The sequence below is a fragment of the Oncorhynchus mykiss genome, chromosome 21 (genome assembly GCF_057628025.1).
Source record: "Oncorhynchus mykiss isolate SJ-2025 chromosome 21, ASM5762802v1, whole genome shotgun sequence".
NCBI lineage: Eukaryota > Metazoa > Chordata > Actinopteri > Salmoniformes > Salmonidae > Oncorhynchus > Oncorhynchus mykiss.
The window spans coordinates 9,042,912-9,187,090 of NC_143042.1; the positions used below are offsets into that span (position 1 = coordinate 9,042,912).

Below are 144,179 nucleotides of genomic sequence, written 5' to 3' on the forward strand. Positions count from 1 at the left end.
TTAAGTAGACAAGAACCAGCTCCTATTGCATTGATGTCTGTGCAAGACACACCCGGTTAAGTAGACTGTTACTGACTTTTTTGCCTCCAATGGTAAACGGCCTGAGTAAACTCTTCATTTATCCACCATGTTTGATAGGACTAGGGTAATTCGTTGAGGTCAAGGAACTTTGATTACTAAATACACTATTCTTAACTGAACTTTGGATTAGACACTAGATTGGTTTAGGTGTATTTGATACTGTAGGAACTGTAAAGTTATAATTTAATTTCCTAATACTTTTCTAATTTCTTAACCTGTCTGTTTGCTTTCATTTTGGCAGAGGAACTGGGCATATCAGCATAAACCACAGACCCCTCCTGTACTCCCTGTCCCCCATGACTGGGTGGCCATGCACATCTCCAACTCAATCATCAAAACGACACAACGGTGTTAGGCCTGATTACCAACGAGACGCCCTACAGGGAGGTGAGGGCCCTGGCGGAGTGGTGCCAGGAAAATACCCTCTCCCTCAAAGTCAAGAAACTGAAGGGGCTGATTGTGGACTTCAGGAGACAGCAGAGAGAGCAGGCCCCATCTAGTGTTCATGCATCGAACACGCATAAGACAACATCTGTGCAGAATCCTTTTGGCCTGATGCTCATAGAGTTGATAAGCATGAAGATGTCCAGAGGTCTCATACCCTCCATCATAAGGGCTGGTGGTAGTCCTCTGAAGATGTCTCGTACCCTCCATCGTAGGGGCCGGTGGTGGTCCTCTGAAGAAGTCTCATCCCCTCCATCGTAGGGGCTGGTGGTAGTCCTCTGAAGAGGTCTCGTACCCTCCATCGTAGGGGCTGGTGATGGTCCTCTGAAGAAGTCTCATCCCCTCCATCATAGGGGCTGGTGGTGGTCCTCTGAAGAGGTCTCATCCCCTCCATCGTAGGGGTTGGTGGTGGTCCTCTGAAGAGGTCTCGTACCCTCCATCGTAGGGGCTGGTGATGGTCCTCTGAAGAGGTCTTATCCCCTCCATCGTAGGGGCTGGTGGTGGTCCTCTGAAGAGGTCTCATCCCCTCCATCGTAGGGGCTGGTGATGGTCCTCTGAAGAGGTCTCATACCCTCCATCGTAGGGGTTGGTGGTGGTCCTCTGAAGAGGTCTCGTACCCTCCATCGTAGGGGCTGGTGATGGTCCTCTGAAGAGGTCTCATCCCCTCCATCGTAGGGGCTGGTGGTGGTCCTCTGAAGAGGTCTCATCCCCTCCATCATAGGGGCTGGTGGTGGTCCTCTGAAGAGGTCTCATCCCCTTCCTGTGGTCCACACAGAACATGAAACATGACATAATACACAACATAGACAAGAACAGTTCAATGACTGAACTACATACATTTAAAAACAGCACACATAGCCTACATATCAATACATACAAAATATATGGGTAAAATAGGGAGGAGTAAGTTGATCATTAGCTAAAATGTTTGTTGTCTGGGATGAAATTCGAACTCTCAACATTTGGGTTGCTAGACGTTTATGTTATACGCCCACCCATCCAGCTACCCTACTTTCATGGTTGCCGTAAGTAAACATCTGTCTCATGCAACCATACTAAACATGACATGGCATACTAAATGGAGTGTCTTGGATTTGCCTACAGAATAATCAAACTGCTCTAAGACCAGTTGTAACAACAGTGTTCATGCGTCTAACAGTCTACCAATTTTATTCTGATACTATTTGACCCATTAGTTTATTTTCTATCCTTATTCAGTCTTCTTTCTGCACACTTACTGTGTGTAACGTAGGAAAAATGTACAAAATACTATTCCTGTAGCCTGAAGTCTAGGACAGGATTTACCAAACACCCAAGGCACAACAACCTTAACATAGTAAAGGGGAACCCCTGACTAAACAAACAGAGCTTACGTAAATACTGTGGGCACCCTTAATCAACAATGAGCCACACCTGGGACTGACAGTCCAACAAGGCTACATTCACAATATCAACGGTTCTATCCTGTTACACGTGCGTGCGTGTGTGTGTGCCTATATTTATGCATGGTTCAAAGTCTCTTTGTGCCGGTGCCCGAGGTTAGGCGCAGGTTGTTCCTCGATGCCAAACCCATGTGTGTGCAGTCAACATCACATGGGAGTTCACAGCATGTACCCTTGGCCTTGATACGTCGTCACATACTTAACTTCGCTTCCTCATAAAGAACACTCAGTTTTGTGAGACCAAAACAGACTTAAAAAGTTGAATACAAAGTAGATGAAATATGCAACAGGTGCCAGAAATGCCTGATATGAAACCCCCCCACAGATTGTTTGGCACTCACTACTCGTTGAATTGACAGGCATGAACTCTCTCTTTTTTTCCGGCTCTCTCATATTATCTCTTCCTTATCTCCTGTGTTTCTTTTCTATATCTTTCCTTTCGTCATACCCTCACACTCCTTTCTGTATTCTTCCTCTTCAGTTCTTCCTCATCTTCAAAATGTTTCCTCTCCCTCGCTCTGTACTCCCTGTCACCAGCTATTGAGAATGAATATTTACTCATGTAAAAACAATTACAATCAATATTTACAATAAATCGTAAAAAAATCTATTGCGAATCAACGTATAGTGAGTTGTGTCTGTCATGTGTTTCACCATAAACACAGTGACCTTGCTGTTAACTGGTGCGTATGGACTGTGTCATGGACAATATTGTATAAGCTCACATACAGATATAGTAACTTAATTTGATCACTCTTGTTGCTGAGAATTTTTCAGGAAATGAAGATGAGCTTCGTGATTAACATACATTCACAGAAAATTAACTGAAAACCCACACTAACACAATTATATTAACAGTACTGCACTTTTCATGTTGCCAACTTTTAATAGCCTGAACACTGATCAAGAAACATTATGGACTAAACATTCATTATTTTGCTATGACAATGCAGGTCAAATTAAGATCCTATATCTGTCCAAATAGATAATAATGCGTAGCACAGTCAAAACACATGCTAGGAGTTAGGATTGGATATGTTGTTATTATAGCAACAGGGAAGTAAAACTAGTGTGTTGAGGGTTTGATTCCCTCGTGACCCATCTGCTGAGTTTGTGTCAAACAAGTTTCTATGGATAAACGTTTACATGCTACATGACTACACTATGTTATACTATGTTATAATATTGTTATAACATCTGTTCTAACATTTGTTTTGGAGCATGAGTATGCCGGATTTATTGAATTATCAAACCCCTCAATGTGATTAGCACATGAACCATTTACATCTTAGCCCTGAGGGGGGCGATGTTGAGCGAGTGAAAAAATGTCTCCAGTGTTGAGAGGTACTCCTCCGGGTGACAGCGCAGATGAGCAGCGTGCACAGACTCCTTCCACTTCCTGGTTTCCACAGCAACGCCCCGTTTCCTCCAGAAGTCGAGGATCGCCTCCATGGCGACGGGGTCGCACAGCGCGTCGTTCTCGCAGAAGAAGAAGAGCGCCGGGGCGGTGACGGGGCTGTTGTAGAAGACCTGGACTGACTTGTCGTAGTAGTACACCGTCTGGGACTTGAAGAGCCAGAAGTAGAGCAGAGCAGTGTATTGCACCAGGGGCTCGATACGAGGGAACAGGGTCTTGCCCAGGCCTGAGGCACACACAGACACACACAGACACACACAGGTTATTTTATTTACCAGTCAAGGTTAATTACATTTCAAATGATTTTCTCTGCCACACATCCACAAACTGACCCATACACACATCCACACACTAACCCATACACACATCCACAAACTAACCCATTCACACACCCACACACAAACTAACCCATACACACATCCACACACTAACCCATACACACATCCACAAACTAACCCATACACACACCCACACACAAACTAACCCATACACACATCCACACACTAACCCATACACACATCCACACACTAACCCATACACACATCCACACACTAACCCATACACACATCCACACACTAACCCATACACACATCCACACACTAACCCATACACACACCCACACATAAACTAACCCATACACACACCCACACATAAACTAACCCATACACACATCCACACATAAACTAACCCATACACACATCCACACATAAACTAACCCATACACACATCCACAAACTAATCCATACACACATCCACAAACTAACCCATACACACATCCACACACTAACCCATACACACATCCACACCCTAACCCATACACACATCCACAAACTAACCCATACACACATCCACACATAAACTAACCCATACACACATCCACACATAAACTAACCCATACACACATCCACAAACTAACCCATACACACATCCACAAACTAACCCATACACACACCCACACATAAACTAACCCATACACACATCCACACATAAACTAACCCATACACACATCCACACATAAACTAACCCATACACACATCCACACATAAACTAACCCATACACACACCCACACATAAACTAACCCATACACACACCCACACATAAACTAACCCATACACACACCCACACACTGTCTCAGCAACAGATCCCTCTCCTTTCTCAGAGTAATAATCCAAACTGACAATCCTACCTCCTTTCCTTCCCCTCTCTCACCTTTAGCCATATGCTCCAGCGACCCGACCACCATGCTGTCATAGACATGTCCTACGACCCGTTGGGCCAGGCCTGGGTACTTGTGTGGCTCCCTGACCATCTGGCTGAGCAGCTGGGTGAAGGTGTACCCGCCGATGGAGAAGGCGTGGACCAGAAGGGGGCGACCTTTGAAACGCGGGTCTCCCAGGACCTCCAGGACCTCAGCCCCGTACTCCAGCCCCCAGCGAGGCCACAGGAAGTGCCACACAGTGCTCTCCACTGATAGGATGTCCAGGCCACGTTCCAGGTAGAGGTCCCGGTACTTCGCCATGGCCCCCGGTCGGGCGCCCAGCCACGGGAAAAGCAGGAGGAGGGGACGGGGGGAGGAGGAGGGCGAGGATGGAGAAAGGGTTGGTACATCCAAAGTGGAAGGGGTGAGAACTGAGGAAACATTGTGGTGAGAGGGCAAGTCTGGGAGCAAGGGGGTGGAGAGGGAGTACGAGGGTGAGGGAAAAGGAGTGTCTAGATGGGAGGAGGTGGGGGAGATAATGGGAGGAGAGGGGGCAGGGGTATCGCCCCCTGGTGTCCGGCTGGTGTAGTAGTAGGTGATGCTTCTGGTGACCCTCTGGGCTATGAACCGCCCCTCTCCCACTATCACAGACATGTCTGACCCAGAGTGGGAGTTACTGTGGTGAAGGAAAGGGGGAAAGAATTAGAGCAGGATTGGAAGTTAAGTTACAGAGGGAGAAAACTGCCTGAGTGTCAGTCTGTGCCATCATGCCAACTCTTTGTCACTCATTGTCATGTTTGGCTTGACGATGACAGGTGTTGGCAAACCACAAACAGATCTGGGACCAGGTCAGGAAATATGAGCAAAACAAAAAAATCTGAAATTCACTTGAGGCATAACCAATATACCTCAAATTAAATGAATGTATACCCTACATACATAGTCATGTGCACACAGACATACATGCAAGGTTGTGGGATCCAGCTTATGGGGATCAGGCTTGACTCTCATTTGGTTAGATGTAGATAGTAGTCTACAGATACAGACTCAGTTGGCTGTGCAGCTGCATTCCCCTTTTCTTGTAATAATTGCTCAACCAGTCTGTGACTGCGGTTGTGGGGAACCTTTTTTGGGGGTGACCCTTTTTTTTTTAGCACATGCCTCCCAAAAGGTCTGTAGGCACAGCCCTGCCTTGGACCGTATTAGAACTTTTTTTTAAAGCAAAGAAAGTATATGAATTTGTAAACTTTGGAAAGTTCACACAAACTTTTAAAGCTTAGGACAGTTCAACAACACAACCAAGGGTGTAGCCTGTCCATGTGGTGATAGGTGTCAGTCTTACAGCAGTCTTAAATAAAGGTTCAATAAAAACACAAATACAGGTCCATTTAGATCAGAAACAGACCTTTGTTAATATGCTCTACTACTTCATGCCAAATAACTTCTATTAGGCAAATAATGAAATGGTTAAATAGCTCAGCATCTGTCATTTCAACATACCCAGTTTCATGCAACTTCTTCTAACAAAGCCAACGTCACACAGCAGGCAGCGTTCATAGAGTTCTGCAACTGTACCCCATGAAGAATTTGAGAATCCTCATAGCAGTTGAAAATCTGCCCACCCTCCACGGTCTTCTTTCTGTGAATTAACCTCTTTAATAGATTCGAGCATTCATGAACCGTCCGTTATAAACGAACTCGATAGGGTTGGAAATAACCACAACTTTCAAGATCGTGAGTTTATTCCATTCTACGCCACCCCAGTCCTCTTCCGTGTCCTGTTTTTGCTCGTGCCCTTCGTTTCACTTAGTGGGTGCGGAAAAACTAAACTGCATATTTACATGCGCATTCCCGTTTGCCGTTAAATGTCAAGATATCGGTCGGTTGTCACGGTGTCGCGGTCCACGGACAGAAATAATATTATCGGACCTGTCTTTCCGTTGCATTTTTGGGACTGTTTGAACTGTCATCATTACATTGTAAATAAGTGTAAATGGATAACCTATTTATCATAGTTTCACAAGTGGCATCGGGCGCGCGCCGCTCTTGCACGTTCTGGCTTCATACATTGTGGACAGTGAACTATTGAACAAGAGGAAAATACCGTTTTTCGCTTGGCTGTTCGACAGAGGCACATATTTCAAAAGGACCTCCTCTTCCTGCCAAGAATGTCGGTGTATATCCTATGTTATTTAGGCCATGACAGCAGATCTGTGCTGACGGGTCATACTGGAAAAGTAGGCCTATGTCATTTCACCTAATTTGACCTTCCGTCGTCAAAGTAGATAATAACACGACAGTATGCACACACCGCAGTACATAATGCTGTCATTATGTGTTATTCTATTGGTCATTAGCAGACATGGAGAAAAGTACTTGTTCTGTTCTAGATGCATACCAAAGCAATTCCCTGTGCTGCCACATGGTGGTGCCAGACACCAAGTACATTACTTTGTCAATTGTAGTCAAAGTGGAAGTTTCAGCCTCGTTTAAATATAGAAAGGATTTCTCCTTTCCTACAGTAATGAAGAGTGGAGACTTAGCATTCACTTATCCTATCATTACCTCAAGGAAGGGAGGGTGGGCTACTGCATTTTTAGTGGATTTAAACAAGGCGTATGTCTCATTATTGGTAGAACTGATGTTGTTCAGTTCTGGTCCTAGGGACCCACAAGGTATGCAGGCTTTTGACCGAGCCCCAGTACTAACACACATCATTCAATGAATCAGGTGACTGATTATTAGTTGTTTTGTTGAGTCTGCTGTTTTAATGCTGGGTTTGAACAAAAGCCTGCACATGTGGAACTGAAGAACATTGAAAAATGGAGGCATCACAGAGGATATGCTTTCTATGGCTGCAACTATTCCTGGACTAGGAAGTTCATATTCAACCGGCAGAATGACTAAGTTTAGGCATTGGGATCTAAATGATTTAAGGTTAGGGTTAAGCTTAATTTTATGAGTGAGGGTTAGATTAAGGTTAGGTATAGTTTCAGTGAGGTTAAGGTAAGGGTCAAGGAAAGGCATAAAAGTTAACATTGCGTTCTCGGGTCTACCACCATCCATCGTTATTCATTTTATGCAAGTTAAATATACACTGTCGAAGAAGTTGGAAGCTAGAGGCATAATCCAGAAGAAATTGGAAGCTAGAGGCATAATCCAGAAGAAGTTGGAAGCTAGAGGCATAATCCAGAAGAAGTTGGAAGCTAGAGGCATAATCCAGAAGAAGTTGGAAGCTAGAGGCATAATCCAGAAGAAGTTGGAAGCTAGAGGCATAATCCAGAAGAAGTTGGAAGCTAGAGGCATAATCCAGAAGAAGTTGGAAGCTAGAGGCATAATCCAGATGGAACCAATGTTCTCAATGGAATCCTATTTTTAGTCATCGGCTAAACCCCAATTTTACCTTGGATTTATTTCATCTACTTCTGTGAAAATGGACCATAAAGAATTTAGCTTGTTTTAAGAACCACAGCAATTTAGGCTGCAGCCTTTGAGCTACAACTGGGAATGGCTGGGCCTATTTAATCAAAAGCTTGAACTCTCTCTCTGTGTGTGTGTGTGTGTGTGTGTGTGTGTGTGTGTGTGTGTGTGTGTGTGTGTGTGTGTGTGTGTGTGTGTGTGTGTGTGTGTGTGTGTGTGTGTGTGTGTGTGTGTGTGTGTGTGTGTGTGGGGTCTAAACTCACATCAGAATGAAGTGCACACAGGTAGTCCAAATGTCCAAATGCAACACTCTTTCCGTTGCTTTGAAAGCAAGTGAAACTGAATTAATTCAAACTCCTTATAGAATGTTTTTTTTGAAATATAGCTACCTGGGCACGCCCAACCTCTTCATTTCCATAGAAAAACACCAAGCCCCTAGTTACTGTTGCTAAGGAAAGAAAATCCCTCTGTTTAACCTTTAATCGATGATGATGTAATTAGCTCCATTATGTTAAAACCATTGACTTACATTGTTATACTTCATTTGGAGATAATTTACAAGAATATATTGAAATTGGTTATAACATATGCAATGAGCTTATCATAATACCATTAATTAAAGGTTTATTTTGTGCTTTAGCTGAGGAGGGTCCCATGTACCTCAAAACCCCCATCCCGCTTTATCACTCTACTCATTGGGGTTTCACCAGGGCCATGTGTGTTGTCAGTTGGATTGTGTGTCTGTTTCCAGTGGAGCTGTGTGTGTGTATGTGTGTGGTCAGTTTGGCTGTGTGTGTGTGTTGTTATTCCGTGGCGTTGGTGTTTTTGAAAGCCTGAGATTTCCTATGTCGGACTCAGCAGGATTACTTTCAGGAGCAGTCAGGCAGATAAATGTCAGAGTCCCAGAAAACACCTCTTAGTCCCCCTGGGCCCTGCCCGAGAAGTTCCGCCCTCATGCCTTCACCCCACCTCACACACACACCCTCCAACAACACACGCCCCCCCCCAGCCACTCCCTCCGGACTCCCCTCAGCCCCCCCGTCCCCTTCAACCCCCTCCCCTCCCCTTCAACCCAGACCACTCCTGTTGCTTTCGCATAGTCAACCAGACTTTTTCCCCAGCATTTGTAACGCTCGTCCGAAGAAGAGGACCAAAGTGCAGCGTGGTACGTGTTCATGATTATTTATTCAAACTGAACACTAGAACAAAAATAACAAAGTGGAACAAAACAAAACAGTTCTGTCTGGTGCAAACACAAAACAACTACCCACCAAACACAGGTGGGAAAAAGCTGCCTAAGTATGATTCTCAATCAGAGACAACGATAGACAGCTGCCTCTGATTGAGAACCTACCCGGCCAAACACAAAGAAATAGAAAACATAGAAATAAAGAAACTAGAATGCCCACCCTAGTCACACCCTGGCCTAACCAAAATAGAGAATAAAAGCCTCTCTATGGCCAGGGCGTGACATCATTGTTGCTCCATGGCCCCTATTGTTGAGAAAGAGAGGGAGGGTGAGAGGGATGGGGGTGGAGAGGTAGAACATTTGCCCTGTCTATTCTTTGGCTAGAGGGTCCACCCACAGAGGGGTGTGGACATTCCACTGTGGCTTCCTGCTTTCTATTTCTATCCCTTTCTTTCCCTCTTTCATTCTCCCTTTCACTCTCTCTCTCAATTTCAATTTAAGGGCTTTATTGGCATGGGAAACATATGTTTACATTGCCAAAGCAAGTGAAATAGATAATAAACAAAAGTGAAATAAGTGAACATTACACTCACAAATTACACTCACTGAGTCTGTACATAGTCAAACTTTCCTTAAGTTTGGGTCAGTCACAGTGGTCAGGTATTCTGCCACTGTGTACTCTCTGTTTAGGGCCAAATAGCATTCCAGTTTGCTGTTTTTTGTTAATTCTTTCCAATGTGTCAGGTAATTATCTTTTTGTTTTCTCATGATTTGTTTGGGTCTAATTGTGTTGCAGGACCAGCTTGCTTAGGGGACTCTTCTCCAGGTTCATCTCTCTGTAGATTATGGCTTTTTTATGGAATGTTTAGGAGTCGCTTCCTTTTAGGTGGTTGTAGAATTGAACGGCTCTTTTCTGGATTTTGATAATTAGAGGAGTCTGCCTAATTCTGCTCTGTATGCATTATTTGGTGCTTTACGTTGTACACAGAATATTTGAACAGAATTCTGCATGCAGAATATCCAGGTGTTAGAATGGCCAAGTCAAAGTCCAGACCTGAATCCAATCGAGAATCTGTGGAAAGAACTGAAAACTGCTGTTCACAAATGCTCTCCATCCAACCTCACTGAGCTCGAGCTGTTTTGCAAGGAGGAATGGGAAAAAATGTCAGTCTCTCCATGTGCAAAACTGATAGAGACATACCCCAAGCGACTTACAGCTGTAATCGCAGCAAAAGGTGGCGCTACAAAGTATTAACTTAAGGGGGCTGAATAATTTTGCACGCCCAATTTTTCAGTTTTTGATTTGTTAAAAAAGTTTGAAATATCCAATAAATGTCGTTCCACTTCATGATTGTGTCCCACATGTTGTTGATTCTTCACAAACAAATACAGTTTTATATCTTTATGTTTGAAGCCTGAAATGTGGCAAAAGGTCGCAAAGTTCAAGGGGGCCGAATACTTTCGCAAGGCACTGTAGCTGGTCAATTAATCGCACAAAGTCAAAGAACTACGAATCCTATTCCACCTCGCGCTGCAACACTGCCTGGCTGTGCGCACGTGAAGAGCTGAGTGAAATATTCATTTTTAGAAGCGCTGAGCACATGCATAAAAGTTGGTCTAATTTACTTGAAAGGAAAGTCTACTGAAGTGAGACTGTGTTGTTGTGTTTCTTGGCTATTTACATTGTTTTGTTCACAAGCTAGGTTGTTTTTCTATGTTTGAGTTTTAAATGCTAGGGAAGAGGTGACAACGCTTCTAATGGTCCGACTGAAAGTCACAGTCACAAACATGACTCTAGTCGCGCTACCACGGTAACCTCCCGACCTTAAAGGGGGCAGGTGAAATGTTTTGTCTCATTTGTGATATTTTGGTTAATAGACTCAAGTCACAAAACATGTAATGAAACATTATAAAACTGAGTGGTTCGAGCTCTGAATTCTGCTTGGCTGAAAGCCGTGGTATGTCCAGGCACTCTGTGTTGTGTCGTACTTAGGAACAGCTCTTAGCCATGGTATATTGGCCATATACCACATCCCCTCAGGCCTTATTGTTTAAATATACCACATTAGTTACTTCTTACTAGTAATACATTTATTGTTTTAGAAACATTACAAAGCACGTTTAGCTATTTTCTTTGTCTTTTGGTGTAATTATTGTGGCCCAAAAATATTTTGGCTGGTACTTGCCACAGTGGCTAGTGGACCAAAAAGTTTATTTGAAGCCCTGATTATAACACATACATATACACACAGTTAAGCGTATACCAGTACACACACTCTCACATACACTTGCACACAGTACATTAGAACATACATGCACATAAGAACATCTCTCTCTCTCTTCCTCTCTGTAAGTTATCTCTCTCTTCCTCTCTGTATGTTATCTCTCTATCTCTCTCCCATCTCTCTCTTCCTCCCTGTGTTATCTTTATCTCTCTCTTCCTCTCTGTATGTTATCTCTCTCTCTCCGATCTCTCTCTTCCTCTCTGTAAGTTATCTCTCTCTCTCTCTTCCTCTCGGTACGTTATCTCTATCTCTCTCCCATCTCTCTCTTCTCTGTATGTTATCTCTATCTCCCATCTCTCTCTTCCTCTCTGTATGTTATCTCTCTCCCATCTCGCTCTTCCTCTCTGTAAGTTCTTTCTCTCTCTCCCTCTGTATGTTATCTCTATCTCTCTCCCAATCTCTCTCTTTCTCTCTGTATGTTCTCTCTCTCCCCCATCTCTCTCTTCCTCCCTGTATGTTATCTCTATCTCTCTCTTCCTCTCTGTATGTTATCTCTCTCTCTCTTCCTCCCTGTATGTTCTCTCTATCTCTCTCTCTCTCTCTCTCTCTCTCTCTCTTCCTCTCTGTATGTTCTCTCTCTCTCTCTTCCTCTCTGTATGTTATCTCTATCTCTCTCCCCATCTCTCTCTTCCTCTCTGTATGTTATCTCTATATCTCTCCCCATCTCTCTCTTCCTCTCTGTATGTCATCTCTATCTCTCTCCCCATCTCTCTCTTCCCCTCTGTATGTTATCTCTCTCTCTCTCCATCTCTCTTCTTCTCTGCATGTTATCTCTATCTCTCTCCCAATCTCTCTCTTTCTATCTGTATGTTCTCTCTCTCTCCCCATCTCTCTCTTCCTCTCTGTATGTTATGTCTCTCTCTTCCTCCCTGTATGTTCTCTCTCTCTCAATTCAATTCAAGGGCTTTATTGGCATGGGAAACATGTGTTAACATTGCCAAAGCAAGTGAGGTAGATAATATATAAAGTGAATATATAAAGTGAAAAACAATCTAAATTAACAGTAAACATTACACATACAGAAGTTCCAAAACAATAAAGACATTACAAATGTCATATTATATATATACAGTGTTTTAACAATGTACAAATGGTTAAAGGACACAAGATAAAATAAATAAGCATAAATATGGGTTGTATTTACAATGGTGTTTGTTCTTCACTGGTTGCCCTTTTCTTGTGGCAACAGGTCACAAATCTTGCTGCTGTGATGGCACACTGTGGAATTTCACCCAGTAGATATGGGAGTTTTTCAAAATTGGATTTGTTTTCGAATTCTTTGTGGATCTGTGTAATCTGAGGGAAGTATGTCTCTCTAATATGGTCATACATTGGGCAGGAGGTTAGGAAGTGCAGCTCAGTTTCCACCTCATTTTGTGGGCAGTGAGCACATAGCCTGTCTTCTCTTGAGAGCCATGTCTGCCTACGACGGCCTTTCTCAATAACAAGGCTATGCTCACTGAGTCTGTACATAGTCAAAGCTTTCCTTAATCTCTCTCTCTCTCTCTCTCTCTCTCTCTAGCTCTCTCTCTCTCTCTCTCTCTCTCTATGTTATCTCCCTATCTCTCTTTTCCTCCCTGTATGTTACCTCTCTCTCTCCGATCTCTCTCTCTCTTCCTCTCTGTATGTTATCTCTATCTCTCTCCCCATCACTCTCTTCCTCTCTGTATGTTCTCTCTCTCTCTCCATCTCTCTCTTCTTCTCTGTATGTTATCTCTCTCTTCCTCTCTGTATGTTATCTCTATTTCTCTCTCCCATCTCTGTATGTTATCTCTCTCTTCCTCTCTGTATGTTGTTTCTATTTCTCTCTCCCATCTCTGTATGTTATCTCTATCTCTCTCTTCTTCTCTGTATGTTATCTCTTTATCTCTCTTCTTCTCTGTATGTTATCTCTATCTCTCTCTTCTTCTCTGTATGTTATCTCTATCTCTCTCCCAATCTCTCTGTATGTTCTCTCTCTCCCCATCTCTCTTCCTCCCTGTATGTTCTCTCTCTCCCCATCTCTCTCTTCCTCCCTGTATGTTATCTCTATCTCTCTATTCCTCTCTGTATGTTATCTCTCTCTCTCTCTTCCTCCCTGCATGTGCTCTCTCTCTCTCTCTCTCTCTCTCTCTCTCTCTGTATGTTATCTCTCTCTCTCTCTTCCTCTCTGTATGTTATCTCTATCTCTCTCCCCATCTCTCTCTTCCTCTCTGTATGTTATCTCTATATCTCTCCCCATCTCTCTCTTCCTCTCTGTATGTCATCTCTATCTCTCTCCCAATCTCTCTCTTCCCCTCTGTATGTTATCTCTCTCTCTCTCTCTCCATCTCTTCTTCTCTGCATGTTATCTCTCTCTCTCCCAATCTCTCTCTTTCTCTCTGTATGTTATCTCTCTCTCTCTCTCTCCATCTCTTCTTCTCTGCATGTTATCTCTCTCTCCCTCCCCATCTCTCTCTTCCTCCCTGTATGTTATCTCTATCTCTATCTTCCTCTCTGTATGTTATCTCTCTCTCTTCCTCCCTGTATGTTCTCTCTCTCTCTCTCTCTTCCTCTCTGTATGTTCTCTCTCTCTTCCTCTCTGTATGTTATCTCTATCTCTCTCCCCATCTCTCTCTGTTCTCTCTCTCTCTCCCCATCTCTCTCTTCCTCCTTGTATGTTATCTCTATCTCTCTCGTCCTCTCTGTATGTTATCTCCCTATCTCTCTTTTCCTCCCTGTATGTTACCTCTCTCTCTCCCATCACTCTCTTCCTCTCTGTATGTTCTCTCTCTCTCCATCTCTCTCTTCTTCTCTGTATGTTATCTCTCTCTTCCTCTCTGTATGTTATCTCTATTTCTCTCTCCCATCTCTGTATGTTATCTCTCTCTTCCTCTCTGTATGTTGTCTCTATTTCTCTCTCCCATCTCTGTATGTTATCTCTATCTCTCTCCCCATCTCTCTCTCCCCATCTCTCTCTCTCTCACACACACACACACGCACACACACGTGCGTCTACTTGCATAATCAATCTTACTGATACATATGCACTTTGCCCTTGCATGAGACATAAGCCATATGCTGGAACACTGTTGTGCATTTTAAGAGACCACACACACACACAGTACACACAAACACACACAGTACACACACATATTGGATTTTCCTCCCTTAGATCGTCCTTATGAAAGGTTCCATGTAGACTGTGACAGTTGTATTAGACCGTGGTAGTGGTGCCACAACTCAGTCACTTGGTTTCATATGCCTCTGGTGACCTTTTTTAGTTGACTAGTACACACTCACATACACAATGTACAGAGAATATTATGTTATTTCCAAAGTATGCATACATATTGCTGTAGGGAAGACACACACCTGTATTTAAGAAGCTTAAAGTACCCTCTCCTTTCATTTGACTGTGTTTGTATTCATGTGTGTGAAGGAACTGCATCAATATTCACAGGATATTTTAATATTGAATAGAATCCCATTACAATGTCCACAGATACCAGCGTATATATTGAGACATGCAGGTGTAAAGCACACACACAAACAGCACACACACACACACACACACGCACACACATGCACACACATGCACACACACACACGCACACACCCCTTACCCTTCTAGACAACAACAACAGATAACATAAAAACAGACTTCAGGCCTACTTCAACAGCATCAAAACACTACTGGAATAGTTCCGTGACAAAACCATATGTTATCCTGTGTTCTAATAAAAGGAACAGAAGGAAGGGGCAGTGGAGCTATAGATGGCACAGCTAATATGGACCGTTTGACTCTATTGTTTCCTTCAAACAAAGCAACTTTATGAACCTCACAGGCTTCCATTGTTTTATACTGTCCGGATGCAAGGAGCCTAGGGACGGGTCGGAGAGAGAGTGAACACACACACACACACACACACACACACACACACACACACACACACACACACACACACACACACACACACACACACACACACACACTGCCTATTCTCTGGGGAAAACGTCTGTCTACCTCCTCGTGTCCTAAAGACGCCAGTCATTGTCGGGCAGTAGAATCACCCCGGCACGCACAACAACTCCATCAGATACCAATCACATGAACATACCATAGGCCAAAGGGGTCTTCCATATCTCAGCAAAGGTTACTGTGTGTCAATGGGTTATGTTGTTGTCTTCAGAAAGTCAGTGCCTTGGTCAACTGTTCAATACATCTTCATACTGTACATACTGTAGATGTGTGTTGGGGTTGGATTATGATCGTTGTTAGAGCCATGGTGAAGGCCTAAACACTGGCATTTAAACACACACACACACACACACAGGCAGATCAATGCTTGTTTGACTAGATCGCTCTAGACAGAAGCTGAAACTTCCAACGCAGACTACTACGGCCTCATGGGAAATATTACATTTTCACCTCACCAGGGACCGCAGGCTGGGCTGGGAGCCCATTGCTGAGCCCCTGGTTACCATTAACATGCTCTACACAGGAGGTCTACATAACAGCGGTGTGATGTTTAAAATCAAGCCCCTTTGAAGCTGCTTGTACTACTTAGGATTTGTATTACGGCACTATCAGAAAGGAGAGTTTGGGGGAGGCAGACTCGTATTATGTTGTTACGAATAGTAGATATGAATTAATGAAGAGATGGAGCTGTAGCCAGGTTGGATTTCTGTTTTCTCCCACCTTTACTTAACCAGGTAAGCTAGTTGAGAACAAGTTCTCATTTACAACTGCGACCTGGCCAAGATAAAGGAAAGCAGTGACGACACAAACATCAACACAGAGTTACACATGGAATAAACAAGCTTACAGTCAATAACACAATAGGAAAAAATAAAGTCTATATACAGTGTGTGCAAGTGGCGAGAGGTGGTAGGCAATAAATAGGCCACAGTAGCGAAGTAATTACAATTTAGCAGATTAACACTGGAGTGTTAAATGAGCAGATGATGATGTGCAAGTAGAGATACTGGTGTGGAAAAGAGCAGAAAAGTAAATAAAAAGAATATGGGGATGAGGTAGATAGATGGGCTATTTACAGATGGACTATGTACAGCTGCAGCGATCGGTTAGCTGATGTTTAAAGTTAGTGAGGGAAATATAAGTTTCCAGCTTCAGCGATTTTTGCAATTCGTTCCAGTCACTGGCATCAGAGAACTGGAAGGAAAGGAGGCCAAAGGGGGTGTTGGCTTTGGGGATGACCAGTGAGATATACCTGCTGGAGCACGTGCTACGGGTGGGTGTTGTTATCGTGACCAGAGAGCAGAGATAAGGCAGAGCTTTACCTAGCATAACCTTATAGATGACCTGGAGCCAGTGGATCTGGCCACGAATATGTAGCGAGGGCCAGCCGACTAGAGCATACAGGTCACAGTTAAACCTAGACACGAGAGCTCATACCTCAATAGACAGCTACATCAAAGATGTCCGCACCCTCACAGACATCCAGTGGTGGGTGGGCTGGTCGGCCATGTTGGATGTACCATTTGGAATGCTCAATTCATTTGATGTTCATCAGTAGTGCGTTCAACAAGGCACAGGTCTGTGGAACGTTAGCTAACGTTAACATTCTGGATAGTTCAATCAAACTGTTCAACAGTAGCGACTAGAACTAGCTAATAAAAGCTGAAACAGTTGATGTTGAACAATTACCTGTAATGTTTTGTATGGCACAGCAGATTAGCCTGAACCAGTGAACACAATTAATGTGTTGTACTATTCAACTTCAAGGGGTATTATTCAACAATACAAATCAGCATAGCCATTTTTTAGGAGACCTCTAAGCTGCTACCATAACTGGAATGGAATGGACAAAGGTCAAATGGTAAGAATAGAAAGGTGGCTCAAGGTCAAATCCGTTATTGAGACCATAATATGTCCAAAGGGTCCAAACCAGGAAGGAATTCAGCGTGGAGGAGACCTGGCTGTTCAGGAAATTATGTTTCCTTGGGCTGGGAACCTCTGATTGTTTCTATATTTAGTCAATTCCTGAGGATCTACAGACGGGACAGGAACAATCATCTGGGGAATGTTGGACTTTACAATGACATTTCTGATTGGACATCTTAGATCTCAGACTGGCATCAAAGATAAGGCGGCCAGAGTTTGAGATATGGACCTTTCTGAATCATGTCAAAGGTGAACTTCACAGACCTGGAGGCATGACATAATGTGAGGGTTTAGCGTGGTGTGTGTGTGTGTGTGTGTGTGTGTGTGTGTGTGTGTGTTTGCAACTGGATAGCAGACCAAAAGTACCTGCAAGGATAGTAAAACAAGTAAAACATTCTCCCTCGTGGGGACATTTCCCATGTCTCCATGAGGACAAAGGCTATTTTAAGCTTAGGGGTTAAGTTTAAGTTTAAGTTAAGTTTACAATTAAGGTTAGGAGTTAGGTTTGGGGTTTGGGTTACAGGTTAAGGTTAGGGTTAAGGTTATGGTAAGGGTTAGGGAAAATAGGATTTTAGGTCCCCACGAGGATAGAAGATAGAAGAACATAACGTGTGTGTGTGTGTGTGTGTGTGTGTGCATGCATGCTTGATTATGTTCAATAGAGTACACTGTCAAAGTGTGTGTGCATGTACATTAGCTTGCTAATACATTTGTGTCTGTTGTGTACTTGTAAGTGTGTGGGATTGAGTGTACTAGACATTCTTGCCCGTCTAACTATCTAGTGGCCAGTGTCCACACTGTAGAGAGACTCTCCTAATGAACAATTTGCTCAGTGAGGTGTGGCCACAGGCATTGTCACAGAGCTTCACACTGGACTACTTATGCAGGGGGTTAGGGGCAGAAAGAGAGACGGGAGGGAGAAGAGAGGCTGACAGAGAGGAGAGTGAGCAAGAAGAGAGAGAATTAGAGAGGGGGAGCCAACATGAGTACGAGAGGGAGAGTGAGAGAGAATATAAGAGAGAGAGAGAATAGGAGGGAGGGAGAGAGTGAGAGAGTGAGTGCCTGGAACACAATTTCACACACATTCACACACACAGGGAGACGGTTCTCTGCTGCAGCTCCCTGCTGGATTTAGTGGATTCACAACCTCTTCCCTTTCACTTGTGGTTGGGTGAGTGGCTCTCTTTTATTCTGAACACTTTCGATGGTGTGCGTGCGTGTGTGTGTAGTTTATGATCCTCATGTATAGAGAAAAAAGGTAAAGAGCTGTTAGAGAATGACACACACACTGTCACCGAGACGACACACTCTTCCTCTACAGCCTTTATAGGTAGACTCACTCTTACAGAAAAACACAATTTCTACAAGCTCACATTTGAGGGTGTGGATTCAGCTGCTCAATATCTCCAGATGACACGACACACACTCTTCTATTACAGCCTTTATAGGTAGACACACACACACACCTGTGTAGACAAGCAATCCCAGGCATACATAAACACACACACACGGAGGCAGCAGCTGAGGCTGTTTGACTAGCATCAGGAGGAGCGGAGGGAAGGAATCATTCTGGGCTAATTCTGCAGCACAGCCATGGTCAGCAGTGTGTGTGTGTGTGTGTGTGTGTGTGTGTGTGTGTGTGCGTGTGTATGTGCGTGCATGCGTGTAGGGTGTTTGAACTGAAGCAGATGTGACAGGGGTTGCCGTGGCAAGCATTTGTGTGTTTGCGTGTGTGTTTTTGTGCGAGTGTAGCTGTGTGCATATGTCCCCTGTGTGGGTTAGTGTGTGTGTGTGTGTGTGTGTGTGTGTGTGTGTGTGTGTTTGCGTGTGTTTTTGTGCGAGTGTAGCTGTGTGCATATGTCCCCTGTGTGGGTTAGTGTGAAGCACATATGTACCAGTAGGATCAGCGGTAGCAGCACTCTGGTAAAAGCAGCATAGCAGACCACTAAGACCCTCACATCACAGGATTAGCAAGACGTCTTTTGCTACGGTCGTCACCATGGCAAAGCTAGTCAGTGGAACGCTGGTGTCTGAGTGGGTGACGCTTGTCATAGGCAGGTTCGTCACATTCATTGACTCAAAGGCTAAAACTAACGTTGGTGTGATGTTCTAATAACTAGGTATTCACAGGCAGGTAGGCTTGTTGTTCACTCTGTCAGTAGTAAGGGCAGTGGGGAAATGGATACCAGAGAAAGGCTGGATGAACATAGGATCTATGATCAAGCAGGTTGAATGGTTGAATACGTCATGGGGGAACGGTATTCAGATTAGGTGAATACCTGAGATGTAATATAACTCTTTGGGGAGTATAAAACGGGTTCTGTTCTTACTTAGATACTAATGTTAATCGAGCAGATTTCAGTCATGATCCGAGATGAACCTAGTTACATTTGATAGACCACAGATGGCAAGATGTTTAGTTGTTCATTTAAGTGCGACACCTGATGAGATTGAAGTACCACTGGATATAATAGGAAATGGTTGGGTGTTGGCTCCTCTAGCTGCCATGACTGTGACTCCTCTGGACCTGGTCAGTCGTGATTCAGACCTGTTGGATCCTAGCCTGGTGGTTGGCTGCTGTTCTGACCAGTAGGTAAACCAGGACACAGGAGTGGTCACAGTCAATAACCACTGGGGACTATTGACCGTGACTGCCCGGCAATGTCAAATCCATTCTCCGACATATTGCATCTGCAGGCTGGGGTCAACTCCATCTCAACACAATTCAACTGACTCTGTAGAAATAAGAGAGTTTACCATTATTTTCAATTAAGATTTTATCCGACTCATGGATTGGATTTGAAGTTGGAATGAAATGACCTCAATTTGGACTATGAAGCATTCAAGCTTCAATGACATACGTACAACACCAGGTGTTTTTCTAAAAGGACAGCCAAACCTTGGCTAGATTGGTTTCAGAAAGACAAGCAGTGATGTGGAAAATTACATGGTTGTAGATCCTCACTCTGAGTCAACAACATCCGACCTGCCAGACTTCAGTATGGACCCCCATGTTTTACATCAACAACAACCGACCTGCCAGACTTTAGTATGGACCCCCATGTTTTACATCAACAACATCCGACCTGCCAGACTTTAGTATGGACCCCCTTGTTTTACATCAACAACATCCGACCTGCCAGACTTTAGTATGGACCCCCATGTTTTACATCAACAACATCAGACCTGCCAGACTTTAGTATGGACCCCCATGTTTTACATCAACAACATCAGACCTGTCAGACTTTAGTATGGACCCCCATGTTTTACATCAACAACATCCGACCTGCCAGACTTTAGTATGGACCCCCATGTTTTACATCAACAACATCCGACCTGCCAGACTTTAGTATGGACCCCCATGTTTTTCATCAACAACATCCAACCTGTCAGACTTTAGTATGGACCCCCATGTTTTAATTCAACAACATCCGGGCTGCCAGACTTTAGTATGGACCCCCATGTTTTACATCAACAACATCCGGGCTGCCAGACTTTAGTATGGACCCCCATGTTTTACATCAACAACATCAGACCTGTCGGACTTTAGTATGGACCCCCTTGTTTTACATCAACAACATCAGACCTGTCAGACTTTAGTATGGACCCCCTTGTTTTACATCAACAACATCCGACCTGCCAGACTTTAGTATGGACCCCCTTGTTTTACATCAACAACATCCGACCTGCCAGACTTTAGTATGGACCCCCATGTTTTACATCAACAACATCCGACCTGCCAGACTTTAGTATGGACCCCCATGTTTTACATCAACAACATCCGACCTGCCAGACTTTAGTATGGACCCCCTTGTTTTAATTCAACAACAACTGACCTGCCAGACTTTAGTATGGACCCCCTTGTTTTACGTCAACAACATCCGACCTGCCAGACTTTAGTATGGACCCCCATGTTTTACATCAACAACATCCGACCTGCCAGACTTTAGTATGGACCCCCATGTTTTACATCAACAACATCCGACCTGCCAGACTTTAGTATGGACCCCCTTGTTTTAATTCAACAACATCCGACCTGCCAGACTTTAGTATGGACCCCCATGTTTTACATCAACAACATCCGACCTGCCAGACTTTAGTATGGACCCCCATGTTTTACATCAACAACATCCGACCTGCCAGACTTTAGTATGGACCCCCATGTTTTACATCAACAACATCCGACCTGCCAGACTTTAGTATGGACCCCCATGTTTTACATCAACAACATCCGACCTGCCAGACTTTAGTATGGACCCCCTTGTTTTAATTCAACAACAACTGACCTGCCAGACTTTAGTATGGACCCCCTTGTTTTACATCAACAACATCCGACCTGCCAGACTTTAGTATGGACCCCCATGTTTTACATCAACAACATCCGGCCTGCCAGACTTTAGTATGGACCCCCTTGTTTTAATTCAACAACAACTGACCTGCCAGACTTTAGTATGGACCCCCTTGTTTTACATCAACAACATCCGACCTGCCAGACTTTAGTATGGACCCCCATGTTTTACATCAACAACATCCGACCTGCCAGACTTTAGTATGGACCCCCATGTTTTACATCAACAACATCCGGGCTGCCAGACTTTAGTATGGACCCCCATGTTTTACATCAACAACATCCGACCTGCCAGACTTTAGTATGGACCCCCATGTTTTACATCAACAACATCAGACCTGCCAGACTTTAGTATGGACCCCCATGTTTTACGTCAACAACATCCGACCTGCCAGACTTTAGTATGGACCCCCATGTTTTACATCAACAACATCAGACCTGCCAGACTTTAGTATGGACCCCCATGTTTTACATCAACAACATCAGACCTGCCAGACTTTAGTATGGACCCCCATGTTTTACGTCAACAACATCCGACCTGCCAGACTTTAGTATGGACCCCCATGTTTTACATCAACAACATCCGACCTGCCAGACTTTAGTATGGACCCCCTTGTTTTACATCAACAACATCCGACCTGCCAGACTTTAGTATGGACCCCCATGTTTTACATCAACAACATCCGACCTGCCAGACTTTAGTATGGACCCCCATGTTTTACATCAACAACATCCGGGCTGCCAGACTTTAGTATGGACCCCCATGTTTTACATCAACAACATCCGACCTGCCAGACTTTAGTATGGACCCTCATGTTTTACATCAACAACAACCGACCTGCCAGACTTTAGTATGGACCCCCATGTTTTACATCAACAACATCCGACCTGCCAGACTTTAGTATGGACCCCCTTGTTTTACATCAACAACATCAGACCTGCCAGACTTTAGTATGGACCCCCGTGTTTTACATCAACAACATCCGGTCTGCCAGACTTTGGTACTGACCCCCTTGTTTTACATCAACAACATCCGACCTGCCAGACTTTAGTATGAACCCCCATGTTTTACATCAACAACATCAGACCTGCCAGACTTTAGTATGGACCCCCTTGTTTTACATCAACAACATCCGACCTGCCAGACTTTAGTATGGACCCCCATGTTTTACATCAACAACATCCGACCTGCCAGACTTTAGTATGGACCCCCATGTTTTACATCAACAACATCCGGGCTGCCAGACTTTAGTATGGACCCCCATGTTTTACATCAACAACATCCGACCTGCCAGACTTTAGTATGGACCCCCATGTTTTACATCAACAACATCAGACTTGCCAGACTTTAGTATGGACCCCCATGTTTTACGTCAACAACATCCGACCTGCCAGACTTTAGTATGGACCCCCATGTTTTACATCAACAACATCAGACCTGCCAGACTTTAGTATGGACCCCCATGTTTTACATCAACAACATCAGACCTGCCAGACTTTAGTATGGACCCCCATGTTTTACGTCAACAACATCCGACCTGCCAGACTTTAGTATGGACCCCCATGTTTTACATCAACAACATCCGACCTGCCAGACTTTAGTATGGACCCCCTTGTTTTACATCAACAACATCCGACCTGCCAGACTTTAGTATGGACCCCCATGTTTTACATCAACAACATCCGACCTGCCAGACTTTAGTATGGACCCCCATGTTTTACATCAACAACATCCGGGCTGCCAGACTTTAGTATGGACCCCCATGTTTTACATCAACAACATCCGACCTGCCAGACTTTAGTATGGACCCCCATGTTTTACATCAACAACATTCGACCTGCCAGACTTTAGTATGGACCCCCATGTTTTAATTCAACAACATCCGGGCTGACAGACTTTAGTATGGACCCCCTTGTTTTACGTCTAGATCATTATCTGAGTAACATTGTAAAACGTGGTCCTGAAGAAGCCATTTCATACTTGGATACACTCATTGATGTAACTGATCAGGTCAAACGTGAATTTTTTTTTTTAGAAATAGTGTAGCTTTTAGAATAATATATTTGATCATTAGGAAATACTTAAACAACAAATCAAGTGTACTAGTATGCACATATTAGACAGATACTGTACTGTGAAATACTGAGGACAAATCGTAATATTCAGTCAAATGTAGGATTAAATGATGGATAATAATGTCTCATTATTTCTCAACAATCGCCAGGAATGAAACCAGGAGTATTACCCATAGTGAAGCTTCCCCAGACACAGATCAAGCCTAGTCTGCGATCAAAAAGGATTCGCAATGGAGATTCTCCATGGAAAGCACTTTTTAGTCCAAGACCAGTCTTAATCTGTGTCTGGGAAACTGGCCCATAAAGTATACTTTCAGATAATAATGTTTCTACCTTCAAATGAAGTGTCGCCCACCTACATGACTGAATAAATCTGTACTCGCTAAAGATGACGTGGCCAGTTTGATTCAGTCTGTTTTATTGACATTCCTGTCCAGACCCAAGGCCAGTGAAGTGAGCTAGATAGGATGAGACTGGGGTGTCAGAGCTTTGTTAATATAGCCCTCCTCACTCTCCAACTCGCTCGCTCACGCTGAATTATTTCTGAAGGCACTGTACAAACACACACACACTTTAGCAAATCTGAGACGTGCACGAAAATCAGTCCATTGCCAAGGAGTGTGAAACATCAATCCCTGTGCCTTCGTGAGACTATGGTCAACCTGTTAAACATAAGTGGCATCGCCCAGAATCAAGTCATCTCCATTTGCGAATCCTCTCAAATCCAGCAGAAATCCATTTAAATCTCTCAGGGAGGAGTCCACACCTCTAATTCACTGCACACCCTTCCGCCTTCTTCCCTCCCTCTTTCTCTCTCTCTCTCCAGCCCTCTCTCCCTTCATCCTCTGCGCTCTCTTGCTAGCTCTACCTTTCTATAGCCTTTGCTCTCCCTCTCTCTCTCCCTCTCTCATAAACCTAACCAACATTCTTAATTTAAAATCACTTCATTAGTGTAAAATGTTAAAAGGCTGTTGAAGGACCGGTCTCCAATCAGATATCCATCTCTATCCTCTCAGTACCACAGCGGTCACACAGCAGACCACTAAAGCCGTTGTCCTGGAGATGAATGTAAATGACAGAAAGGATAAGAATAATGACAGAATAATGCTGATAATCCTCATGGGGAAATAGTGTGTTTGAGGATGTGATGTGATTGGCATGGTGATGGGTGGTGGTTAAGAGAGTGGGTGAGGGTACACGCACACGTATGGAAGTGCACACCACATACACACACACACACGCGCACACACACACACACACACACACACACACACACACACACACACACACACACACAAAAGGAGAGATTTAGCAATAAACCGAGTGAAGCATTAGAGAGAATAGAAAGGAGTTAGTGGACTGCCATGAAGTCAGAATGCAACATGTCTGTCTGTCTCTCTCTATATATATCTCCTCTCCTTCCACTATCTATATTTCACCCTCTCTCTCGCTCTCCATCTATATCCCCGCCGTGACGTGACTTCCAACCCTCTCTCTCCTTCTCTCTCTCTCCATCTATATCCCCCTATCGTGATGTGACTTCCAACCCTCTCTCTCCTTCTCTCTCTCTCCATCTATATCCCCCTGTCGTGATGTGACTTCCAACCCTCTCTCTCCTTCTCTCTCTCTCCATCTATATCCCCGTCGTGATGTGACTTCCAACCCTCTCTCACCTTCTCTCTCTCTCCATCTATATCCCCCTGTCGTGACGTGACTTCCAACCCTCTCTCTCCTTCTCTCGCTCTCCATCTATATCCCCGTCGTGACATGACTTCCAACCCTCTCTCTCCTTCTCTCTCTCTCCATCTATATCCCCGTCGTGATGTGACTTCCAACCCTCTCTCTCCTTCTCTCGCTCTCCATCTATATCCCCGTTGTGACGTGACTTCCAACCCTCTCTCTCCTTCTCTCTCTCTCCATCTATATCCCCGTCGTGACGTGACTTCCAGCCCTCTCTCCGTCTCTCTATCCATCTATATCCCCGTCGTGATGTGACTTCCAACCCTCTCTCTCCTTCTCTCTCTCTCCATCTATATCCCCGTCGTGACGTAACTTCCAACCCTCTCTCTCCTTCTCTCTCTCTCCATCTATATCCCCCTGTCGTGACATGACTTCCAACCCTCTCTCTCTCCTTCTCTCTCTCTCCATCTATATCCCCGTCGTGACATGACTTCCAACCCTCTCTCTCCTTCTCTCTCTCTCCATCTATATCCATCTATATGACTTCCAACCCTCTCTCTCTCTCTCCATCTATATCCCCCTGTCGTGACATGACTTCCACCCCCCCCTCTCCTTCTCTCTCTCTCCATCTATATCCCCGTCGTGACATGACTTCCAACCCTCTCTCTCCTTTTCTCTCTCTCCATCTATATCCCCGTCATGACATGACTTCCAACCCAATCTATATCCCCCTGTCGTGACATGACTTCCAACCCTCTCTCTCCTTCTCTCACTCTCCATCTATATCCCCGTCGTGACATGACTTCCAACCCTCTCTCTCCTTTTCTCTCTCTCCATCTATATCCCCGTCATGACATGACTTCCAACCCAATCTATATCCCCCTGTCGTGACATGACTTCCAACCCTCTCTCTCCTTCTCTCACTCTCCATCTATATCCCCGTCGTGACATGACTTCCAACCCTCTCTCTCCTTTTCTCTCTCTCCATCTATATCCCCCTGTCGTGACATGACTTCCAACCCCCCCTCTCTCCTTCTCTCTCTCTCCATCTATATCCCCGTCGTGACGTGACTTCCAACCCTCTTTCTCCTTCTCTCTCTCTCCATCTATATCCCCGTCGTGATGTGATTTCCAACCCTCTTTCTCCTTCTCTCTCTCTCCATCTATATCCCCGTCGTGACATGACTTCCAACCCTCTTTCTCCTTCTCTCTCTCTCCATCTATATCCCCGTCATGACATGACTTCCAACCCTCTCTCTCTCTCTCCATCTATATCCCCGTCGTGATGTGACTTCCAACCCTCTCTCTCCTTCTCTCTCTCCATCTATATCCCCGTCATGATGTGATTTCCAACCCTCTCTCTCTCCTTCTCTCTCTCCATCTATATCCCCGTCGTGACGTGACTTCCAACCCTCTTTCTCCTTCTCTCTCTCTCCGTCTATATCCCCGTCGTGACATGACTTCCAGCCCTCTCTCTCCTTCTCTCTCTCTCCATCTATATCCCCGTCGTGACATGACTTCCAACCCTCTCTCTCCTTCTCTCTCTCCATCTATATCCCCGTCGTGACGTGACTTCCAACCCTCTCTCTCCTTCTCTCTCTCCATCTATATCCCCGTCGTGACATGACTTCCAACCCTCTCTCTCCTTCTCTCACTCTCTCTTTCTGCTCCATTGAGCACAGTGCAGTGGGACAGGACCTGTCTTTGTCAGGTGCAGTGGAACAAAACACCAGTGAAGAAAGAGAAGGCTTGTAAATGTCCCCACAGACATGTTTATCTTATTACTATCTCTCATTCTCTCTTTCCACTTGTTCTGCTGCATGTCAGGAAAGACAGAGGGCTCCCTAACAGACAGACATATTTCATTTTTACAACTGACCACAAGCGCACTAAAACTGAGTTGATTGCTCACAGAGGACTAAACGGAGGCAAACAAAAATTCAAATCTTGATATCCTGTGTTTTAAGCGTTATGCAGTTGACAGTTGTGAGACATACACAATTTCCACATGGCAGGATGGTACACATGTAGATAAAATCATAGAATAACCTAATGATTATGTGTGAGAGTAACTGAGAACTCCAACCCCCTGTTATCTGAAAATGGGCTGTCTATCTACCTATATAAGCTTATTAGGGATTCACCATGTGGTTGAAGGGGAGGTATATTTAACTCTGCTCTCTATGAAAGGCATAGACACTAATTAGTCAGGTAATCTTCTGACTGAAACAGGAAGCTGGCATGCCTGTGTAATTGATAGTGAGGAAGTGAAATTTGAGAATGTTAGCCAAATGAAATGATGCATAATCCCCCTTGTGTAAATAATTGATCAATATGTGTCAAATTGAACAGAAACCCGATCAGGGCAGAGGCATAGTTTTTTCAAGGTTAATAGCTAATTGGAATGGTTTAGCGAATGGTTTAGCGAATGGTTTAGCGAATGGTTTAGCGAATGGTTTAGCGAATGGTTTAGCGAATGGTTTAGCGAATGGTTTAGCGTGGAACTAAAAAGGCAACGTGTTTCTTCTGAAGAACAGAATGTCACAACAAATATCTCAGTGTTCTACAAAGACGGCATTAAGTACCGTTTATTTGTCTTTCTGTAACACACCAAGAATTAACCAACTCTGGCGAAAGGTTTTAACGTCTTGGGGGCTTTGGTGTGTGTGTGTGTGTGTGTTACACACACTCATGACTATGATGTGGGTGGATGTGGGTGGGTCTCTAAGTACAACCATTCCTCAATGGAAATGTATTTCAAGCATGTACACTCAGAGTCCTGATAGAAGGCAGTAATGTGTGGGCAGTTGTATGTTTTTGAGTGTGCCCCTCAGCACCACAACTCATTCTTCAGAATGCAGCCAACTACCCCCAGGAAGGCTCAGAGAGGTAGTGAGGCCCACTAAGGTCAACACTACATGGGGCACAGAGAATGGGTCAAGTCCCTGAATGTCCTGCAGAGAGATCAGGCCTAGGATAGTGCTATTAAAAGGTGATTGATCTGTTTGTGTTATGAGCTATACTTCAAAGAGAGAGATGTAGCATGGGACAGAGTAACAATGAGAGAGATATAGCATAGGACAGAGTAGCAGAGAGAGATGTAGCATGGGACAGAGTAACAGAGAGAGAGAGAGAGATGTAGCATAGGACAGAGTAGGAGAGAGAGAGAGAGAGAGAGAGATGTAGCATGGGACAGAGTGACAGAGAGAACGAAAGATGTAGCACAGGACAGAGTAGCAGAGAGAGATATAGCATAGGACAGAGTAACAGAGAGAGAGAGAGGAAGATGTTGCATAGGACAGAGTAACAGAGAGAGATGTAGCATAGGACAGAGTAACAGAGAGAGAGAGGGAGATGTTGCGTAGGACAGAGTTACGGAGAGAGATGTAGCATAGGACAGAGTATCAGAGAGATGTAGCATGGGACAGAGTAACAGAGAGAGATTTAGCACAGGACAGAGTTACGGAGAGAGATGTAGCATAGGACAGAGTGACAGAGAGAACGAAAGATGTAGCACAGGACAGAGTAGCAGAGAGAGATGTAGCATGGGACAGAGTAACAGAGAGAGAGAGAGAGATGTAGCATGGGACAGAGTAACAGAGAGAGAGAGGGAGATGTTGCATAGGACAGAGTTACGGAGAGAGATGTAGCATAGGACAGAGTAACAGCGAGATGTAGCATGGGACAGAGTAACAGAGAGAGAAAGAGAGAGAGAGAGAGAGAGAGAGAGAGAGAGAGAGATGTAGCATGGGACAGAGTAACAGAGAGAGAGATGTAGCATAGGACAGAGTAACAGAGAGAGAAAGAGATGTAGCATAGGACAGAGTAGCAGAGAGAGAGAGATGTAGCATAGGACAGAGTAACAGAGAGAGAGAGATGTAGCATGGGACAGAGTAGCAGAGAGAGAGAGAGATGTAGCATGGGACAGAGTAACAGAGAGAGAGAGAGATGTAGCATAGGACAGAGTAACAGAGATAGAGAGATGTAGCATAGGACAGAGTAGCAGAAAGAGAGAGAGATGTAGCATAGGACAGAATAACAGAGAGAGAGAGAGATGTAGCATAGGACAGAGTAACAGAAAGAGAGATGTAGCATAGGACAGAGTAACAGAAAGAGAGATGTAGCATAGGACAGAGTAACAGAGAGAGATGTAGCATAGGACAGAGTAACAGAGAGAGATGTAGCATAGGACAGAGTATCAGAAAGAGAGAGAGATGTAGCATAGGACAGAATAACAGAGAGAGAGAGAGATGTAGCATAGGAAAGAGAAACAGAAAAAGAGATGTAGCATAGGACAGAGTAACAGAGAGAGAGAGATGTAGCATAGGACAGAGTAACAGAGAGAGATGTAGCATAGGACAGAGTAACAGAGAAAGAGATGTAGCATAGGACAGAGTAATAGAGAGATAGAGAGATGTAGCATAGGACAGAGTAACAGAGAGAGATGTAGCATGGAACAGAGTAACAGAGAGAGATGTAGCATAGGACAGAGTAATAGAGAGATAGAGAGATGTAGCATAGGACAGAGTAACAGAGAGAGATGTAGCATGGGACAGAGTAACAGAGAGAGATGTAGCATGGGACAGAGTAACAGAGAGAGAGATGTAGCATAGGACAGAGTGACAGAGAGAGAGATGTATGGGGAAATAAATGGAGAGGTGTAAAGGAGTGAAGGAGATAGAGGGGGAGGTACTGAAAACGGGGTGAGAGAGGAGGAATATATATTTGCAGGGAAAGAAGGAAAGAGCTTGATGAAGAGCAGGAGAGAGTAAATGGCTGATTGTCTTGAATACTGATGTTATTCTCTCACTACAGGAAAACACACTCTCACTTAAGCAGAGGGTTTCTCCCCGTTTTAAAGAACAAATCAAACGGGGAATGAAAGAGAGTTGGAGGGAGGTGGGTTCAAACACAACTAAAGCACACAGGTTGTTCTCAATGGAAAATTCCATCGGTGCTCCAATCTCTTCACTGAGGCAACTGGACAGAGACTTTGAACCACCCGTTCCTCCCCTCCAAGAAAAGAGTTCCCCTTCCATTTCTATACAGAGGACGGACCCCACCCCCCCACCCCCACACACACACACACACACACACACATTATGTAAAAGTTAGCGCTAACTAAAGGGCTGAGAAAATACATGACATCTGGAAAGTCTCTTTTGTGATTGGTCAGAAGTATATTTCATGTTTGGTTGTCCCAAGACTCTTACCAAGTATACATATGAATGACACACAACTTCCTCACATAAATACTGACCTCAGAATCTGACACCACTAAGTATATGTGTCCAATAACACCGTCGTTCTTGTGGCGGTTTGTGGTGGACAACATTTTCCCGGCCTGCTAACTTCAGCAGTCCATTTTAATGGCTGCCCTGCTGTATTGTGGGTCGTATAATATCATCAACATGTGATATTATATTCTCTGGAAAAACAGACAAAAAACAGGTCAAGCACGAAATGAAACAGAGCAGAAACGTCCCGTTTAAATAACCTCTCCAGTAAAAACAAGCCAGCAGACACATTTCAGCTCAACAACACATATCCATGTATCAAGTCAAACTAACTGTACTGTGATAAAGTGAAAGTATGTCACTCAATGTCCTGTGTGCATCTGTGTTTTAGGTCACTTCACAGGAGAGCGAGCCAACGTGCCCTAGGGGGCCCGGGGAATGGAGGACAGTATGTGACCGGTGCCTAACTAGCCGCTCCGCTTCACTGTCGGCAACATGCATCACCTTCACCGGATGATGGCTTTGTGCTTATGGTGCTCTCTCCTCGCCATTCTTCTCCACACGACGGTGTTTGCGGATGAAGAGGCGGATCTTACGAAGCCGACAGGACCGCCTGCCAGTAAGGGATGGTCCTATTGGCCCAGCTTGTCCATTTTGCCATCACTCCCGGCGGCGCCGTCATTTCCGTTTTCTTCGCTCAACCCGTTTGGAGGGAAGTCACAGACTAAGAATGCAGGGCCCCAAAGGACCACACCATCAGAGGGACCAACAAAGGAACTGTCAAAGGGACTGATAGAGAGACCGACAGAGGGACCAACAGAGGGACTGTCAAAGGGACTGATAGAGAGACCGACAGAGGGACCAACAGAGGGACCAACAGAGAGACAAACGGAGGGACGAACGGAGGAACTGTCAAAGGGACTGATAGAGAGACCGACAGAGGGACCAACAGAGGGACCAACAGAGAGACAAACGGAGGGACGAACGGAGAAACTGTCAAAGGGACTGATAGAGAGACCGACAGAGGGACCAACAGAGGAACTGTCAAAGGGACCAACAGAGGGACCAACAGAGGGACGAACGGAGGGACGAACGGAGGGACGAACAGAGCCTGAGAATTCACCGGGACATTCAGGGTCTGTGGAGGAGGGTATTAATAAAAGCCCTCAGTCCTCCACCATCACCTCTTGGACTGAAGGTCACCCCAGCTCCACTGAGATAAGAACAGTAACAAACCCACAGACAGTCACTCCTAACAAGAACACACAACCAAACACCCAAGATATCTTAGATACTATAACCGCTGTCTTAGATTCCATATCCTCTATTTATATGTCACAGGGGGTTGATATATCCTCCGATAGTCTCACCAGCACAAACATACTGCCAAAGACAATAACACACACATACCTGTCAACAGAAACGTCCCAAACGCCAAAGCACAGTTGGAAGGTCACAACTAAATCTTTCCCCAAGGAAACAAAGATCCAAAATGAACTAGTTCCCCAGGGTGACCCTCTCACAGCCTCTGTCCCACACCTAACGTCCCCACAAACCACAGTCCCCACAACCCTGGTCACAACTCCACCAAGGATCACCGTCAACCTAACACAGGTAGAGACCACACTGACCAGACAACCCTTTGACTCTGGCACCCCACCCATTTCCCCACAAACCAGGGTCACCACAAGACGTCTGGCCTCGACCGTAAGCACCGACATTGGAACTAAAGAGGCCCCGGTCACCGAAACTCAGCCAAGTCAGAGTTCACCAGACCTGGGTGATTCCGAGGCCAAAGCAGGGCCTGTGGAGGAACGACTGGGAGCAAACACCACCACCAGGACAGACGATAGAACACTAAGGGTTAACTCACCAACACCCGGAGGTAAGTCTCCAACACATCAACAGACATATTGATTTAGTATTAGTGATGGGCAGGCTAAATGACAATCAATGGATGTGATCAATCATTCAAACCAAATGGGGGTCTTCAGTCTGTTCAAGAAAAAGGCTGAAGAAAGTGAATGATGGATGGCATCTCTGAAATGGCAGCCATGAGTCGCCACAAACCTCTCTCTAGCTAATATAGCCCAAGTCCCAGTTCAAATACTTACATCTCTTTTGCATCTTTATTATTCTCCTTCCTTGAGATAATCACTTGGTGAACGCAAAGTAGTGGAAACCACACTGTCCCCTATCATGTCCCTATCATACATGATCACTCCAAGGAAGGAAGATCGGAAGGAAGGAAAGACGCAATTCGCCCTCTTTAGAACAGACCTAAAAATTATGCAGTGGTTGTTTTATTTTTTATAAACAGATGATATTGGAACGCTCCACTGTGCCTGAAGGGGTGGGGGAGGAGAGAGAGGTACTGTAGTGTGGGGGGGGGGGGGGGGGGGGGGGGTAGTTAGTATCACTTTCACATGACATTGAGGGAGTAGCCCGGCGCCAACCCCCACCGCCACTGTAGCGACGCTGGCTCTGTCTGGAGTCTGTATTCATAATAAACCTCAGGAAGCCCCCCACCCCCCCCCACCCCCCCCGTACAGGCGCATCAATCATAGGAGGGTCAAAGGTCAGGTGATACAATGATGAGACGATTATGGCCAACCAGAAGGCTGTGTAGAATGGTACAGGGGCCTACTATTGCATATATCTATGCACTGGAATGTATGCAATTATCATCATCATTACACATTTCTGTCACTTTCAGCACACCATTACTAAAAGCCAACTACGTATGATAGAGAGCATAAGCATATCGTTGGTGCATAAACCCCGTAACGCCTTTTAATGTTGCCACTTGACATGCCGTCAGTCAGTCCCTACAGGATTCCCCGATCGCAAATGTTTTGGAAAAATCAACAGTTCCCAGGGACATTTGACCAAATTTGACCAATCACTGCACTATTTTTGCATAAAACAGTCGAATCACCGCAATGTTATCGCATAACACTGACCCATCGCCGCAGTACAAAAAGAAGGCACACATTTTCAACCAATCACCACCCGTACATTTACTGCATAATATGGTTCAATCAACCGACACGTCAACAAACATGTTCCCTCCTCAGCTCTGTTTCACAATAAATTAGACAGAATCAGTGCAGAATGTCAGAGTTGCTGCAGCTAAATCAAGCACCTTAGCCTGCAAATATCAGCAACAATCCTGAGGGACTGATTATCTTTGATGAATATACGGATGAGCGATAGTGAGAAGAATAGTTTATTTGGTTGTGTTTACTGCAACACAGCACACTGTGTTGTGTCTGGGCATGAGCACAACTTTGGAGGAGAATCCCATTGGCAGCTTTCGTTTCGTTCGTTATGTCTAGGGATAGCTGTGGTAGTACGCAGCGTTTTAGGATATTTTTGGTCATGTGCAATATTTGGATCTGTTAAGTATTTGTATGTGTTCTGATTTTGAATCAGTACACCGATGCATTGTTTTTCTATATCTAGATGTCCCCTATGTGAAATATAGTGTGTTGTGTGTTGTGTTGTATTATGACTGTGTTGTGTCCAGGGCTGCTGTTTAGTTACTATTATGACTGTGTTGTCTCCAGGGCTGCTGTTTAGTTACTATTATGACTGTGTTGTGTTGTATTATGACTGTGTTGTCTCCAGGGCTGCTGTTTAGTTACTATTATGACTGTGTTGTGTTGTATTATGACTGTGTTGTCTCCAGGGCTGCTGTTTAGTTACTATTATGACTGTGTTGTGTTGTATTATGACTGTGTTGTCTCCAGGGCTGCTGTTTAGTTACTATTATGACTGTGTTGTGTTGTATTATGACTGTGTTGTCTCCAGGGCTGCTGTTTAGTTACTATTATGACTGTGTTGTGTTGTATTATGACTGTGTTGTGTCCAGGGCTGCTGTTTAATTACTATTATGACTGTGTTGTGTTGTATTATGACTGTGTTGTGTTGTATTATGACTGTGTTGTGTCCAGGGCTGCTGTTTAATTACTATTATGACTGTGTTGTGTTGTATTATGACTGTGTTGTGTTGTATTATGACTGTGTTGTGTTGTATTATGACTGTGTTGTCTCCAGGGCTGCTGTTTAATTACTATTATGACTGTGTTGTGTTGTATTATGACTGTGTTGTGTTGTATTATGACTGTGTTGTGTCCAGGGCTGCTGTTTAGTTACTATTATGACTGTGTTGTGTTGTATTATGACTGTGTTGTGTCCAGGGCTGCTGTTTAATTACTATTATGACTGTGTTGTGTTGTATTATGACTGTGTTGTGTTGTATTATGACTGTGTTGTCTCCAGGGCTGCTGTTTAGTTACTATTATGACTGTGTTGTGTTGTATTATGACTGTGTTGTGTCCAGGGCTGCTGTTTAATTACTATTATGACTGTGTTGTGTTGTATTATGACTGTGTTGTGTTGTATTATGACTGTGTTGTGTTGTATTATGACTGTGTTGTCTCCAGGGCTGCTGTTTAATTACTATTATGACTGTGTTGTGTTGTATTATGACTGTGTTGTGTTGTATTATGACTGTGTTGTGTCCAGGGCTGCTGTTTAGTTACTATTATGACTGTGTTGTGTTGTATTATGACTGTGTTGTCTCCAGGGCTGCTGTTTAGTTACTATTATGACTGTGTTGTGTTGTATTATGACTGTGTTGTGTCCAGGGCTGCTGTTTAGTTACTATTATGACTGTGTTGTGTTGTATTATGACTGTGTTGTGTTGTATTATGACTGTGTTGTGTTGTATTATGACTGTGTTGTGTCCAGGGCTGCTGTTTAATTACTATTATGACTGTGTTGTGTTGTATTATGACTGTGTTGTGTTGTATTATGACTGTGTTGTGTCCAGGGCTGCTGTTTAGTTACTATTATGACTGTGTTGTGTTGTATTATGACTGTGTTGTCTCCAGGGCTGCTGTCTAGTTACTATTATGACTGTGTTGTGTTGTATTATGACTGTGTTGTGTTGTATTATGACTGTGTTGTCTCCAGGGCTGCTGTTTAGTTACTATTATGACTGTGTTGTGTTGTATTATGACTGTGTTGTGTTGTATTATGACTGTGTTGTGTCCAGGGCTGCTGTTTAGTTACTATTATGACTGTGTTGTGTTGTATTATGACTGTGTTGTCTCCAGGGCTGCTGTTTAGTTACTATTATGACTGTGTTGTGTTGTATTATGACTGTGTTGTGTTGTATTATGACTGTGTTGTGTCCAGGGCTGCTGTTTAGTTACTATTATGACTGTGTTGTGTTGTATTATGACTGTGTTGTGTTGTATTATGACTGTGTTGTGTCCAGGGCTGCTGTTTAGTTACTATTATGACTGTGTTGTGTTGTATTATGACTGTGTTGTGTTGTATTATGACTGTGTTGTGTCCAGGGCTGCTGTTTAGTTACTATTATGACTGTGTTGTGTTGTATTATGACTGTGTTGTCTCCAGGGCTGCTGTTTAGTTACTATTATGACTGTGTTGTCTCCAGGGCTGCTGTTTAGTTACTATTATGACTGTGTTGTGTCCAGGGCTGCTGTTTAGTTACTATTATGACTGTGTTGTGTCCAGGGCTGCTGTTTAGTTACTATTATGACTGTGTTGTGTTGTATTATGACTGTGTTGTCTCCAGGGCTGCTGTTTAGTTACTATTATGACTGTGTTGTGTTGTATTATGACTGTGTTGTGTCCAGGGCTGCTGTTTAGTTACTATTATGACTGTGTTGTGTTGTATTATGACTGTGTTGTCTCCAGGGCTGCTGTTTAGTTACTATTATGACTGTGTTGTGTTGTATTATGACTGTGTTGTGTTGTATTATGACTGTGTTGTCTCCAGGGCTGCTGTTTAGTTACTATTATGACTGTGTTGTGTTGTATTATGACTGTGTTGTCTCCAGGGCTGCTGTTTAGTTACTATTATGACTGTGTTGTCTCCAGGGCTGCTGTTTAGTTACTATTATGACTGTGTTGTGTTGTATTATGACTGTGTTGTGTCCAGGGCTGCTGTTTAGTTACTATTATGACTGTGTTGTGTTGTATTATGACTGTGTTGTGTCCAGGGCTGCTGTTTAGTTACTATTATGACTGTGTTGTCTCCAGGGCTGCTGTTTAGTTACTATTATGACTGTGTTGTCTCCAGGGCTGCTGTTTAGTTACTATTATGACTGTGTTGTCTCCAGGGCTGCTGTTTAGTTACTATTATGACTGTGTTGTGTTGTATTATGACTGTGTTGTCTCCAGGGCTGCTGTTTAGTTACTATTATGACTGTGTTGTGTCCAGGGCTGCTGTTTAGTTACTATTATGACTGTGTTGTGTTGTATTATGACTGTGTTGTCTCCAGGGCTGCTGTTTAGTTACTATTATGACTGTGTTGTGTTGTATTATGACTGTGTTGTGTTGTATTATGACTGTGTTGTGCTCTGGCCCGGTTTCTGCACGGTATGACAGACAGTGTGCAGATAAAGTCAACCGGTTGGATGGAAAGTACAAAAAGGTTCTTCGGCTTTCCCCATAAGAGAAACCATTTTTGGTTTCAGGTAGAACCCTCAGTGGAAAGGGTTCTAAATAGAACCCAAAAGGGTTCTACCTGGATCCAAAAAGGGTTCCTCAAAGGGTTATCCTATTAGGACATCCGAAGAAGGTTTTAAATAGCACCTTTTTTGTTCTAAGAGTGTAGGAGGGAATACTCTGTGGTCTGTATCAGTATTCCAACAGAAAACCCCAATCCTATGGGACCATCCGCTCCTTTCTCCTCCACATCCCCTGTTCATGGATGCTGAACATGCGCCTCGTCATTTAGGCTCCCCCTCTCCCTGTCTACCCTCCCTCCCTCCAGCCATCCATCCACCCTCCTTCCCTCCCTCCCTCCGTCCAGCCATCCATCCATCCATCCATCCATCCACCCTCCTTCCCTCCCTCCCTCCCTCCCTCCAGCCATCCATCCACCCTCCTTCCCTCCCTCCCTCCGTCCAGCCATCCAGCCATCCATCCACCCACCCTCCTTCCCCCCCTCCCTCCCTCCCTCCCTCCCTCCCTCCCTCCCTCCCTCCCTCCCTCCCTCCCTCCAGCCATCCATCCACCCCTCCCTCCCTCCCTCCCTCCCTCCCTCCCTCCCTCCATCCATCCATCCATCCATCCACCCTCCCTCCCTCCCTCCCTCCCTCCCTCCCTCCAGCCATCCACCCTCCTATCCTCCTCCTGTAAGGGTGGTTGTGGAGGGCTAAAATGTCTCTGTAGGGATGATGCTGGTGATTATCAAAGCAGGGATGAAAACTGGGGAGGGAGAGAACTCTGCTATTTCCTTCTGTTCCAGTGCAGATACAATCTATGCATTTGTCTTGTGCAGAATCCTGCAGCGAAAAACAAGTGAACCTCCTACGTCGCCAATCACCCCCAGCGGAGATTTAAATGTGAAAAGAGTGCAGGACACCCGGTACTATAATACATTATCCCCTATCCCTCGGGTATGAAGGAGAATGTCCACCCGTCAAATCCTTCTGTTTCAGAGAGGTGTAAGTAAGGCACAACTTTTCAATGTTTTTCACTGAGACGTGCAAATCACAACCAAAACCAATGAGCTTCCATTGATTCAGAATACGCTTGCTGTGTCACCTTCGCCCTTGACGGGTGTGTGTGTGTGTGTGTGTGTGTGTACAGTAACACTATGCCAATCTCATTCCTTTCAAAGACACACTCCAGCTGCAGAGAGCAAAGCAAGGTCAATGAGATAAGAGGGAAGTGGAGGAGGGGGTAAAGAAAGGCTTGAGTAAAGGAGGAGAAGGGGGGTTGTGGCTGAGGAGGTGTGGGGGATGATAAATTAGTCTCTTTAAACCCATCGCGGCAATTGCTTTAGATCCCCATCTCCACTCATTTCCCCCCCCAAACAGATTACCCCTTTACCTTTACCTGTCCCTACATTACCATTATCATCAACACTAATGGCCTAATGGACTAAACCATACACACTCCATAACTACCTGCTTATGATACAGTGGCACTGTAGATACCATACAACACAGCCGTAGGACAGCCGTAGGACTTATAGCAGAACCAATGTATCATTTATTTTTTTTTTAGCCCTTTTTCTCCCCAATTTCCTGGTATCCCAATTGGTAGTTACAGTCTGGTTTCATCGCTGCAACTCCCGTACAGACTCGGGAGGGGCGAAGGTCGAGAACCCTTCGTTCCTCCGGAACACAACCCAACCAAGCCGCACTACTTCTTGACACATTGCCCAATTAACCCGAAAGCCAGCCGCACCAATGTGTCGGAGGAAACACCGTACACCTGGCGACCGTCTCAGCGTGCACTGCACCCGGCCCACCACAGGAGTTGCTGGTGTGCGATGGGACAGGGACATCCCTGCCAGCCAAACCCTCCCCTAACCCAGACGACACTGGGTCAATTGTGCACCGCTCCATGGGTCTCCCGGTCGCGGCCGGCTGCCACAGATTCTGGACATGAACCCAGAATCACTGCGATGCAGTGCCTTAGACCACTGCGCCACTCGGGAGGCCTTGAACCAATGTAATTTCAATGGTTGGATTGATTAGTGGTTTTACACATATATATAGCTAGATCTATTTTCACATCAACCATGTGATTTGAACCGTGGCTGATTTCATTTAGATGCTCTTAAAAGCACCAATGGCAATTCAGACCGTGGAGGTCAGCCGGGGTCAGAAATGCAGTACAGTATGGTCAATCTCTTCAATCACAAATAGACCACGAAGCAACCCCGAGGTGATTCAACCCACATGTTTTAATAAACTGCGTGGTTTAGCCTGTTTGTTTCTCTACTTTGAAGCACGGCAGCTCTGGGGAAATTACTTGAACCCAGCGTTAGACCCGACATCGTCGGCTAACATGCCACCACTGTGTTACCACGGTAACCCTGATTAGCCGTTGCCATCCTGTGCATCACGAGGCTCATGTGTTTGTTTGGTCCAAAATGTAAATTGAGGGAGTAGACTGTTGATCAGGCAAACATACACACATTTCATCGCCCAAGGTTACTACTAATACTCATTGAAATATACATTTAGAGAATGCAACATAACCCCATTAGTATGAAGTCTACTAAACTAACCCAATAAGCCTGTGCACAGTGATGCAATATTCTGATTGCATTGAGCAAGAGTGGGAAGGGCAGGAAATTGGAGGATGAGGTATTGTAGCTATATCCAGTTTTAATGAAACCTAATATGACTGTCTGTCTCTCTTCACCCTCCTATCCTAACGGCTTCAATTTCTCATCACTCTTAACTCCATATGTGTGTGTGTGTGTGTGTGTGTGTATGACAGTGATGGAGATTAAATAGTGTATGCAGGCAGAAGTGAGAGCAGAATTATACTGCCTGATCAACCACTGGCGAAATCCCATCACAATGATCTCACGCTGTGTTTCTAATACACAATGAAATGAAACTCTTGGGTACAGTATGTTGTGGTGGACTTTAATTACAAGTGCTTCACAGGAACCTGGTAAAATGATGTTTGTCGTGTAGCTAGTCACTGAATGGCTCTGAATTCACTGTCAGCATGCAGTCAAAGCTATAACCTCTTTTGGAGCTAAATAGTGCTCTAAGTTTAGTGCTCTAGTATAGTGCTCTAGTATAGTGCTCTAGTATAGTGCTCTAGTATAGTGCTCTAGTATAGTGATCTAGTATAGTGCTCTAGATAGTGCTCTAGTATAGTGCTCTAGTATAGTGCTCTAGTATAGTGCTCTAGTATAGTGCTCTAAGTTTAGTGCTCTAGTATAGTGCTCTAGTATAGTGCTCTAGTATAGTGCTCTGGTATCCTGATGTCGGCAGCAGATGAAAGTTGTATTCATGTCATTGCTAACTTAGCTAGCTTAACTTAGCTAGAAAACAAGTTATATTAAGTGGCTAGCTAGCAATATCATTATTTGGTGGCCAATCAGACAGAGCTAACTAATCAGCTGAGCTAGCAAACAATATAACAAAAGTATAATTTCGGAATTGAAAAATACTCCATCAACTGGCTCTGCATTTCAGGAATCACAGTTGCAAGTAGGATACTCCTGGTCCACTGTTCAGTTAGTTAGGTTTAGGGTTAACCTTTTTCGAAGAAAACGGTCACTTTTTGCCACAGGCCTCACTGGCTTTCATGAGATTTAAACGTGAGCTTGTCCGAGGCGTTGGACTCAACGACAGTTGCTATCCATTGGAGTGCTGCGATTGGTTGCCAAAAATGTTGGGGCGGGGCTTAGCAAAGGGTCAATTGGTCTGCCAGACATCATGCACCTTGGAGGGTGAAGTCTCACATGCTGACCACACGGCCCGTGTCGCGTGCGTTGCAAAATAAATGTACACATACAGTGGGGCAAAAAAGTATTTAGTCAGCCACCAATTGTGCAAGTTCTCCCACTTAAAAAGATGAGAGAGGCCTGTAATTTTCATCATAGGTACACTTCAACTATGACAGACAAAATGAGAAAAAAAATCCAGAAAATCACATTGTAGGATTTTTAATGAATTTATTTGCAAATAATGGTCGAAAATAAGTATTTGGTCACCTACAAACAAGCAAGATTTCTGGCTCTCACAGACCTGTAACTTCTTCTTTAAGAGGCTCCTCTGTCCTCCACTCGTTACCTGTATTAATGGCACCTGTTTGAACTTATCAGTATAACAGACACCTGTCCACAACCTCAAACAGTCACACTCCAAACTCCACTATGGCCAAGACCAAAGAGCTGTCAAAGGACACTAGAAACAAAATTGTAGACCTGCACCAGGCTGGGAAGACTGAATCTGCAATAGGTAAGCAGCTTGGTTTGAAGGAATCAACTGTGGGAGCAATTATTAGGAAATGGAAGACATACAAGACCACTGATAATCTCCCTCGATCTGGGGCTCCACACAAGATCTCACCCCGTGGGGTCAAAATGATCACAAGAACGGTGAGCAAAAATCCCAGAACCGCACGGGGGGGCCTAGTGAATGATCTGCAGAGAGCTGGGACCAAAGTAACAAAGCCTATCATCAGAAACACACAACGCCGCCAGGGACTCAAATCCTGCAGTGCCAGACGTGTCCCCCTGCTTAAGCCAGTACATGTTCAGGCCCGTCTGAAGTTTGCTAGTGAGCATTTGGATGATCCAGAAGAAGATTGGGAGAATGTCATATGGTCAGATGAAACCAAAATATAACTTTTTGGTAAAAACTCAACTCGTCGTGTTTGGAGGACAAAGAATGCTGAGTTGCATCCAAAGGACACCATACCTACTGTGAAGCATGGGGGTGGAAACATCATGCGTTGGTGCTGTTTTTCTGCAAAGGGTCCAGGACGACTGATCCGTGTAAAGGAAAGAATGAATGGGGCCATGTATCGTGAGATTTTGAGTGAAAACCTCCTTCCATCAGCAAGGGCATTGAAGATGAAATGTGGCTGGGTCTTTCAGCATGACAATGATCCCAAACACACCGCCCGGGCAACGAAGGAGTGGCTTCGTAAGAAGCATTTCAAGGTCCTGGAGTGGCCTAGCCAGTCTCCAGATCTCAACCCCATAGAAAATCTTTGGAGGGAGTTGAAAGTCCGTGTTGCCCAGCAACAGCCCCAAAACATCACTGCTCTAGAGGAGATCTGCATGGAGGAATGGGCCAAAATACCAGCAACAGTGTGTGAAAACCTTGTGAAGACTTACAGAAAATGTTTGACCTCTGTCATTGCCAACAAAGGGTATATAACAAAGTATTGAGATAAACTTTTGTTATTGACCAAATACTTATTTTCCATCATAATTTGCAAATAAATTCATTAAAAATCCTACAATGTGATATTCTGGATTTATTTTCCTAATTTTGTCTGTCATAGTTGAAGTGTACCTATGATGAAAATTACAGGCCTCTCTCATCTTTTTAAGTGGGGGAACTTGCACAATTGGTGGCTGACTAAATACTTTTTTGCCCCACTGTACATGTTATTCAGTCATTGCACCCACACTGCTCGCATCTGCGTTGCCAAGCTCTAAAATAGAAGTCAGTTCTATTTGTGACGCTGAACACGGTGCAAGTCCTGCCTCTCCCATCTCCTCATTAGTTTATAGAAGCAGATACCCACATGCCATCTCCTCATTGGTTATACCCACGTGGGTGATTGAGATGAACTGAGGTCGGTCGGTCAGTCGTGATAATTCTATGAAAGTTAGATGCCAATCACCACATAAAGTCCAAAGAAGAAAAATCCTGGAAGGAGGAGAGATGACTAAAAACAATTAGGTTGATCGTTTATGTGTGGATTAATTGTCAGAGTAGAGGACCTTGTGCATTTCAGGTAAAATAACAACTCAACGTTTATATGCCAGGACAAATTAGCTAGCAACAGCAATCTAGCAAAATAGGACAAATTAGCTGGCAACCGCAAGCTAGCTAAATTGACATAAATGTTTAATGCTTTTCGACCTGTCCCCAAATTAATATATTTTGATATTTCAACCTGCATGTCGTGATCTCGTTTGGTGTAGGGGGACCAAATCTATTTATGAACGATGGCGGACGTGGGCGTCTGGTCTGGGCATGGTGTCAGAGATCTGATGAAACATTCCTCTGTGGAAGTTTCTAGGGTTTCTCACAGCCTGTCTCTTTCTCTCTCTCTCTCTGTGCGTGTGTGTGTGTGTGTGTGTGTGTGTGTGTGTGTGTGTGTGTGTGTGTGTGTGTGTGTGTGTGTGGTTGTGTGTCCAACCATGCAAAGCAGAGGAACTGAGCCAGATCCTTTTAATACTGGAGCTGTGGCGAATCGCACCTAAAAATATGCACTTGGACACACACACACACCACACACACAGAGAGAGAGAAAACCAAGTCAAGAGGGTACACAAACAAGATCTATAAATAATCCTGCCACCCATTATACACACACACATTAGGAATCTCCTCTAAGAGTGGAGAGAGTGATAAACCTTAGCACTGCTAACAGACAGATGGACATTAGAACCTAGAGACAATCAATGTAAGAACAGATCAGTTCAGGTAAAGGTAATAACTAAGCAGGAAATTATATGGATACAATAAGCTATGATTATAAGAACGTAGGCACAGTGTGATATATATTCATCAGGATAAGAAGATAACAGCCCTCAACACCCCCCCCCCTCTCTCATTATCCCTAACATTAGCTGATCACCAGGATCTTCCATGTGAGGTGCTAATATAGTGGTTTATGTAACATTGTGATGACCAGACAAAATGGTATCAGCAGTGTGAGTACAGTTCTAATAGCCCTGCTCCTCTCTGTGTTTGGTGCAGAGAAAGAGAGAGAGAGAGAAAGAGAGAGAGAGAGAGAGAGAGAGAGAGAGAGAGAGAGCGAAAGAGAGAAAGAGAGAAAGAGAGAGAGAGAGAGAGGTGTGTGTGTGTGTGCATGCATTCTCTTGTTCGCACCCTTGGGGGTTTGGGAATAAGCACAGAACTCTGCCATTGGTAAGGATGTGTATGTGCACTTGTGTGTAGTGGGAGTACCAGCACCTCATTAACTGTCCCCTTCTCACTTTGTGCAGAGCTCGTTACTCAGTAGTGTGGTTGTGTAGTGTAGTTGAATAGAGTTAACTCAGGTTGTATCAACTATAGTGAGAGAGTAGTGTAGGGTTGAATAGAGTTAACTGAGGTTGTATATAGTGAGACAGTAGTGTAGTTGAACAGAGTTAACTGAGGTTGTATATAGTGAGACAGTAGTGTAGGGTTGAATAGAGTTAACTGAGGTTGTATCAGCTATAGTGAGACAGTAATGTAGGGTTGAATAGAGTTAACTGAGGTTGTATATAGTGAGACAGTAGTGTAGTTGAACAGAGTTAACTGAGGTTGTATATAGTGAGACAGTAGTGTAGTTGAAAAGAGTTAACTGAGGTTGTATCAGCTATAGTGAGACAGTAGTGTAGGGTTGAATAGAGTTAACTGAGGTTGTATATAGTGAGACAGTAGTGTAGGGTTGAATAGAGTTAACTGAGGTTGTATATAGTGAGACAGTAGTGTAGGGTTGAATAGAGTTAACTGAGGTTGTATATAGTGAGACAGTAGTGTAGGGTTGAATAGAGTTAACTGAGGTTGTATATAGTGAGACAGTAGTGTAGGGTTGAATAGAGTTAACTGAGGTTGTATATAGAGAGACAGTAGTGTAGGGTTGAATAGAGTTAACTGAGGTTGTATATAGAGAGACAGTGCTGTAGGGTTGAATAGAGTTAACTGAGGTTGTATCAACTATAGTGAGACAGTAGTGTAGTTGAATAGAGTTAACTGAGGTTGTATATAGTGAGACAGTAGTGTAGTTGATTAGAGTTAACTGAGGTTGTATATAGTGAGACAGTAGTGTAGGGTTGAATAGAGTTAACTGAGGTTGTATATAGTGAGACAGTAGTGTAGTTGAATAGAGTTAACTGAGGTTGTATATAGTGAGACAGTAGTGTAGGGTTGAATAGAGTTAACTGAGGTTGTATCAACTATAGTGAGACAGTAGTGTAGGGTTGAATAGCGTTAACTGAGGTTGTATATAGTGAGACAGTAGTGTAGGGTTGAATAGAGTTAACTGAGGTTGTATATAGTGAGACAGTAGTGTAGGGTTGAATAGAGTTAACTGAGGTTGTATATAGAGAGACAGTAGTGTAGGGTTGAATAGAGTTAACTGAGGTTGTATATAGTGAGACAGTAGTGTAGGGTTGAATAGAGTTAACTGAGGTTGTATATAGTGAGACAGTAGTGTAGGGTTGAATAGAGTTAACTGAGGTTGTATATAGTGAGACAGTAGTGTAGGGTTGAATAGAGTTAACTGAGGTTGTATATAGTGAGACAGTAGTGTAGGGTTGAATAGAGTTAACTGAGGTTGTATATAGTGAGACAGTAGTGTAGGGTTGAATAGAGTTAACTGAGGTTGTATATAGTGAGACAGTAGTGTAGGGTTGAATAGAGTTAACTGAGGTTGTATCAGCTATAGTGAGACAGTAGTGTAGGGTTGAATAGAGTTAACTGAGGTTGTATCAGCTATAGTGAGACAGTAGTGTAGGGTTGAATAGAGTTAACTGAGGTTGTATATAGTGAGACAGTAGTGTAGTTGAATAGAGTTAACTGAGGTTGTATATAGTGAGACAGTAGTGTAGTTGAATAGAGTTAACTGAGGTTGTATCAACTATAGTGAGACAGTAGTGTAGTTGAATAGAGTTAACTGAGGTTGTATCAACTATAGTGAGACAGTAGTGTAGTTGAATAGAGTTAACTGAGGTTGTATATAGTGAGACAGTAGTGTAGTTGAATAGAGTTAACTGAGGTTGTATCAACTATAGTGAGACAGTAGTGTAGGGTTGAATAGAGTTAACTGAGGTTGTATATAGTGAGACAGTAGTGTAGGGTTGAATAGAGTTAACTGAGGTTGTATATAGAGAGACAGTAGTGTAGGGTTGAATAGAGTTAACTGAGGTTGTATCAACTATAGTGAGACAGTAGTGTAGGGTTGAATAGAGTTAACTGAGGTTGTATATAGAGAGACAGTAGTGTAGGGTTGAATAGAGTTAACTGAGGTTGTATATAGAGAGACAGTAGTGTAGGGTTGAATAGAGTTAACTGAGGTTGTATATAGAGAGACAGTAGTGTAGGGTTGAATAGAGTTAACTGAGGTTGTATATAGAGAGACAGTAGTGTAGGGTTGAATATAGTTAACTGAGGTTGTATCAACTATAGTGAGACAGTAGTGTAGTTGAATAGAGTTAACTGAGGTTGTATATAGAGAGACAGTAGTGTAGGGTTGAATAGAGTTAACTGAGGTTGTATATAGAGAGACAGTAGTGTAGGGTTGAATAGAGTTAACTGAGGTTGTATCAACTATAGTGAGACAGTAGTGTAGTTGAATAGAGTTAACTGAGGTTGTATCAACTATAGTGAGACAGTAGTGTAAGGTTGAATAGAGTTAACTCAGGTTGTATCAACTATAGTGAGACAGTAATGTAGTTGAATAGAGTTAACTGAGGTTGTATATAGTGAGACAGTAGTGTAGGGTTGAATAGAGTTAACAGGTTGTATCAACTATAGTGAGACAGTAGTGTAGGGTTGAATAGAGTTAACTGAGGTTGTATCAACTATAGTGAGACAGTAGTGTAGGGTTGAATAGAGTTAAATGAGGTTGTATATAGTGAGACAGTAGTGTAGGGTTGAATAGAGTTAACTGAGGTTGTATATAGTGAGACAGTAGTGTAGGGTTGAATAGAGTTAACTGAGGTTGTATCAACTATAGTGAGACAGTAGTGTAGGGTTGAATAGAGTTAGCTGAGGTTGTATATAGAGAGACAGTAGTGTAGGGTTGAATAGAGTTAACTGAGGTTGTATCAACTATAGTGAGACAGTAGTGTAGGGTTGAATAGAGTTAGCTGAGGTTGTATCAACTATAGTGAGACAGTAGTGTAGGGTTGAATAGAGTTAGCTGAGGTTGTATATAGAGAGACAGTAGTGTAGGGTTGAATAGAGTTAACTGAGGTTGTATCAACTATAGTGAGACAGTAGTGTAGGGTTGAATAGAGTTAGCTGAAGGTTGTATATAGTGAGACAGTAGTGTAGTTGAATAGAGTTAACTGAGGCTGTATCAACTATAGTGAGACAGTAGTGTAGTTGAATAGATTAACTGAGGTTGTATATAGAGAGACAGTAGTGTAGGGTTGAATAGAGTTAACTGAGGTTGTATATAGTGAGACAGTAGTGATGTTTAATAGAGTTAACTGAGGTTGTAACAACTATAGTGAGACAGTAGTGTAGTTGAATAGATTAACTGAGGTTGTATATAGAGAGACAGTAGTGTAGGGTTGAATAGAGTTAACTGAGGTTGTATATAGAGAGACAGTAGTGTAGGGTTGAATAGAGTTAACTGAGGTTGTATATAGTGAGACAGTAGTGTAGTTGAACAGAGTTAACTGAGGTTGTATCAACTATAGTGAGACAGTAGTGTAGGGTTGAATAGAGTTAACTGAGGTTGTATATAGTGAGACAGTAGTGTAGGGTTGAATAGAGTTAACTGAGGTTGTATATAGTGAGACAGTAGTGTAGGGTTGAATAGAGTTAACTGAGGTTGTATATAGTGAGACAGTAATGTAGGGTTGAATAGAGTTAACTGAGGTTGTATATAGAGAGACAGTAGTGTAGGGTTGAATAGAGTTAACTGAGGTTGTATATAGTGAGACAGTAGTGTAGGGTTGAATAGATTAACTGAGGTTGTATATAGTGAGACAGTAGTGTAGGGTTGAATAGAGTTAACTGAGGTTGTATATAGTGAGACAGTAGTGTAGGGTTGAATAGAGTTAACTGAGGTTGTATATAGTGAGACAGTAGTGTAGGGTTGAATAGAGTTAACTGAGGTTGTATATAGTGAGACAGTAGTGTAGGGTTGAATAGAGTTAACTGAGGTTGTATCAGCTATAGTGAGACAGTAGTGTAGGGTTGAATAGAGTTAACTGAGGTTGTATCAGCTATAGTGAGACAGTAGTGTAGGGTTGAATAGAGTTAACTGAGGTTGTATATAGTGAGACAGTAGTGTAGTTGAATAGAGTTAACTGAGGTTGTATATAGTGAGACAGTAGTGTAGTTGAATAGAGTTAACTGAGGTTGTATCAACTATAGTGAGACAGTAGTGTAGTTGAATAGAGTTAACTGAGGTTGTATCAACTATAGTGAGACAGTAGTGTAGTTGAATAGAGTTAACTGAGGTTGTATATAGTGAGACAGTAGTGTAGTTGAATAGAGTTAACTGAGGTTGTATCAACTATAGTGAGACAGTAGTGTAGGGTTGAATAGAGTTAACTGAGGTTGTATATAGTGAGACAGTAGTGTAGGGTTGAATAGAGTTAACTGAGGTTGTATATAGAGAGACAGTAGTGTAGGGTTGAATAGAGTTAACTGAGGTTGTATCAACTATAGTGAGACAGTAGTGTAGGGTTGAATAGAGTTAACTGAGGTTGTATATAGAGAGACAGTAGTGTAGGGTTGAATAGAGTTAACTGAGGTTGTATATAGAGAGACAGTAGTGTAGGGTTGAATAGAGTTAACTGAGGTTGTATATAGAGAGACAGTAGTGTAGGGTTGAATAGAGTTAACTGAGGTTGTATATAGAGAGACAGTAGTGTAGGGTTGAATATAGTTAACTGAGGTTGTATCAACTATAGTGAGACAGTAGTGTAGTTGAATAGAGTTAACTGAGGTTGTATATAGAGAGACAGTAGTGTAGGGTTGAATAGAGTTAACTGAGGTTGTATATAGAGAGACAGTAGTGTAGGGTTGAATAGAGTTAACTGAGGTTGTATCAACTATAGTGAGACAGTAGTGTAGTTGAATAGAGTTAACTGAGGTTGTATCAACTATAGTGAGACAGTAGTGTAAGGTTGAATAGAGTTAACTCAGGTTGTATCAACTATAGTGAGACAGTAATGTAGTTGAATAGAGTTAACTGAGGTTGTATATAGTGAGACAGTAGTGTAGGGTTGAATAGAGTTAACAGGTTGTATCAACTATAGTGAGACAGTAGTGTAGGGTTGAATAGAGTTAACTGAGGTTGTATCAACTATAGTGAGACAGTAGTGTAGGGTTGAATAGAGTTAAATGAGGTTGTATATAGTGAGACAGTAGTGTAGGGTTGAATAGAGTTAACTGAGGTTGTATATAGTGAGACAGTAGTGTAGGGTTGAATAGAGTTAACTGAGGTTGTATCAACTATAGTGAGACAGTAGTGTAGGGTTGAATAGAGTTAGCTGAGGTTGTATATAGAGAGACAGTAGTGTAGGGTTGAATAGAGTTAACTGAGGTTGTATCAACTATAGTGAGACAGTAGTGTAGGGTTGAATAGAGTTAGCTGAGGTTGTATCAACTATAGTGAGACAGTAGTGTAGGGTTGAATAGAGTTAGCTGAGGTTGTATATAGAGAGACAGTAGTGTAGGGTTGAATAGAGTTAACTGAGGTTGTATCAACTATAGTGAGACAGTAGTGTAGGGTTGAATAGAGTTAGCTGAAGGTTGTATATAGTGAGACAGTAGTGTAGTTGAATAGAGTTAACTGAGGCTGTATCAACTATAGTGAGACAGTAGTGTAGTTGAATAGATTAACTGAGGTTGTATATAGAGAGACAGTAGTGTAGGGTTGAATAGAGTTAACTGAGGTTGTATATAGTGAGACAGTAGTGATGTTTAATAGAGTTAACTGAGGTTGTAACAACTATAGTGAGACAGTAGTGTAGTTGAATAGATTAACTGAGGTTGTATATAGAGAGACAGTAGTGCAGGGTTGAATAGAGTTAACTGAGGTTGTATATAGAGAGACAGTAGTGTAGGGTTGAATAGAGTTAACTGAGGTTGTATATAGTGAGACAGTAGTGTAGTTGAACAGAGTTAACTGAGGTTGTATCAACTATAGTGAGACAGTAGTGTAGGGTTGAATAGAGTTAACTGAGGTTGTATATAGTGAGACAGTAGTGTAGGGTTGAATAGAGTTAACTGAGGTTGTATATAGTGAGACAGTAGTGTAGGGTTGAATAGAGTTAACTGAGGTTGTATATAGTGAGACAGTAATGTAGGGTTGAATAGAGTTAACTGAGGTTGTATATAGAGAGACAGTAGTGTAGGGTTGAATAGAGTTAACTGAGGTTGTATATAGTGAGACAGTAGTGTAGGGTTGAATAGATTAACTGAGGTTGTATATAGAGAGACAGTAGTGTAGGGTTGAATAGAGTTAACTGAGGTTGTATCAACTATAGTGAGACAGTAGTGTAGGGTTGAATAGAGTTAACTGAGGTTGTATATAGTGAGACAGTAGTGTAGGGTTGAATAGAGTTAACTGAGGTTGTATATAGAGAGACAGTAGTGTAGGGTTGAATAGAGTTAACTGAGGTTGTATCAACTATAGTGAGACAGTAGTGTAGTTGAATAGATTAACTGAGGTTGTATATAGTGAGACAGTAGTGTAGGGTTGAATAGAGTTAACTGAGGTTGTATATAGAGAGACAGTAGTGTAGGGTTGAATCGATTAACTGAGGTTGTATATAGAGAGACAGTAGTGTAGGGTTGAATAGAGTTAACTGAGGTTGTATATAGTGAGACAGTAGTGTAGGGTTGAATAGAGTTAACTGAGGTTGTATATAGTGAGACAGTAGTGTAGGGTTGAATAGAGTTAACTGAGGTTGTATATAGAGAGACAGTAGTGTAGGGTTGAATAGAGTTAACTGAGGTTGTATATAGAGAGACAGTAGTGTAGGGTTGAATAGAGGTAACTGAGGTTGTATATAGTGAGACAGTAGTGTAGGGTTGAATAGAGTTAACTGAGGTTGTATATAGTGAGACAGTAGTGTAGGGTTGAATAGAGTTAACTGAGGTTTTATCAGCTATAGTGAGACAGTAGTGTAGGGTTGAATAGAGTTAACTGAGGTTGTATCAGCTATAGTGAGACAGTAGTGTAGGGTTGAATAGAGTTAACTATTGGGTTGTAAGCCTGCTGAGGGTTGTAGATAATACTCTCCTGACAGAGATAAGAGCTGTTGGCTTCTGAACCAAGAGCCCACTACCCAGTGGGTGTTTGTATTGATGCCATGTGTGTCTCTGTGTATGCCAGTGTGTGTGTGTGTGTGTGTGTGTGTGTGTGTGTGTATTGATGCCATGTGTGTCTCTGTGTATGCTAGTGTGTGTGTATTGATGCCCTGTGTCTCTCTGTGTTCGCCAGAGTGTGTGTGTACTGATACTATGTGTGTCTCTGTGTATGCCAGTGTGTGTGTGTATGTGTGTATTGATGCCCTGTGTGTGTGTCTGTGCACGCCAGAGTGTGTGTATTGATGCCATGTTTGTCTCTGTGTATACCAGTGTGTGTGTGTATGTGTGTATTGATGCCCTGTGTGTGTCTGTGTATGCCAGTGTGTGTGTGTATGTGTGTATTGATGCCATGTGTGTCTCTGTGTATGCCAGTGTGTGTGTATATGTGTGTATTGATGCCCTGTGTGTGTCTGTGCACGCCAGAGTGTGTGTATTGATGCCATGTTTGTCTCTGTGTATGCCAGTGTGTGTGTGTATGTGTGTATTGATGCCCTGTGTGTGTCTGTGCACGCCAGAGTGTGTGTGTCTGTGCACGCCAGAGTGTGTGTATTGATGCCATGTTTGTCTCTGTGTATACCAGTGTGTGTGTGTGTGTGTATTGATGCCATGTGTGTCTCTGTGTATGCCAGTGTGTGTGTGTATTGATGCCATCTGTGTCTGCCAGTGTGTGTGTGTGTGTGTATTGATGCCATGTGTGTCTTTGTGTATGCCAGTGTGTGTGTGTATTGATGCCCTGTGTGTCTCTGTGTATGCTAGTGTGTGTGTGTGTGTGTGTGTGTATTAATGCCATGTGTGTCTCTGTGTATGCTAGTGTGTGTGTGTATTGATGCCATCTGTGTCTCTGTGTATGTGTGTGTGTATTGATGCCATCTGTGTCTCTGTGTATGCCAGTGTGTGTGTGTATTGATGCCATCTGTGTCTCTGTGTATACCAGAGTGTGTGTTACCACATCTGCAAGGCTCATAATTCAGCCTCTCATTTGGCCAAGGTATGGATCTAGCTGTGCAGAGGTCAACAGAGTGATGCAGTGATGGGTGGGCTCTGCTTTAGAACCCTGTCTGTCAGGGAATGGGTGGGCCCTGCTTTAGACCCCAGTCTATCAGGGAATGGGTGGGCCCTGCTTTAGAACCCAGTCTGTCAGGGAATGGGTGGGCCCTGCTTTAGAACCCAGTCTGTCAGGGAATGGGTGGGCTCTGCTTTAGAACCCAGTCTGTCAGGGAATGGGTGGGCCCTGCTTTAGACCCCAGTCTGTCAGGGAATGGGTGGGCTCTGCTTTAGAACCCAGTCTGTCATGGAATGGGTGGGCCCTGCTTTAGACCCCAGTCTGTCAGGGAATTTAGCCCAACAGGTTTAGAATGGAGGACTGGCGATAGATTAAGAATTAAGAGTTTGGGTTGTGGTACGCTGATACTAGATCAGTGCTTAAGATCCATCAAGAGGTGAGAAGAGAGAAGAGAGAGGAGAGAGATGGCTTTAGAATAAGGCAGTCTGTTCTGTCTGTTCTGTATGAGTGCTTTGACTTGAGATAAATGGAAATCGTTTGCCGTTGTTTTTCCCTTGTTACATCTGTAAGATGGATGATGTGGCAGAGACATTGATGTCAGGCCAGGATGCATATCCACACACGCACACGCACACACACACGCACAGAGAGGAAGAAGTCAATGTGATTAGACTAAACAGGCCCGACTACTGGACCACGGATGGCTGGCTACGGCTAAACGGATGAGAGAAGGATGCATTTGACATATCTGGGTTATGAAATCTTCCTCCCATTCTGCCATCCCCATCTCTCAACTGCCTTCCAAGGCACGTCAGTATTCCCGTAATCTGTGTTGCTCTAACGATCTCAGAGCGGTCGTGATTTAAGTCATGTGCAGTACTTTACTCTACAGTATGTTGTTTTTATTGTCTCGGAGTTTGAATTGCGTAACTCTATATCTCCTCAGTGGTTCCTGATGAGGAGTGGCACGATGGGGATGAATATGGGGTGGATCCTGTACCGAGGACACCACAGGAATGAGTTAGTCCTTTACATTTCAAAAGCTAAAAGCATTGTATTCTGGACAAATCATTCACTAAACCCTAAACCTCAACTAAATATTGTAATAAATCATGTGGAAATTGAGCAAGTTGAGGTGACTAAACTGCTTGGAGTAACTCTGGATTGTATACTGTCATGGTCTAAACATATTGATACAACAGTAGCTAAGATGGGGAGAGGTCTGTCCGTAAAATAAAGTGCTGCTCTACTTTCTTAACAACACTATCAACAAGACAGATCCTACAGGCCCTAGTCTGGTCGACCTGGACTACTGTTCAGTCGTGTGGTCAGGTGCCACAAGGAGGGACTTAGGAAAATTACAATTGGCTCTGAACAGGGCAGCACGTCTGGCCCTTGGATGTACACAGAGAGCAAACATTAATAATATCCATGTCAATCTCTCCTGGCTCAAAGTGGAGGACAGACTTTATCACTACTTTGTTAGATGTATTGACATGTTGAAAACACAGAGCTGTCTGTTCAAACGACTAGCACACAGCTCAGACATCTATGCACAAGACATGACACCACAGGTCTCTTTACAGTCCCCAAGTCCAGAACAGACTATGGGAGGTGCACAGTATTACATGGAGCCATGACAACATGGAACTGTATTCCACATCAGGTAACTAATGCAGCAGTAGAATCAGATTTAAAAACAGGTCGAAATATACCTAATGGGGACTGTGAAGCAGCACAAACATAGGCACAGACACAATGCATACAGACACGATAACATACGCACACGTACACATGGATTTTGTGTTGTAGATATGTGGTGGTGGAGTAGGGGCCTGAGGGCACACACTTAGTGTGTTGTGAAATCTGCTATGAATGAATTATAATGTTTTAAAAATTGTATAACTGCCTTAATTTTGCTGGACCCCAGGAAGAGTAGCTGCTGCCTTAGCAGGAACTAATGGGGATCCATAATAAACCCCAGGAAGAGTAGCTGCTGCTTTAGCAGGAACTAATGGGGATCCATAATAAACCCCAGGAAGAGTAGCTGCTGCTTTAGCAGGAACTAATGGGGATCCATAATAAACCCCAGGAAGAGTAGCTGCTGCCTTAGCAGGAACTAATGGGGATCTATAATAAACCCCAGGAAGAGTAGCTGCTGCCTTGGCAGGAACTAATGGGGATCCATAATAAACCCCAGGAAGAGTAGCTGCTGCTTTAGCAGGAACTAATGGGGATCCATAATAAACCCCAGGAAGAGTAGCTGCTGCCTTAGCAGGAACTAATGGGGATCCATAATAAACCCCAGGAAGAGTAGCTGCTGCCTTAGCAGGAACTAATGGGGATCCATAATAAACCCCAGGAAGAGTAGCTGCTGCTTTAGCAGGAACTAATGGGGATCCATAATAAACCCCAGGAAGAGTAGCTGCTGCCTTAGCAGGAACTAATGGGGATCTATAATAAACCCCAGGAAGAGTAGCTGCTGCCTTGGCAGGAACTAATGGGGATCCATAATAAACCCCAGGAAGAGTAACTGCTGCCTTAGCAGGAACTAATGGGGATCTATAATAAACCCCAGGAAGAGTAGCTGCTGCCTTGGCAGGAACTAATGGGGATCCATAATAAACCCCAGGAAGAGTATCTGCTGCCTTAGCAGGAACTAATGGGGATCCATAATAAACCCCAGGAAGAGTATCTGCTGCCTTAGCAGGAACTAATGGGGATTCATAATAAACCCCCGGAAGAGTAGCTGCTGCCTTAGCAGGAACTGTACATAGCCCACCTATAATTTAGCCCAAACAACTACCTCTTTCCCAACTGTATTTAATTAATTTATTTATTTTGCTCCTTTGCACCCCATTATTTGTATTTCTACTTTCCACATTTTTCCATTGCAAAACTACCATTCCAGTGTTTTACTTGCTATATTGTATTTACCTTGCCACCATGGCCTTTTTTGCCTTTACCTCCCTTCTCACCTCATTTGCTCACATTGTATATAGACTTGTTTATACTGTATTATTGACTGTATGTTTGTTTTACTCCATGTGTAACTCTGTGTCGTTGTATCTGTCGAACTGCTTTGCTTTATCTTGGCCAGGTCGCAATTGTAAATGAGAACTTGTTCTCAACTTGCCTACCTGGTTAAATAAAGGTTAAATAAATAAATAAATAAAAACTAATGGGGATCCACAATAAACCCCAGGAAGAGTAGCTGCTGCCTTGGCAGGAACTAATGGGGATTCATAATAAACCCCAGGAAGAGTAGCTGCTGCCTTAGCATGAACTAATGGGGATCCATAATAAACCCCAGGAAGAGTAGCTGCTGCCTTAGCAGGAACTAATGGGGATCCATAATATAATAAACCCCAGGAAGAGTAGCTGCTGCCTTGGCAGGAACTAATGAGGATCCATAATAAACCCCAGGAAGAGTAGCTGCTGCCTTAGCAGGAACTAATGGGGATCCACAATAAACCCCAGGAAGAGTAGCTGCTGCCTTAGCAGGAACTAATGGGGATCCATAATAAACCCCAGGAAGAGTAGCTGCTGCCTTAGCAGGAACTAATGGGGATCCACAATAAACCCCAGGAAGAGTAGCTGCTGCCTTGGCAGGAACTAATGGGGATTCATAATAAACCCCAGGAAGAGTAGCTGCTGCTTTAGCAGGAACTAATGGGGATTCATAATAAACCCCAGGAAGAGTAGCTGCTGCCTTAGCAGGAACTAATGGGGATTCATAATAAACCCCAGGAAGAGTAGCTGCTGCCTTAGCAGGAACTAATGGGGATTCATAATAAACCCCAGGAAGAGTAGCTGCTGCCTTAGCAGGAACTAATGGGGATCCATAATAAACCCCAGGAAGAGTAGCTGCTGCCTTAGCAGGAACTAATGGGGATCCATAATAAACCCCAGGAAGAGTAGCTGCTGCCTTAGCAGGAACTAATGGGGATCCATAATAAACCCCAGGAAGAGTAGCTGCTGCCTTAGCAGGAACTAATGGGGATTCATAATAAACCCCCGGAAGAGTAGCTGCTGCCTTAGCAGGAACTAATGGGGATCCATAATAAACCCCCGGAAGAGTAGCTGCTGCCTTAGCAGGAACTAATGGGGATCCATAATAAACCCCAGGAAGAGTAGCTGCTGCCTTAGCAGGAACTAATGGGGATTCATAATAAACCCCCGGAAGAGTAGCTGCTGCCTTAGCAGGAACTAATGGGGATCCATAATAAACCCCCGGAAGAGTAGCTGCTGCCTTAGCAGGATCTAATGGGGATCCATAATAAACCCCAGGAAGAGTAGCTGCTGCCTTAGCAGGAACTAATGGGGATCCATAATAAACCCCAGGAAGAGTAGCTGCTGCCTTAGCAGGAACTAATGGGGATTCATAATAAATACAAATACCACCAGGAGTCATTACGACGACAACGTCAAAGCCACTGATCACAGGTAACTGGATCGCACTTAACATCACACAAACGCAAATACAATACTGGACACACAAAGATAGGCACGCACACACCCTTAGAAACACACACACACACACACACTTGAATACATCACAAGCCCTCCAATCACTCCTCGCTTACTTACTTCCCCAATCTAGCTCAACACACTGTCAGTTTGAAGAGCAAAGCAGCCTATTACTGTTACAATCTGTCTGAGAGTCACAGCAGCCAGGCAGAAACATTTCCCTCAGCCCTTCCTACAGTCTCTAATTGCCTACAAAGGGAGGTGACTGTTGGTTGGAATCGTGTTGTTGAACATTTACCAGCCGGAGTCTAGCTAAGGACCTCTCTCCCTCTCTTCTTTTGATTAGTAGCAACCCTTTTCAGAAGAACATCTCAGGTAGAGAGGAAGTAGAAACATCTGGTGGATGGTCAGTAATGATTCATTAATCATGTGATAATTAAGAGGTTCATTTGAAACCCACTTCTCCGCAGCAGATGTAACCCACATTACTGCCCAGAAATAGCAGACCTATTCAGCCAAATAGCAAAAATAGACTAGTTAAATGTGCTACTGCAGATGACGTGACACCACAGAGGCTTGTGTGTGTGAGAGAGAGAATTTACTGCCTCCTTATCATGCAAGTCAAATATCAAATCAGTCCATAACATGTTCCTATGTAGGACTGTAGCAGGCCAGGGTCTGTTGATGTAAAGGAGTTTTGGGATCATATCAGATCTTTCCACTCAACCCATTTTGCCACAAAATACAATTCTCTCCTCTTCAATGTGCATGACAGCTCCTCCGACACTCGTTCCGGCTGAATTGCCTTTCTGAGGACAGTGAAATTGAAAGTGAAGGAAAACAGATGAAAGCTAAATGAAGCCTTGGATTTTCCTGACGTGGGGACAACAGGAGACCAATTAGAAAGATGGAGGGGAGGATGTCGGTGGGAGTTGAGTTCTGCAGTCAGGTGTCAAGGTTTACACTGGGATCCTGGAACAAATAGTCTTCAACTGGGTCCTTTCCTCCTATTTCCTTCATGACCACTGATGTTCTAATTTACCTATCAGTTGATGTGATGAAAATCAATAAAAGGGGGGCATATTAAGAGTATTAAAGGCCCAGTGCTGTCAAAAACGTGATTTACCTGTGTTTTATATATACAGGTAACTGCCAAAATAACGGAAACCCTTGAGTAAATGAAGGTTCTGGTGGCTCTGTGGGGTGCATGGTTTAGGTCCACTCGATCCCTTAGAGGGCAAGGTAAATGTCAATTAATACACAGCCATTCTGAGTGATCACCTTCAACCTATGGTGAATCATGTCTATCCTGATGGGAGTGGAGCCCCCATCCACAGGGCACGAGTGGTCACTGAATGGTTTGATGAGCATGAAAACGATGTAAACCATATGCCCTGGCTGTCTCAGTCACCAGATCTCAACCAATGGAACACTTATGGGAGATTCTAGAGCGGCGCCTGAGACAGTGTTTTCCACCACCATCAACAAAACACCAAATTATAGAATATCTCGTAGAAGAATGGTGTCACATCCCTCCTATAGAGTTCCAGACACTTGTAGAATCTACGCCAACTTGCCAAGGCACATTGAAGGTGTTCAGGTGCCTCGTGGTGGCCCAACACCCTATTATGACACTTTATGTTGGTGGTTCATTTATTTTGGCAGTTACCTGTATTTCCACACTACGAGGTTGGAATAATAGTGTGAAATTGTGAAAATGCCGATAATGCCGTATTAACGTAAGAGCTGTTTGACAAGACTGGCTGTGATTTCTGCCTGTTCAGGTGGGATGGAGTTTTGGACTGCCTGGCGACAGCCAATAGTTAATAATAATTTGGGGGTGCTTATATTTGTCCTGTTACACACAAGTGTATAATGGGAATGTGTTTCTTGCATATCCCAACTCTCTCTGAGACACCCACAGAGAGTGGGGTCACGGCCAGGGTCACGGCCAGGGTCACGGCCAGTGCCCCTGGAGCAATTAGAGTTAAGTATCAAGGGCACAGCAACAGACTTTTCTCCTTGTCGGCTCCGGTACTCGAACAAGCGACCATTCGGTTACTGGCCCAACACTAACCTTGAGGCTACCTGCCGCCCATTGACCAATAACAAAGAGAGTTTTAAACCTCTCTGCCAATAACAGCTAGTTTTGAGGTTCCATATCCCTCCCATAAAGCTTAGGCCCCTCACTCAGACCACAACCATAGTCCTAGCAAAATTCTTGCTTGAGAAATGTGTCTTTGCTAAGAAGCTATTTTTTATATATTTTTTTACAATTTGAATTGAAAAAAATAACAATAAGGTACTTAATTGTTGCCCATAAATGATTTGATATTGAGATAAAAACAGATGCATTGGGCATTTAAGGCATAACCTCTGACGTAAGTCTGATACTAATCGCTCAACTTCTGTTGAACTATGGGAACCTTACAGTATGTCCGCAACTCTAGTATGTTTCAATGGCGATTTAAACTGACGCACAAAAAAGACAACACTTTGATCCGAGTTGGATCATCGTCAGGTCATCTTTTTCTTGAATACGTTCTTCTGTCCTGCACCTGATGAGTTGGAATTTCCTTCTTTTTCTCTATTTTCTAACCATCTACAAACATCTCTGTCCAAGCTATATTGTAAAGTAGCTTGTTATTGACTATAGTGTCTACATACATACATACGCACGTACGCACGCTGTTGGCATTGAATCCGGGCAATAATATGACATCCATATATGTGACTGACTGTAAACCTGAGGGGTTTTGTCACAAGTGGAATGTAGACTATAACTAGGGAGCAACACGCGATGGAACGGACCGGACTTCGCTGTCCCCGTCACACGGCCACATTCCAACGGGGGCGGGTATCCAGGACGGCGGACTGGCTGACTCGCTGGACGCTCCGATGGGCGATTAATTGACCCGAGCGAGACAGGCAGGAACCTTTGGCTCTAGTCCAGAAACCCCAGTCACGTTTTCCACTGTGCCCGCGGGGCAGCTAGGGCATCGCCCAGGAAAGTAAACAAACGGGTGGAACAAGCGACTGGCCTGCCACAACATGACCACCCTTATCTGTGGCAGTTGTCTCGCCTGGCACTTCCTGTTTGTGTTAAACTCTGCCCACATCTCCCACACTGTGCAGACAGGGTGTCTGGTATGACAATATTACATCATTATTGTTAGGACACTACTTCTCGTCTCTCCTGTAGTAATAGCCATCTTCAAAAGGAATCTTTTACTGACAGATAAGGAACATATCAGGCACCACCTCTTATCATAACATTATTACAATTTAACTACTGTCTGTAGGTGTCATCATCAGGGATGGTTCCAATGAGTTACTGACTCATACAAGTGGCTGAAAAATAGTGGGCTGAAGCAACATTAATATTCTATGGGGGTGCCATGTTATTGCTTTTGGGGAGGGGCACTGATTTGTTATGGGAGTGCCCAGAACCCCTGGCAGCCAGTGTAATTCTAACCCTGTCAGAACAAATACAATTTATTGTTCATTTCACCCTCCAGATTAGTTGAGTAATAAGCTGTGTCAGAGCTGTTAGTGTGCTGATTCACCTCAGTGGATTTTAGACGAATACAAGACTGTTGTAACTGCAGAGTCTGCTATATATTCAGCTGAACGGACACTCATTAAATGTGCAACTGTGCAAAACCTAAAGGGAATGTATCAATAGCCATGTTGTGCTAGGGTATACTATATCCTACAGGGGACTAGAGAGAGATAGAGAAACATCATGGAACGATGCACGGAGGAACCTCTTTAAACACTTTTCATTTCTGCCCATTAAAGATTCAACGGGCCTAATTAAAAAACCCTGCATCAGGGAAAAACAAAGCCTCTTAAAACATTGGCAGTCAGTATTTCACAGCATTAGTGCCATGATTAAAGCCACAGTCGCCCGTCTCGTAACCGTCTGTCAGAGGTTAAATAAAAATGGTGACGTCGTACCGCGAGACAGATCGCTCACTCAGGTTCATATTTCCCAGAGCTTGACGGGTCCGTCATCAACTCACACCGAATCTCGGGAGTCGGTGGCTGAGCACGGAATGAAGACAAAACGAGTGTCAAAAGAAGACAATCAGTACTCTGCAGGACAGCGCTGAGGTTTATGTTGAAGCCCCTCTTTAAAAGGATCAGCCACTCGAGTCAGGCTTTGATAGAAATGTTCAGGGGTCCGTGTTGTGGTTTGGGCTTCCTGAATAGAGTGGAGAGGTTTCTTTGGTCGGCGAATGAGAGGGACCGGCGAGGCTGATGGGAGGTGGAGAATACAGTCTTAATGACAACCTTTCTACAACACACCATGTTAACAGGAAGCACTCTTGCATTAAACTGAGAAAAGGGCACTGGGTTTTGTGTTTCAGCATCCTCAATATGGTTGCAGGGCCACATGCATGCACACCATACCCAAAGCTGTTCACATTAGAGCTCAATTGCCAGGCAGTGTATTTAGACAGGGAGAGAGAGAAGGGGCAATGCGGGAGGAAGAGAGAGACACACACAAAGATGGGGTAGAGGTTATGAGAGGAAGAGAGAGCGTGTGTGTCAGAGAGAGAGAGAGAGAAAAAGAAGAATGGTCTTCGAGGGAGGAAACAGGACCAGTATAGAAGAGACGTCACAAACAAAACTGTCCATTACGGGTCTGGGACTGAGACGGGGTGGGGAAACAGACAGCTACCATACAACACAATCAGAGGAGCTAGGGTCTCATATATCACAAGAGAAAAGGGACAACTTAAATGTATAAATACATTACTTAGTTTTGTGGTACAGAGGTTTGTACATAAATCGAGGTTGCATACCAACATGCAATCAATGTGCCAACAGACATGACGTATCTCATTTTGCCACACGTCTTTATCATCCAAACTGCATTTTAGTACCATACAGACCACATTTTGAGACCATTTGACAAATGCCTGGGCTGTATTATACAATATTCAAAAGCATCCTTATTTTAATCAAATCCAACCCACAGTCCACTTCACACCACTATCACAGACAGACGTTTCACAGAGTCACAAGGTACTCTACATCTAGCAGCCTACAAATCACGCAGCTCTGTAACTGCTAGTACCTCCCTGTATACCAGGATATCCTGCTCGTTTGTCTCCGTCTCTGTAGCCCAATAAGGAGCCTGGTGGGAGGACGGCTCATAATAATAATGTCTGGAACGGAGCAAACAGAATGATACCATCCCATTGATTCTGCTCCAGCCTTTACCACGAGCCTGTCCTCCCACATTAAGGTGCCACCAACCTCCTGTAGATTATATCTGATAGGGCTGGGCTTGAATGACTGATGAGGCTGTGTGTCTGTGTCTGGATACAAGATGTAATTCGGCCTGTTTCGGCCTGTTTTCACATCTTCAATAGGAAGAGTGAGGAGAAGCATGGAAATAAATGGGTACCCGCTGGTCTGTTTGATGTCCTAGCTGATCTGTATTACTGAAGTGGCATTGATTGAGGATAATGCTTTGGCTAATGGCTATTATGGACGTCATGTAAGATGTTGGCTGTCGAAGTCTGTAAAGCTCGCTTTGAAAAGGAAGAGCCTAAATCCGTGCGAGGGAAACTGTCGCTGGTGCCCATCCGTGATGCATTTGTTTGTGTGTAATGACTACTAGGTAAACACATCCAAGTCATCTTCCATATATTGATCTTACCAGTATACATGCATTGACCTTACCTACATGCATTGACTTGGCGCTCAGCCCACATGCTTTCACAGACTTGGCCCTCAGCCCACATGCTTTCACAGACTTGGCCCTCAGCCCATTAGTGTCTAGGCTCGAATGTTGAGTAAACATTGTGTATTCTCATGTGTGCCTGTTTAGGATGGACTCTCTTGGGTGTTGCCCTCTGCTGGTAAATTGTATTACTATGCTGTTATCAGAAAACAGCTTCCTGAGGACGATTTGGCTGTGCAGCATTGCGCTGTATAGACGCTGCTGCATATGGCATTGATCTACAGTGCATTGCGAAAGTATTCGGCCCCCTTGAACTTTGCGACCTTTTGCCACATTTCAGGCTTCAAACATAAATATATAAAACTGTATTTTTTTGTGAAGAATCAACAACAAGTGGGACACAATCATGAAGTGGAAGGACATTTATTGGATATTTCAAACTTTTTTAACAAATCAAAAACTGAAAAATTGGGCGTGCAAAATTATTCAGCCCCTTTACTTTCAGTGCAGCAAACTCTCTCCAGAAGTTCAGTGAGGATCTCTGAATGATCCAATGTTGACCTAAATGACTAATGATGATAAATACAATCCACCTGTGTGTAATCAAGTCTCCGTATAAATGCACCTGCACTGTGATAGTCTCAGAGGTCCGTTAAAAGCGCAGAGAGCATCATGAAGAACAATTAACACACCAGGCAGGTCCGAGATACTGTTGTGAAGAAGTTTAAAGCCGGATTTGGATACAAAAAGATTTCCCAAGCTTTAAATATCCCAAGGAGCACTGTGCAAGCGATAATATTGAAATGGAAGGAGTATCAGACCACTGCAAATCTACCAAGACCTGGCCGTCCCTCAACTTTCAGCTCATACAAGGAGAAGACTGATCAGAGATGCAGCCAAGAGGCCCATGATCACTCTGGATGAACTGCAGAGATCTACAGCTGAGGTGGGAGACTCTGTCCATAGGACAACAATCAGTCGTATATTGCACAAATCTGGCCTTTATGGAAGAGTGGCAAGAAGAAAGCCATTTCTTAAAGATATCCATAAAAAGTGTCATTTAAAGTTTGCCACAAGCCACCTGGGAGACACACCAAACATGTGGAAGAAGGTGCTCTGGTCAGATGAAACCAAAATTGAACTTTTTGGCAACAATGCAAGACGTTATGTTTGGCGTAAAAGCAACACAGCTCAACACCCTGAACACACCATCCCCACTGTCAAACATGGTGGTGGCAGCATCATGGTTTGGGCCTGCTTTTCTTCAGCAGGGACAGGGAAGATGGTTAAAATTGATGGCAAGATGGATGGAGCCAAATACAGGACCATTTTGGAAGAAAACCTGATGGAGTCTGCAAAAGACTTGTCTTCCAACAAGACAATGATCCAAAACATAAAGCAAAATCTACAATGGAATGGTTCAAAAATAAACATATCCAGGTGTTAGAATGGCCAAGTCAAAGTCCAGACCCGAATCCAATCGAGAATCTGTGGAAAGAACTGAAAACTGCTGTTCACAAATGCTCTCCATCCAACCTCACTGAGCTCGAGCTGTTTTGCAAGGAGGAATGGGAAAAAATGTCAGTCTCTCGATGTGCAAAACTGATAGAGACATACCCCAAGCGACTTACAGCTGTAATCGCAGCAAAAGGTGGCGCTACAAAGTATTAACTTAAGGGGGCTGAATAATTTTGCACGCCCAATTTTTCAGTTTTTGATTTGTTAAAAAAGTTTGAAATATCCAATAAATGTCCTTCCACTTCATGATTGTGTCCCACTTGTTGTTGATTCTTCACAAAAAAATACAGTTTTATATCTTTATGTTTGAAGCCTGAAATGTGGCAAAAGGTCGCAAAGTTCAAGGGGGCCGAATACTTTCGCAATGCACTGTATATTTGGGACGGTCAGATGGCCACAGGTGGATTTCACATGTCAAACCTCATGACAAATGGCTTTTTAGGAAGCGATAAACATTTTATGGAATCTAAATTGAAATTCTATATTTTCCCATGTTTTTTTCAGGTAACCTTCCTGATCCTGAAGACTGGCTGTCCGACCCAACGGGTAGTGAAACCACCTACCTCCCAGACTGCAATCAGGAACATTCGGGAATCTGCAACATCTCCAACACCTGGGCACCGCCCACCACCTCTGACGTCCTCCCCACCGCTAACACCCCCTCCACCAACCAATCAAATAACCCCTTCCTGATTCCGGCCCGGCCCATGTTCGTATCCCTGCATTCTGATTGGAACAGCGCCATGGCCGCCTGGGGATTAGCCTGGGATGCACACGTGTACGGTCTGGGCTCCATCTTCGCCATGGTGACCCTGGCCTCGGCGCTCAACCTGCTGTGCCTGCCCCTGCGCTGCCCTTCCGGCTGTGGCTACTTCGCCCTGGTCAGCGTCTTCCTCCTGGCTGCAGGGTGTACCAGGGCTTTCTCCCTCCTCTACGATGCATACGGCCACCAGGACCGGCTGCCCTCCACCGAGGCCTCCCTGCTGCTCTACGAAGCCCCGTTCCCCTGCCTGACTGCAGCCTTCGGCCTGGTCTTCCTGCTCCTCTCTATGCGCTCCAGAATGCAGCTATCCTACTCAGCCTTCCAGAGACCCTGTTTCCTGGCCTGTCTGGTGTTGCTGCACTTCGCAGCAGCTTTTGGTCCTGTAGCACTGCTGAGGCTCTACCAGAGGAGGGCACCCTTCTGCCTCTTCATCTCGCTCATCTCCCGGGGAACGTTTGTGGCGCTGGTTTCTTTTCTATCGGTCGCCTATTTTGTGTTTTTCTGCTACGTACGGGCGGACTCAAAGCACATTTACCACCTGAATAACACCTCGCCCACGCCAGCTGAGCGATACAACCGCTGTCCGTTCGCAGAGAGCAGGGACTGGGACCGTGCGGCTGCGACAGTGTGCCTTTCAGCTCTGTTCTGCCTGGCATGCGCCGGGCTGCAGCTGTACGCCATGCTCCACTCTCTGGGGCTCGCCGGAGGAGCAGATGTGTTCCGCCCCTGGCCTTGGTGGACCTTCCAGCTCAGCTGCAGGGTTTGTGAGGCCGGAGTTTGTCTCACCCTAGCTCTGGTGGTGGCCCAGCCAATCTACTGCTCTGACCACCTTCCCCAGCCTGGAAGCTGCTGGACGGAGCTGCTGGCGATTAAGTCGCCCATTATGCCGGGAACCTACCAGTGGACCCTGAGCCAGCAGGAGAAGCTGGCCATCTGCGACATTGGGCACGGGGAGACAGAGTGCCTACCCCTCTACACGCTGATGGATGAAAGGCTAGGCAGCAGCTTGAACGGCCTGGATCTCCTGTACCACAGCAACCGGGCCTTGGCTTACAGAGACCTGGACCTGAATTTGGATCTGCCTGGCTCCAGCAAGCCCGAGGACAGGTGTGGTGGAGAGGCGTCCGGGGGTTCCTCCTTCACCAGCGACTCCACGGCTGACCTGCGGCCGCCATCGCCCATCAACCTGCGCCGTAGTATTGATGAGGCACTCTTCAGCGAGGACCTCTTTCCCATAAGCCTCTTCAGACCGTCCATACCCTTTTGCTGCAGTGACCTGTCACTCAACATCCCCTACTCCACGTCCACCCTGCCCAATAGTGGCCAGGTGCTTCGAGAGACCCTCTCAGCTGACCCAGGCCTGTACCGGACGACCTCCTGCGTGGAGATGGCCCCTCCTCCCCCAACCCCTCTACCAAACCGACCTATGGCAGGCGACACCATCCTGGGTGCTCCACCATCTCCCTCCCTGTCCTCCAACTCCTCTTCCCCAGAACGCTGGAGGGGAAGTTCCTCCTCCTGCTCCCTGTACAGACCCTCATTAGGGGGGTCCTCTCTGGTCCTCTGTTCCAGCCCAGAGGGGCACGCCCAACCCCCATCCCTAGGCGGCAGCTCAAGCCGCATTACAGCCTCCAGCCACCAGGGCTCACACATGCAGAGATACTATCGCACACTGGGGTCAGCCTCACAGGAGAGTCTTGACCTAGAGTCTGAAGCGGACCGGTCCGTACAAGAGGAGTTCATCAATGTCTGCAGACAGATTGATGCGATGAGCATCTGCAGTGAGACAATTGACCTGTAGGCAGAGCTCTCAACAGTCAAGGGCTAAAGACTGAGGACTGGACTGAAATAAGGTGTTGTGAAGAAGGATTCAAGATGGCGTCACGATCTGTAAGGAGCAACGAGCGGTTTGATTCATCAGGCTAGCCTTCATTGTCAAGAAAGGTAAAACAGTGCGTAAATGAACTGAGGGTTTGTTTCAGAATGTTGACAAGAGTCTTAAGTGCCACATGCCAAGGAGAAATTTGTGACATTTTTTTCCACATTTGCTATTGAATGATGAAGTTTGATACGTTAATAAAAGTTGCGTTTTCCTGTGCATTTCAAGAGGGGCACAGGAAAGCAAAATACATTTGTACAAAACGTTTTGCATTCAAATAAATAATACTGTGATTGAAATAAGCACTTAATAAACGACTACTGAAATCTTGTTTTAATATTTTAGCATACTCTTATCCAGATTGTGAGTGCATACATTCTCATACTTTTTTTCCTTCTCCATACTGGTCCTCTGTTGGAATCAAACCCTGGTGTTGCCAGCACCATGCTCTACCAACTGAGCTACACGGGACTGTACTTTACATTTTCATAGTGTAAAATTGTTATTCAATGCCGAGTTGTTTCAATTCAGTCAAATATATTGTGTTTGTGAGCCTCTACATGAAGAATTAGACATGTTAGAGATGTGCTTTAAGATCCATCCAATAAAGGAAAGCTTGATTTGAACTAAAGGCAACATTGTAGCGGAGCAGCAGTGAACTATACTGGTAGGATAGCACCGATACTATTGTGCTTTAACTTCGGACTGACACACAGTACATTTTATATGAAGCCGCTTGATATTTTATTAATGTTTAAAAAATATTTTACTCAAAACATGATTAAATAAAGAGAAATGTCAACAATTAAGTGTGCATGTTTTGTTTTCACCAAGTTTCAGGTCATGTAGTTCAGGTATCTTCTATAGTTACATTTGGGGATATTATTTTTGACAATGCAATATTATTTTTGCACCAGTTGGCTGTACATGCCCCAAAACACCAGTATTTTTACTTCATAGTTTGATCTCCATCTTTTTAAATTAGGTAGACAGTTTGTATCCAACACTTTTACTTCCACGACTGACCAAAACTCATGACTCTTGTCCCTCTGCAGCAGACACATGGTGAGAAATATGTTTGGAACATTGAATCACAATACATATAGAATCGTAATACATATCGTATCAGCACACAAGTATCGTGATAATATATTGTATCCTGAGGTCCCTGGGAATTCCCAGCCTTAATAACAACCCACAAATCAACATATTTGGACTTTTATTGTTTTACAGCATTAGTGACCGGTTTCTGTTGTAATCCCATTGTAAACAAGGCCTGTTTCATAGTCAGTGGAGATTCTCATAACTAAAGGTGGGAGACTGCAAACAACCATTTCAAACAGGATACAGGTATATAATTCTCCATACATCTTCATGTACATATTTACTTAATATTCATGTCAACTGTAAGAGTACTGATAGTCAAGTGAGGTCCCGGTAGGGCAAAGTACATTAGCACAAAACGGAAAGAAAGTCACTCCTACAGCTTCGAGACATCCTAAAAAAAACATCTGGCAAAAAGAACAGTTTACGAAAAACGTTAGAAAAATCTATTCCTACACAAGCTGAATGATATAGATACGGTATCTCAGTGAGAAAGGGGGTGAGGAGGATGTATAGCGCCATGCACATACAACACAGTTCTTACGGGAATTTAAGACTTTCCGTCGTGACAACCCCCATTTCAAGGCATATCTCTGGTAATCAGAGCAGGTCAAAGCTGCTAGCAATTGGTGCCACAATCTGGGACAGGGGTGGAGCGAGGGACTACATTGCTGGCGATTCGTAGCTTTAAATTTGGGCTTTTAGTATTAATAACACTAAAGTGTAACAGAGAGCATGTTGATACATTTGGCAGTATGTAGGGAATTAGAAAAAAGCGGAATATAAATAGAGCCATGTTGAGGCTTTAAAAAACTAAAAAGCCTACATATCAAAACCCTTCATGCTCCTTCGAGCCCCTGGGACTTTCTTCAGCAGAGATCGTCAACTAGATTCAGCCACGGGACGATTTCTTGGGTGGATGGGCAGGGGCCGGAACATAATTACAAATCATTTGTAGACTGCAAATTGACCGCAGGAGGTCCAAACAGATATAATATAACTTAAACAATAATTTCAAACCCTGCTTACATTTTGTATACGATGACATCTCTGTATTATCTGTAGGAATACTTGGGAACAGATATCCCAAATTAAAATCACTTGGTTCTGATTAACTGGTGTTTTTACACTCTTTTGTTCCAAGCATAATAATTATTTATTTATTTACTGTGAGGGGGGGGGGCAAATGAAACAACGTGGGTCAAATTTGGCACGGGGGATGCCAGTTGGGGAACCCTGCTTTACAGCTTTTAAATCAAACAATTTTTCTTGAAACTCGTTTCCTTCCAGTCTAAAAGATTATCGTATTACCCATTGTTTACCGGCACTGTGATAGGCCACTAGTTTATTGGTTCACGTCGACTAAGGGGGGTATGACATGGCCACTACGGCGAGGGAACGTCACCTAGTCTAGAGTCCCAGCCAATGAGTCTGTCAGTTAAATCACAGTCAAAAGTTTAACAGAACAATCTACTTTTCTCAAAGCAGTTAACATATTTCTGCATAAACAGAGCTAACTACATAGATAAAGGAGGATTGCCACAATACACTTGCACACAGAGTAGCAAGACAAGTGTTTTTCCACATATATATATATATAGTTTGATTGGGATGTTTGTGGCTTCTGATGGAGGTGTCGGTACGAGCAGATCCCAGGGAATACAGAGGGGTGACAGGATGGCTCTCTCAGTTTCACCAGGAAGAAGAAGATAGCATAACAGCACCTTCTTCACTGAGTTTATCCTCACACACTCTCTCTCTCTCTCACACACACTCTCTCTCTCACACACACACTCTCTCTCTCACACACACACTCTCTCTCTCACACACACACTCTCTCTCTCTCTCACACACACACACACAATCAAATACTTCCTTCAACACGCTCTCACACACACCAAGGGGACCGGTATTCTGGGAGGGGGTTATGGTGAAAACCCTGATGTTCCGCTTCGTAAGTGCAAAATCCTATGTTTCCCAGGTGATGGTGTTTGTTTTGCAGGTGTTCCCCCCCAGACCTCTCCCGTGGGGTGTGTGGGGAGTCGGCAGGGAGAGTGATGAGGTGGGTGTCAGATGTGGTGGTTACGTTTGGTCACAACGGGGGTGGGGGCGGCCCTAGTCCGCTTCTTTCTGGCCCCTCCATCAGTAAAGTCGTTTCTCGTAACTGCAGAGAGAGAGGGCATCGTGAAAACACAATGATACCATCAATCAGTTAACGATAATCAATAATATAACCACACAAAACAATTCCTATCACCTGCTCTAAAACACACAGAACAATTCCTATTACCTGCCCTAAAACACACAGAACAATTCCTATTACCTGCCCTTAAACACATGAAACAATTCCTATTACCTGCTCTAAAACACACAGAACAATTCCTATTACCTGCCCTAAAACACACAGAACAATTCCTATCACCTGCTCTAAAACAGACAAAACAATTCCTATCACCTGCTCTAAAACACACAGAACAATTCCTATTACCTGCCCTAAAACACACAGAACAATTCCTATTACCTGCCCTAAAACACATAGGAATTGTTCTATCACCTGCTCTAAAACAGACAAAACAATTCCTATCACCTGCCCTAAAACACACAGAACAATTCCTATTACCTGCCCTTAAACACACAGAACAATTCCTATTACCTGCCCTTAAACACACAGAACAATTCCTATTACCTGCCCTTAAACACATGAAACAATTCCTATTACCTGCTCTAAAACACACAGAACAATTCCTATCACCTGCCCTAAAACACATAGGAATTGTTCTATCACCTGCCCTAAAACACACAAAACAACTCCTATTACCTGCCCTAAAACAACCGGATAGAACTTATCAATGACCCTTTCCTACTACATCAGCTATCAATCTGTCTAAGCAATAAGATACTTATTCAACTATAAAACAAAGATTGACAAATCCCATTCAATCCCCCATCATCTTGCCAGTATACTTATTACAGGGTTATCTGCCCTATGGATAACTGGGGAAGGAGAGGATGGAAGGAGGCTAGTGGACAGAGAGAGGAGACAAAGCTTCCCATAATTCATCCCCATTCAAAGATGAAATACGTAATGGCGAGCACCCCTCCTCCCACTAACAAGATAATAGTCTGAAGGGGAACGTCACATCGCCATATTAGCCGTCCTTATAGGCTAGCTGCCAGATTCAAACATCAAGATGGGAAGCACTTATCTAAAGGTAAGATTTACATTTCCAACCTGGATCATTTAAATCAACAAGATCAAAAACTTAGCCTTTCAATTTAGAAACAAGGGGAGAGTTGTTCTACATGCAAATGGAGATGTGGGGCCCACCACTAGGACACACCCTTCACTTCACAGGTCTATGTACGTGTACTTACATGGAACAACAGAACATCTATGGTGAAAGACAGAGAAAGAGGACTGATGTCTGAGAAAGAGGCAACACTATCAGTCGTAGAAAAGTCATGGCTATCTACTGCTACACACACATTTCAATTCCACTGTGTGTGTGTGTGCGTGTGTGGGAGACAGAGTCCAACGTACGAGTGAAGCCCATGGACTCCTCCTTCCACCTGAGCAGACGTGGTCCTCTTCTCAAACTTCAGCTCTCCAGAGTACATCATGGAGCTGTGGAAAACAACACAATATCAGAGATCACTCAGTCACACACACACACTACTATCAGAGATCACACACACTGGTCCCCTCTACCTCACACACAACTCACCGTAGAACAGAGAGACTCTTCGCGCCGATGTCCTGACAGCCATGTTGGATGCCAGCGATCAGGTAGGGGATAAACTTGTGGATGGAGCCCTTGTCCTGAACAGAGCCGGACACACCCTGAGCCACCTTCACCTTGTCCCCTTCACTGTGGAATCAGCCAGTCAGAACACAGAGACGGGTCAGACACTGCTGTGGAATCAGCCAGTCAGAACACAGAGACGGGTTAGACACTGCTGTGGAATCAGTCAGAACACAGAGACGGTTTAGACAAGGCTGGGGAATCAGCCAGTCAGAACACAGAGACGGGTTAGACGCTGCTGTAGAATCAGCCAGTCAGAACACAGAGACAATCAGCCAGTCAGAACACAGAGTCGGGTTAGACACTGCTGTAGAATCAGCCAGTCAGAACACAGAGACGGGTTAGACACTGCTGTGGAATCAGCCAGTCAGAACACAGAGACGGGTTAGACACTGCTGTGGAATCAGCCAGTCAGAACACAGAGACGGGTTAGACACTGCTGTGGAATCAGCCAGTCAGAACACAGAGACGGGTTAGACACTGCTGTGGAATCAGCCAGTCAGAACACAGAGACGGGTTAGACACTGCTGTGGAATCAGCCAGTCAGAACACAGAGACGGGTTAGACACTGCTGTGGAATCAGCCAGTCAGAACACAGAGACGGGTTAGACACTGCTGTGGAATCAGCCAGTCAGAACACAGAGACGGGTTAGACACTGCTGTGGAATCAGACAGTCAGAACACAGAGACGGGTTAGACACTGCTGTGGAATCAGCCAGTCAGAACACAGAGACGGGTTAGACACTGCTGTGGAATCAGCCAGTCAGAACACAGAGACGGGTTAGACACTGCTGTGGAATCAGCCAGTCAGAACACAGAGACGGGTTAGACACGGCTGTGGAATCAGCCAGTCAGAACACAGAGACGGTTTAGACAAGGCTGGGGAATCAGCCAGTCAGAACACAGAGACGGGTTAGACGCTGCTGTAGAATCAGCCAGTCAGAACACAGAGACGGGTTAGACGCTGCTGTAGAATCAGCCAGTCAGAACACAGAGACGGTTTAGACACTGCTGTAGAATCAGCCAGTCAGAACACAGAGACGGTTTAGACACTGCTGTGGAATCAGCCAGTCAGAACACAGAGACGGGTTAGACACTGCTGTGGAATCAGCCAGTCAGAACACAGAGACGGGTTAGACACTGCTGTGGAATCAGTCAGAACACAGAGACGGTTTAGACACTGCTGTAGAATCAGCCAGTCAGAACACAGAGACGGTTTAGACACTGCTAATGGACAGCGAAATTCTCAAATGAGAGCACAGAGAGCAGCTTAAACCCAGGAAAGTTGGCATCATTTGTTTTGAGAAAATGACATTTGTCATATATTGTATTACAATGTGAACCGTCTGAAATGAAGGACAAACCAATAAATACATGTATATAATCAGACATAAAATATTAATTTCATTCAACAGCAACTGTTGATGTGCAACAACTTTGTTTACCTGGTCTTCATTCCAACCCTCCTATGAATTCTAGTAGTGTCTGATCAAGAGTTAGTCCCAAATGGCACCCTATTCCCTATGGCCCCTGGTCAGAAGTAGTGCACTATACAGGCCAGGGAATAGGATGTGATTTGGGCTGCAGCTCTAGTGTGTGATGTCCTCCCTACCTGAAGTAGCGTTTCTGGCTGCTGGTGCTCTTCTCCATGGCGTCCAGAGAGCCCATGCCGCGGTACTTCTTCAGCCGCACGCCGTCCGAGAAGAAGTACTCCCCCGGAGCCTCCGTGGTCGCCGCTAGCAACGAGCCCATCATCACTGGGGAGGGGCGGAAGAGGTCATAACCAACCAAGGTCATTGGTTGGTAAGCATTTATCCAACTAATTGTCGGTACGGCTAGTGTTTTGTTACTTCGATTAGCTTCACATTGGCTTTACATTAGCTTTGATTACCATCAATCAGCTTTGAATGAATTAGAGGAATAGACATGAGATCAACAGTGGATTAGAAGAATAGACGTGAGATCAACAGTCGATTAGAGGAATAGACATGAGCTCAACAGTAGATTAGAAGAATAGACGTGAGATCAACAGTGGATTAGAGGAATAGACGTGAGATCAACAGTCGATTAGAGGAATAGACATGAGCTCAACAGTAGATTAGAAGAATAGACGTGAGATCAACAGTGGATTAGAAGAATAGATGAGAGATCAACAGTGGATTAGAAGAATAGACGTGAGATCAACAGTGGATTAGAAGAATAGACGTGAGATCAACAGTGGATTAGAGGAATAGACGTGAGATCAACAGTGGATTAGAGGAATAGACGTGAGATCAACAGTGGATTAGAGGAATAGACGTGAGATCAACAGTGGATTAGAGGAATAGACGTGAGATCAACAGTGGATTAGAAGAATAGACGTGAGATCAACAGTGGATTAGAGGAATAGACGTGAGATCAACAGTGGATTAGAAGAATAGACGTGAGATCAACAGTGGATTAGAAGAATAGATGAGAGATCAACAGTGGATTAGAAGAATAGACGTGAGATCAACAGTGGATTAGAAGAATAGACGTGAGATCAACAGTGGATTAGAGGAATAGACGTGAGATCAACAGTGGATTAGAGGAATAGACGTGAGATCAACAGTGGATTAGAGGAATAGACGTGAGATCAACAGTGGATTAGAAGAATAGACGTGAGATCAACAGTGGATTAGAGGAATAGACGTGAGATCAACAGTGGATTAGAGGAATAGACGTGAGATCAACAGTGGATTAGAAGAATAGACGTGAGATCAACAGTGGATTAGAAGAATAGACGTGAGATCAACAGTGGATTAGAGGAATAGACGTGAGATCAACAGTGGATTAGAAGAATAGACGTGAGATCAACAGTGGATTAGAAGAATAGACGTGAGATCAACAGTGGATTAGAGGAATAGACGTGAGATCAACAGTGGATTAGAAGAATAGACGTGAGATCAACAGTGGATTAGAGGAATAGACGTAAGATCAACAGTGGATTAGAGGAATAGACGTGAGATCAACAGTGGATTAGAGGAATAGACGTGAGATCAACAGTGGGAAACAGAAAACTAGCCCAAAGACATCAAGATACTATAATACTATAGACCTGGGCTGTTCAATTCTGTTCCTGAAGGTCTGAAAAACTTCTGGTTTCTGGTTCTACCTGGTAGTTAATTGCACTCACTTGGTGTCCCAGGTCTGAATTAGTCCCTGATTAGAAGGCGAGGATGAAAACCAGAAGTGTTTGGGCCCTCCAGGACCGACATTGGACAGACCTGCTATACACCTATTTAAGCCTATGAAATGAACGACATTGACCTAGTGCATGCTATAAAAGGGGTTAATGAAGGATTAAGCTAATGAATGAATGAATGGGTGAATAAGTGACAACAGAAGAGTGAATGATAATGAATGCATGACAATGAAAGAGAATGAATGACTATGGAAGAGTGAACGCATGAATTAACAAGTGAGTGAAAGGTACCTGTGGATGCCCCAAGTGAGAGAGCCTTGACCACGTGACCCACGGTCTGAATGCCACCGTCTGCGATGACTGGCACACCGAAACGTCTAGCATACTCTGCCACCTTATACACCGAGGTGCCCTGAGGCCGCCCGCACGCCATCACTACGGGAGACGGAGACAGGAAATGCGTCACCTTACCATGGTAACATATCCTATGACCGGTGTAGTCAGGCGGTGTTCGGTTGGGCCCGATGGATGGATGGATTTGTTTACGGAAGTAATATCAGAATCAAGGTGTTCAGTTAAAAAATAAACAGATTGAATATGTTCTTCCAATAAGGATGTTTGTTTTGCGCTTGAAAAACGTTTGCCATTATTTGCTGAACGTAATGCTGTGGAGAAAGTCGTCGCCATGGTAACCAAGAGCAGAGCCTTCATAAATCACCACGGCGACAGAGACTAGCAACCAGCGTAGCATCTTGGTTGGTTACTCGCTGCTCTGATCCTTCTCCAGTTTTGCTGTGTAGCTTCAGCGGTTGACCTATACATTAGAACTGATCCAAAGCCAGCTGCTATGGGTAGAGAATCCTATGCGAATTATCACATTTCTATTTAACATCACTACACTCATATATCATAACGTTTAGACGTAATACTACAATTCCAAATCGCACGCAAGGTGTAGATTCTGGGTTGGGTCAATTCCATTTCAACTCAGTCAATTCCGCAAGTGGGTTGAAATATAAAACCAGCAACAGTCCTATCCTGCATTCAGATGTGAATTGATCCTGTAAGGTTGATAGTATCAGGGGGTGGGGTCACTACCTTCCTGGGTGATACAGATGGAGCCACAGCCCATGCCCACTCTCAGAGCGTCCACTCCTGCATCAATCAGGTTCTTGGCCTGGGCTGCCGTCACCACTACAAGAGACAGAACACAACATCATCAGAAGGTAGGAAAAGAAAGGTTTAGTGTGTAAGTGTCTAATGTATTTCCCCCCCCAAGACCGATCTTGATAGCCTCTCAAAGATCTGAAAGTGGATGGCTGGAAGTGTCATATAGTGATAAATCCTGTCCCAGCGCTCCACTCTCTCACCGTTCCCTCCCACCACCTGCAGCTCGCTGTACTTCTGTTTGATGTAGTTGATCATGTTGACCTGATACACAGAGTTGCCTTGTGAGGAATCCTGCAGAAACAGAGAAAACAAGTCATGTCTGCACTGCAGTGCCACGGTCTACTGCCATTTAGACCTGAAACCCAACCGTAACTCGCCCCTAACCACCATGTCCACCAAACTGTATGACCGGGGCCTCCCGGGTGGCACAGTGGTTAAGGGCGCTGTACTGCAGCGCCAGCTGTGCCACCAGAGACTCTGGGTTCGCGTCCAGGCTCTGTCGTAACCGGCCGCGACCAGGAGGTCCGTGGGGCGACGCACAATTGGCCTAGCGTCGTCCGGAGGGTTTGGCCGGTAGGGAAATCCTTGTCTCATCGCGCACCAGCGACTCTTGTGGCGCATGACTTTCAACCTTTGTCTCTCCCGAGCCCGTACGGGAGTTGTAGCGATGAGACAAGATAGTAGCTACTAAACAATTGGATACCACGAAATTGGGGAGAAAAAGGGGTAAAATTAAAAAAAAAAAAACAACTGTATGACCAGCCTGATCACCCCTAACCACCATGTCCACCAAAACTGTATGATCAACCCCTAACCCAACCCTCCCATCTACCGTAATCTAAACCCCATCTGGATCCTAACCATAACCATAACCCCAACCTCAAACCCACCAGTACGACCACGTCGACCCCAGCCTGCATCAGTAGGTCCAGTCTGTACTTGTCGTCGTCCCTGGTGCCGATGGCGGCTCCGCACAGCAGCTGTTTGCGAGAGTCTTTGGAGGCCAGGGGGTAGTCCCTGTTCTTCTTCAAGTCTGTCCTGGCGATGATGGATACCAGCTCATCACTGTCGTTCACGATGGGCAGCTTGCCTGGTGGGGGTGGGGGGGGGGGAGAGAGAGCGAAGAGACTTTGTAATTCTGCCATCTAACCTCAAACAGTTCATAAATGACCTCGTACAGCAAACCAAAGACAATCTAATCAATAATAAGTTGAGGATGATACAATAGAACAATGTACCAGAAAACAGGCCACAATAGACTCCTAGAAGGACCGACTGGCTCACCTTTTTTGCTCCGCTGTAGAATGTCGTTAGCCTCTTTCAGCGTGACACCGGCTGGAGCCACCACTAGCTCCTCCCGCTTAGTCATGGCCTCCTCCAGTGGTCGGCTGTGGTCCTTCTCGGAGAGGAAGTCGATGTCTCTGGAGGTGATGATGCCCACCAGCTTGCTGCCCATCTTGCCAGTCTCGGTGACGGGGATGCCAGAGAAGCCGTGGCGAGTCTTGGCCTCGAACACGTCCCCCACCGTGTGACGCGGGCTCATTACAAGAGGGTCTGTGATGAAGCCCTGCTCAAACCTCTGGACAAACAACAAATATCTGTTAATAAACCATTGTGTGTATAGATGCACTGCAACCCATTTAATACCAATCAATATAAAATGATGCAAGTCATTAACTACAGGGTAAATGCTTTCATAGGCGTTTATGGGGTCTCACCTTAACCTTGCGGACCTCGTTGGCTTGGAATTCAGGGGTGCAGTTGTGATGGATGAGGCCGATGCCTCCCATGAGCTAAAGGCATTAAAAAACACCCGACAAATAAAAAACCCTTTTGGGAGAAGGAATACTGTTTATGGTACGTTTCCCCCCAGCAACACAAAACCCTTTTGGGAGAAGGAATACTGTTTATGGTACGTTTCCCCCCAGCAACACAAAACCCTTTTGGGAGAAGGAATACTGTTTATGGTACGTTTCCCCCCAGCAACACAAAACACTTCGATTGGGGCAGATGTGGAAAGCGCACAGTAATTTCTAGCATAGAGGACACACATATATATATTTTTTACTGGCTCGCATGTCAGGCTGCAAGGTCTCACCGCCATGGCGATGGCCATCGATGACTCTGTGACTGTGTCCATGGGGGAGGAGATGAGAGGCGTCTTCAGGGTGATCTTCCTGGTCAGGGCAGAGGTCAGGTCCTGGTGGAGAAAGTAAGGAGGACATCTTGGCTCAATAACCCACAACATGTTCAGGAAATCAGTCACTCAGCACACTAGATAATATTAAATCAAATCAAAGTTTATTTGTCACGTGTGCTGAATACAACAGGTGTAGTAGACCTTACAGTGAAATGCTTACTTACAAGCTCTAAACAATAGTGCAAAAAAGGTATTAGGTGAACAATTGGTAGGTAAAGTTATAAAACAGTAAAAAGACAGGCTATATACAGTAGCGAGGCTATATACAGTAGCGAGGCTACATACAGACACCAGTTAGTCAGGCTGATTGAGGTAGTATGTACATGTAGATATGGTTAAAGTTACTATGCATATATGATGAACAGAGAGTAGCAGTAGTGTAAAAGAGTGGGACACAATGCAGATAGCCCGGTTAGCCACTATGCAGGAGCACTGATTGGTCAGCCCATTTGAGGTATTACAATCTGTTGCAGTGAGTGTAAATGTCCACACAGGAAATATACTCAATATTATTCATTTCTAATACGTAAGTCATTTACTTCATGAAGAAAAGAGAACCTTGACCATCTGCTTGTAATGGTAAAGGTTGCTTTCTCAGTTGTCCACTAGGGGGCAGACATGCTCCAACAAGCAAGTTTGTCCTGTGGATTGGCCTAAGGAAAATGGCAGCTTTTGGTCAAGGATCAGAAGCATGCTTTCTATGGCTGACTGGACGATGAGTCTCAAAGTCTCAGACGAGAGTTGCAACAGCAAGTAAAGAACATGCAACTGGAAAGCAGACATCGCCATCTGACCTAAATGTAAATTATCAGGTGCTACATTTTATATGGGCTCCCGAATGGCGCAGCTGCATCACATCCGGCAGTGATTGGGAGTCCCATAGGGCGGCGCACAATTGGCCCAGCAACGTCTGGGTTCGGCCAGGCTAGGCAGTCATTGTAAATAATAATTTGTTCTTAACTGACTTGCCTAGTTAAATAAAATAAAAAAATATATATATTTTTAATCTGTCAACAGAGAGACAAGACCGATGTTGCTTTGACTAAACTGATGCATGTGACTGAGGGGACCCAAGTCTTTCTGGAGATGTTTTGCACAATCAGGCTGTGACCTTGTTAGAAACTATCTGCCAACACACTGGGAAAGTTCCCTTTTATAAAATAAAAAAGTCTCGGCCACTTCCACAGTCTTCTCAGCTGGGAGGGAAAACATGGCATTCCTCACCCATGAGAAAACCAGAGTGTGCATTTTATGACGGTAAGAGCTTCCCTCCCTTATCTTTGGCAAATGTAAACTACCATACCAACTATTGTGTTTCTGAAATGGGGGGGGGTGAAGAAAAAGACTGGACACTGGCAGCCATTTTGTTAGCTCAACTGCACCACCCTGCCAAATTCTACAAAGGGCCAACCTTTAAAATGGAGAGACCACCTCTGCACATGGTGTGACCAGCAATAATTTCCCCATTGAAACACCAGACAGAAGCCCACCTCACACGTATAAAACATCCCTGTGTGGAAGAGGGGGGGGGGGGTCTATTTTAAACTAGTCTAAACAAGTATTATCGCATGAACTTTGACTGTATTCACAGTTGAGACAGAAACACAGGCTCGTCCAAGTTACCAGAGACTGACTCCACCGTCAAGAAAATAGACCAGGTTACAACCCTACGGAGACTACCCACAACGCCACGGCAACAACGCAGACAGGCACCTTCCACAGCAGTAAGGGCTGTGTTCTAGTCTGGACAAAAAAGGAGATTAGAGATATCAATTAGATTAAAAACTCCTGATGGACGAGAGAGAAGAGCAGGGGGATTTCAAATAAAGCCTGAGATTAACGCTCACATCATCCCCTGAGAGAAGAGTGAGCAACCAACCAACCAGGCACAACCGTAAACAGAGAGAGAGAGACAGAGAGACCAGGCGTGGGAGGCCATCTTGGTAAAAAAATAGGGTGGCTAGGAGGTTAGGGATGACGAAAGAAGCTGGGAGTAAAAATTATTTTTGGAAAATCTGCAATTACAGAATGAGGTTTTGGCTTTGAATGCAGAGGGTTGTTTTGTGCATCTGTGTGGACACAGCATACTGTAAAGAGGCTTTGGTTTCAGAAGTGGCTCTGGCAAGGAGTGTCTGCTGAAATAATAAGGAATGTGTAGGAAGCAATACTGCTCCCACTTGGTGCACCCATAGTCATTATCCCTGTAGTTTTCAGAGATCTGGAAGAACCAGTCTGGGACGGCCTAGTGGTTAGAGCGTTGGGCCAGTAACCAGCAGGTAGCCTAGTGGTTAGAGCGTAGGGCCAGTAACCAGCAGGTAGCCTAGTGGTTAGAGCGTTGGGCCAGTAACCAGCAGGTAGCCTAGTGGTTAGAGCGTTGGGCCAGTAACCAGCAGGTAGCCTAGTGGTTAGAGCGTAGGGCCAGTAACCAGCAGGTAGCCTAGTGGTTAGAGCGTTGGGCCAGTAACCAGCAGGTAGCCTAGTGGTTAGAGCATTGGGCCAGTAACCAGCAGGTAGCCTAGTGGTTAGAGCGTTGAGCCAGTAACCAGCAGGTAGCCTAGTGGTTAGAGCGCTGGGCCAGTAACCAGCAGGTAGCCTAGTGGTTAGAGCGTTGGGCCAGTAACCAGCAGGTAGCCTAGTGGTTAGAGCGTTGGGCCAGTAACCAGCAGGTAGCCTAGTGGTTAGAGCGTTGGGCCAGTAACCAGCAGGTAGCCTAGTGGTTAGAGCGTTGGGCCAGTAACCAGCAGGTAGCCTAGTGGTTAGAGCGTTGGGCCAGTAACCAGCAGGTAGCCTAGTGGTTAGAGCGCTGGGCCAGTAACCAGCAGGTAGCCTAGTGGTTAGAGCGTTGGGCCAGTAACCAGCAGGTAGCCTAGTGGTTAGAGCGTTAGGCCAGTAACCAGCAGGTAGCCTAGTGGTTAGAGCGTAGGGCCAGTAACCAGCAGGTAGCCTAGTGGTTAGAGCGTTGGGCCAGTAACCAGCAGGTAGCCTAGTGGTTAGAGCGTTGGGCCAGTAACCAGCAGGTAGCCTAGTGGTTAGAGCGTTGGGCCAGTAACCAGCAGGTAGCCTAGTGGTTAGAGAGCTGGGCCAGTAACCAGCAGGTAGCCTAGTGGTTAGAGCGTTGGGCTAGTAACCAGCAGGTAGCCTAGTGGTTAGAGCGTTGGGCCAGTAACCAGCAGGTAGCCTAGTGGTTAGAGTGTTGGGCCAGTAACCAGCAGGTAGCCTAGTGGTTAGAGCATTGGGCCAGTAACCGAAAGGTTGCTGTATCGAATCCCTGAGCTGACAAGGTAAAAATGGGTCGTTTTTTATTTAGTAGTTCTGCCCCTGAACAAGGCAGTTAACCCACTGTTCCCAGGTAGGCCATCATTGTAAATAAGAATTTGTTCTTAACTGACTTGCCTAGTTATATAAAGGTTATATGAAAAAAACATGTAAAACTGGAGGACACTAACCAGTTCAACAGGCTAAGAGCAGCCTTCAACGTATGGCTTGTAACCTACCCATTACTCTACCACATTACTCTACCCCATTACCCTGAACACTTAAGAGGAATGGGCTAGGAAAGAGGGTCTCAGAACAAAGTGGAATTGAGCCCATGAACAGAACAGTAGGCTGAAGCTAGGTCGAAGGGTAGCCTGTAGCTCAAAACCCATATTGAATTGTCTTAGCTTTCTGGAAGGTCTTGACAGTCAGAGAAGAGAGGACTACTCACCACATCGTCCGAGGCAAAATCAATGAAGCCCGGCAGAATCAGGAAGTCGCTGAAAGACAGACAGAGCAAGAGGTCAGGAGTCAAGGTTCACAGGTAGTCATGGCTAAAGAAAGATGGCTTAAGACAAGAGGACTACAAGATTCATTGTGCAGTGCAATGCAACTGCCAGCCAACTGGTGACAGTGGGTCAGAAGTGGCCTATTATAAACCCCTCACCCCACCCAATTTCAACGTTTACAAGTACCTCCACCATGTTGGAGTTGGGTCCAAAGCAGGAAGTGTTGAAAGCCAAAAGGGGAATATGTGCAAATTAGCCCCTAGAAATGCTTCTTCGACCGAGCCTGGTAACGACATAGGGGAAACTAGTGCTCGCAATGGTTGAGGAGTCTGACCCGAAAGTTGCCTGTTGTATAAATTTGAATAAACTAAACTACAAGTGAGTTTGCGTTAAGAACTAATAGAAAATGTCTTGATCCCAAAAATTGTACGTTCATAAGTTCGCCCTCTAGTGATCGCTGATCAAGCTGCCCCTTCCCTTTGCCTTGTACTCTAGTCTAAAGAGAAACACTGTCTCACCCTGTTCGTCCAGTGCTTGACAAAAGCATATGGGGTTCAACTTCATTTCTTAGACTGTATGAACACAATGGCAGGCAGAGAGAGAGCGGTAGAGAGCATGAGACAGAGGGAAAAAGAAGGATGATGTGTGTTTTTCAGATGGGTGGATCTGGTGGTTTGGCAGATGGGTGTGAAAACAGACAGACTGGACAGAGAGGGAGAGACGAATAAGTGAGTCTGTCAGAGAGAGATTGGGAAAAAGTGAATACCATAATAAGAGGGAGGAGTGCAGGAGAGAATGGGCTCTAAATCAGATAGAACGGGAGGAACGAGCGAGAGAAACAAAAACAGAGAGAGAGAGAGAGAGAAAGAGAGAGAGAAAGAGAGAGAATGGCCCCCTGGCCTTTATCATCCATCAGACCATTCCTCTCTCTCCTCCGCCTGTGTGGGTGAAGAGATGGGGCCTAAAATATGTCTACCAAACGGGACAGGGAGGGGTCCGGCTGCAACCGCCAGACACCTCACAAACATCAACACAGTCTGGGACAGGGAGGCAGAGGGGAAAACATCTGCCAGTATTTAAGGAAACCACAAAACTCAGCTGATTCTGGATCAGCTCGCAATAGCCAGACCTACCCCTAACCAGCATGAGCCAAATGGTAAAAGGTGTCACTGGATCAGTTGATAAGTAGCCATTTCATTTATTTCGAGTTTTTGGATTTGCCACCAATTTCCATTACAGAATACAAGTTACAGTGGTCACTTGGGTTTAACCTGTAACCTATACTTAAAACTTCTTAAGGCTAGGGGGCAGTATTTTGACATCCGGATGAAAAACGTGCCCAAAGTAAACTGCCTGTTACTCAGGCCAAGAAGCTAGGATATGCATATAATTGGTAGATTTGGATAGAAAACACTCTAAAGTTTCTAACACTGTTAAAATTATGTCTGTGAGTATAACATAACTTATTTGGCAGACGATACCCCGAGGACAAACCATCCAGGAAAAAACTTTGAGGTCTCTCTTTTCAATGGGTTTTCTATGTGGATCTACATTTCTAAGACACTTGCTTGAAGTTCCTATCGCTTCCACTAGATGTCAGCCTTTAGAAATTGGTTGATGTTTTTCCTTTGAGAAATGAAGGAGTAGGGCTGTTCAGAACGAGGGTCAAGTCTAGTGTACTGTTGTGGTTGGGGCGCGCGACCCGAAAACTCGCTCCACTGTGTTTTCGTCCGGTATTGAACACAGTTTATCCCGTCTTAAATTTTATTGATTATTTACATTTAAAAATACCTAAAGTTGGATTAGGAAAGTTGTTTTAAATGTTTGGATCAAATTTACAGGTAACTATATTAGATACTTTGTAGTCATGTGTGAGTTGGAACCGGTGTTTTTCTGGATCAAACGCGCCAAATAAATGGATATTTTGGAGATATAACGACAGAATTTATCGAACAAACGGGCCATTTGTGATGTTTAATGGACATATTGGAGTGCCAACAGAAGAAGATCTTCAAAGGTAAGGCATGAATTATATCGTTATTTCTGACTTTTGTGTCGCGCCTGGTGGGCTGAAATGTGATTTTCATGTGTTTGTTTGATGGGGTGCTGTCCTCAAATAATAGCATGGTTTTCTTTCGCCGTAAAGCCTTTTTGAAATCTGACACTGTGGCTGGATTAACAAGAAGTTCATCTTTGAACCGATCTATAACACTTGTATGATTCATGAATTGTTATTATGAGTATTTCTGTTTTTGAATTTGGCGCGCTGCTATTTCACTGGGTTTTGTCAAATCAATCCCGTTAACGGATTGGCACGCGAAGGGATCACTAAGAAGTTAAGTGGCCAGGTTGACCCAGAATGCAACAGAAAATATGTGGAAAATGGGATCTTGATGAGTAAGACCTAGATTAGGACTTACCTTGTGGAGATGGCACACCTAAAAGCAATGAAATTGTTTTTTGTCCAGGTTCAAATGTATGTTTTGTCCACAGGAGTAAATAATTATATACGGCATTCGAGAAGAACTAACTAGAGTGTGACTTGGCACACGTGACACATTAGGGTTTTAAATACCAAAGACAACACTGACTACCTTTCAATATGGTGTGCATTCGAATGTTGAATGTGGACAAATGCATGATGCCATTTCGGCCACACAAGTGCTGTAGACAACCACAAACTGCCCGAGTTAGACATTATTATGACCCTTCAGCCACTAAGTAGAGAAAGTGCGTAGGTCTGATTTAGAGTGCACTTACCTGTCTAGTCTTGCATACTATTAATGTATAAATATCTATTGCCTGACAGTTCTGTTATTAAAATCGCTTCGGGCCCTAGTAATGCTGGGTGCGACTTGATTCATCTTCATTTCATGCAGACAATTTGACACAAGCCTGGATAGCACTACTTCATAACGTGGTTCTACACTTCTGCAACGGCAGTGCACTGCACATGTAGAATTATGTCACGATTGTAATCTTTTCATTTCTCGTCCCTTTGCCACGTAAGTGGATTGAGAATACATTGTCTTCTACACCAATGTCCCGGGGGAGAATTGCGTTGGAGAGATGAGGGGGCTTGAATGGGGCTAATTAGAAGCTGAGGATGATTAAGTGGCTGTGATCATAAGACATCATCATGGAATCCTCCCATGAAGCCATTGACAGAAAATGACTGCATTGATGAATACTTTATGACAGGGGTAATATATGATAATAACATGCAGCAGAATCGTCTGCTGTACTAGAAAATGTTGAGTTGCTGAAAGAATATTGATCCAGCTTGGTGAAATGGCCTTGAGACCCTGACAGAGCATCTCAGCTCACCCTGATCCAGCTTGGTGAAATGGTCTTGAGACCCTGACAGAGCATCTCAGCTCACCCTGATCCAGCTTGGTGAAATGGTCTTGAGACCCTGACAGAACATCTCAGCTCACCCTGATGAAATGGTCTTGAGATCCTGACAGAGCATCTCAGCTCACCCTGATCCAGCTTGGTGAAATGGTCTTGAGACCCTGACAGAGCATCTCAGCTCACCCTGATCCAGCTTGGTGAAATGGTCTTGAGACCCTGACAGAACATCTCAGCTCACCCTGGTCCAGCTTGGTGAAATGGTCTTGAGACCCTGACAGAGCATCTCAGCTCACCCTGATCCAGCTTGGTGAAATGGTCTTGAGACCCTGACAGAGCATCTCAGCTCACCCTGATCCAGCTTGGTGAAATGGCCTTGAGACCCTGACAGAGCATCTCAGCTCACCCTGATTCAGCTTGGTGAAATGGTCTTGAGACCCTGACAGAACATCTCAGCTCACCCTGGCGAACACTTTCATAAGGGAGCGTATATTCAGCTCCAGCGTGTTTGTGTGGACAGTAAGCCTTCCAGATTACAGCAGCAACAGGTAAGCAAACACCTCAAAGCCAGTAGGCCTTAGCCAGATGTGTTCTCACTGGATCTTTCTCAATTTATCTTGCCTTTGATTCCTTGCGTCCCGTCTCCCCGCCTCCCTCTCAAAATACATTGGAGAAGAAAGTCAGAGGGGAGTGACTTTAGACCCTCTCCTTTAATAGGGTTAAAAAGGAGCCGAGGAGATAGGGAAAGACGAATTGAGATTGAGCCACTGTCGCTACCATCCTGGGTGGCCATGTTTGTGAGGCAGTGGTCTGTGGTTGCATGTTTGTGAGGCAGTTGTCTGTGGTTGCCATGTTTGTGAGGCAGTTGACTGTGGTTGCCATGTTTGTGAGGCAGTTGTCTGTGGTTGCCATGTTTGTGAGGCAGTGGTCTGTGGTTGCCATGTTTGTGAGGCAGTGGTCTGTGGTTGCCATGTTTGTGAGGCAGTGGTCTGTGGTTGCCATGTTTGTGAGGCAGTGGTCTGTGGTTGCCATGTTTGTGAGGCAGTGGTCTGTGGTTGCCATGTTTGTGAGGCAGTGGTCTGTGGTTGCCATGTTTGTGAGGCAGTGGTCTGTGGTTGCCATGTTTGTGAGGCAGTGGTCTGTGGTTGCCATGGTGGAGACAGCTGTATGATACAGGAAATACGGGCCCAGACTTCCTCTGATGTCGTCCCCCGAGACGCTCACATGACAGTACCTCGGGCTAGTCATGTGCTCTGCCTTGCCTTTAAGCAGGACGTGCTTCATTAAGGAGTGGAGGGACTCGCCGGTATCACACACACTGCCTAATCAATTAACCCCTGTGAACTAGGTCTAACTCTCCATTCAAATGTGTAATGTAAATAGTGAATACACTTATTGTGTGGATGTTGTTAAGTCTGAACCATAACATTTAGTCATTTAGCAGACGTTCTTATCCAGAGCAACTTACAGCAGCAATTAGTGTTAAACTGTAAGAAACAAAATGGTTGAGTTGTACCTGCTTGTTGTCTAAATATTGTTTGTCTCACAAACGCCACATAATCGGTTTAGAATGAACAGGGTATATCCATTTAATATATATATTTTTTCAACTTTTACCCCCTTTTTTCTCCCCAATTTCATGATATTCCATTGGTAGTTAGAGTCTTGTACGATTGCTGCAACTCCCCTACGGACTCTGTTTAGGCGAAGGTCAAGAGCCATGCGTCCTCAAACACGACCCTGCCAAGCCGCACTGCTTCTTGACACACTGCTCGCTTAACCCGGAAGCCAGCTGCACCAATGAGTCGGAGGAAAGACCGTCCAACTGGCTACCGTGTCAGCTTGCAAGCGCCCGGCTCGACAGAGCACTGCTGCACCACTTGGGAGGCCCTACGGTATCCATTTAATCTGTAACATAGGTTCCGTACTAAATGGCACCCTATTGCCTATGGTCAAAAGTAATGCACTTTGTAGGGGACAGGGTACCATTTGGGACAGACCCACATATAGTCAGAAGACATAGGCTACAACATCAACACAAGGACGTGAATGTTACTCTATTTTAACAAGTAGGTGTTGGAAGCATTTATATAGCAGTTAGTCATTTTTGTCAAGTCCTCTAGCCAGAGGTATGTTCAAGAAGCAAAACGATGCAAAGAATTTTGGGCAACAGTCTTGGGCAAAGGGGTGAAATTAATGAAGTAGCTTGCTGTGGCAACATACCAATGCAATGACCGTCTGCCATATTGGGGCAGCCCAATGCTTCGCTTGTTGAAATCAAGTTAGTTTTAAACAGAGTGAAAGTGAATTGAGGGTTATTCAGTGAAAGTAAAAACAAGTGAATATGAAATGAGCAGATAAAGAAAGGGCCTTAGGATATGAGTGCAGTCAGATGTCATTACTAGATAGATTAGATAGTGATTGAATGTCTCAAAGAATCAAATAGCAGTTCATGCACTATGATTCTTCAGAGCAGTTCAAGATGCAGTCATATCATTACCGGAAGCAAATATCATCCTATAGTACAGATCAGGTTAATAAGCAATCAACCCCCACCACCCCTGTCCTACTCATTCATCTGTACAGATCAGGTTAATAAGCAATCATCCCCCACCACCCCTGTCCTACTCATTCATCTGTACAGATCAGGTTAATAAACAATCATCCCCCACCACCCCTGTCCTACTCATTCATCTGTACAGATCAGGTTAATAAACAATCATCCCCCACCACCCCTGTCCTACTCATTCATCTGTACAGATCAGGTTAATAAACAATCATCCCCCACCACCCCTGTCCTACTCATTCATCTGTACAGATCAGGTTAATAAACAATCATCCCCCACCACCCCTGTCCTACTCATTCATCTGTACAGATCAGGTTAATAAACAATCAACCCCCACCACCCCTGTCCTACTCATTCATCTGTACAGATCAGGTTAATAAACAATCAACCCCCACCACCCCTGTCCTACTCATTCATCTGTACAGATCAGTGTTTTTCTCAGCCAGCTAAAAATTTAAATAATACAATTGGTGACGAATGTGGTGTTTACTTCTGCCAAATTCATCAACAAGGTACTTTATTGATTCAAATCTATTTTTAATGGGACAATCATTTGCTTCCCCTATATGAACTCATCGTTTGGAGACAATAGGTTTTTACAGTATAGTGTATATAGTGTCAAAATGGTTGAAAAGTCAACCGTTTTACTCACTTGTAAGTCAACCCGTCGCCTTTAGAGCATAGCTCTTCTGCCGTTTGACCATCAGCGACAACAGACTGTTGTTGAGCAGATCTGCGATTCAAAACGTGTTGGCCATCATTACAAAGCGCCGCCCGCATATCGTCCATCATCGCTTGCGCTTAGGTTTGGACAGTTCGAGAGCGTACTTGCACAATACGGTTCTATTTGGCATTTGTATTGTGGTTGAACTAAACTTACTTGTAGGTGAGGCCGTCTCCAACGGAGAAAAGCTGTTGTGCGGAGAGTCCGTCTTCTGGGACATAGCCCGTACCACCACTGATCAGGTAATCAGCCATGCTGTCAAATGAAAAGGATGACAAGCAGGCATTAGATTGTAGACATCGTTTAAAATGTAACATCAGATGCATTTTCAAATATAACTAGCTATCAATAGATGAAGGGTTAAAAGGTGACGACGCTTTGCGCCTGTGAATGACTATTAGTGCTGAGTGATTAACCCGAAACCCAGTAGTTTTTTTTAAACAAGGCATTTCGTTCAGGTTTTTTCTGTGATATCAATGCGCATATTGTGCAGTTTCTCTAGAGACAAATGATATCAAGCCCGAACTGCTCGATGTAGTAGGGAGTTGTAGTTTCCAAAAGGCCAATATTCTACATAGTTTAGCATGGAAAATGTGGTATTTACATATAATGACCATAATCCATTGCATGCCTACTTGTCCATCTGTGTTTCTTTTAGCTTGTTATATTAAAGAGACAAGAAAGCTTGATTGAAAGGAGAGCAGTTGCTTCACGAGGTACACTACACGACCAAAAGTATGTGGACACCTGCTCGTCAAACATCTCATTCCAAAATCATGGGCATTAATACGCACACATTGCTGCTACAACAGCCTCCACTCATGAAAAACAGCCCCAGACCATTATTCATCCTCCAAACGTAACAGTTGGCACTATACATTCAGGAAGGTAGCGTTCTCCTGGCATTCGCCAAACCCAGATTCGTCCATCGGACTGCCAGATGGTGAAGCATGATTCATCATTCCAGAGTCCAATGGCAGCGAGCTTTACACCGCTGACGCTTAACATTGAGCATGGTGATCATATGCTTGTGTGCGGCTACTCGGCCATGGAAACCCATTTCATGAAGGTCCCGACGAACCGTTCTTGTGCTGACATTGCTTCCAGAGACAGTTTGGAACTTGGTAGTGAGTGTTGCAACCGAAGACAGCATTTTTACACACTATGCGCTTCAGCACTCCTGCTTTGTGTTCTTGTATGGCCTACCACTTCGTGGCTGATCCGTTTTTGCCCCCAGACGTTTCCACTTCACAATAACAGCACTTACAGATGACCGGGCAGCTCTAGCAAGGCAGAAATGTAACTAACTTTTGAGATTGCATGGCTGTGTGCTCGATTGTATACACCTCTCAACAACGGGTGTGGCTAAAATAGCCGAATCCACTAACTTGAAGGTGTGTCCACATACACAAAGTATCTCTACCTGAAATTGATTGTTGTTATTCAGCAGTCAAAAAAGTATGCCTTGTTTACATTGAAGTAAACTGTCTGATTTTGTCAGACAGCAGTTCTATAGAGATGAGATGACTTGAAATGAAAGTCATCAAATAAAACAAATGTAATATTCAGAACTGAAATATTGTATTGAAGTAAAATAATGTGAATAAATGGTTAAGAGATAAGCAGTAATCATAGTCACTACCATCATGGACATTTTATTCACTGTTTCATTGTGTTGTTATTATCGAACCCGAAATCATGACTTTTTTTTAATAGTCAAACTGAAACCAAACCTACCTCACAAACACAGATCGCTGCGCACTAACGACTATGCGTTTTCAAAATGTGGATGACCCACTAACATGTATAAGAAACCTTTCTATTAGAGGGGGCATGCTGGCAAAATAAAGCCTCACGAAATTAACCCTTTCATGCACGCACGGTTGTGTAAATATCCATGCCTAAAATAGCAGAAGCACTAATGTTAGCTACATGTTTAAATAAAACACGCTGCTTTACATTTTTCATGTATATATACACAATAAACACCAGGAAAATAGAGCACATCTTTATTGCTTGTGGTGGCTGTCCATGCGAACAAAACAGCCATCAAGCGACACTATGAGCTAATAAGTCATGTTAAACAATGATCTGTTCAGCAAAACGTTTCCTTCAAGCACATATTTATCCAGACTACCTACAGTGTTCTGGATAGCTGCTGAAAGGCAACCGTGAGCAATGCTTGTCAATACCGTAGCTAGCTAGCACTTCCTAACGTTAACCGGCTACTGTACAGCTGAGCACCTAACAATGGTTACAATGCCTTGAGCACAAAATGCATGCAGGGAGAACAAAACATGGCTATATTAACGATTAATGACGAATCTAGCCAACTGTCCACAGCCTAAGTATTTATAGATTTCCATCCATCATATTATGTATTTAACATATCGTTTGCAATGTATTTTATCACCAAAGCTGCACTATAAATTAGCCATCTATTTTCTTGCCACGCAGGTCAAAATGATCAGTGCGTTATTCAGCAGGAGCATGTGTCAGCTAGCGGTAGCCGGCTAGCAAGCTAACTAACATGTTTCAACTCATTGCTGAAGATGCTCTGTATTCTATGCAATTAGCCACCTCACCACGTTCTTAGTCTTACTTACAGTTACGTTAAGAAAATGTGACAAAAAAATCAATTCCAGCCCGTTTTCTACCTCTTGAAGCTGACCACGTTGAAGGTGTTCGGAAATGCGAACTTTCCAGCTGTAGCTAGCTAGCAAGTCCAAAATGAGCGGAAACAATGTGTGCTTTCTCTATTGTGGAGGTAACCAACCCACAATGAATTCCCCTACTACAAACTCAAGTGATGATGCGAGGCTGGTCCAAATTTGATTGCCTGTCGCTGCTACAGTGTATTCGCGTTATGAAGAAGAATATGTTCGCTGAAGCGTCGAAAATGGAAGCGTCACATCCCCTCTCCTCCCACGTGGGGCACTCATTGAATTTGGAAACGTGAGGGTAAACGTCTCAACTCAATCACAGACTTTACAGGTTAGTGAGATGATGTCCTTGTAATTTATGTAATATACCTATTATCTGCACTGCAGAGTGCAGACCATACATCTTTTGGAGGAGAAAATCATGCATTTATTCTACAGGGAAATTGGCACTATAGTCTGGCAGTGCCAATGTCCACATATTATCATTTTATAACCCACATATAACCACATAAACAGCAGGCTCTCCTACCATCCGTTTTTGGAATATTAGGCCTTGGGCTTCTATTATCAGGATCAACAAGAATCTTAAATCATTAAAATGTGTAGAAATCAACTTTTATAATGCTTATCTACTTATCAATCGAAAGTGACTTTTGTATTTTGACAAAACCCACAAATCAACTATTCTCAGATGGTTCAGTGAGGTGCAACGTTTGGTGGTATTAACTGAACAGCACCACTGTCAGATTTACAAGTCACATGCAACCAGTTACTAGTAACCAATTATACGGATGACAGTGGCATTTTCTAGTCTAGATTGACCTCAACTGACCAGTAGAGCCAGCCAGGCTACATACCTCCTTAAATAGCCTAGATCACATTTTACACATTTACAGTAGATGAGGCTACAGGTTGATGGAATTTGACCTCATTTTCTCCTTCTTATCTTATATATCATGGCCTATGACTTTCACTTTCAAATGCAGGACAGACTGTTTAAAACAGAAAGAGAGAATGGCCCCGTCCTTTATCATCTGTCGAGACCATTCAGATAATAAAAGCACAAAAGTCAATAGACCATTGGCATTCAAGCTGACGGATTTGGGAGAATCAGACTGAATTTTTTAGGCTTGGCCTATTGTACTGTATGTTGACCTGTGAATCCACAAGCATTGCGTACCGAACAGTTCCACACTCTCCCATGTCTGTGATGGTTCAGGGTTGGGAAGAGGAGCACAGACACACACATGTACACAGACATACACAGGCAGATGAAGTAGACCTCCCTCACAAGCACACACTTTTGTAAAAGAAGGATGGACAGCACATTGCTGTCAATACCATCAGTGGCTGACAGTGTTCACTGAGACAATTGCAACCTACCATCACGCAAGCAATGTCGCAATAAAGCAAGTTTTGTTCTTCCTTCTCACCATCGTTTCCTGGAGAGTGTGGAATTCTAACCCATGCACTCTTGATCCTGTGCATGAAATTGTGTGGTACTGCTGTAGCTGTGTGCACTCAACCAACACACAGATATTCAGAGCAAATAAAACCAAATGCATTTGTAATGGTGACTAGTGATCCACCCTGCATTAACTTAAAACAGAATTCGCCCCAAGTACATTTATCATGGGAATGGATGTACAGTGGGGCAAAAAAGTATTTAGTCAGCCACCAATTATGCAAGTTCTCCCACTTAAAAAGTTGAGAGAGGCCTGTAATTTTCATCATAGGTACACTTCAACTATGACAGACAAAATGAGAAAAAAAATCCAGAAAATCACATTGTGATTTTTTATGAATTTATTTGCAAATTATGGTGGGAAATAAGTATTTGGTCACCTACAAACAAGCAAGATTTCTGGCTCTCACAGACCTGTAACTTCTTCTTTAAGAGGCTCCTCTGTCCTGCACTCGTTACCTGTATTAATGGCACCTGTTAGAACTTGTTATCAGTATAAAAGACACCTGTCCACAACCTCAAACAGTCACACTCCAAACTCCACTATGGCCAAGACCAAAGAGCTGTCAAAGGACACCAGAAACAAAATTGTAGACCTGCACCAGACTGGGAAGACTGAATCTGCAATAGGTAAGCAGCTTGGTTTGAAGAAATCAACTGTGGGAGCAATTATTAGGAAATGGAAGACATACAAAACCACTGATAATCTCCCTCGATCTCACCCCGTGGGGTCAAAATGATCACAAGAACGGTGAGCAAAAATCCCAGAACCACACGGGGGGACCTAGTGAATGACCTGCAGAGAGCTGGGACCAAAGTAACAAAGCCTACCATCAGTAACACACTACGCCGCCAGGGACTCAAATCCTGCAGTGCCAGACGTGTCCCCCTGCTTAAGCCAGTACATGCTTAGGCCCGTCTGAAGTTTGCTAGAGAGCATTTGGATGATCCAGAAGAAGATTGGGAGAATGTCATATGGTCAGATGAAACCAAAATATAACTTTTTGGTAAAAACTCAACTCGTCGTGTTTGGAGGACAAAGAATGCTGAGTTGCATCCAAAGAACACCATACCTACTGTGAAGCATGGGGGTGGAAACATCATGCTTTAGGGCTGTTTTTCTGCAAAGGGACCAGGACGACTGATCCGTGTAAAGGAAAGAATGAATGAGGCCGTGTATCATGAGATTTTGAGTGAAAACCTCCTTCCATCAGCAAGGGCATTGAAGATGAAACGCGGCTGGGTCTTTCAGAATGACAATGATCCCAAACACACCGCCCGGGCAACGAAGGACTGGCTTCGTAAGAAGAATTTCAAGGTCCTGGAGTGGCCTAGCCAGTCTCCAGATCTCAACCCCATAGAAAATCTTTGGAGGGAATTGAAAGTCCTTGAACAGCCCCAAAACATCACTGCTCTAGAGGAGATCTGCATGGAGGAATGGGCCAAAATACCAGCACCAGTGTGTGAAAACCTTGTGAAGACTTACAGAAAATGTTTGACCTCTGTCATTGCCAATAAAGGGTATATAACAAAGTATTGAGATAAACTTTTGTTATTGACCAAATACTTATTTTCCACCATCATTTGCTAATAAATTCATTAAAAATCCTACAATGTGATTTTCTGGATTTTTTCTCATTTTGTCTGTCATAGTTGAAGTGTACCTATGATGAAAATTACAGGCCACTCTCATCTTTTTAAGTGGGAGAACTTGCACAATTGGTGGCTGACTAAATACTTTTTTGCCCCACTGTATATTGTCCCTTGGCCTACTCCCTGTGTGGCACTATTCCAGGAGCCCCTCTTCCAGTACTAAGCAAAGCACAGGGGGCCTTCCCAGCCTTGACAAGTACCAAGGTGATCTGGCGGGTACTGTGTCTGTGCATGAGTTCATTGCTTTAAATGTGGGTCACCCACAATATGGCTAAGAGATTCCTCTATGCACACCGGTGGCTATTTCAAGCATTGATTCAAACCCGATCCCATTAAGCTCTCCACCTGCTGCCCTAGCTGCAAGGCATAAGGGGGACCTGCCACTCCAAAAATAGCCTTGAAGCAGTTTCTGTTGTTTTGGCATCAGAGTACGCCACTGAATCATAGCTTTTCAATGTGTTTAGGGGCCGCCCTCAGAATGACTTGCCATAAACCATATAAGACACAGGCGTCCTAGAGCTTCATTATGGGCTAACAAGGAGATTTAACTTCAAGGTTATTTACAAGCCAGGCTAAACACAGGGCTATGTGGCAGTGTAAACTGATACTACTCAATGGGCTGTATTTACATATTGTAACCATGGTGAAAGCAGAGTAATGAAAAGTAGTCAAAAGAAGTGGGAGGAACTAATGCTACAGCTTGAATGCTCATTAGTCAAATATACACTGAGTGTACAACAAATTAGAAACACCTGCTCTTTCCACGACGGGCTGACCAGGTGAATCCAGGTGAAAGCTATGATCCCTTATTGATGTCACTTATTACATCCACTTCAATCAGTGTAGTTGAATGGGAGGAGACAGGTTAAAAAGGATTTCTAAGCATTAAGACATTGATTGTGTGTGTGTGCCATTCAGAGGGTGAATGGGCACGACAAAATATTTAAGTACTTTTGAACAGGGTATGCTAGTAGGTGCGAGGCCACCGGTTTGAGTGTCTCAAGAAGTGCAACGCTGCTGGGTTTTTCATGCTCAACAGTTTCCCGTGTGTATCAAGAATGGTCCACCACACAAAGGACATCCAACCAACTTGACTGTGGGAAGCATTGGAGTCAACATGGGCCAGCTTCCCTTTGGAACGCTTTCGACACCTTGTCCATGCCCCGACCAATTGAGACTGTTCCGAGGGCAAAACGGGGTGAAACTCACAGGAAGGTGCTGAGGGCAGGACAGCTCATAATAATGGCTGGAAGGGAGTAAATGGAATGGCATTAGACACATTAAAACCATGTGTTTGATATATTTGATACCATTGGCTCAAGCCAATACCATGAGCCCGTCCTCCCCAATTAGGTGCCCTAAGGTGCAACTCTAACTCAGGTTGGATTTCAACATGAGTCAGCTCCAGAGTTGCTACGCTAGTAAACTATTCTACATTTCAGCAATTATCTAAAAATATTTTTTGCCTGGCCCTTCACTAATATGTTGTTCTTTTCAAATGGATGCCAGTTTATTTCACTAAGTAATACTCTAGTACAGCTTTAACCATAATCTTGCTTTGCCCGACTCACCTCTCGGGGCCAAAGCCAGCTTGGATGCGGGTGGCGCTGTATCGCTGTGCGGCAGTCTCATGCCCGTGCCCATGCCCATGCCCATGGGGGCTGAGGCGGAAGAGGTGCTCCGCGTCTTGGGGTGAGGGGTTGGAGCTGGGACGGGGTAGCTCTGTGTCCCCTACGATCCTCCGGTAGTCCATCTGGTGGCTGTCCCGCTCTCCATCCACCCCAAAGTGTTCGTAGCCGTACCCCTCCATGTTGGGTCCAATTGCCAAGCTCTCTTGCTCCAGTTTCTCACTCTGGTCGGTGACCTCACCGTCGCCCTCTGACCCTTCTGTCGGTGACGTCCCTCAAGTGGACTCAAGTCACGTAGGGACTGGGTGTTCCTGAACCGACCTACCAGCTCAAAACAATTCCCACAGAACAGAACGAATTAGAACGATCTCAGCCAACCAACCAGACGAGTCAAAGTCGCTGAGGACCTGAGTTGGAAAAACAGAGCTACTTGTGAGAGACATAACACGTTCTCTGGTTCAACACATTCTTATCTTGGTCTCATAGCTCCAGTGTTGTCTTTACCGTCAACTTTGTTGTCGAATCCCAGGTCAGATACAAAAATACTCAGAGAGATATGAGAGAGAGAGAGAGAGAGAGAGATAGAGAGACAGAAAGAAGATAGTTATGTCCCTCCCTCCCCCGTCTCTGCGCAGGGTGCACCTGCAAACCAACCCACAGTGTCCGCTAGGCGTGTCAGGAAAGGGTGTCACCGTGGTAATGCTCCTGCCGAGATGGCGTCGTCGTGGAAATGATGCCGGAGAGGCTTGTCGTCGTGGAGTCGTTGCCGTCCCAACGTTCCCCTTGCCCCTGTGGGAGAACTAATGCTCACTGACCTGAAAGGAGATTGTGGTGGGAATGGGAGGAGTGAGATGGCAGAGAGAAAGGGTCCAGACTAATAGAGGGAGGGAGAGGTGGAAAGAAAGAAAGAAAGAGAATGCCTGCAGGGATAGAGGAGAAGCAGAATGGGATACTCAGTGTGTTTTTGTCCAGTCGAGTGCTGCTCTATGAATCTCTCTGCGTACAGCTTACCCCTGTTTCCTGTCAGTGGCACACGTCGCTTTCACAAAGAGGATTGGGGAATTAGAATACAGTGGGCAGGAGATACATGCAGGAGGCAGAGAGGGCACTTAAACATACTCCAAACAGACTAGCACTGTTGCAAATGTGTGTGTGTGTGTGTGGCCGTGGGACAAACCCACAGTAATATAAAAGAATTCCACAAACTGCTTGAGATAGTACCAAAGTATGGCCTTGAGGAGGATGCCTGGCTTGCCTTGGGCACAGACAGGTTCAGGGAGGTACAAACAGTGCTCACACTGCACCACAGGAGAGAGTGTAGCTAACACAAGGGTGACAGCTTCTTACATAGCTCCTGAAATACGCCTCAAATGTTCAGTACAATCTACAGTATATGCACAGTACAAACCATTCTGCTCCCAAAAACTGTGTGTGGATGGATGTACCTTTATATAGGACAGTTTGAGGCCTGCACTCTTAACATCTTCCAGACAGTGTTTTACAAGCTTACAAAATAGTATGTTAAAGCCTCATTTGACTGGAGCATGGAGCTAGCTATAGCAACAACCAAGGTAGTGGGTTCAATTCCGGCATGGGCCCCACATAATGAATACTGTATAGTAGGCCTATACCGTGCATTCAGAAAATATTCAGACCCCTTGACTTTTTCCACATTTTATTACGTTACAGCCTTATTCTGAAATGGATTCACATTTCTCCCCCTCATCAATCTACACACAATACCCCATAATTGCAAAGCAAAAACAGCATTTTAGAAATGTTTGCTAATAGAAATGGAATGATCACATTTACATAAGTATTCAGACTCTTTACTCAGTACTTTGTTGAAGCAAACTCCCTCGAGTCTTCTTGGGTATGACGCTACAAGCTTGGCAAACCTGTATTTAGAGAGTTTCTCCCATTCTTCTCTGCAGATCCTCTCAAGATCTGTCAGGTTGGATGGGGAGTGTCGCTGCACAGCTTTTTTCAGGTCTCTCCAGAGATGTTACATTGGGTTCAAGTCTGGGCTCTGGCTGGGCCACTCAAGGAAATTCAGAGACTTGTCCCGAAGCTACTCCTGTGTTGTCTTGGCTATGTGCTTAGGGTCATTGTCCTGTTGGAAGGTAAACCTTCGCCTCAGTCTGCGGTCTGGAGCAGGTTTTCATCAAGGATCTCTCTGTACTTTGCATTCATTTTTCCCTCGATCCTGACTAGTCACCCAGTCCCTCCCGCTAAAAAACATCCCCACAGCATGATGCTGCCACCACCATGCTTCACTGTAGGGATGGTGCCAGGTTTCCTCCAGACGCGAAGCTTGGCATTCAGGCCAAAGAGTTCAATCTTAATTTCTTCAGACCAGAGAATCTTGTTTCTCATGGTCTGAGAGTCTTTAGGTGCCTTTTGGCAAACTCCATGTGCCTTTTACTGAGGAGTGGCTTCTGTCCATAAAGGCCTGATTGGTGGAGTGCTGCAGAGATGGTTGTCTTTCTGGAAGGTTCTCCTATCTCCACAGAGGAACTCTGGAGCTCTGTCAGAGTGACCATCGGGTTCTTGGTCATCTCCCTGACAAAGGCACTTCTCCCCCAATTGGTCAGTTTGGCCAGGTGGCCAGCTCTAGGAAGAGTCTTGGTGGTTCCAAACCTCTTCCATTTAAGAAGGACGAAGGCCACTGTGTTCTTGGGGACCTTCAACGCTGCAGCCATTTTTTGCTATCCTCCCCCAGATCTGTGCCTTGACACAATCCTGTCTCGGAGCTCTGCGGACAATTCCTTCGATTTCATGGCTTGGTATTTGCTCTGATATGCCCTGTCAACTGTGAGACCTTATATATACAGGTGTGTGCCTGTCCAGATCATGTCCAATCTATTTAATATACCACAGGTGGACTCCAATCAAGTTGTAGAAACATCTCAAGGATTATCAATGGAAAAATGATGCACCTGAGCTCAATATTGAGTCTTATAGCAAAGGGTATGAATACTTATGTAGATAAGGTATTTCTGTTTTTTATTCTTTATAAATTTACAAACATTTCTAAAACCTGTTTTCGCTTTGACATTATGGGGTATTGTGTGTAGATTGATTAGGGAAAAAATGATTTAATCCATTTAGAATAAGGCTGTAACGTAACAAAATGTGGAAAAATTCTAGGGGTCTTAATACTTTCTGAATGCACTGTATATGTTGACAGAAAGTTGCAATGGGGAAAACATCTCTTAAATGGGCTCTTCTCTTCATTTTTAAAAAACAATGTCAGAGGAAGAGGCTGAGAAAGAGAAAGGGAAAGAAATAGGTACCACTGAGAAAGAGGTATCTCCCCATCACCCCTTTCTCCCACTCGAGACCTGGTGTCTGAAAGGGGTCAGGAACAGGTGACTGAGTGTTTGTGACAGTTGCTCAGACTCGAGGACGGAAAATCCTCTTATGCTGCCCATGGAGAGCATAGCAACGCCCCATCCTCGTCCGTGCTGTCAACCCCCCCCCCCCCCCCCCAGTCAACCTCTCCATGGAACCCTCTTTTCACAGCTAGGTTAACACTGGAGCCGAAGCCTAGCGTGAGATCAGCACGCTTGTTACTCTAAACTTTTGTGGTAATCACATACTGCTATCTATGTGATATGTGTGTCAATTCAAGTTCAGATGTGCTCCTCTGTGTTGTTTACCCCCCCCCCCCCCCCCCCCATGCATGCACTGGATTACCATAATGATAATGGGTCTCATGTGCAAATGTGGAAAGGTGGTGTTGGCCGTACCCCTTTCCTGCAGTCAGTGATCAAAAGCACCCTCTTTGGTCTCATGGGTGGAATGTTATTAATTATAATTCATTATTATTATTATTTTTTAATTACAACAAAAATCCAGTGTTTTCTATGTCAAACAGTTTTGTTATATTTCAGTCTTCTGTGATTGTAATGTAGACGCTGGCAGTCGAGAAGCAGATACAACACAGGAGTAGCATCTTGACATGAAACACAAGCAATACTGCCTGGGGAAAGAACCTAATGGAGTGCCAGATAGAGGGGAGGTAATAAATGAGGTAATGGAGTCCAGGTGTGCCTCATGATGAAGCACAGGTGCGCGTAATGATGGTTGCCAGGACCGGTGGGTAGTACACCGGGACTCCACACCAACCTTTGGGGACCACCCTTGAGGAGAGAGGAGCGGCGATGGAGCTAAAGAAGACCGGTGGGTAGTACACCGGGACTCCACACCAACCTTTGGGGACCACCCTTGAGGAGAGAGGAGATGGAGATGGAGCTAAAGAAGGCCGGTGGGTAGTACACCGGGACTCCACACCAACCTTTGGGGACCACCCTTGAGGAGAGAGGAGCGGCGATGGAGCTAAAGAAGACCGGTGGGTAGTACACCGGGACTCCACACCAACCTTTGGGGACCACCCTTGAGGAGAGAGGAGCGGCGATGGAGCTAAAGAAGACCGGTGGGTAGTACACCGGGACTCCACACCAACCTTTGGGGACCACCCTTGAGGAGAGAAGAGATGGAGATGGAGCTAAAGAAGACCGGTGGGTAGTACACCGGGACTCCACACCAACCTTTGGGGACCACCCTTGAGGAGAGAGGAGCGGCGATGGAGCTAAAGAAGACCGGTGGGTAGTACACCGGGACTCCACACCAACCTTTGGGGACCACCCTTGAGGAGAGAGGAGATGGAGATGGAGCTAAAGAAGACCGGTGGGTAGTACACCGGGACTCCACACCAACCTTTGGGGACCACCCTTGGGGAGAGAGGAGATGGAGATGGAGCTAAAGAAGACCGGTGGGTAGTACACCGGGACTCCACACCAACCTTTGGGGACCACCCTTGAGGAGAGAGGAGCGACGATGGAGCTAAAGCTCCTGAGGAAACGGCGTTAGAACTTCGCAAACCACAAAAAACGTTGTAACCCGTTTATTGTGGTTGGGACTGGCCATAACCTGACTGCATCTACCTTCTTGACGTCCATCTTCACTCCTTGCAGGCTGATTTGGTAGTCTAGGAAGGAGACAGCCTCCTGATGAAACTGGTACTTCTCAGCCTTGACAAACAGGTGGTTAGCCAGGAGGCGTTCCAGGAATACTTGGACGTGAGTGATGTGATCCTCCAATGTAGCCAGGATGCCGTTGATATACACAACCACATGGCGTCTTAGCATATCCCGGAACACCTCATTGATGAATGCCTGGAACACTGACGGAGCATTGGCTAAGCCAAATGGCATCACCAAGTACTCGTAGTGACCAGACATTGTGCTAAAAGCTGTCTTCCATTCATCCCCCTCCCGGATGCGGATGAGATTGTATGCACTCCACAGGTCCAATTTGGTAAAGAACCGGGCCACACGGAGCTGTTCGATGGCACCGATGGGAGAGGGTAATGGTACTTGGTGGTGATGTCATTGAGTCCTCTTGTAATCAATACACGGGCGTAACCCTCCAACCTTCTTGGCCATGAAGAAGAAGCCTGCAGAAGTGGACATGTGGATGAAACCTTGTTGGAGCACCTTATGGATGTGCTCCTCCATGGCCTTGGTTTCAGCCACCGACAGAGGGTAGATGCGTCTGGGTGGGGGCGCAGAGCCTGCAAGCAGGTTGATGGCAAAGTCCCAGGGGCAATGAGGAGGGAGACAGGTGGAGCAGATTTAGGAAAATACCTTCCCCAGGTCCTGGTATACCTTCGGGATGTTGGGCTGAAGGGCAACCACAGGACTCTCAACTGACGTGGAACCAAAGGGGATGGGAAAGCAGGCCATTCGGCATTCGGGTGCCCAGTCCATGATTTTCATCCTCAACCATGAGATGGTGGGATTATGGCTTTGAAACCAAGGGAGGCCGAGGATGATCTTGTGAGCTGGTGGTGAAGGGAATGTTCTCCTGATGGATGGACTCCACAGTGAGGGTGAGTGGTTCGGTGATGTGTGTGATGGTCCCGGGACCTAATGGCCGATTATTGAGGGCTTGAACATGGAAAGGAGAGGAGAGCAGGTATGAGGTGATGTTAAGAGAGGAGGCAAGAGTCTGGTCAGTAAAGTTCAACACGTCACCGGAATCCACTAATGCTGTAGAAACAAACTCTGGGAGTCGAGAAGCAGGTGCAGGTGGTAAGTTTAATATAACAAATAACTATACAACATAGGAATAGTGTATTGACATGAAACACAGAAACAATACTGCCTGGGGAAAGAACCTAATGGAGTGCCAGATAAAGGGGAGGTAATAAGTGAGGTAATGGAGTCCAGGTGTGCCTCATGATGAAGCACAGGTGTGCGTAATGATGGTTGCCAGGACCGGTGGTTAATAAACTGGCGACGTCGAACGCCAGAGGGGATTAGCGGGAATAGGCGTGACGGTGATGTATATAAAGTGTCATATTGGGATGCAAACTCAAAATGTCAACTCTATATCTGACATGGTACAGGTGTCTTCTTTTTCTTAAGCCCATATCCATGTGTGTGAGGTGTATACTTTTGTTTCAAAGTGTATGTCACTGTGTGTGACCCTGATTTAGCCCACTGCGGTAAAAGGTTATTAACCTTCTGTCTTATGTAACCATACCAAACGTAACATCTCATACTAATTTGAGTGCCCCAGATTTACATTTACTGTTACGTCCACTCTACACTGAGTATACAAAACATTAAGAACACCTTCCTAATATTGAGTTGCACCATCCCTTTTGTCCTCAGAACAGCCTCAGTTCATCCAGGCATGGACTCTACAAGGTGTGGAAAGCATTCTACATGGATGCTGGCCCATGTTGACTCAAATGCTTCCCACAGTTGTGTCAAGTTGGCTGGGTGTCCTTTAGGTGGTGGACCATTCTTGATACACACAAGAAACTGTTGAGTGTGAAAAACCCAGCAGCATTGCAGTTCTTGACACAAACCGGTGCACCTGGCACCTACTACCATACCCCGTTTAAAGGCACTGAAATCTTTTGTTTTGCCCATTCACCCTCTGAATGCCACACACACAATACATGTCTCAATTGTCTCAATTGACCTGATTTGACCTGTCTTGTCCCATTCATCTAGACTGATTGAAGTAGTATAGTGACATCAATAAGGGATCATCGTTTTCACCTGGATTCACCTGGTCAGTCTATGTCATGGAAAGAGCGGGTGTTCTTAATGTTTTGTATACTCAATGTATGAGACCAGTCTTTGTGTGGACACTCATTGAGCAGAACTAAGACAAACGTCGGGCACAAGACTCCTCAACCCAGCGATGACCGAGCCTGACAACAGAGCCCTGTGTGTGTGTGTGTAGACTGAGGACATCCTCCATCAGATGACCTGAATACAGAGTCCCCCTGCCTAACTCATGTCACATTCAGCCACTTTGTTAGAACAGTGCTCTCTCTTCACAGAACACTCCCTAGGCCAACACTAGGCTACTTTGTCAAATTCACTTTCTTCTCTTTTATTCTAGACATAATCCTATTTGTTGGACTTCACATCTCTCAAAGCCCAATTTACATATGCATGCAATGCAAGAACTACAAGTAGATAAGCAAAATGACGTTGTGTAGCAAAAGTACACAGAGGTGCAGCCCTCCAATTTTAAACTCAATGCAAGTACTGGTACGCTGGATCGCCATGAGGCGCAAACATTTTGTCCAAACACTCACTGCTTGAGCCTCATGTTTGCGGCTTTGACCATGATTTGTCTAATGTTGGGTATTGAATATGGCCCACCATCTTGTGGCCATCATCTCTCCACCAGAGGAGGCTGGTGTCACGGGCATCTGAAGAAGAGGACCAAGGTGCAGTGTGGTGAGCGTACATTTATTTTTATTTAAGATAAATGTCGCCAACAAGACCATGAAGCTCAACAGTGCTAAGTGCCTCAAACAAAGTTAACTACCCACACTGAAAGGAGGGAAAAAGGGCTACCTAAGTATGATTCCCAATCAGACAATGATAGACAGCTGTCCCTGATTGAGAACCATACCTGGCCAAAACATAGAAATAAAGAAACCTAAAATGCCCACCCCACATCACACCCTGACCTAACCAAATAGAGAAATAAAAAGTCTCTCTAAGGTCAGTGCGTGACAGCTGGTGGGAGGAGATATAGGAGGATGGGCTCATTGTAATGGCTGGAATAGAATAAATGGAACAGTATCAAAAACATCAAATATATGGAAACCACAAGTTTGACTCCATTCCAGCCCGTTCCTCCCACCAACCTCCCCTGCAATATAGCCTCATTGAATACAGTATTTAAAATGTGTTGTTGGGGATTTTATTTTTCATTGAGTTACTGCGTTAATGTATATTGTGTTACAGTGGGTTATTTTGTACCGCACAGACATTAGGTTGTCATCGTTTTACCCCAATGTGCATCTTTATTCCCCTAATGGCATTAGCTGGAACAGAAATATAGTCATCTGAGTAAAAATGACTTTGACACCCCTGTGCCAGTATTTATCAAGAGTCTCAGAGCTGGAGTGTGGATCTAGGGGCAGGTCCTCTACCCCTGTCCATAATAAGCTGATCCACTGTGATCTGAAAGACAAAAGTGATACTTGATCATCATTCGTACTCTGAGGCATTGTTAAATATAGACCCTGGTCTGATGTTGCACTGCATTTCACATCTTGACACTCGCTACCAGATGGCACAGGTAGGTGTATAAGAGCCCCCTGTTTCAAGTGTCTCAGAGTAGGAGTGCTGATTTAGGATCAGTTTAGACTTTTAGATCACAATGAATAAGATTACATGGATAGAGGAACCTGATCCTACACCAGCACTCCTATGGATGTCGATTAAGGAAGCCCCCGAACCTCTCTCATTCAGAGGGGTTGGTTTAATGCAGAAGACACACTTCGGTTGAATGCGTTCAGTTGTACAGCTGACTAGGTATTCCCCTTTCCCTAATACACTGAGACGCTTATAAAACGGGCCCAGGTTGGTGCCATGGTGTTATACTGTTAATCATCGCCATCTAGTGGTCATGGACTTTTAATGCAATTTCCCCTGTGATTTCCTCCACACATTCCTTCTGAGGACAAGCTACTAATCATTGGGCATTCCCCAGTCAAATCGAAATCATTTTTTTTTTTTTTTTTTTTTTTGTCACATGCGCTCCAAATACAACAGGTAGTAGACCTTACAGTGAAAAGCTTACTTACGAGCCCCGAACCAACAATACTGTTTAAAGAAAAAAAATAAGAATAAGAAAAAGTAACAAGAAATTAAAGAGCAGCATGAAAATAACAATAGTGAGAATATATACAGGGTAGTCAATGTGTGGGGGCACCGGTTAGTTGAGGTAATATGTACATGTAGTTAGAGTTATTAAAGTGACTTTGCATAGATGATAACAACAGAGAGTAGCAGAGGTGTAAAGAGGGGGGGGGGGGGGGGGGGGGGGGCGACAATGCAAATAGTCTGGGTGGCCATTTGATTAGATGTTCAGGAGTCTTATGGATTAGGGGTAGAAGCTGTTTAGAAGCCTCTTGGACCTAGACTTGGCTCTCTGGTACCGGTAGCAGAGAGAACAGTCTATGACTAGGGTGGCTGGGGTCTTTGACAATTTTTAGGGCCTTCCTCTGACACCGCCTGGTATAGATGTCCTGGATGGCAGGAAGCTTTGCCTCGGTGATGTACTGGGCCGTACAGTTGATATAGCAGGCAGTGATGCTCACGATGGTGCAGCTGTAGAACCTTTAGAGGATCTGAGGACCCATGCTAAATCTTTTCAGTCTCCTGAGGGGGAATAGGTTTTGTCATGCCCTCTTCACGACTGTCTTGGTGTGCTTGTTAATTTGTTGGTGATGTGGACACCAAGACCTTGAAGCTATCAACCTGCTCTACTACAGCCCCGTCATTGAGAATGGGGGCGTGCTTGGTCCTCTTTTTCCTGTTGTCCACAATCATCTCCTTTGTCTTGATCACGTTGAGGGAGAGGTTGTTGTCATGGCACCACACGACCATGTCTCTGACCTCCTCTCTATAGGCTGTTTCATTGTTGTCGGTGATCAGGCCACTGTTGTGTCATCTGCATTATATTGTGTCTGGTGGGGATTGCCCAGTCGTGGAAAAAGTACCCAATTGTCATACTTGAATAAAATATCAAATTAAAGATACCTTAATAGGAAATGACTCAAGTAAAACTGAAAGTAACCCAGTAAAATACTACTTAAAAGTCTAAAGTCTAATTCCTTATATTAAGCAAACCAGACAGCACAATTTGTATTCATTTTTTTACGGATAGACAGGGGCACGTCATTTCAACATCTAGTTTTTATTTACATTTGGTTGAGTTGTGAACTAACGTGAATTCAACTTGAAATCAACAAAAAATGTCACCATGTCATTGGACAGGTTGAAAAAAAGGGAAAACTTATTTTATTTTGATTACTTTTTGCAAATCCAATCACTTTTCCACATTGATTCAACATCAGCAATTTAAATGTTTTGTTGTTTAAATTACATGGAAACAACCTTGAATCAACCAGAAACAAAACAATGTCACCAATTTAAAAATGGACCTGAAGAGGGACCTTAAAAAAGCCAAGTCAAATAATTGATATGCTATTATTCAGAATATTATTTGTTTATTTAACCTTTTATTTAACCAGTAAGTCCCATCCTTTGTTAACTTTTACCCAGAGTGCCTTTAGCATCTCAGTGAATTTCCATCCATTTGCTTCCTGTGGTCAATGTCAAGTCCTTGGGGAAACATGAGAGTGTATGACTGACTGATCGCAAATAGCAGGAGACAGGCCACAATAGGCCTACAACAATACTGACTCATTGGTTGATTCACTGATTCTACAGAAAGCTGAAGCTTAAAATGTGAAATTTGCTGGGTGAAACTAGTACCCAAATCATCAGCCTAATGTGGAAGTTCCCTTTTCAGTGTACATCGGTCTGATTATATATGAAAGCCAAAAGGTCACTCAAGGGGTAGAGGAGGGTGTGGGTTTATGTTAATTAATAGTACTGTACAAGTAAACCACAGAGTATGAAGCTGAACCTATTAATGTATGTGTAATCACTCTCTTTGACGCACACAGAAAATAGCCTAAAGCAAAATGTGTCTCAGAACTGTGGGTTAGAATGCATTGTGCAACAACTCCTAACTTCCCAGAGCTACTTATTGAGTGGATTGTCAAACAACTACAGTCTAGGGTGGTTATATCCTTAACTGCTATGTCATTTTATTTATTGACGGGATGGGAATAGGCTAAATATAAAATATGTAGAGCACTTGTCTTATCACACAGGTAGGTAGTTATTAAAGTGACTATGCATAGATGATAACAATCAGACTTCAGTAGCCTTTTCTGCCATCTTGCGTGAGTTATCTGTGAAAGAGACTAACATTAAATCATTAGCAGGCCTATGTATCAAGAATTGGAAATTCCCAACGATTTGATGATGCATCATGACATTGCGACATTGCCGTGTGATATCAAGAGGGGGGTAACTTATTTCCCTCGACTGTTTTCAAAGCGTTTTAAAGAAAACTTGAGGAATATCTAAATCCCGTGTCGTCATTAGCAAGGAAAGTCTGTCTTCCACGCCAATCTTGGGGCGAGAGTTCTACTACTCTGCACAAGTTGAAGTTTAAAATCGTCAGACATATTGTAAGTACTCAACAGTTTCTGGCAGCGTTCCGTTTGGTAGTCTACTTTCCCACCACGCGGTTAATGTGTGGTTGCGTTCCCGGTTATGTAATAATAATTTATTATACGTTTAGGAAAATACATGGAAAAGAGTACAAACAACAAAACACATGTAATTAATATAATTTCTGTTTGTTAAGGTGACGCTGTGGTTGTTCAACCCAAGACCACGTCCATTTAACTGGAGAAGCTATGATGACAGACGTCTTGAAGATGTTTTTTATCGGGACAGCGTTCACTGTCCTCGCCGCGCTGATGGGAATGGTGGATTCATTTGGTGGTCTCATGTATGTCCAAGACGCGGATCCTGCAGATGATTTACAGTTGGACAGCAGTACTGACATACGGATGTCTTCAACCCATTCGAGAGGTTCAGGGAGTACCAAACGCGTTGAATCATGATGAGGACGTCATGTGGAGTAGAATTAACACGAACAGGCTTGGCTTATGTTATGTTTTCGTTTGTAAATGACTGCTTGCACTGTACAATGTGTACACAGATTTTTACAAAACATTATTGAGCCTTTCATCATGGTTCGCTTTCAGTTTCACTAGTTGGTGACCCACTCCCATTGTGCAGAAACTGGCTGAATCAGCGCTGGTTCCACGTCATTTCAACCCCCGAAAAATCTATGTGATGACGTTGAATGAGCGTGGATTGGATTTGTAAAAAGTCATCAACGAATGGGCACTCTGTCTCTTTTTTAACCTGAATCCAATGACATTGTGATATTTTTTGTTTGTTGAATTGTGCAATTTAGAACTAGACGTCGAACTGACGTCTGTGCGCAATGGGGTTTGATTTATACAGGTCACTACGGATTTGATGAGTTGTTTAATTTGTTTTGCACATTTGAAGAACACCCTAGTTGATGTTTATAGTAGGCTATTACTAAAGTATTAGGTCATATTGACAGGTATTACTATGTAGTTATATCCACTCTATACTATACTAATACTTGGTAGGGCAGCAGGTAGAGCGTTGGGGCAGTAACTGAAAGATCGCAGGTTTGAATCCCCGAGCTGACTAGGGGGAAAAATATGTCTGTTCACTTGAGCAAGTGACTTAATTTAGCAAACGCTAAATCGCTCTGGATGGGAGCGTCTGCTAAATAACAAAAATGTACTAATCTGTATACATGGTATTTGCCTATATCGTGTAGGCTATTTGTTGTATATTGAAGATCACATCATGTGTAAAAGAAAAAGGGCTACATTATGCACTAATTGACTCTTCATCATGCACTGTAATATTGTGTCATAAAGAAAGTTGTAAAGAATAAACACTTTTATAGGCTATTGTCAATAAAATGAATAGACACTATTGCTTGTTTTTTGACCACTCCCTTTTTTTTGTATGAATGAATGAAGATGCAGGAGAAACCAAGCCGGATGCCATATCCTTACATAGCTTTGCTTTCAAATATACAGTAACATGAGTAACCTGCTTCATTGATCACACAGCATAAACTAGGGCGTAGTATAGGCTACAGGTGTTTTCCATCACAGGAACACAGGACACAGGAAACAGAATAAAGCAAATGAACTGAAAATGCAAAATTATGAGAAAACATGACAAAGTAGATGTCTAACTATTCTCAATGTTCAACTGAAAGTTTATGTATCAGTTTTGTATCGACCAACTTCTGTAATGATGTAGGCCTTTACATCACTCAGAATCAGTATAGTCCTTAGGTTGGCCTTTTTAGCCACTGAGGCTATTATACAATGCTACTGTTGACTGAAATGCGATGGTTTTATGCCAGGCTATTAGCCACTGGTGCTACTAGCCACATCATTTTGTACTATGCCCTTGCATCTAAGATGTAAGTTGCTCTCTCATCTTGCATATAATTTGATTTGATATACTTCATTGTCCCAGAGGGGAAATTTGACTTGGACAATTAAAGAGTGATGCTGATTCCACATAAATACATACTATCAATTGACACAACATACATAGAATAACACCCCATCATACACCCACTCAAAAACATGTTGTTCATGCCAGCAAGGCTGTGACTTAGGTTCCACATGATGGAAGTCCTACAGGCCAGTCTCCAGTCCATTATCGCTATCCCCCTAATCAACCTCTGTGTTTCCCCTGCTGTTTACAAAATCTATTGACATGGGGACAAAATAATGTTGATATCTGTTCAGCCTGCATCTCGGCATAACGGGTTCTCAAACTTTTTGGGGCCGTGGAACCCTTTTGTGACTGCAAATTTGTAAGGGACCCCCCTGATAATCAGAACACAACTCCAGTGTTGTACATGGCTGGACGAACCAAGTCTCATGCCTTGTGATGGAACATTTTAAAGGCCCACTTACTGGCATCGGAGAGAACATTTAGCAGATTTTCTAGCTAATTTCCTGCAGTTCAATGCATTTTATCATGGGGCAGAGAGATTGTTTGTTGTTCCAACTTGAAAGCTAATATCCTGCAATTCTAGACACATTGTACAGTTTTTGCCGAGTAGCGCAGCGGTCTAAGGCATTGCATCTTAGTGCTTAAGGCGTCACTACAGACACCGTGGATCGAATCCAGGCTGTATCACAACCGGCCGTGATTGGGAGTCCCATTGGGCGGCGCACAATTAGCCCAGCGTCGCCCGGATTTGGCCTGTGTAGGCCGTCATTGTAAATAAGAATTTGTTCTTATCTGACTTGCCAACTTAAATAAAGGTTCAATAAAAAAATATTTAAAAATTGCCGTGCATTTATGTAAAAAATAAATAATTGATAATTGGTGGAGTACTGTGGATACCAATATCCCTGTGAGCCTCCCATGCCCATGTTGCCCATGTTAACCTTTTACTGCAGTGGGCTAAATCAGGGTCACAGAGTGTTTCTTGGCAGTCTTAAACAAATCTACTTTGAAACCAAAGTATACACCTCACACACATGGTTATGGGCTTTAAAAAATATCAGATATAGAGTTGAAATCTATTGCATTTTGAGTTTGCAACCCAATATGACACTTTATATACATCACAGAAGACTGAAATATAACAAAACCAGTTGTTTAAAAAAAAATGAGTTTTTTTTATGAAAAATATTAATATAATTGCACCCATGAGGCCAGTAGTCATTTGACTGCAGGACAGGGCTACATGTTTTGTACCCTCTAAACTTAATCCACAGATCCCTTGAAAAAAATCTGTTGTTATTAGTAACATTCTTAAAATAATTACATGTAAATATATATATATATATATATATACATTACCGTTCAAAGGTTTGGGGTCATTTAGAAATGTCCTTGTTTTGATTGCTGATGACATTACATCTATTAGGTAGGTTGCTTAGTTCTATGTAGTAATACTTTGCAGACTACTGTAGATATGTTGCTATGGTGGGAGATACTTTTCTCACACTTGTAATACATAAATGACTTGTTATGCTACAGGGAATTTAGCCTATAGCTACTATAGCATTAACATTGAGTCATAGGCTGATATAGGCGTAGCTTACTATTAGTATTTGCAAAGGCGTTACAGTGGCTGATGTGAAGGAGGTTTTGTTGCCTATACATGTGTAACGGATGTGAAACGGCTGTGAAACGGCTAGCTTAGTTAGCGGTGCGCACTAAATAGCGTTTCAATCAGTGACGTCACTTGCTCTGAGACCTTGAAGTAGTAGTTCCCCTTGCTCTGCAAGAGCCGCTGCTTTTGTGGCGCGATGGGTAACGATGCTTCGTGGGTGAGTGTTGTTGATGTGTGCAGAGGGTCCCTGGTTCGCGCCCGGGTATGGGCGAGGGACGGTCTAAAGTTATACTGTTACATATGTATGGACATCACTTGGATGCGGCATGGGGGCGAACAACCGTTGATATACCCACTGGCAACAGAATTTAGCTAAATGACTCGTCAAACATGTGTCTCTCCGCCCCCATCCATTCAAGTGCGACACTTGTCATTTGTCGCCTGAAGCGATAGGCAGTGCTAGTCTGTCATACGTGACCCGAACTGTGGGATTTAGGATTTTACCATTATTTAGCCCACCACATCAAAATGACTTGGAGACTGTTGGTCCTCGGGGGGGCATGCTTGCTTCTTATGGGTGTGACGGGTCAGTGCAAAGAGCAACGAAACCGGAGAACGGTGTCTTTCCATCAGACTCAGCAAGATGGGGACCAACGCCAAGTCCTCTCACGGCCAGAAAGGGATACCACAGCTTCTCCAAGACCCACTTTCACCGCTTGTAAACTCCCTCTCACACCATTAGAACACCGGGTGTTGGATGAAAATACACACGAGGTGAGAGCATATATCAGTGCTGTTTTTGGTGTACTTTATCAATTACTATAGCATCAACACCGCAGTTTTACTTTTGCAATTGCATAAATTAATGCAAATGTATCATAATATATCATCACGATGATTAATGCTTGCTTTATTAATGATTTTGTGTGTGATAGTTTTGAGGGTAGGGCTACTTGGGTGTCATAAGGTTCATCATCTCTGAAGGTGTGATGTTATGGGTGTATGTGAGGAAAAAAATTCAGTTGAGTCTCGCTCGCTCGCTCTCTTTCTCAATTCAATTTGCTTTGTGCCAAAGCTTTCTTTGGAGATTTACAATATTTACATAATTAATACTAATCATTATTGTCAACTGGACAACAGTAACAAAAATAACCAAGTGTAAAAATAACCATGCATTGAATAATAACAATAAGCATAGAGGACATGTGCAGGTTGGTTGGTCTGTCAGACACTGTCCCTCATCTATCTATCTATCTATCTATCTATCTATCTATCTATCTATCTATCTATCTATCTATCTATCTATCTATCTATCTATCTATCTATCTATCTATCTATCTATCTATCTATCTATCTATCTATCACTCTCCCTCTCTATCTCTCTCTCTCTCTTTATCTTTCACTCTTTCTCTCTCTTTCTTTCTCTTTCTCTCTCTCCATTCAGACAGGGTTTCATGGTGACGATGGCTCCAGTTTTACTGTCACATGGGTTGGAGACGGGACAGGGGTATGTATGGTCGTCACTTAATGGATGATGGATGTAGCATCATTCTCATCATCACTCATTGGGTGCATCTGAAAGGGGTGCAGTTCAGTACGCTGGAGTAGCTTCCTTCCCTCGTTTCCTCTCTTTCACCTGCGGTAACCAGACAGTGAGGCAACGTGATAGATGCCTACAGGGAATTTGCCTTCACCTGTCCAGTTCTCTCTCATCGATGCAGATGAAGGAAAGGAAAGGGGACGAGGAGAGAGGAAACCTTTTAAACCTTTGACAACAGTTTTTTTATTTGGTTGATTGAGTGATTGAGTGATTGGTTCATTTATTGATTTGTTGATTGAGTGATTGATTGAGTGAGTGACTGAGTGAGTGATTGAGTGGTTGCTTGTAGTGACGGGTGGATACATGGGAATTGCTAACTGCATAAACTGGTAATAGTACAGTCATTGTGAAGTTTAGCCAAGTGTTCATTTGTGTCCCACCAGGTAATCTTGGTGTTGTCTACAATCAGTGCTCCTCTAGATTCCTTCTTCGAGGGCGGTTCTTCACGATTGTACCGCAGGTTAGTGGATGGTGGCAGTATGTCTGTCGGTCTGTTTGTGTCTCTAGATGAACTGAGCCAGTGTTCTGACATTTTGGCGCGTTATACTCCCATCTCAGTGCAGACTATGGCAAGTCTTTCCATGATATTTCTCATCTCATCAACAACACCTTCATAAGGAAGGAATTTGGACTTCTGGCTGGACCAGGGAACTCTCAACAGGTAAGCTGCCTGATCACAAGTGTACATGCAGGAAAGCATTCTGGCTGATGACAGTCTGTGTGTGTGTGTCTGTGTGTATGTTTGTGTGTTTGTGACTGTCTGGCGTGCATGTGCAGACACGTCAGCCGTCTTGGTTCTTGCTGTCCAATCAGCTTGAGCCACCACAGCTCAGTTTCAACACTCTCCTCCACATGCCACTGTGGTCACGCTGCTCAGAACACTGGTGTGAAGACTAGACAGTGAGAACAACAAAACCACCAAACCCATTGCACCTAAATAACCACATCAGGGCACAACGTAGCAAAACAATTTGCAATGGAAAATGTTCAGCTACAAAAGCAAGCGTTTCTTATTGGACAAATTCAGGTCTGTTGCAGTTTGTTTTTGTCTTTTTGCCGTCTAATGAATGCACCCCAAGATGAGGCCTCATAGTTATATGTTGGGGGAGGTGATTTACATGAAGACAATAGAGAGGACAAGGGGAGGAAGCCAGTTTAGACTATTGAGATGCACGTTAAGGCAACCTTCCATCACGTATGGTGCTTGTTCTGCTTGTTCTGATTGACAGGTGATTCTGACTGCAGACACCCCGGTTTTGGACAACACCGGTGGCGTCATCTTTACCTCAACTGACGCCGGAGTGTCGTTTATGTCTGTCCAGCTGCCTTTTCACCCGGCCCAGCCAATCACCTTCCACTTCTTGAATCCCGAGTACTTAGTAGTCATCAGCATAGATGTGAGTAAATAAACAAACATGCTCTTTATCTCTTTGTGATCACACTCACCTCAAACATACGCACACATGGGCACACACGGGCACATACACACACAAACACACATACACACATACATACATACATACATACATACAGATGCCATATGTAAAAATCACTACCATTTCCTGGTAGAAAAAATTAAAATAGTTAACCTAATTTCAGTTTATGTGACAAAACAAGCAAGTATAGTGTAGATAATCATTGCACCATCTAAACCGCTGTGAAATACACTGCTCAAAAAAATAAAGGGAACACTTAAACAACACAATGTAACTCCAAATCAATCACACTTCTGTGAAATCAAACTGTCCACTTAGGAAGCAACACTGATTGACAATAAATTTCACATGCTATTGTGCAAATGGAATAGACAACAGGTGGAAATTATAGGCATTTAGCAAGACACCCCCAATAAAGGAGTGATTCTGCAGGTGGGGACCACAGACCACTTCTCAGTTCCTATGCTTCCTGGCTGATGTTTTGGTCACTTTTGAATGCTGCCGGTGCTTTCACTCTAGTGGTAGCATGAGACGGAGACTACAACCCACACAAGTGGCTCAGGTAGTGCAGCTCATCCAGGATGACACATCAATGCGAGATGTGGCAAGAAGGTTTGCTGTGTCTGTCAGCGTAGTGTCCAGAGCATGGAGGCGCTACCAGGAGACAGGCCAGTACATCAGGAGACTTGGAGGAGGCCGTAGAAGGGCAACAACCCAGCAGCAGGACCGCTACCTCCGCCTTTGTGCAAGGAGGAGCAGGAGGAGCACTGCCAGAGCCCTGCAAAATTACCTCCAGCAGGCCACAAATGTGCATGTGTCTGCTCAAACGGTCAGAAACAGACTCCATGAGGGTGGTATGAGGGCCCGACGTCCACAGGTGGGGGTTGTGCTTACAGCCCAACACCGTGCAGGACGTTTGGCATTTGCCAGAGAACACCAAGATTGGCAAATTCGCCACTGGCGCCCTGTGCTCTTCACAGATGAAAGCAGGTTCACACTGAGCACATGTGACAGACGTGACAGTCTGGAGACGCCGTGGAGAACGTTCTGCTGCCTGCAACATCCTCCAGCATGACCGGTTTGGCGGTGGGTCAGTCATGGTGTGGGGTGGCATTTCTTTGGGGGGCCGCACAGCCCTCCATGTGCTCGCCAGAGGTAGCCTGACTGCCATTAGGTACCGTGATGAGATCCTCAGACCCCTTGTGAGACCATATGCTTGTGCGGTTGGCCCTGGGTTCCTCCTAATGCAAGACAATGCTAGACCTCATGTGGCTGGAGTGTGTCAGCAGTTCCTGCAAGAGGAAGGCATTGATGCTATGGACTGGCCCGGCCGTACCCCAGACCTGAATCCAATTGAGCACATCTGGGACATCATGTCTCGATCCATCCACCAACGCCACGTTTTCACCACAGACTGTCCAGGAGTTGGCAGATGCTTTAGTTCAGGTCTGGGAGGAGATCCCTCAGGAGACCATCCTCCACCTCATCAGGAGCATGCCCAGGCGTTGTAGGGAGGTCATACAGGCACGTGAAGGCCACACACACTACTGAGCCTCATTTTGACTTGTTTTAAGGACATTCCATCAAAGTTGGATTAGCCTGTAGTGTGGTTTTCCACTTTAATTTTGAGTGTGACTCCAAATCCAGACCTCCATGGGTTGATAAATGTGATTTCCATTGATAATTTTTGTGTGCTTTTGTTGTCAGCACATTCAACTATGTAAAGAAAAAGGTATTTAATAAGAATATTTAATTCATTCTGATCTAGGATGTGTTATTTTAGTGTTCCCTTTATTTTTTGAGCAGTGTATATTTTCCATAACCAAAAATATTGAATTTTCAGCTGTTTGAAGCTGGTATACAAAACCAAAAGTAAAAGACGCAAAAACGGAACTTAATAACAGGAAGCATAGAAATAGCACAGATAAAACAGATCTACCGCTTCTTAGACGTGCTTTCAATGAGAATTACAGATCTATAATTCACATTTCTATGGAAATTTGGTCGGGTCGCCCAAAAAATGACATATTTCAGCATTAAATACACATTCTCCTATGCTTTTCTCACTTGCAGGGCGGCCTGTGGCTTTCTCTGGACTTTGGGGCTGTGTGGAAAAAGGTTCACGAAGGAACACAATCTTTCACGTGGTGAGAACAAACGGGGCACACACACACACACACACACACACACACACACACACACACACACACACACACACCACAAAGCTCAGTTTGATCAGCCGTGCCCAGACAAAGAGAGGAGGTGTGTCGTGTTCAATCTAAATACTGACTTCAATACATCAATGTAGTAAACACACAGAGCTCATAAAGCACACATGTCTACAGTCTGTTGTCTGTTGTTTGACTGAATTGGAATGTTTAGCCCAGGTCTGGTGGCAACTATAGTGTGTCTGGTAGGAGTGAGAAGCTCCTATTTGTTAAGTCACTAAAGGCCAATTTTCACTTAGTCATGCATTGATATCAGTCAATGGGAGACTAAGTGAAAATGACTTGAGTGTAAGTTATAGGATTTGCCCCTATGTAATAAAAAGTAACAACATGTAATTAATATGATTATTAACTGGGTCTCACTCTCTCTCTCTCTCTCTCTCTCTCTCTCTCTATCTATATCTCTCTCTATCTCTCTCTATATCTCTATCTCTCTATCTCTCTATCTCTCTCTCTCTCTCTCTCTCTCTCCCTCTCTCTCTCTCTCTCTCTCTCTCTCTCTCTCTCCTTATTTTGCCAGGGGCTCTGGCATCACTCTCTTCTTCAGCTTCAGTCCCAAAGGAACAGGTGAGAGCAGGGTCGTATTCATTAGTACACACCTTAGCAAAATATTTTGAAACCAAAAAATGAGCGACAAGTTCATTTTCTTCTGTTTGGGCGCTGGTCTAGTAATGTGTTGTGTCATTAGTGGAGGCAGACAGAAGAGGAGAGCTCTTCCTAAAGAGGACAGAAGACCTGGGGAAGACATTCACCACCGTGGCACACAGCATCTTCTCCTTCGGCTATGTAGGAGGCTTCCTCTTCACCTCCGTCATAGAGACACTGGTGAGACACACACACTGATGCAACCACACACAGGGGTTTTATCTGAGTGGGGGAAGGTTTGAGGTAGACAGACACATTGATAGACTAGAATAACAGCTGACACAGATCTGGGCATCAGGGTACACACACACACACACACACACACACACACACACACACACACAAGCGTGCATACTTATGCAAGCAAGCGTACACATACATGCACACACACACAAACACACACGGGTATCAACATATCAGCTGACATATACAATCATTTACACTCTGTGTTATTTACACTCACTCTGCCTTTCATTGGTCCAGTCAGTCAACAGTCCTAAACCACATTGTGGTTCTTGCTTGGTTAGATCTGTATTGTGACTAAGTGATTCTCTCCCAGGGAGCCTTGGTTAGATCTGTGTTGTGACTAATTGATTCTCTCCTAGGGAGCCCCACGTGTCATCTATGTGTCCTCAGACCAAGGGGACCACTTCAACAAAGCCCAGCTCCCCTCCGCCTCCACTGAGCAGGTAGGACAGGCTCTTGTCTGTCTGTCTGTCTGTCCATTATGTCCCTCTGTACCCCACTACGTCCCCTCAGCCCTCACTTCATTATATTGTCCCCTGTCTATGGCTGTTATGGTAACCTTATTACCGCCACACTGGTAATGAGTAATGACGGCAGTCAAATTCCACGTGACCGTTTAGTCACGGTAATTAGGCTTCTCCAAGCTCTGATGCTGCTGATGGTCATTAGTAGCCTACAAGAATTACTACCTGCCTGGTACTCAGAATTCTATTGTCCATCTAATCACTCTGACATCAAATGCAAATGTAATCGAAAATCGGATCAAACACTTCACGAGGGCCCATGTGTTCATGTTGCGCAACATTTCTATAGGCTATGCAATTGTGTGAGAAAACAGTTTTGATGGCCTCTATTAAAAAGAGGAGGATCCCATCAGCTTTCTATAGGCTAGACCTACTATATTTATTAACTTTCCTAATATTAAACACATTGCTTTGCTTTACAGCAGGAGTATAGCCTACCTGGCTGGCATGAAAATGAACCATGGGAAAAGCCTCTTCTATTTAAGTATTTCCCCATGCCTCTGTTCTGAGAGAGGTGCATGATAATGGCCCATTCTAAATCAAACCTAATATCAGACATATATTATTTAGTATGTAAAGACAACATTAAATTAAGAATAGTCTGATGGGTGACAATATAAGCCTATCACTTGTGAATTATATATTATCAGTTGTGAATTATGCCCAGCTTGTGTAGTAAGTAAGGCAAGATCGTCGTCACAGAAATGACCGGACCAAGGTGCAGCGTGGTGAGCGTACATTTTTCTTTATTATAAATGTTGCAAACAAAACAAGAAACAACAAAAACGAACGTGAAGCTTACTAGGGCTATACAGGCCACTAACAAAGACAACTACCCACAAAAACAAAAGGAAAAAAGGCTGCCTAAGTATGATTCCCAATCAGAGACAACGATAGACAGCTGTCCCTGATTGAGAACCATACCCGGCCAAAACATAGAAACAAAGAACATAGAGTTTCCCACCCGAGTCACACCCTGACCAAACAAACATAGAGAATAAAAGGGTCTCTACGGTTAGGGCGTGACAAGTGCATGCCTTTTTTTTGCGACTTCTTCAAATCATAGTCACACACCTCATGTAGCCTAGCCCATAGGCCTATATAATTTGATAATGTTTGTATCACAACTAAAGTAGCCAAATAACTTCCTAAAATTAGGCATATTAATCCGCTCTATAACCGGTATAGAGCCAAACTGGCATATATACGCTGCACGTGAGTTTCAAGTTTGGGGAAGATCATTTTCACCATAAAAATGCACCTTTATAATACAGCATTGTATGCATAATCACATTTGCCGTCACTTTCAAGGACAGTTTTCCCGCTAATTGATTGCATTTTGGAACGTTTGTACTTATAGCGTACTGCCGTGTGCGAATTCCTGAGCTTATAATGTGAAGAAATAGCCAAATAGGTTATCAACATTTTAAGCTAAACATTCTGATCTGTTGCCTCCATTGCTTTTAAACGTTTTTTTGATGCGAGTGGCCCAAAACAAACACGAATGTAACCCAAACAAAAGAGCGAGGTCAAACCTCTAATAAATGCACAGGACGAGACCCGCAATACACGACACAGGGCGAGACCCATAATAACAAATGCACAACAATACACGGGACGCGACCCGTAGTAACAAGTGCACAATACACGCAGCACGAAAGCCGAAATAACAAAGAACAGGTACTCACAGACCAACGGACATGGGAACAATAATCCACAAGACAATATTGAACAGAGGACACATATACAGTTGAAGTCGGAAGTTTATATACACCTTAGCCAAATACATTTAAATTCAGTTTTTCACAATTCCTGACATTTAATCAGAGTAAAAATTCACTGTCTTAGGTCAGTTAGGATCACCACTTTATTTTAAGAATGTGACATGTCAGAATAATAGTAGAGAGAATTATTTATTTCAGATTCAATTTCTTTCATCACATTCTCAGTGGGTCAGAAGTTTACATTCACTCAATTAGTATTTGGTAGCATTGCCTTTAAACCGTTTAACTTGGGTCAAATGTTTTGGGTAGCCTTCCACAAGCTTCCCACAATAAGTTGGGTGAATTTTGACCCATTCCTCCTGACAGAGCTGGTCTAACTGAGTCAGATTTGTAGGCCTCCTTGCTCACACATGCTTTTTCAGTTCTGCCCACAAATGTTCTATAGGATTGAGGTCAGGGCTTTGTGCTGGCCACTCCAATACCTTGACTTTGTTGTCCTTAAGCCATTTTGACACAACTTTAGAAGTATGCTTAGGGTCATTGTTCATTTGGAAGACCCATTTGCGACCAAGCTTTAACTTCCGGGGGGAATCCGTGACATATGGGGAATAGTAGAATGACATAGGCTAGTGTTCTGCTCTTTGTTAGGCCCACTCACCTTATTGGCTGATGAAAAGTAGTGGACAGTTCTAACATCTTCAATATGGGCCTGGGAATCCGGAGTTGCGTCCCCCGATGTGTCTGCCTTCATTCACTCGTGTCCTACTTCTTAGCTGAAATGCCTGTGAGAAGCACTCGATCATGACGGGCATTGGATATTAAAAATGTAGATATCTGAGAGAGCCATGTGAGTGAGAGGTGCTTCGGAGCACAGCAGCTGGGAGAAGGGAATTATAATTATTATATTCAGCCAAAGGGCACAGCACACAATTGATTTTTTAGGGGGCATTATGGCCACACAAGGGGGATGCCGCAGGGAAATTTGAGGCCTGGTGAGAAAACTATCAAGTGATTGCCAAATTGTGAATGAGAGACTGATGAAGTGTGTGTAGCTTGAACAAGAAACAAATAAGAGCTCTTGCCTTTCATGCAACTATTTTTCAAATCAATATTAGAGTCGCATCATACAGCCTTAGAATGTATAAAAATCTAAACATATAGCCCAACGTTTGTGTCACAACTAAAGTTAAATAAATAACTCTAAATGAAGCATATAGGAGGACCAGTTTCTTTGTTAACCTCTCAACACAGAATACCCGCATGTGCCCGCTTCCTTTGAAATCGTTTGGAGAAAAGATCCTTTCTATTTTATGAATCTATGTTCAATTGTATTCTTCATACTTTAAAATAATACAATTAATAATGTTCATTAACCGTGAGACTGGCAGTTATTTGCTTGACAATCTCCGGCTGACAAAATGTCATGACTGCCACAATCCTACCCTTGTCCATCTCTCCTGTTCCTCTGTACTGTTGTCTTCCTGTCCCTGTCTTCTCCTGTCTCTCTGTTCCCCCTGTCCCTCTATCTGTCCCTTTGTTATAAATTCATTTTAAAATATCTCAAAATTCCAGATCAGAGTGACAGCATTTCGACAAGTACACAGTAAAGAATATGTCACAACAATTGACAAGACATAGTACAGATTAAAAACCACATTGTGACAAAGTAACTACAAGACATCGTAACTGTCACCAAGGGTCTGGTCTAAGAAGCTCTTGAAAGAGGAAGTAGGGGTTTGAAAGACTTTTGCTCATATCAGGAGGCGACCGTTTGGCAACTTTCCATTACAACACATAACGTAACGACAGATGCACACACCTGGTCTTGCCACAGACAAAGACACACACACATACTCTCCTCTCTCTCCCTCAACTCCCTCCCAAACTGTATCTTGCTGACGAGACAGAAACAAAGATTTTCTCTCACGATGATTAAACACACACACACACACACACACACACACACACACACACACACACACACACAGCTAATTGGGGGAGGCATTACAATAACGCAAACGGTTCCACACATGTCTTAATGATTCATTTTCTCACCTGTATACATGTGTGTGTGTGTTTCCAGTTCTACTCGGTTCTGGATGGGGATGAGGACATGATTTTCATGCATGTGGACAATCCAGGAGGTACTGTAGGGGAAAGGAGTGAATTTCATCCCAACTCACTCAAACACACACATCTTACACACACTCTGTCACACGCACACACTATAGTCTCTGTTTCTATCTCACATTCTCTCCCTCTCTCTCTTTCACACATTCTAACTCACACACTCACACATGCTTGTCAAGTACAGACAAAGGACATATGAGCCACATGGATTCGTCTTTAGATTAGACATTTTACTCATGTATTTTGCTCAGCACCGATCGTGTCTGAAATTGTACATCTATCTAATCTAGATCTATGGCTGTCTAAGCCTGCTAACCCTTATATGTCTGTCTCAGTCCTACTAACTATAACCCTGATATGTCTGTCTCAGTCCTACTAACTCTAACCCTGATATGTCTGTCTCAGTCCTACTAACTATAACCCTGATATGTCTGTCTCAGTCCTACTAACTCTAACCCTGATATGTTTGTCTCAGTCCTACTAACTCTAACCCTGATATGTCTGTCTCAGTTCTACTAACTCTAACCCTGATATGTCTGTCTCAGTTCTACTAACTCTAACCCTGATATGTCTGTCTCAGTTCTACTAACTCTAACCCTGATATGTCTGTCTCAGTTCTACTAACTCTAACCCTGATATATCTGTCTCAGTTCTACTAACTCTAACCCTGATATGTCTGTCTCAGTTCTACTAACTCTAACTCTGATATGTCTGTCTCAGTCCTACTAACTCTGATATGTCTGTCTCAGTCCTACTAACCCTGATATGTCTGTCTCAGTCCTACTAACTCTAACCCTGATATGTCTGTCTCAGTTCTACTAAATCTAACCCTGATATGTCTGTCTCAGTCCTACTAACTCTGATATGTCTGTCTCAGTTCTACTAACTCTAACCCTGATATGTCTGTCTCAGTTCTACTAACTATAACCCTGATATGTCTGTCTCAGTTCTACTAACTCTAACCCTGATATGTCTGTCTCAGTCCTACTAACTCTAACCCTGATATGTCTGTCTCAGTCCTACTAACTCTAACCCTGATATCTCTGTCTCAGTTCTACTAACTCTAACCCTGATATGTCTGTCTCAGTTCTACTAACTCTAACCCTGATATGTCTGTCTCAGGCCTACTAATTCTAACCCTGATATGTCTGTCTCAGTCCTACTAACTCTAACCCTGATATGTCTGTCTCAGTCCTACTAACTCTAACCCTGATATGTCTGTCTCAGTCCTACTAACTCTGATATGTCTGTCTCAGTCCTACTAACTCTGATATGTCTGTCTCAGTCCTACTAACCCTGATATGTCTGTCTCAGTCCTACTAACTCTAACCCTGATATGTCTGTCTCAGTTCTACTAAATCTAACCCTGATATGTCTGTCTCAGTCCTACTAACTCTGATATGTCTGTCTCAGTTCTACTAACTCTAACCCTGATATGTCTGTCTCAGTTCTACTAACTCTAACCCTGATATGTCTGTCTCAGTTCTACTAACTCTAACCCTGATATGTCTGTCTCAGGCCTACTAACTCTAACCCTGATATGTTTGTCTCAGTTCTACTAACTCTAACCCTGATATGTCTGTCTCAGTTCTACTAACTCTAACCCTGATATGTCTGTCTCAGTCCTACTAACTCTAACCCTGATATGTCTGTCTCTGTCCTCCTAACCCTGATATGTCTGTCTCAGTTCTACTAACCCTGATATGTCTGTCTCAGTTCTACTAACCCTGATATGTCTGACTCTGTCCTACTAACCCTGATATGTCTGTCTCAGTCCTACTAACTCTAACCCTGATATGTCTGTCTCAGTTCTACTAACCCTGACACAGTATGTCTGTCTCAGTTCTACTAACCCTGAAATGTCTGTCTCAGTCCTACTAACTCTAACCCTGATATGTCTGTCTCAGTTCTACTAACTCTAACCCTAATATGTCTGTCTCAGTCCTACTAACTCTAACCCTGATATGTCTGTCTCAGTCCTACTAACTCTAACCCTGATATGTCTGTCTCAGTCCTACTAACTCTAACCCGGATATGTCTGTCTCAGTCCTACTAACTCTAACCCTGATATGTCTGTCTCAGTCCTACTAACTCTAACCCTGATATGTCTGTCTCAGTTCTACTAACTCTAACCCTGATATGTCTGTATCAGTCCTACTAACCCATATATGTCTGTCTCAGGCCTACTAACCCTGATATGTCTGTCTCAGTCCTACTAACCCTGATATGTCTGTATCAGTCCTACTAACCCTGATATGTCTGTCTCAGGCCTACTAACCCTGATATGTCTGTCTCAGTCCTACTAACCCTGATATGTCTGTATCAGTCCTACTAACCCATATACAGTGCCTTGCGAAAGTATTCTGCCCCCTTGAACTGTGCGACCTTTTGCCACATTTCAGGCTTCAAACATAAAGATATAAAACTGTATTTTTTTGTGAAGAATCAACAACAAGTGGGACACAATCATGAAGTGGAACGACATTTATTGGATATTTCAAACTTTTTTAACAAATCAAAAACTGAAAAATTGGGCGTGCAAAATTATTCAGCCCCTTTACTTTCAGTGCAGCAAACTCTCTCCAGAAGTTCAGTGAGGATCTCTGAATGATCCAATGTTGACCTAAATGACTAATGATGATAAATACAATCCACCTGTGTGTAATCAAGTCTCCGTATAAATGCACATGAAGAACAAGGAACACACCAGGCAGGTCCGAGATACTGTTGTGAAGAAGTTTAAAGCCGGATTTGGATACAAAAATATTTCCCAAGCTTTAAACATCCCAAGGAGCACTGTGCAAGCGATAATATTGAAATGGAAGGAGTATCAGACCACTGCAAATCTACCAAGACCTGGCCGTCCCTCTAAACTTTCAGCTCATACAAGGAGAAGACTGATCAGAGATGCAGCCAAGAGGCCCATGATCACTCTGGATGAACTGCAGAGATCTACAGCTGAGGTGGGAGACTCTGTCCATAGGACAACAATCAGTCGTATATTGCACAAATCTGGCCTTTATGGAAGAGTGGCAAGAAGAAAGCCATATCCATAAAAAGTGTTGTTTAAAGTTTGCCACAAGCCACCTGGGAGACACACCAAACATGTAGAAGAAGGTGCTCTGGTCAGATGAAACCAAAATTTAACTTTTTGGCAACAATGCAAAACGTTATGTTTGGCGTAAAAGCAACACAGCTCATCACCCTGAACACACCATCCCCACTGTCAAACATGGTGGTGGCAGCATCATGGTTTGGGCCTGCTTTTCTTCAGCAGGGACAGGGAAGATGGTTCAAATTGATGGGAAGATGGATGGAGCCAAAAACAGGACCATTCTGGAAGAGAACCTGATGGAGTCTGCAAAAGACCTGAGACTGGGACGGAGATTTGTCTTCCAACAAGACAATGATCCAAAACATAAAGCAAAATCTACAATGGAATGGTTCAAAAATAAACATATCCAGGTGTTAGAATGGCCAAGTCAAAGTCCAGACCTGAATCCAATCGAGAATCTGTGGAAAGAACTGAAAACTGCTGTTCACAAATGCTCTCCATCCAACCTCACTGAGCTCGAGCTGTTTTGCAAGGAGAAATGGGAAAAAATGTCAGTCTCTCGATGTGCAAAACTGATAGAGACATACCCCAAGCGACTTACAGCTGTAATCGCAGCAAAAGGTGGCGCTACAAAGTATTAACTTAAGGGGGCTGAATAATTTTGCACGCCCAATTTTTCAGTTTTTGATTTGTTAAAAAAGTTTGAAATATCCAATAAATGTCGTTCCACTTCATGATTGTGTCCCACTTGTTGTTGATTCTTCACAAAAAAAGAAAAAAAAAAAAAAGTTTTATATCTTCATGTTTGAAGCCTGAAATGTGGCAAAAGGTCGCAAAGTTCAAGGGGCCGAATACTTTCGCAAGGCACTGTATGTCTGTCTCAGTCCTACTAACCCTGATATGTCTGTCTCAGTCCTACTAACCCTGATATGTCTGTCTCAGTTCTACTAACTCAAACCCTGATATGTCTGTCTCAGTCCTACTAACTCTGATATGTCTGTCTCTGTCCTAATAACTCAAACCCTGATATGTCTGTCTCAGTCCTACTAACTCTGATATGTCTGTCTCTGTCCTACTAACCCTGATATGTCTGTCTCAGTCCTACTAACTCTAACCCTGATATGTCTGTCTCAGTCCTATTAACTCTGATATGTCTGTCTCTGTCCTAATAACCCTGATATGTCTGTCTCAGTCCTACTAACCCTGATATGCCTGTCTCAGTCCTACTACCCTGCTTGCTGCAATGGAAAAGCTTGAGTTTGTTAGAGAGAAAGAGGAACGACTGGTTACACAAGTTCTCAGTATTGCTGACAAATAATCCTATCATACAGGCTGTGTATGTGTGTCTTCTGTGTCAGTACATACAGTTGGTGTCTATGGGTGGAGGGCCGAGGCGTTTGTACCATTCAGCTGAATGGAGAAGATAAGAAGGAGGGGTTTTATCTGAGTGGGGGAAGGTTAGAGGTAGACAGACACATTAATAGACTAGAATAACAGCTGACACAGATCTGGGCATCAGGGTACACACACACACACACAGACACACACACAGACACAAACACACACAGACACACAGACACACACACACACACACAGCAACACATGGTACAAAGGGATTTTATGCAAACTATTTACCACTAAGTGCTGACGTAAGTTGTTTCTACATCTTTGATGTCAGGAGGGTTCTTGACACCATTTATTGATGTTTACGGCCCCTTATTGCCACGCCGACTCATAGAGGGCTGTGTCAGCACAGTTGGGTTTGTTCCCAAGCCTACAGAAGACACTGTATTTCTTCCATCAGTGTGTGTGTTGTCTCATGGGGTCGGGATAGAGTAGATGATAAATGACTATTCCTTCTATATCATACTGTTATACTACTGATTCTATTGACTTTCTATTCTATTGTACCATACGCTACTGTCTTCTATTCTCCAGAGGAAAGCTACTTTGGGACGGTGTACACATCAGATGACCGGGGCATCCTGTACTCTAAGTCTCTAGAGCGCCACCTGTTTGGTGGGGAAGGGAAGAGCGACTTCACCAACGTCACCTCCATGAGAGGAGTGTACCTCACCAACATACTGGAGGAGGGTACGCAACTACGCATCAACACAATCTGGGTCGTATTCTTTAGGAACATTAACAGTCCGAAACGGGGAGGGACTCTTATAATCTACACCCGTCACAGCCAGAACAGGACTGGCCACCCCTCAGAGCCTGGTTTATCTCTAGGTTTCTTCCTAGGTTCCTGCATTTCTAGGGAGTTTTTCCTAGCCACCGTGCTTCTACATCTGCATTGTTTGCTCTTTGGGGTTTTAGGCCTGGTTTCTGTTTAAGCACTTAGTGACAACTGCCGATGTAAAAAGGGCTTTATAAATACATTTGATTGATACCTGAACTTGTCCAATATAAAATGCATGTATTTTGTAGGGGGGAGGGGGGGGGGGTTCAACTGGCTCATTGAAGTGTGAATGCATGTATTTTTTAGTGGCAAAAATATGACAATTACTAATCCAAGCTAAAACGTTTTTTCCTGGGTATTGTTTTTGACAGACGGCCGCATTCGTACAGTCATTTCATTTAACCGAGGGGGAGAGTGGACACTCCTCAACAAGCCCCAGAATGTTGAGTGTGGTGAGGATTCAAGAAATGATGTGAGAACTAACTTAATTCCCTCCTCTGACAATTAAGTGTGTTGAGTAGAGTATGTTGATGCTTATTATATGATTGTGAACACTGATTCTTGTGTGTGTGTGTGTGTGACAGTGTAACTTGCACATCCACGGTGAGCACAGTCGCTACAACGGCATCACTCCCATGCTGCCTCTCTCTGACCCCACTGCCGTTGGCCTTGTCATCGCCCACGGTAACCAAACTGTCAATCATACATATCAAAGACATGTTGCATTGTGATACTTCTGTATTACCGTAGTGTACAGGATGTTGTGCACTACATGTTGCATTGTGATACTTCTGTTTTACCGTAGTGTACATGATGTTGTGCACTACATTTAGCACTGTAGGGAATCTTGAATGGACTACACAGGAAATTCTTCCGCCCCTAATAATTCGGTCATCACTACAAATAGCTGATCCCATATATAGTGCCCTTTATATGCCCGGTCCCCATTCGTTCCCTTACCATTTAATGTTTGCAGATCAGTAATGTGGGATCAGTATGGTGAAAGCTTCTCCACTACACTGGTTATCTCTATCCAGGCCCTTCAAGTCAGAAAACATTGGAGGGTTAGGGCTAAACGGAGGGGTAGGGAGAAACATGTTTTCGGACACATCCCCCACCCTCTAGCTGTCCCAGAATGTGTGTGACCTTTCTATGACCTCTGCCCTTTGACCGGTCAGGCAGTGTGGGGGACTCCATCTCGTCAACACGGCCTGACGTGTACGTGTCAGAGGACGGGGGGTACAAGTGGAGGGGTTCCCTGAGGGGGCCCCATCACTACAGCATCCTGGACGCTGGGGGGCTCGTCGTGGCTGTGGAGGCCCACCCCATGGACGGCCAAATCAACACCATCAAGTACTGAACACCACACGCACGCACACACACATTCGGTGCCATGTAGAAAGATTGGGTGTAAGAAAGATGCTTTTTATTCGCACCCCCACCCATGGCATGCAAGTGACATCCTCTGTGTGTGGGTGTGTGTGTCTGTGTCTGTGTCTGTGTTTGACTATGGAGTGTGTATGTGTCTATCCGCTCTTCTCTCCCTATGAAGTTGTGAATGTGTCTAAGCAGTCCACTATCCGGTAACTCTGTATGTGTGTGTTTTAATCCTGTGTACTTCATGCGTGTGTGTGTGTGCTTGCACCTTCACATTCAGATGTTTATACAGGGCCGTATTCATTAGGCACCAATGAAAGAAAACAACCTTAACTTTATCCAATAAGAAAGGCTTGTTTTAGTTTTCCGTTGCAAAGCGTTTTGTGACTCTGTGCACTACTGAAAACGACCCTGTATGTCATTGTGCATCACCCCAGGTTCTCCACAGATGAGGGCCAGTGTTGGAAGGTGTACAACTTTACAGAGCAGCCCATCTTCTTCGCTGGCCTGACATCTGAGCCGGGCACCAAGACCATGAACATCAGCGTGTGGGGCTACCGGCCCGAGGATGACCACCAGCCCATGTGGGTGGTGGTCACCATTGACTTCCAGAGTCTCCTCACCAGAGAGTGTGGGTGAATCTCAATTGCATTTTCTTGATTGTTTGTGTCATGTGTCTACTCGTCTCCTTGTCAAAACTCAGTGGAGGAGAATTTCTGAGGGGAGGAACCTTGGATCTTCTCCTCCAATGCTTTTTGAGAAGGAGGTGAGGAGAGTGGTCACGAGGAATCAAGGAAAGATGATTGAGATTCCCCCTGTGAGTCATTTGTTTGTTGTCAAATGTAATATCCCCAAGGATCATAATCAATTAACCAACAACAGACATTTCACAAGGAATGAAACAGTAGCTAGCTTTCTATTGTGTTCTATTGTGAGAATACCCAAAGAGCGTCGTCAAATATGTGGTTTACATATGTTGGATGTGTTTGATACCATTCCATAGATTCCATTCCAGCTATTACAATGAGTTTGCCCTCCTATAGATCCTTCCACAAGCCACCTTTGGTGTGCACCCCTGTGGGTCACTAGGAAAGGAATTGAACGTACTGATATCGATAAATATATACTAAAATTGGCATGTCTCAATAGTCTCTCTCTATTGGTTAACGTTGGTTTCCCATAGGTGGTAACCAGGACTATGTTCAGTGGTTGGCCCATGCCAGAGAGGGCGGGGACTTGGCCACAGAGGGGTGTGTCTTGGGCTACAAGGAGACCTTCAGGAGGCTGAGGAAGCTGTCCGTCTGCAGGAATGGACGGGACTACGTGGTGAGCAGGCAGAAAAGCCCCTGCCCCTGCACCAGAGAGGACTACCTATGGTAAGAAACACTGTCAGGGGTCCAGTCTAAACTGACACTTATGGTCCTGGAGGATCGTAACACTACTGGGTCGTATTCAGTAGTAACCAGAAGAAAACAAACTGAAACAGAAAGGAACTACCTGAACTTAGGAAACACTCGTTTTTATTGTCTGTTGAAAAACAAAATGCTTTGTTGTGCCCTAATAAATTCAACCCTGGTTTTCATTCTCTCCCTCTAGTCAGGGATAAATTCAGATACAGGAAACCAGAAGTTGAGAGTTGTCCATTTAAAGGCACAATCTGTTACTTCATTTCTAGTCAAAAAAACTTGTTTTTCTCTAATTGTGCCTTTGAGGCAAATGGCCTAATGTGTCTCTCCTTTCCAACAGTGACTATGGTTACTATCGTCATGAGAACAGCTCAGAGTGTATGAGACAACTGGACACTGCAGACCACGCCCTGGAGGTGTGTCTAAATGGAGAGGAGGAGGAGCTTAGGACATCGGGGTAATTATGACACACACATTTGTTTTATTATCCTTGTGGGGACCAAAGAATTGATTCCCATTGAAAATCCTATTTTTCCTGACACTAATCCATAATCTAACCCTAATCTTAACCCCTAACCATAACTCCTAACACTAACTGTATCCCTAACCCTAACACCTAACCATAACTCCTAACCCTAACTGTATCCCTAACCCTAACCTTAACACCTAACCATAACTCCTAACCCTAACTGTATCCCTAACCCTAACCTTAACACCTAACCATAACCCCTAACCCTAACTGTATCCCTAACCCTAAACTTAACCCCTAAGCCTAAAATAACCTTTTCCTTGTTGGGACCGGCGAAATGTGGTCCCGACAAAGATAGTCAAACCAAACACACACACACACACAGTTCACCATGTGGTCTCCATGTGTAGGTACCGTAAGGTTCCCAGTGATAAGTGTGAGGGAGGTTTCACTCCCCTGCGCATAAAGGAGACAGTCAACAGGCATTGTGGGAACTCCAGTCAGCCCCCCACTGCCAGCCCATATTCTGAAACCCCGGTGAGTGTGACCTGTGCGTGTGCATCTGCGAGTTCTTGTGTGGGTCTCCTTTGAGTGTGTGTGTGCTTGGGTTATTGCTCACAGTGTGAAATGTGTGACTTATCTGGGCATAATGTAACAGTGTTCTTCATTCTCGGGAGACACACATTGTGAGCTGGGTTTTGTTCCAGCCCAGTACGAACACACCTGATTCAATCAATCAATTGGCTTGATAACTGGTTGATGAGTTGAATCAGTTGTGTTAGCGGTGTGCTGGAACAAAAGCCTACACACCCTCTGGGTACTTCCGCATCAGAAAATACAGCCCCGCATATTAGATGATTCATTGCGTCACATGATAAAGGTTTATAGCGTTTAGAATATTATGACCAGAAATATTATAATGCTATGTCTGTATTTCAGAGAGAGAAGATGCTGTTGATCGTAGTTTGTGTTGGATCAGGGATTGTCATTCTGGTGGCTGTTGCCGCTGCTGTCTATACTGTAAGGAGAATGGGCTATGGAAATAGGTGAGCCACATACACATTTATGCGCACGAGCATGCAAGTACACACGCATACAAACACACACACACACACACACAAACACAGACACACTGCTCAGGTACAAGTGCACATTGCTTCCGTTCTGGTCTTAAATATTGACATGCCTTGTGGCTCTGCTCCGCCCCCTACAGGGCGCCAACGTATCGCTTCTCTGTCCTGCAGCTTCGGGACGACGACTGCTCCATTGCCGCCGACCCAGAGAGTGTCGCCAGTAGCAGCGGAACATCAGTCTTCCCAGTGGATTCAGATGATGTGAGTGTTATTAGCTTTAACATGGTGGCTAAAGGCACTTAGGATTTTTAGGACATTTTGTGTGCATAGCAAAAAGGCTAAATGTGTGTGAACTTGTGCATTTAAGGGCAGCGTTATGGTCATGTTGGCCCGTCAATTGTTTTAAATGAGCGATGATCCATTTACAAGACGTAATGTGGAAAATATTGACAACTTCCCTCTGTTGTCCCCCCCGTTTTGTAGGATCTTATTGAATGAACAACATGAGATTAAATATCTTGACGATGATCTCCAGAGCTTGGCCATTTGGATGTATGGCATTCCACTTGTTGTATTACGTACCTGTTGCATCTCAATGGAAAGATGTCTAGGGTGTATAAGGAACAAATTGCAGATGTCATGTAGATGGTATGCAGATGTCCCAAGCTATTTATTGAGCGAAGAACACTTCCCACTGGACACTGGTTGAACCAACGTAGAATAGACGTTGAATTCAGTTTATTTCAAGTTTCTGATGAATTAACAGTCTGTCTCTGTCTGATGATATTATTTATGCGTGGAACACTTTCTTCAACTTGCACAATTTTGTATGGCGCTTGCAACGCAATTGATAGTGGGTTCGATTCCCGGGACCACCCTTGTGTAAAATGTATGCACGCATGACTGTAAATCGATTTGGATAAAAGCGTCTGCTAAATGGCATATATTTATTATTATAATTATTATTATTGTTATTACCACTGTTCACTAGTCTGTATTTTGATGAGGCCCTGCATAATGTGCATGCCTAATAAATCAATACAGTAATGTTAGAATAGCGATGTAATGGAAATAAAGTGCCTGATTACCTCAATTATTCTGTATTTACTCTGCAGGAACAATCAACTGTTATCTGTTATTCACTATGCATTTATTCCTCATGTCTCTATTTCTTTATCTTTAACTCTGCATTGTTGGAAAAGGCCCCGTGAGTAAGCATTTCACTGTTAGTCTACACCCGTTGTTTATGAAGCATGTGACAAATAACATATGATTGATTTGACATGTAGAGTGGATCCCACAGCAAGTAGAGATTACTATCAACTTGTTTTGGATTTGAATAGATTATCTTATGTTAGTCAGCACCTCACCTAAAGTGTCTATGTTCTTTAATTGTTTTACTTCCTAGGTGGATTTTTTTTTGCATTGCCTACCTGTACAATGTGCCATATGGGTTAGGGCTCCACCCGATGGGTTCTACTTGTTCTTTCTGGACAGGACCACCCACAAATGAAATCCCTGTTTGAATTCTTTAAAAGTGCATCATTCCTTACTCGTTGATTAGAAATCATCGGAAAGGTAAAAGCCATGTGATGGTGCCCTTGCATTTACTTGTCCAATCTTGTAATAATAATCAATGATTGCTGGGTGCAGGAGGAAGGATGCACTTTTCATTCAACTACTCTCCCCACACAAGAGGGCGCTGTGCAGCATATCCTCTCCCGAAGGGTCTTTGCCACAGTCTTGTGTCTATGCTTTGCCCCTCCTTTAGAGCTGTTGTGACTTCGAGTGTGTGTGTCATGAACAACAGCACTAGCAACAAAAGTGAAATTGGCTGTTTGCCTTCAAAATAAAAGTCCCCCATTGAAACTGATTCCACTATGAAAATAGTGGAATTATGCCACAATTGGACTAGATAATGGTAAACAAGGATGTTTTATAATGTTGTTATATACATTTAACAAAAGACAATTTAACACAAAACATACAATTCAGTTGAAATCGCACTGTGGATGTATATAGACTTCAGAATTGCATTGGAGGCATACTTAAATTGCAATGTACAGCCTTACCCATGGATCTTGGGTCCATGAAATGGGGTATCAGCCTACTGAGTGACACCTACAGATTACATTGCTTAAAGAGTTTACACAAATACTAGCATCTTAGCTTTTATTACAGAACTGTAAACGTCGGAAGTCCCCTCACTATTCAGCCTATTGTATGTATTGGGCATTCATATTGCAATGTACAACCTTACCTATGGATCTTGGGTCCATGAAATTGGGTATCAGCCTATTCGGTGACACCAACAGATTACAATTTACACAAATATGAGCTTTGTTGCTCTATTTGCAGGACTTTAACTGAGGAGTATTTTTCTCTGCTAATGCAGGAGTAATAAAGGCCTAGTTCACAAATTTTGTAAAATACAAATATACTATTACTTTTTATTTCAATTTATCAGGGGCTTCCCGTAAATATAGAACTCACACTGTAGAACAGTATGTGGAAACACAGAGCTAGATAAGAGGAACAGGTGGCCGTGTTCAGGTTGTAAATGGCAGCGAGTAGCGTGGATGAAAAGGAGGAAATTGAGAAAAGGTTGGAATGGCAACAGCTGTGCTGGAATGAGAACAATATGGGTGTCAGTTCTGATTATATAGAGCGGGAGAATGAGGGTCAAGGACTTAAATGGTCTGCAGTGGAGAGACACAGGAAGAAGAGAGATCATGATACAGAAAGCAGTGGAGCGTCTAGGAAAGAAAGCATAAAGATGGCCAATGTTGGAAGCAAGAGTCATAATGTGTCAGAGTGGAAAGTGGTGATGGTGTTTGATGAGACCACAGGGCCTCATTTACACCCTATCTGACTAACCAATGCATTGGAGAAAGAGATAGGGGAAGTCAAACTCTCCTGGTTCATTGGAAAGGTAAATTGCTAATATTTTGTGGTAGCCAGGCTCTGAAAGGCAAGATTCTGCAAATGGAAAAGCTTAATGGGATGAAGCTTAAAAGCCATATCCCTGAGGCTTATACTAGGTTAAGGGGAGTCATCACTGGGGCCCCAATATCTACGTCCATAGTTGATATTAAAGAAAATGTGAAGGGAGGCAGAGTGATTGAGGCCAAAAGTTTGCTCAGTAGGAAAGAGGGTCAAAGAAGTGAAAGTTTATCAGTGCTGCTGGGGTTTGAGAAGGTTTTGCCTGGAACAGTATAGATAGCATTCTCTTATTTCAATGTTGTTGACATGCTGAATCATTCAAATGGTGGATTGTTTCAGCAGGTTATAGATATCGTTGAATGGATTCGGGGGCTTGGGATGGGTTTTTAGCAGGTATTGATTTGTTTTTTATTTTTTATTTTCTAGGTAGACCGTGATTCACCGCAAACTTCAGGACAGTACGTAGCAGTATGCACCGTAAACGTTTGTTTGACCGCTATGATTTAAAGATGAATAGAATGGCCTCACACTCCAGTACAGTAGGTGGCGGTGAAGAATAATGTCTGGTCGTCCTTTATGTTTAGGAGATTATTGAAGTACCACAAGAGTAAATAGCGATTTTCTGAAACAGGGAAGAAGAGTCTGTCATCGTATAGCCAAGGCTTGTAACCGTGGCGTTTCTCAGGTAAAGTTGCCAGCTATCTTGCTAACGTTCGCTGTTTATTTTTTAGCTCTTGCCAATTAAATCGATTTGCTGTTGGGGCAATCAGGTTTATCTAACTATTTTGACCAGGGTTGGCTAGCTAGCTACTGTTAACGGAATCGAACTAATTTGTGAATCGCTGTAACTAGTTATGGCTAAATCTAACCATACTTTAACGTTACTTATTTGGGGACGATAATTTATTCGGAAAAATTGATGTCTAGTTTTCACAGTTAGCTGACTACTGTTAGCCAAACACTATTAACACATAACTAATTGCGTAGCCAGCAGATCTGACCCGATTGTTTAAACTGTACCAGGGTCGGACAGGCTTCCTATGTAGATTAAAACTGAAATGTATAACTTCCGGTGTAGATTAAGACTGGAGCCAGTGTGAGAAGGTTTAGAAAACGTAGCTAGCACCCTCAATCCGAATTGTTCCAAAATGGCTGCTGTCCTGCTAACTCGCATGAGAACAACATAGCAGTCATTCAATCTTCTTGGTATGACAATTTGGACTACAAGGCATTTCCCATCCCTGTTTTGAGCTATGTTTTCTGAACCATATCTCGCGCCGGCTCCAACCCTAGTGCAGCTGAGCAATCTTTTTATTTTTATTTTTTTTATTTAACCTTTATTTAACCAGGTAGGCAAATTGAGAACAAGTTCTCATTTACAATTGCGACCTGGCCAAGATAAAGCAAAGCAGTTCGACACACAACAACAGAGTTACACGTGGAGTAAAACAAACATACAGTCAATAATACAATAGAAAAATAAGTCTATATACAATGTGAGCAAATGAGGTGAGATAAGGGAGGTAAAGGCAAAAGGCCATGGTGGCGAAGTAAATACAATATAGCAAGTAAAACACTGGAGTGGTAGATATGCAGTGGAAGAAGGTGCAAAGTAGAAATAGAAATAATGGGGTGCAAAGGAGCAAAATAAATACAGTAGGGGAAGAGGTAGTTGTTTGGGCTAAATTATAGGTGGGCTATGTACATGTGCAGTAATCTGTGAGCTGCTCTGACAGCTGGTGCTTAAAGCTAGTGAGGGAGATAAGTGTTTCCAGTTTCAGATATTTTTGTAGTTTGTTCCAGTCATTGGCATCAGAGAACTGGAAAGAGAGGCGCCCAAAGGAGGAATTGGTTTTGGGGGTGACCAGAGAGAAATACCTGCTGGAGCGCGTGCTGCTATGGTGACCAGCGAGCTGAGATAAGGGGGGACTTTACCTAGCAGGGTCTTGTAGATGACATGGAGCCAGTGGGTTTGGCGACGAGTATGAAGCGAGGGCCAGCCAACAAGAGCGTACAGGTCGCAGTGGTGGGTAGTATATGGGGCTTTGGTGACAAAACGGATGGCACTGTTGTAGACTACATCCAATTTATTGAGTAGGGTATTGGAGGCTATTTTGTAAATGACATCGCTGAAGTCGGTAGGATGGTCAGTTTTACGAGGGTATGTTTGGCAGCATGAGTGAAGGATGCTTTGTTGCGAAATAGGAAGCCAATTGTAGATATTATTTTGGATTGGAGATGTTTGATGTGAGTCTGGAAGGAGAGTTTACAGTCTAACCAGACACCTAGGTATTTGTAGTTGTCCACATATTCTAAGTCAGAGCCGTCCAGAGTAGTGATGCTGGACGGGCGGGCAGGTAGCGATCGGTTGAAAAGCATGCATTTAGTTTTACTTGTATTTAAGAGCAGTTGGAGGCCACGGAAGGAGAGTTGTATGGCATTGAAGCTTGTCTGGAGGGTTGTTAACCTCTTGAAGCTAGGGGGCACTATTTTTATGTTTGGAAAAATGACGTTCCCAAAGTAAACGGCCTATTTCTCAGGACCAGATGCTAGAATATGCATATAATTGACAGATTAGGATAGAAAACACTCTAAAGTTTCCAAAACTGTCAAGATTTTGTCTGTGAGTTAAACAGAACTGATATTGCAGGCTAAAACCTGAGGAAAATCCAATCAGGAAGTGCCCCTGTTTTTGAAACCTCTGTTATGTATCCCTATTGCCCATTTAAAGGGATATCAACCAGATTCCTTTTTCTATGGCTTCCCTAAGGTGTCAACAGCCTTTAGACATAGTTTCAGGCTTTTATTTTGAAGAATGAGAGTGAACGACCACATTGCGTAAGTGGATAGGTGGGGGCTCTGAGTGAGTTGTTTAGGGCCTTCCTCTGACACCGCCTGGTATAGAGGTCCTGGATGGCAGGGAGCTCTGCCCCAGTGGAGTACTGGGCCGTCCACACTACCCTCTGTAGGGCCTTGCGGTCGGATGCCAAGCAGTTGCCATACCAGGCGGTGATGCAACCAGTCAAGATGCTCTCAACGGTGCAGCTGTATGACTTTTTGAGGATCTGAGGACCCATGCCAAATCTTTTCAGCCTCCTGAAGGGTCCCCTCTTCACCACTGTGTTGGTGTGTGGACCATGATAGATCCTTAGTGGAGTGGACACAGAGGAGCTTGAAGCTCTCAACCTGCTCCACTACAGCCCTGTCGATGTGAATGGTGATGTGCTCGGCCCTCCGTTTCCTGTAATCCATGATCAGCTTCTTTCTCTTGCTGACATTTGATTGAGAAGTTGTCCACAGGTCAGATAGAATAGATGTATAACACATAGGAATAGGTCTAGGGAAAATGTGCTATAGTTAAAGGGAATACCTATAACCATACTACCCTGTTCACATTACTTGGCAGTTTTTCCAACAGGTTCAAGTTGTCTCTGAACCGCACCTTTTGTTCTGTAGCTTGACTCATTTTCTTACCGCCAGGTACAATCCAGGACACACTTGCAACCTGTGTAGCTTCCTCACAGTGGGTTGTGGGAATTGCGGTTCAAGAATCATTAATGCATGAAGGTTCTCTGTGGTCATTGACCTGCAGTAGAATCTGTCTAACACTTGTAGAGAGACAACTTCAACTGTGTCAGATAAGGGAGGAACAAAATGTGCCACATGCCAGACAAGTGGGCGACAACATTCCCTTGCAGTAATCTCCAGCCCAAAGCCCTGTGATGTGTGACTGGAAATGAAACAGGCTGAAGGATGCTATTCCACGGAATACAACCTTGATCCAAGCATCAGATTCTCAATGCACAGCAATCACAGACACTAAGGCTTTGAGAGGCGATGTCAGGACAGGTGGGAGCAGAGAGGGTGATCTTGACAGAAATCACTTAGGTAGGTCTTATCTCTGCTTCATCTTACTGTCATTACCTCTCATTCCCCTCCCAATGCAAAAGCCTCACTATAGATGAATACATGACAGGTTGTATATAACCCGACCGACCACGCATGCTGCTATTAGCACAGAGTCAAAAATAAGATGGAATTCACACGGTACCTCAGAGCCCGTTAATGGGATTTCTCGCATTTAAGCCAGCAGCATACCACCCTGCATACCACTGTTGGCTTGCTTCTGAAGCTAAGCAGGGTTGGTCAGAGACCAGATGCTGCTGGAAGTGGTGTTGGAGGGCCTGTAGGAGACACTATTTCCTCTGGTCTAAAAAAAGATCCCAATGCCCCAGGGCAGTGATTGGGGACACTACCCTGTGTAGGGTGCCGTCTTTCGGATGGGATGTTAAACGGGTGTCCTGACTTTGAAGTCATTAAAGATCTCATGGCAATTATTGTAAGAGTAGGGGTGTTGACCCTGGTGTCTTGGCTAATTTCCCAATCTGGCCCTCAAACCATCACGGTCACCTAATAATCCCCAGTTTACAATTGGCTCATCTCCCCTGTAACTATTCCCCAGGTCGTTGCTGTAAATGAGAATGTGTTCTCAGTCAACTTACCTGGTAAAATAACGAATAAAAAAAAAAAAAACATTGTCTGCTCTCCTGACCTTAAACAGGCCTGCATAGTGTTAATCAGCTTCCATCAGCCCCTCAACATTGCTTATTGTTTATTAATTTTGCTGTGTTGGACCCAACATTATGACACTTTAGACAATGGTTACATATTTTCACCAATGCCAGGTATCAAGTCCTCTCAAAGATACTAATGAATGTCCTAATGCTCTACCCATTGACATTGTCAGAACAAGCCTCTTAAAATTGCTCAAAAACAAACTCTTACAATTAGCTCTTTCTTGAAAGCCCAGCTATATATTTCACAGGCACGGACATAAATGAATCACGCTGTATATTAAACACTACAGTTTCCTACTTTTCTCTCAACTGGTCTCTGACCTCCTGAAATGCTTTCTCATCGTCGTGGGTGATCAGGCATAACACCATCGTGTCATCAGCAGACTTAATGACTGTGTTGGAGTCGTGGTTGAACAGGGAGTAACAGGAGGGCACTAAGCACTCACCCCTAATGGGCCCCAGTATTGACGGTCAGCATGGCGGATGTGTTGTTGCCTACCCTCACCACTTGAGGAGCAGCCTGTCAGGAAGTCCAGGATCCAGTTGCAGAAGGAGGTGTTCAGTTCCAGGATCCTTTAGTTTCAGTTAGCTTCACAGTGTAACATTTTACATCAAAATGAAAGAAAAGTTATCTTGCACATTCAGCAGGCTGTGGTGTTAAATAGGCTTTTAGAATTGTTGTCTTTATTTTGTTACTTATCGTTAATGCCGTCTTTGGTGTGCTGATTAATGCACAAGCACGCCTTTTTCCCCCACTCCTATCAATATTTATTTTGATTAAGTCATTTAATCGAATATTTTCAGTCGTCTTCCTCAAATGAACGGGAAGATGATACAATCTTTCCAAGAGGAAGTAAATCTCATTTCATTGGTCCTCAACCCGTGGCTCAATCATTTAATTCGGGGTAAGTGGAGTTAGCAGGGAGTTTAGCCTTCCCTGGAGCATGTTTCGTTCTGAAGACTTTTACCTGGCTGAAAGGTGAGACACATTCGTATGACTGGTTGACCAAATTTGCCTCTTCGTAGGATACCCCTCTAGCTTTGTATGTATTTCTGTCAATATTTATTTAGCCATCCCATTATGAACTACCGCTCTTCCTTGTTCTCAGTTAGATGCCAAAGTGAGTCATGTTTTAAACCCAGGAGGAAAGGCTAATGTCCAAGTAGTAGTGTGACATGATCATACCCAACCAGCCAAAGTTAACTAGCTAGTCAACCTTACTGTCGAACCACTGTCTCTCCCTCTGTATGTCTCTCCACACTGGAGAATATTGACATGTTGCTTTGTCTTTCAACAGGGGCATACATTGTGTTGTACTCACTGCAGATTCTTGGGACCAACATGAGAGCTGGAGGTAGGTTTTGCTATAATAGGTACCTGTATTTCTGACAGCATAACTTTTATCACATTTACTTGGGTCAGTGTGTGACAATTGTTTATCTTGGCTATTCTGTCTACAAATCATATTCTTAATCACTGGACAACATAGCTATGCCTATAGCCTACTTGTTTAGTTTATTAGGGACCCCATTAGCTACTGCTCGTGTAGCTGCTACTCTTCCTGGGGTCCACACAACATACATTACAAAATACAGAACGGTAATAGACAAGAACAACATAAGATATTACTTTAATATAGAAATAAGAGGTGTGTGTGGAGAAAGACTCCAATAGACAGCAAATACTATTTACACACTTCATATATACATTCTTATGTACAATACAGTTAAATGAGACCTTCAGAAAGAGGAGAGGTGCTGTGATACAATATATTTCTAAATGTGAACTTAAGTAACCTCTGGTTGCAGAGCATTCCACGATTTCATGTTTCTATACATAACTGAGCGACACACTAAATGTGTTTTTGGTTTGGGTACCGTGGAGAAACCCATAGTGGTGTGTCTGGGGTATGTAGTGTATGCAAATGGTTAGGTATTTTCAAAAAAACACTTTTCTTAGACTAGAAGTAGTCCGTTTCTCCTCAACCATGAAAGACTATCATGTTGTGTGTGCAGTTAAAGGCAAGGCGCTTGTTTTCAGCCAGCTGCAGCTTTGCTAGGTCTTTCTTTGCTGCACCTGACCATATTATGGGACAAGATCAAAGCCTGGTACAGTTGAGCTTTGTGTCAAAAATGCAGAACACACCACAACATACATACTGTACCGCTCACCATCTTCACAAAAACTTTGTATGTGACTTGACAATGACAACTGACCATCCAATGTTACTCCTAGGAGTTGAGCTTCTTCAATGTGTAGCGGTATTGTTAGAGAGGGATAAAGATTTTGTTCTGGCGCCAGGCAGGTATTAACCCTTCTGAAAAGAAGAATAGGGGAGAGTAGCACTAGTAACCCCACCAATAATACCTCATACTAGAATAATGGCAGAGCAATTCAAAGGCCACTTCATACAAACAATTGATGACAAAGAACCCAGCCAAAAACCTTAACTTGCAATGTTCTGTATTACGTCCCAGTGGAGGAGTGAGGGGGGGGGGTATAAATGGGTTTGTGGGGTGTGTTCATAGACAAAGGCTTTGAAATGTCCAAAAATATTCTCTGCTAAATGTCAATAGTCCCCCCACAAAATCAATAGTTCAAGCACACAACCTCACTTTAACCTCACCATTCTGTATACATCTGGCCCTTCTTTGGACACTGTGTTAACTAACCTCCAAATGAGCTTCAATGCCATACAACACTCTTTCCGTGGCCTCCAACTAATCTTAAACAAAAGTAAAACCAAATGCATGCGTTTCAACCGTTTGCTGTCCGCACCCGCCCGACTAGCATCACTACCCTGGACGGTTCTGACCTAGAATATGTGGACAACTACAAATACCTAGGTGTCTGGCTAGACTGTAAACTCTCCTTCCAGACTCATATTAAACATCTCCAATCCAAAATCAAATCTAGAATCGGCTTTCTATTTCGCAACAAAGCCTCCTTCACTCACGCCGCCAAACTTACCCTAGTAAAACGGACTATCCTACCGATCCTTGACTTCGGTGATGTCATCTACAAAATAGCTTCCAATACTCTACTCAGCAAACCGGATGCAGTCTATCACAGTGCCATCCGTTTTGTTACCAAATCACCTTATACCACCCACCACTATGACCTGTATGCTCTAGTCGGCTGGCCCTCGCTACATATTCGTCGCCAGATCCACTGACTCCAGGTCATCTATTAATCTATGCTAGGTAAAGCTCCGCCTTATCTCAGCTCACTGGTCACGAGAACAACACCCACCCATAGCACGCGCTCCAGCAGGTATATCTCACTGGTCATCCCCAAAGCCAACACCTCCTTTGGCCGCCTTTCCTTCCAGTTCTCTGCTGCCAATGACTGGAACGAATTGCAAAAATCGCTGAAGCTGAAGACTTATTTCCCTCACTAACTTTATACATCAGCTAACCAATCGCTGAAACACAGTCCATCTGTAAATAGCCCACCCAATCTACCTACCTCATCCCCATATTGTTTTTATTTACTTTTCTGCTCTTTTGCACACCAGTACCTCTACTTGCATATCATCTGCTCATTTGTCACTCCAGTGTTAATCTGCTAAATTGTAATTACTTCGCTACTATAGCCTATTTATTGCCTACCTCCTCTCGCCATTTGCACACACTGTATATAGACTTTCTTTTTTTTCTATTGTGTTATTGACTGTACGCTTGTTTATTCCATGTGTAACTGTTGTTTGTTGCACTGCTTTGCTTTATCTTCGCCAGGTCACAGAGAACTTGTTCTCAACTTGCTTACCTGGTTAAATAAAGGTGAAATAATAAATTAACTAAAATGCCAACCCAAATACATCCGGCAGGGCAATAATAGTCCAGCGACACTGAACATCAAAGGGAGCGCAGTGGGAAACAATAGGTTTGCTGGAGCGATAGAGGGAAAATTAGTGGGGGGGGGGGGGGTTTAGCTGTTGACTTCAGGCTTGCAGTTGCACTGTCTGTCAGTCTGATACACCTGATGGTTTGTTTGTCAAAGCTTCGCAACACTGTTGCTACTAATCCATTCGATCAATGACAGGAGCGGGCCCCAAAGATTCCAAACACGACCTAGAGCGTTAACACCGGCGATCAACTTCAACACTTTACAAACTAATCACGCTGAAAATAAACAGAACTTCTGCGAAGAGTTAAACACACTGTCAAAACTGCCACGCCGACCGAGAACCTCCAAACAGAGCCGGAAGAGCCATCTTTATTATCTCCCTCCTGACTGCTGCTGTGCTCTTAAAGGGGCAGCCCACGGTGAAGGCTCCGTGCAGGATTTCTCTACAAATGTTCACAACCATCTCCAGTTTAGGTCTAAGAGAATGCTTTGAACCAAATCTAATGCTTTTTGGTTTCAGATGAATTTAACATCAGATTATTGTAATTTCCCATTCTGACACTGACTGTAAGTCCTTGCTAAGAGACTCTGTGAGCTCATTGGCTGTAGATGGTGATGTGTGCAATCAGCATACGTAGTAATTCTAACTTCTTGTAAGACAAGTGGCAAATCATTTGTAAAAATAAAGAGTAACGGCCCAAGGAAACTGTCCTGAAGGGGAACTACTGTACGTATCTGATGTTAGAGAAGCTTCCATTGAAGAACACTCTGGGTTCTGTTGGTTAATTAACTCTTCAACTGTGTGATGGCAGGGGACGTAAAGCCATTCCAAGTGAGTTTTTTTTTCAATAAGAAATGATGATCAATAACGCAAGGCTTCACTGAAACCTAACAATACAGCTCCAACTATCATCTAATCAATTTATTTTAGCCAGTCATGAGTCAGTGCAGTACAAGTTGAGTGCCTTTCCCTATATGCATGCTGAAAGTCATTAGTTAACTTGTTCTTTATAAAATAGCATTGCATTTGTTCAAACGCAGTTCTCCATCAGTTTACTGAAAACAGGCAGCACACTGACTGGGTGGATGTTAGAGGCAGCAAAGGGTGCTTTACTATTTGTAGGTAGTGGAATTACTTTAGCTTTCTTCCACACCTGTGGACACAATCCTGGTTAAAGACATGGTAACTTGGGGTGGCAATACAGTCTTATCATTCTCAGTAGTTTCCCATCTAGGTTGTCTATACTTGGTGGCTTATCATTGATGGATGGTAACTGTTTTTCCACCTATTCCACACTAACTTGACCAAATTCAAAACGGCATTCCTGCTCTTTCATTATTAGATCTTCAATGCACATATGTTGGTTCAATGTTTTAACTAACTAATGTTTGTCCTCTTTACTGGTGAAATTGTCATTGAAATGATTTTACTATATCAAAAGGTTTTTGCTAAAATGGCCCATCAACATCAATGAACGATGTAGATTTAATTGGGTTTTCTGTCCATAATATAACTTAAGGTGGTCCAAAGTATTTTCCCATTGTTTTTTTTAATGTAAATTATCTTGTTAGTAATATTCTTCTTAATATAAAAAATAAAAAAAATGTCTCAATTGACAGTATGTCAACCAATCAGCTGAGCAGCCTGAATTGTTTCTTTTTTTGTCTTTTTTTTTTCATTTCTTTGGACCATACCATTTTTCAGTTCATCGACCCAGGGGGCTCTAACAGTTCTCAGTTTCTTAACAGGTACATGCTTGTCAACAATTTGCAAGAATAATTTTAC

The 144,179-nt window shown here is 43.9% G+C and overlaps 5 protein-coding genes and 1 long non-coding RNA gene across 15 annotated transcripts in view; 4 read left to right on the top strand and 2 right to left on the bottom strand.

The window, feature by feature from the left end:
• Positions 1–2,833: 2,833 nt before the first annotated feature.
• On the bottom strand, positions 2,834–6,994 carry LOC110499880 (transmembrane protein 53). 2 transcript variants are annotated; one of them, XM_036957137.2, is made up of 3 exons: positions 6,084–6,994; positions 4,595–5,259; positions 2,834–3,610 (listed from the first exon to the last, which is right to left on the bottom strand). In XM_036957137.2, the coding sequence occupies exons 2-3, from the start codon at positions 5,235–5,237 to the stop codon at positions 3,249–3,251; spliced, it is 1,005 nt and encodes a 334-aa protein (XP_036813032.1). In that variant the 5' UTR covers positions 5,238–5,259; positions 6,084–6,994; the 3' UTR covers positions 2,834–3,248. The 2 variants fall into 2 exon arrangements, with proteins under 2 accessions (XP_036813032.1, XP_036813031.1); XM_036957136.2 differs by having other exon boundaries at positions 6,159–6,737.
• An 11,187-nt stretch (positions 6,995–18,181) lies between these two features.
• LOC110499878 (uncharacterized) lies at positions 18,182–67,355 on the top strand. Its single transcript, XM_036957138.2, has 3 exons — positions 18,182–18,514; positions 31,076–32,569; positions 64,413–67,355. The coding sequence occupies exons 2-3, from the start codon at positions 31,180–31,182 to the stop codon at positions 66,470–66,472; spliced, it is 3,450 nt and encodes a 1,149-aa protein (XP_036813033.2). The 5' UTR covers positions 18,182–18,514; positions 31,076–31,179; the 3' UTR covers positions 66,473–67,355.
• A 397-nt stretch (positions 67,356–67,752) lies between these two features.
• LOC110499883 (inosine-5'-monophosphate dehydrogenase 1b) lies at positions 67,753–96,827 on the bottom strand. 9 transcript variants are annotated; one of them, XM_090213661.1, is made up of 16 exons: positions 96,498–96,807; positions 95,749–96,126; positions 88,553–88,651; positions 88,325–88,405; positions 81,697–81,745; positions 77,889–77,990; positions 77,509–77,583; positions 77,075–77,369; positions 76,681–76,880; positions 75,991–76,081; positions 75,719–75,814; positions 74,912–75,055; positions 73,070–73,214; positions 71,380–71,523; positions 71,196–71,279; positions 67,753–69,818 (listed from the first exon to the last, which is right to left on the bottom strand). In XM_090213661.1, exons 2-16 carry the CDS (start codon positions 95,985–95,987, stop codon positions 69,797–69,799), a joined length of 1,866 nt encoding a protein of 621 aa, XP_090069787.1. In that variant the 5' UTR covers positions 95,988–96,126; positions 96,498–96,807; the 3' UTR covers positions 67,753–69,796. The 9 variants fall into 9 exon arrangements, with proteins under 9 accessions (XP_090069787.1, XP_036813034.1, XP_090069790.1 ...); XM_036957139.2 differs by having other exon boundaries at positions 95,749–96,827; XM_090213664.1 differs by lacking the exon at positions 88,325–88,405.
• Positions 96,828–106,900: 10,073 nt separating this feature from the next.
• Positions 106,901–108,764, top strand: LOC110499885 (uncharacterized). Its single transcript, XR_002470035.3, has 2 exons — positions 106,901–107,401; positions 107,581–108,764. It is a non-coding gene; the product is annotated as an uncharacterized LOC110499885 (long non-coding RNA).
• A 2,291-nt stretch (positions 108,765–111,055) lies between these two features.
• Positions 111,056–132,116, top strand: si:dkey-159a18.1 (sortilin). Its single transcript, XM_021576935.3, has 21 exons — positions 111,056–111,699; positions 112,370–112,432; positions 112,909–112,985; positions 113,084–113,186; positions 113,755–113,922; positions 116,035–116,108; positions 116,710–116,756; positions 116,878–117,014; positions 117,440–117,523; positions 121,412–121,472; positions 126,452–126,607; positions 127,070–127,170; positions 127,283–127,382; positions 127,877–128,051; positions 128,513–128,706; positions 129,259–129,451; positions 129,822–129,938; positions 130,361–130,487; positions 130,890–130,996; positions 131,164–131,284; positions 131,507–132,116. Exons 1-21 carry the CDS (start codon positions 111,454–111,456, stop codon positions 131,519–131,521), a joined length of 2,466 nt encoding a protein of 821 aa, XP_021432610.3. The 5' UTR covers positions 111,056–111,453; the 3' UTR covers positions 131,522–132,116.
• Positions 132,117–134,394: 2,278 nt separating this feature from the next.
• Positions 134,395–144,179, top strand: part of LOC110499882 (protein FAM3C) — a 20,353-nt gene continuing 10,568 nt past the window's right edge. Inside the window, exons 1-2 of the mRNA XM_036957148.2 lie at positions 134,395–134,651; positions 139,842–139,898. Coding sequence (XP_036813043.2) covers positions 139,886–139,898 — 13 coding nt within the window. The 5' untranslated portion in view covers positions 134,395–134,651; positions 139,842–139,885. The remainder of the gene's footprint in view (positions 134,652–139,841; positions 139,899–144,179) is intronic.

Coding starts and splice junctions, on each gene's coding strand:
- LOC110499880 (XM_036957136.2), bottom strand. CDS start 6,184: ATGAGGATTCTCAAATTCTTCATGGG. Junction 5,260..6,158: donor ATTCTCAAATTCTTCATGGG/GTACAGTTGCAG, acceptor CCTTCACCACAG/TAACTCCCACTCTGGGTCAG. Junction 3,611..4,594: donor GCTGGAGCATATGGCTAAAG/GTGAGAGAGGGG, acceptor TGTGTGCCTCAG/GCCTGGGCAAGACCCTGTTC.
- LOC110499878 (XM_036957138.2), top strand. CDS start 31,180: ATGCATCACCTTCACCGGATGATGGCTTTGTGCTTATGGTGCTCTCTC. Junction 32,570..64,412: donor TAACTCACCAACACCCGGAG/GTAAGTCTCCAA, acceptor TGTTTTTTTCAG/GTAACCTTCCTGATCCTGAA.
- LOC110499883 (XM_036957139.2), bottom strand. CDS start 95,987: ATGGAGGGGTACGGCTACGAACACTTTGGGGTGGATGGAGAGCGGGAC. Junction 77,584..77,888: donor CGATGGCCATCGCCATGGCG/GTGAGACCTTGC, acceptor TAATGCCTTTAG/CTCATGGGAGGCATCGGCCT. Junction 71,280..71,379: donor AAGAGTCTCTCTGTTCTACG/GTGAGTTGTGTG, acceptor TGTTTTCCACAG/CTCCATGATGTACTCTGGAG.
- si:dkey-159a18.1 (XM_021576935.3), top strand. CDS start 111,454: ATGACTTGGAGACTGTTGGTCCTCGGGGGGGCATGCTTGCTTCTTATG. Junction 121,473..126,451: donor GCATGTGGACAATCCAGGAG/GTACTGTAGGGG, acceptor TCTATTCTCCAG/AGGAAAGCTACTTTGGGACG. Junction 129,452..129,821: donor ACCAGAGAGGACTACCTATG/GTAAGAAACACT, acceptor CCTTTCCAACAG/TGACTATGGTTACTATCGTC.